The sequence below is a fragment of the Tachypleus tridentatus genome, chromosome 2 (genome assembly GCF_004210375.1).
Source record: "Tachypleus tridentatus isolate NWPU-2018 chromosome 2, ASM421037v1, whole genome shotgun sequence".
Classification (NCBI taxonomy): Eukaryota; Metazoa; Arthropoda; class Merostomata; order Xiphosura; family Limulidae; genus Tachypleus; species Tachypleus tridentatus.
This window is the reverse complement of record NC_134826.1, coordinates 114,659,203-114,800,763: the sequence shown is the minus strand read 5'-3', so window position 1 is coordinate 114,800,763 and position 141,561 is coordinate 114,659,203. Positions and strand designations below refer to the sequence as shown.

The following is a 141,561-nucleotide window of genomic DNA, read 5'->3' as shown; positions in this document are numbered from 1 at the left end:
ATATATTAGTTTTCGATGTCATCAAACTACCTATAAAATTTCAAAATTTAGTTCTGATATTTTTCATTCTAGTGCAATTTTATATTGACTGAACTGTCCCGTGATTTTCTGTTTCGCATATTCAACATCGTTTTCATATTACGCACTTTACTGTGTGTAATTTGATTTTCTTTTCTTTTTGTATTACAGTTCTGAATATTCCTGGTATATATTTAATACGAATATAGTGATTTGTCTATTTTCTTCTCCATTTTTATGTAAGATAAATAAATCAACACACACAGTGGTACAACATTTTAAGGAATAAGTCAACGATTCTCTGTGTGTATAAAACATAAATCAACAAATCAAACACACAATCGTAAAAGAAGAAAGATAAGGCTAGAACACATTTATACAATACTTGTATTTTCTTCTCCGCAACAACTTTACTCCCAAATAGTTTTGTATTAGGCTGGTATTTTTGTAAGTAAAGAAGGTTTGCACCTGCTGGCTAAACAGACGGCAACAATATAAAAGTATGTTAACTGACAGGGACTCAAAGTCGCGACTCTTAGAAGGTAAGTTGAGCACCGTAATCACCTATCCATACCGACAATAGTTGTATAAGCACGGATGAATTTTCAATTAATAGTTCAGAAAACTCGGTGTTATAAAACGTCTGCGAATTAGTCAACATACACAATGGTATAAAACTCCAAACAGTAATTTAATAGATAAAGTTATGCAAAACTCGTTTGAATCAGATGACGGAGGAAATAGTGAAAACTTTTAGTAAATGAATAAAGTGACACAATTGTGCAAAACTTCAAAAATAGGCTATCAGATACAGTGACACATAACTTTAGTAAAGAATGAAGAGTCAAACTAATAAGAAACTTCTTTGAATCAATCTTAAAACACTACAAATCACTACTCAAAGTTTTAGTAAATAAGTCAACAAAAACTATATCAAAAATAACTTTACTAATCCAGTGAATATTACAATTACACAGATTTTGAGAAAATTAGTCAATATACAATGTTGTGAAAATTCTGTTCAACGAGAAGAGAAAGGCCACAAGAACAACACCACTTTATGTTGGTACCTATAGAAAATAAGGTTATATGTGCACTGGATATTAGTTAATATATATATATGTATGTGTGTATTAACAATTTTAATAGTATTTCATTCATATTCATTGTATAAATGGAAACTAAAAACTTACACATAGTAATGTAGCTTTATTATTTTTATGAACATATAGTGCATCTCGAAAATAATTTGCAGTTTACCTAAAGCAGTGACTAAACAGAGTGTCATCTGTCGTTAACATTAATGCAGGTAATAACTAGTAGGAGTTGTTTTTATACCGCGAAGCATAGAAATCAACATCGTTAACATTGTCTTGTAACTATCGCCCTTCGTTTATGTATACATTCAGCTGCATAGATCAACAGTTTAATAATTATTAACGAAATTGTTCTCTCATAGTTTTTGGTATTTTATTTGTCAGTGTTATTTAAAAATAATTGATTTCTATTTCTTAAACATATTTTGCAGAAAATACCACCAGATTTCTCTTACATTGTTACTGGTTTAGTTTTGGATTCACGCAAAGGTACACGAGGGATATCTGTGATAGCCGTCCCTAATTTAGAACTGTAAGGCTAGAGGGAAGGCATCTGTTCATCATCACCCACTGCCAACTCTTGGATTACTCTTTTACTAACTAATAGGGTGATTGACCTTAACCTTATAACACCCCCACGGCTGAAAGGGCGAGCATGTTTGGTGCAACGGGAAGTCGAGCCCGCTACCCTCAGATAACGAGCAAGTGCCCCTAACCACGTGGCCATGGCGGGCACACATTGTTACTGAAAAATAAATACATGTCACTATATACTCGAAAGGTTTATATTCAATTACGCTGAGTTATATTGTATTATTAGATCTATTAATAATTTTGTAGGAAATAAATAGGACAACTTCTTTTATCCACTGTAGTATAAAGAGCAGTGAAGATCAATAACCTTGATATATGACATTTAGAGGATTCTTTTAGGTATTCAAATAAAGAGAACACGATAATAAAAAGGACATTATTCTGAATAATAGTTTAGCAGCGGAACAACTCAAACGCTAACTGATAACTATTTCAGAAATTTCTATAGATAGATATGACTACCTCAGATAATTCTATAAATGAGACATAGCTATTTGAGACAATTCTTTAGATAGATGTAATTGTTTCAGACAATTCTATAGATAACATAATATAATGTTTAGGGACAAAAAGGAACCTATTGGTCCATTTAAGCTCTCCTATTCTCTAATATAAACCAAAATTATTAAATTAATAATAAAACCTCAAAGCCAGCCCTTATCATTCACTCAGTTATCAAGCTTTATATTAAATCTCACCATTAAATAAGAGAAAAAGATGATGCATCAGCATTATTAACTCCTGTAATTTTAAACACCTGAGCCAGATCACAATAATCTCAAATTTTTAAGGCAATATTTTTAGTACATTACTTTAAAACAACAAGAAATCTACTGAAAAAAATCCTGTCATACTCATATATAAAAAGTCTGACAATCTGATTTTGACAATCTGCATACTTTAACAACTGTTGAAACTTTCTGCTTATTTTATTAACGTCTCTTTTTATCTTTACATAAAATATTTATGAAACAGTATATTATTTTGTGAGCTGCTTCTTTTAAGAAATATACGTTACAGAACTGAAAATACAGTGTACTAAAATGAACATGTTTCGAAGTAAAGGCAATATAATTTGTAGAATTTCAGAAAATTCTTCCTGTCGTTTAGTATATAAATAAACTCTAAAACGTTGCATCGTAAATAATTTACACGGATGTTCTACACTTCGAGCAATACCCCTACTTGAGTTCCTGTTTATGAAGCACTAAACTACAGAAATGGGTACGTTAACAGTAATGAGAACACTAGCTAATAAAACTTAGTTTATGAGTTAAGAAATCCCTTAAAGCTACCATATGAGTGCTTTAATCTGGCTACCACGTGTTTCTCTCTTGAGGACGCAGTGTATTTATAACGGTGTTGATTTCTCTGTTTTTTTCTTGAAGCATCAAGAGAAATGTTTACAGGCTCCACTTTCTTGTTTTAGTATAAAGTGCTTGGACGAAACATCTGTGAAATATAAATACTTTATGAAGCATAGGCAGAAAAGTTTGCTATTGGCATCTAGAGATGCCATCGAAAAGTCGATGAAATATTTGCTTTGATTAACTCATATTTTAAAATATTAAAGTAGAATCAATCTTTTCCAGAAAATAACAAAAAAAAAAAAAAACGTAGTAGATTTAAGGTCTCAGTGAGAGCTTCTTTACCCAGGGAATGATTCAGATTAGTTTTCTGAAAGGTTATTTGAATATTCACTATTTGAATATCAAAGTATTTATTAGAATATTGTTTACCAACTTCTTCGTAGAGTATTTTGAAAAAAAGTGCCCCCAAATAACTTCAAATCGCATTACAATATATTACAAAATTATGATTTAGTACTTACAAAGGTGAGTTAACAATTAGTAACGCATCTTAAGCAATTTCAACCATTGTCAACGCATATACGATGGTAAATAATATCAATTTCTAGAATTATGATTGATGTTTTTTGTAAGCAAGCAAATATTCATATTTTTTTCATCAACTAAATTTATATAAATTGTTTTATGTTAAAATAAATGCTGTATTTAATCAGAATACAATTACACTTCCATTTTAATAACGTTTAATAATTATAATATGAACCATCAAAATTCACAACGAACAATAAAAACTAGAATAAATATCATCAAAACATATCAGATGTGAATTCTATATACAACCCTGTTACTTCACAGTTGATGCGACGATTCAAAACATAATTAATTAAAATGGATTGAGTCATATTTATGCATATGAAAGTTAATTCTAATGATATTAATCGATGCATTTTAATTATTTATTCGATTTTAAACATTACACAAATGCAAATGATTTAAACTTACGAATGTATGTTTCAAAATGAAGAAACTCTTATATTATTAAGGAAAAAAAGGAATTTATCTGAGCCTTACTTAGAAATTATTTAATTGTAGACAAAAATTTTCTAAAAGTACATCATTTTAAGGTTTAAGATAACTGCATTCCAACACCTTTCTCAAGGATGTCAAGAATGTTATGTTAACGTTGTTTCATTTACTTTGGCATAAATTTTGGAGTCACATGGTGTGTTCGCTTAGAAAAACCCATGAAATAAATCACAAAGTGTTATTGTTAGCAAACAAACCTTCTGATGAGCCAGCATGTTAACAAATGCTTCAAATATTCTTTTATTAAATAATGGATCATTTAAGAAAGCTTTAGAATATCTTTCACAGTACTTATCTTTAAGGCTTCAATGTAATTTTTCATAAAGGTTCTGTTATACTTGATTTTGATTGTTATATAGAAAGCGATTTCTGAATTTTATAATTGGGTTTAGAAATTAAACTTTTTTTTTGTTTCTATTAGTCTATGTTATAGTTACGATAGAAAGTGTTCGCACCCCTACGTCGTGAGTAGTATCATGATGATTGATCAAGCAGATAATGACAGAGACGGCGCTAAATTGCCAGAAGTAAATGTTTTGCTGGCTAAATTCCAATAATTATGAACCCAGTGTATAGTTCTGGAATGCTATAATGTATTTTATTCGCCAAACGAAATAAATTTTTCACGGAAATATCAGTTTTTTCACACGTTCTGAAATGTATGAACATTTTCGGCTTCTCCTATTTTTGGTTATTTGATTATAAACAGTTTATTTGTCATTTAATTTTCATAAAAATGTATGTAGATGTGTGTTAGTAAAATATTTATAATATAACTTACGTCTATTAGCCTAATCGTGATACGTTTTAAATTATGAGCAAAAAACTATTCGATACGCAGGGGTACGAACACTTTCTGTTGTAACTGTAATTACTGTCAATAAATCAAGATAATTCATTTTACCAATCGTTTTCTATCCACTTAAGTACAATATCACTCTTCTTTCCTACTTCTTTTGCTATAAAATAAATATGTTAAAAGTATGTGAAACATATTATTACTGAATTGAAACATTATTTCTGTCTTCAGCAATATTCAACCAACATAAAACTACCTTTGTACATAGACTGAGTGAGGAAATTATTTACATTAAATTACCTACTAATACTGAGAATAAAATGAGCTCAAAAAAGAGATATAACTTGAATATAGTAATACACCCTAATTACAGAGATATTTTATCGGTTTTTCCCTCATAAATATATTTTTGTAACACGTGCATAAGGGAAAATTTCTATTATTTGTAATATAGATTCCATCCTAATTTATTACGTTACTTCAGCCTTCAACCCACGACACTTTTCGATAATAACAGATCAGTTATTTTGTCTAAATAATACGTTTCACTTTCTTTTAATTTTGTTTTCAGTGTTAAGTTTATGTGCATAAATAATATTATACTGCCTTATGTCGTATATCTTAATATTCCTTTTTAGAACACAATATATGGATGATGTGTGTGTGTTTTCTTATAGCAAAGCCACATCGGGCTATCCGCTGAGTCCACCGAGGGGAAACGAACCCCTAAAAAGGATGATAATGAAAAATATAGAAAAACATTTATGAGATAGAAAAACGTCGACTTAATTACTGTTGCAGCGTCAAGTGTTAGGAAAACAACAAAAATAAAAACTTTTTCTGTTTTATCATTCGATATGTGCGCTGATATAATGTAACAATATCGTATTGTTACACTTATTACAATGTTTTATTTTTCCCAAAAAATATAATCTGTAAATACAAAATAAAAAAATAATATTAAGGCTTTCAAGTAAACAAGTCACATCAAACATAAATGAAATAAATGTTTTTTAGCAAATCGAATAATGATAAAATAAACAAAGTAATTTTTAATAGCATAATACTATGCATTTCGTAGTTTACGTGGAAAAATTATGACAACTGTGAATTTAACTTTAAAATATAAACTTCAAACATAATTTATAAAATATTCAAAAGAGAATAAAAATAAATATTTTGAGTACTTATTATTGTGTTTCTAATCGAGAAAAATATTAATCCAATAATATACACTTATTTTTTGATATTCATGTTTGTTTGTTAAGAATTAAACACAAAGCTACACAGTAAGCTATCTATGCTTTGCCTACCACGGTTATCGAAACCTGTTTTTTTAGTGGTATGAGTTAGAAATGAGCAAAAAACTACTTGGGACAAAGGGGTATGAACACTTTCTGTCGTAACTGTATAATACGCAACAAAACGAAATTAATAAACTAGATAATATAGGAAATAAGTGATACCCTCATTAAACGAGCTACCTTTATTCCATTTAAGTCCACATCAAAATACACCAATGTGAAAACAAAATTTCGTAGTCGCATGTAATTTGCATTTAGCTGTTCTATAACATTCACAAGTTAAAAGAGTACGATCGAATAATTTTGAATAACATTTATTAGGTGTTATAGTCATTAAAAGTTTACCTAGATTCCGTGCATTATAACAAAGCGATTTTAAATATGTAAATGAACAAATCACTGTGGTACAGAGTGTATCAGAACTATATTTTAATTATTTTGTGTTATTTTGGTGGTGCCACTCAAAATTGGTGGCTTTGGGAAAGAATATGTAAGAACAGTAATTTTCGATGCAAAATATTCACACATCTGCATCATTATTGTTTTCAGATCGTGGATTTAGAATTTCCAAGACAGAGCTAGCATTGTAAAATGAAGAAATATGAACAACCTCAAGGCACTAGCACAGTTCACAAAAATGATTTGCAACTATTCTCGACAAAAAGTCGTCCATACTACTCAAACAACAGTATGGAACATAATTGAGCAGAATCTTTATCCAAAAATGCAACACAAGACATGTATACACTGGCTTTCTCCACGATATATGTTTTCAAGCATCGTATATCTCAAGAAGCTGGAAAATAACTCTAACATTCGTGTTATTTCATGTAAAGACATGTCGATTAAACCGCTACACACATTGTTCATATATGGATTTATGTTGATCAGACACTAAATATCTTATGGAAAGCAAGCTGAAAGAAATGGTGTTCTTTTGACGTTACAACTTTAAGATATAGTTGTTTTGCAAAGGAAACTACGCTGCATGATTGGTGTCAAGAATATGGCCATCAAATATAAAATAACTGGAGGTGTCGAAGCTTCGAATTCATTTTAAAGTAATTCACACATTCTTTAAGTATGCGATAACTGTTATATTTGTTTCACTTGATATTTATGTGTGCTTTTGTAAGTTTTCAAGGAAATAAGTCGATGAACGTTTTGTAAAAAATGGTACAAAAATTGCTATTGAAATCTAAAGTCTAAGTTTTATTTTAGTTTTAAAACTTATTTTTTCGAGAGAACCTTGGTGTTATCTTAATGTCGTGTATAAATAGACAAAAGTGTATTGTTATCTCTTTAAAATCATTATAAGTATATACAAATATATAAAACGATTTATTGGCCTATAATTTGACAATTCTGATCCAATATTTGTTGCTAAAGGTTAAGGGATAACTAAGTTAATCACAAAATATACCGATATGATTTGTGAACACTTCCTTATAACAGTAAGATGTAGAGAGAGATAAATAAGTTAATTCGCATTTACAAATTAATTCATCACATGTCTTTATACAACAGATTTAGCATTTTAATTATCTATCACCTTATCTGTTTTAAGCTACAAAACAAAGTCATCTTTAGAAACACAATGTTGTACAAACTTAAACGGTATCAAACAGATGCATAATGTTATTCAGCAAAAAGTACCTCTTTTATATGTATAAATGCGATAGTTTACTTGATATAAATTTAAAGTTTGGCATTTAAACTCTATGTAATTTTCATATAGTTTATTGGATTTATCTTTTTTTTTTAATTTCATGCCAAGGTACTAGAGGGCTATCTACGCTAGCTGTCCCTAATTTAGCAGTGTAAGACTAGAGGGAAGGCAGCTAGTCATCACCACCCACCGCCAACTCTTTGGCTACTCTATTACCAACGAATAATGGGAATGATCGTCATATTATTACGCCCCCACTGCTAAAAGGGCGAGCATGTTTGGTGCGACGTGGATTCAAACCCGCAACTCTCAGAATACGAGCCTGGATTTATTTAAAAACTATAATTTAGTGAAATATTTAAACTAATAATTAGTCACCTAATAATATCTATTAGATTCGACTTTGAAGTGACACTAGATTTTAGTGTATTATTTTGGGGATATTAGTAAATTTTTACTTTAGTTTCCTAAGAAAGAAAAACTAAACCTTTGCATTCTATTTCAATAAAACAGCAATTTTATTTGTTATTTTTCAAAAGCGAACAACGAAAGGAGACTTCTCCTTTATCATCACATATCTGTACGTTTCTCCCACTCTTTACTTCACGGACTTTCTGCATCAAGTTACAAAATTTTAGATACTATTAAGTGTTTACTAGAAATTGTTTAGCTACGTGTGAAGCTCCTTTTTTTTTTTGCTAATTTCTCAGCGTGAATCGGCCTTGATCCAGTGATTAGCATGTTGTGATGTGGAGAAGAAGATCCGAGGCTCAAAGCCAGTGATCACGTTTCAAAACTTCAGCTGTGTGGGAGACGGGATTCACTATAACTGTGACATTTAATCGTGCTATATGGTGCAGAATACTTATGTAGGTAAAAGATACTTCTGACAAGTTTTCCACTCCAGTTATCATTTAATAAAGCATATGTCTTTGATCCTCATTTGTGTCTCGTAGGATGCTGATTAGGTTGAAACTACACGTATATGAAATTAAATCTTGTTAATGAAATAGTACAGTTGACTAAATCAAAATGAAATACAAAGTTTATAGAACTTGTAATTCTAACGTTAAACGTTTTGGTTGCTATATTCATTCAATTATATTATTTTATGCAATGTTTACGAGATTCCACCATTATCTTCATTTTGTTTTAAAAATTAACTAAACACCAAAGAGCAAACTCATACTTCGCGTATGATATATGTACGAAACCTGTTTGACTACTGAAACAATGTTTAGTAAAAAATTAAAAATGAACATAGACGGGATTGAATCCTCAATTTTTCGCATACGAAGTGTGTGCTGAACCACACGAAACAAGTTTCGAGTCTTTTTCTTTTCTTTTCACGTGTGTGCGTGTGTTTTGTTATAGCATAGCCACATAGAGCTAATTGCTGTGGATTGAACCCCTGAACTCCGAAGACTTACCGCTTTTCCGCCAGAAGACTTTTTCATATATGCTGCATTAGTATGTGGAAAAAAAAACTGTATTTGGGAAGAGCATGTGTTTTGAATAAGTGCAAAATATGGAATAATTATGAATGAAATATGTTTCTGTGGGCAACAGTTTTTGTATAAAAACCTTTACTTTCTGAGCAATCGGTATCTTTGACTAAGATCTTGAGATTTTTCTTGTTTCAAATTTTGAAAAAAAAAAAGACTTCATAAATAGTGATTGTTTTAAAGTTATGGTAATAAAAATGTATAAAATTAATTGTCTTCTTTAGATGCTATTTCATTTTTTTCCCTCATATGATGGTAACAACTCTCCTTCTCTATCTTTAAAAGTATTAACAAAGTTTCGGGGCCGCTATTACAAATGAGGGAAATGCTGTAATATGTTGTTTATCTATCTATCTATACATATATATTAAATATTTCTTTTCTTTTTCACCAAAAGTGAAATTGAAAAGAGACTATGTGACGTAGAGGCCAAATGTATTATTTGATTGGCAGTAGTCTGTGGTGTCGGCTACAGTTTCACCAATTCAAGACTTGTCAACATAACTTGAAAACCAAAAAAAACGAAATACTATTAGGCCTTTTTATAATGGTGAAGTGTATATAATATCTAAAGGGTTTGAGATTCTTTTTACTTCGCCATATAGTAACCTAAATTAACTATTATACGATGAAGTAAAATGGAATTAAAAATCCACAAATCTAATATTTTATTCCCGTACGGGTAAACTATCTCTTATTTAGGCTGATTTGTTTTTATTTTTAGTCGCCTGTTGAAATTTGTATTGAGATATACTAGTGTTGTTTTATTTATAAGCCATAAAAAGGTAAAGAATTAATTTAATGTGTTTCATTGCATGTTAGTTTATGCTACTGAAGTCTTTTAAGTTAATGTTATAAACGTTGTGATTTTTCACTAGCATAAAACTATGCATGTTGAACGTCGTTCATTTTTGTACTGGTATAAACTTAAACGTGCCGCTGTACATTTATTTCGCCTGTAACAATAGTGGGTTTTCATGTGAGCTCGCACACATATACTCCAGGACTGAGTTGCAGACGCATTGTTCTTTTAACAACGATAGAGATTAACTAGAATGATCAGAGAATTATGATAAGTTATACTTGTTTGAAATACAGTACCCTATATATAGTAAAGTGTTCTCTTCTTGAAATTCAGGATTTATACTGTAGTTAACAAAATCATACTTCTTATACAGTCTTTCCAAGAAGGAAACCTCAAATTGAAGACTTTTTTTTTCCTTTTTCATACATTGTTATCCTTCATATAATGATAAGTGTAGGTATGAAGAATGAAATTATGTTTAACTATACTCTTAAGATCTATGCTTTAATGACAAAAATATTGTAAAAATGCACTCTCAGAAATTCTTATTATACACTATTGCATAGAGTTTATAAAGGTCGACTACACATATCATAGCAGCACCAGGAAAGATGGTCGCAAAATTTCCAAAATGAATATTTTAATGTACGCAAAATACTCTTGTAGACAATAAGTGCTTCTGACAGGTTCTTTTCTAGCCTAACACACCGTTAAAGTCACCAGATGCAACGTCTATAGTTTTCCGTGCCATAGGACTTGTGAAACGAGTGCTGTAAAACCGTTATATTCGTATCGGTGATGGCGAGAAAGCAGCGAGCAGTAGTTATGTTTTTGACATGGCAGCCGTGGATGGAAAGCGTGAGCTCTTAATGTATCTTTAATGTAAAAAGTGAAACGTAGAAAAATTGAAAATTACTACATAAAGGGATACATCTCATTCTTATTGTTTGCTTCGGATAGACGGATCTGGGTTTGACGACAATCTGAAGAACACCTTCGATATCGATTTAAAACGTAATTAGAATAATAGCGTGGACTGCGCCTTTATTAGTTGGCTTTAGTTCGGTCCATTGATAATGAATAAAAGAATCACCAAAACTTTGATATGCTTTGTTGATCTGTACAATGCTGTAATATATCTACACTGATGTAATTCCACGGACAGACCACGACACTGAATCTTATCGCGCCATTTTGCAGGATTGCCATAAAGCTATGCTCTGAAATTTCACTATGCTAGGAGTTGTTCCGTAAGTTTGTTTTTGTTTGTTTGTTTTTGGAATTTCGCACAAAGCTACTCGAGGGCTATCTGTGCTAGCCGTCCCTAATTTAGCAGTGTAAGACTAGAGGGAAGGCAGCTTGTCATCACCACCCACCGCCAACTCTTGGGCTACTCTTTTACCAACGAATAGTGGGATTGACCGTCACATTATAACGCCCCCACGGCTGGGAGGGCGAGCATATTTGGCGCGACGCGGGCGCGAACCCGCGACCCTCGGATTACGAGTCGCACGCCTTACGCGCGAGGCCATGCCAGGCCTGTTCCGTAGAGAACTGGCGAATTATTCCATCATATATGTACTAACAGTTAGGAATAATTTTAGATTGAAAGTAATCACTGTGATTAATCCAAAAATGGTTATCAAAAGTAAAACACGACATATATGTTTTTCTTCTGTCTGCTGCCTTAATGATTTAAGTAATATAATAACTATTTAAATGGAAAAAATAAAACTAACTCACATTATAAGTAGGACTACTTCTCACTAGTCTATGCGAAGTCAGATCAGATATATTTTATCTTTATTTAATAAGCATACAGAAGATTTGTGACGTTGAGAACAGGCAACTTCTTATGGCTCATTTTTAGTAGGCTTGGCATGGCCTAGCGCGTTAAGGCGCGCGCTTCGTAATCTGAGGGTCGCGGGTTCGCGCCCGAGTCGCGCCAAACATGCTCTCCCTCCCAGCCGTGAGGGCGTTATAATGTTACCGTCAATCCCACTTTTCGTTGGTAAAAGAGTAGCCACGAGTTGGCGGTGGGTGGTGATGACTAGCTGCCTTCCCTCTAGTCTTACACTACTAAATTAGGGACGGCTAGCACAGATAGCCCTCGAGTAGCTTTGTGCGAAATTCCAAAAACAAACAAAACTTTTTTAGTAATAAAAGAAAATTCGTATGAAATTTATTTTCATAAAAAATAAACTTCTTTGAAGCTCATCGATTTCTAAATAACTAAAGTGTTAGTATTTCGTCTTAAATAAAAGATTTACGAATATTATTTAGAATTATAGCTGGGATCAATAAGTGAATGAATTTGTGATGACAAGAAACCCACTTGAAGTAAAAATGAATTCCTAAGACGGCTGGTATGGATATTAAAACTTTAATTAAAATAAAGTACAGAACAACGTTTCGGCCTTCTTAGGTTAACCTGAAGATGACCTAAGAAGGCCGAAACATTGTTCTCTACTTTATTTTAATTAAAGTTTTAATCCTCATACCAGTCTTCTTGATAATATAAATAAGTGAATTAAACATTTTTCAAGAAAGGAGAATTTGTGCATACAATTTAAAGAAAATTGTCTTTATCTGAGATTGCCTTGAATATCTTATTATCACAGCTTATTTCAGAAATACGTTTAAAAGAGTGATGAAACTACACTAATCCAGAAATAATTTTGACATTTTGAAAATTGTAGAGTGTTTAAATGTTGTACCAAGTAGAATATCGGTTTATTCTGATTTCATTCTACGATTTTTTTATAACAAGGTGGATAAGCCCATTCTTCCCATCTAAAGCCATTTTTTCTTACGTTAATATTAAAAAAATACACATATATAGTGACGTAAAAACATGGGAAACATGTAGAAAGGAAGTCATAAATTACAAAAGTTCTGTTATGTGAAATACGTATACGCTAATGAATACATTTTAAAACTGTTATATGTTTTAGTATACTCTATCTATATTCGAAGTTGTGAACAAAAAAATCCTAAAACATTTATAACATTCTATATTTGACGATATTTTATCGAGCATGATTAATTTTTGAAATGTTTCAATTTTCATCAGAAAATCAAAGTCTAACTATCTCTAACTATATTTGTTTGTGATTTTATAAGAGAAAAATGTTTTTTTCTACGCGTTAATAAATAAAAAATAGATACATTTATTCTACCTTAATTTTCTTTATTATTTCAGTAGTTCATTTATCTAAAAATAAGCAGTATTTTAATTATAGTAACTATTTTTGTACGTAATGCAACATTCAAACAGGATATTTTATAGGCATTAGATATCTTAATGAATACAAAATATGATAGCTTGGAAAGTTAAACATAATTCACCTTATTTACTTTAAAGGAAGAATGCAAAAAACAACAACAAATAAACTCTATTTGCAAAGATACACAAGCATGTTAATATTTCTTCTTCAAATGTTTAAAAGCCTCATGACTAGCATTAGAGCGAGATGTTATTACATACCATTAGAAAGATTATGGCTTATCTTGAACCTACATATGTATATATATATTTATATATATATCAGTTGTTATATATTGTCCCCACTTTTATTTCATTATACATTAAAAAATGTTACTTTTCAGATTACAATTTAAATTGCAAAAAATATAACTTTTAATCATGTAAACAAACATATGAAGTATTACCGTCTTACTTACTATCCATGCTCTTTAGCTTTAAACGTTTTGTGCAATAAAGTTATCAGAGAAATACACGTTTATGTGTTACTAGCCACCTGGGGGCACCACTGATCAAAACCTTTAAACTGTCGCTCTCCCGTGTTTCAAGCTTACTTCCGCTTGCATATACAAAATTTTGCACATTCGTATAAATAGAAATATCGAAAAGATGAGATCGTAAATGAGATCCAACCAACTTTCAAAATCGTTATTGTTCCCACTTGGCTAAACGTATTTAAGTGATATTTTTGTAATTTCCATTGTCTCAAATTTAAAAAAAAATATATATATATTTTTGCTGCGCCTATTCTTATTAACCTATTTGCTTATCAAGAAAGATCGTATATAAATACAAGCCTATATTAATTGAATGTGTTTTTTTATTTATTTTTATCATAGTTTTAACCGAATGCAAATTATTATTGAAAACACAAGCAAGTGAAACATGGAATTGTTTAAACTGTGTATAAAGGTCCAGAGATAATATTAATGCCAGCTTACTTTTACTATATTATATTTGAAGAAATGGGTTATAAAACAATTATATAAGAATACATGGCAGAAACGGAGTTTTTCATTATTTAATGAGCATTATCCACTATTCAATATAAAGTCTTATAATCAAAATAAATTATTTTAATGCCACCGAGATATACATTAAAAATATTCATACATTTCTTATTAAGTTATAGTTAAAATAGATTTTTAAATGTGTATTTCACATAAAATAGACCGTTTTAATAATATTTTTTGAATATTTCCTGTTTAATCGGACCCAGTATGGTCAGGCGATTAAGATACTTGACTCGTAATCTGAGGATCACGGGTTCGAATTCCCGTCACTCCAAACATTCTGCTCGTTCCTTCAGTCTTGGGGGCGTTATGATGTGACGGTCAATCATAAGAGTTGCCCAAAAGTTGACGGTGAGTGGTGATGAAGGCAGAAGTAGTTGCTTTCTCTCTAGTCTTTCACTGCTAAATTAGGAACGGCTGGTACAGTCAGCTCTTGTATAACTTTGCGCGAAATTAAAAAAATGAAACACACACCCATTCAACTAAGTGCGTTAGATATGATATAGAGTCTTAATTTTGAATGAGCCACAAGACACAATACTTACGGATAAGATTTGTGGGTATTATTATAATAAGTTCTACCTACGAAATCTGGTAATTATAGAACTGTTGCAAATCATATAAAATAGACTACAGAAAATAAATATTTCAAGTGACATTTTAATTAATTCAACACTTAAGCACCATAATAGTATAGTTGTGCGTATACCAATATGGTTATATGACTCATATCTGTAAACTACATTAAATGTATTCCTAGAGAAATGACTTAATTTACTTCAACGAGTTTAGTAAGCCGTTTGCTGATTATTGTTTTCTTTTATGGTACGAACTATTAGTTTATTGATTAAATATATTTTACTTAGACAAAGGAAATGCCATGTAAATAACTCGCTGTCTCAGATAGCTATATTTAATCACAAAAGAAGAAATCTTAAGTATTTTTGTTGTTTTTTCCTCCAAGCGCTTTCTAAGTTACAGTAATTAGAAATACGAGAACCAATGATTAACAGAGTTTCATTTTTTTTTTTTTTTAGTGTTACATCTTATAAGTACCAGTTAGTGATTTTATCCCAAACCTAATCGTACATTTAATTTGGACTTCGGGTTCTATCAACTCACAAATTAAGATACTACAAATATTTGTTTCCTGGAACAGATATCTAATAATGTTGGGTAATTTAATTCGATGACACATTGAGGTTTCTGAAATGGTTACCTATTTATCCCAAAACGTTTAAGAGAGAAAAAACAAATGAAATTACGCTTTAGTTTAGACAGTATAGATAAGTGTATAAAGTAACCAAAGTAGAGATCACATTTTATAACTTTTATTGCGGTTTAATTTCTTGTTTCATTGCTTTTTTTATCAGGGTTCCTATTTCATTTAAAAAAGCATACTTTTTAATTCTGTTGTTCGTTTACTTTTTACGTTATACCTGTATCAAGTATATACTTTACATTTAGAACTGTCGTTTGCCTGCCTGTCCAATGATATTTACCACATCCGATGGGTTGTATGAGGCTGAAAAGATATCTAAGAATGTGCATAATATGTTCACCATTTATATTATATCAGTATATATATATGTATATGTATATATATATGCATTTATATCAAAATATAAAATTCCTATACCTACAGACCAGTCATGTTAGCAGGAGAAATATTGTAGCAATAGTCTGAACTGTCTAGTGCGCTAGCCTCGCTTATGTGATCAAAAAGCTGCTGTTGTAAGAATCTTTTGAATTGTTATATCAAAAATCATAGCGACATTTTCAGTTTATTATTAGTATATATTCACACAATATGTTGTAATCAATACTTGGTTACATGGTCGTTTTTTTTGTTAATAATTAGATAGGGTGGTTTCGGCGAGTAAATTATTTGAAATTCTTATCGATCCCTGCCATTAAATACTACAATATTTAATATAATAAAATTTAGCTTTATGTTGCGTTCATATTTTAAAACAATACAATTTTGATTGAAAATTGCATGTTATTTGTATTATTAGAAGGTCACGTAAAACGTGTGTTCATAGCGCTATAACGTTCAACTGTGTTATATTTCACCGAATTCTATGTACATCGAAAAACGGCTGGTATGAGTTGAGATCTTTTTTTTATGTAGAGGAGTGAACAACGTTCCAACCTTCTTCGGTAATCGTCAGGTTCACAAAGAAAGAAAGAGGTAACTGACCGATAGCTGACCGCATGTTTGAAGGAGGTAGTGTAATTGAGTGTAGGAATGTAGAGGGCGTGTTGGATGTTTGATTATATTTATTAATATAGGTATAAAGTTGTTCCTTTGTATTGGTTTATTTTGGGCTTGAGTTGTTGTATAAGTAAGGCTTCTTTAAAATTGCGTTTGTTTATGTTTGTTTCTTTATTTAGTATTTGGGTGTTTTCTATAGTTATGTTGTGTTTATTTGATTTGCAGTGTTCGAAAACATGTGAAGGTGACTTTTTGTGTTCTTTGAACGTAGTTTCCATTTTTATACTTGTTTCTCCAATATAAAAGTCATGGCAGTTATTACATTGTAGTTTATAAATAATGTTGGTGTGGTGTTTGTCAGTGTAGTTTTTACATAGTATAGACCTTAGTTTTGTGCCTTGTTTTTGAATAAATTTGGTGTTAACTGGATTATCATATTTTGTTACTAGTTTTTGCAAAATGTTGGTTATTTTTCTGCTGATGTGGGAATATATGGTGTGCAGCAGTATATGGTTTCGTGATTTTTTTACTTCGTGGAATATATATACTTTTGTTAATTGATTTTGCTTTCTGTCTAGGTGTGTGTGTATAATATTTTCTACGGTTTGTGGAGGAAACTTACTGATGTTGATGAAGTATTGTTTTATTTTGTATAATTCGGAATTAATTTTATCTGGTGAGCATAGTTTTATGACTGTATTTATTTGGTTTCTTAGTATGTTGAGTTTTTGTTTTGTTTTATGTGCTGAGTCCCAAGAAATATATAGTCCAGTTGGGTGATTTTTCAGTGGATTTCTGTTTTAAATTGTGAATCGGTTCTTGTAATTTTTAGGTTAAAAATAATAATTTTGTTGCTTTCTTCCTGTTCACTTGTGAAGTTAATCTTGGGATGTATAGAGGTAGTGTGATTGAAACGACAGAAACGACACCAACACGACAAACCGTTGACTAACCTCATAATTAACAGATCCGAACGACAATTAAAATAGACGAGATACAGCTACTTAACGAAGGACTCAACTTCGTAAGAGAACCTAGGTACATTCCAAACTTAGAAATTAAAACATGTTTAGAAGACCAAGCTAGGAGGCTTGTGATACTTTCCACATAAAACAAAAAAAGAAAACAACCGAAAACAATCAACAGAAAGAATACAAATTCGACAATTTTATTAACATCCAACAGCCAAACTACCCAGAAAAAATTGAAAATTTATATTTTCCAGAAACATCTAAAAACAACATCTTAAACGATATTTTCAAAGAATTTTCTCACAAAACCATCAACATAATTTCACAAAAGAGAAAACTAAAAAACAATCTTACAAAACGAGACATTAATTCCATTAAAAACCTAAAACAAGACAAACATAAAAATTCTAAAAACAGATAAAGGAAACGCTATAGTCATAATGAACACGAATGAATACATCCAAAAAATGAAGAACATCCTATCTGACATAAAAAAATTTAAACCAATACACATATATCCAACAAAGACACACGAAAATAAACTAAACAAATTACTACTAAAAATGAAAAAAGCAAACACAATTTAAAAAAAACTTTATTCCTACCTACGCAAGACCGACCCACGCACACCACAAATATATGTTATCCCCAAACCTCATAAACCAGATTGTCTATTACGACCAATAATGTCCACAGATGAATCGTTTAATTACAATCTTGGTAATTAGCAGTGGCATTCTCCAAATATGTAACATCAACCAGCTCATTTATCAAAGACTCTTTATTTCAAGTCTAATCTCAATCAACTTAATCATAAAGCCTTAATGACCAGTTTCGATGTTATATCCCTCTCTACAGAGTCCCAACCGCTGAAGCCTGCAAGACAACCTTAGAACTCTATATCCGAGACCCTAATCCGTGAATAGACATTCCGAACAACCAATTAGTAACCCTCGTAGAATTTACAACGATCAAGATAAACTTCATGTTCAACAACTACAAATATATACAAACAAATGGCCTAAGTATGGGCAACCTAGTATCACCAGTTCTAGCCAATATTTTTATGACACAAGTTGAAACTCAAGCAATTAACACAGCATTACATCCACCACTATACTGGTACAGATATGTAGGCGACACGATTGCGGAATTCACATCTACAAAACAAGCATTTAATTTTTTCAATCACATTAACTCAATACATCCCAACATTAACTTCACATGTGAACAGTAAAAAAACAATAAAAAAACCTTTCTTAACCTCAAAATCAATATTTAATCTCAATTTTAACAATACTGAGAAATTATAGGAATATAACTAAGGAATTAAAACTGAAGAAAAGACTTTTCAAGATCTTCTGTAAATGTAATTCTACAAAAATACATATTTTAACTGAGGAAAAAGTTAGGACACCCTCACATTTATTTCCACTTAAAATGCCTCAAGTCACACACAGGTGTATCACACCAGGTTCACATGATTAGAAGATTGTTACTCATCATTTTGAATGAGACTTGCCCTATTTAAACCTCAGAATTTAGTTTGGTGTGCTTCTGACTGTTGAAGTGAGAGTGAGCACCATGGTGAGAGCAAAAGAGCTGTCTGAGGCCTTCAGAAAGAAAATTGTAGCAGCTTATGAGTCTGGTAAGGGATTTAAAAATATTTTGAAATCAGCCATCCCATTGTCCGGGAAATAGTCAACAAGTGGAGGGATTTAAAAACAACTACCAACATGCCCAGGTCTGGTCGTCCAAGCAAGTTCATCCCGAGAGCAGACCGCAAGATGCTAAAAGAGTTTTCCAAACACCCTAACATGTCACCACGGAACCTACAGCAGGCTCTGGCTACTTTTGATGTGAAAGTACATGCCTCTACAATCACACAGAGACTGCACAAGTTTAATTTGCATGTGAGGTTGCAAGGAGGAAACCTTTGCTCTCTAAGAGAAACATCAAGGCCAGACTGAAGTTTGCCAGAGAGAGTGTAGACAAAGACCAGGACTTCTGGAATAATGTTCTTCGGACAGATGAGTTACAAATTGAATTAGTTGGACACCAGAACATAGGATATGTTTGACGTAAACCAAATACAGCATTCCAGGAAAAGAACCTCATACCAACCGTGAAGCATGGAAGTTGAAGTGTCATGGGTTGGAGCTGCTTTGCTGCAGCAGGACCTGGTCAGCTCACAATCATAGAATCCACTATGAATTCTACCGTGTATCAGAGGGTGCTTGAAGATCATGTGATACCATCTGTAAGAAAATTAAAGCTGAAGCGGAACTGAATCCTGCAACACGACAATGACCCAAAACATACCAGTAAATCCACCAAGGACTGGCTAAAAATTAAGAAATGGAGAGTCCTGGAATGGCCGAGTCAAAGCCCAGATCTTACTCCCATTAAGACGCTGTCGTGTGACTTGAAACGGTCTGTACATGCAAAACACCCCTCAAACATCTCACAGCTGAAAGAATTCTGCATTGAGGAGTGGGGCAAGCTTTCTTCAGACCGATGTCAGAGACTGGTAGATGGCTACAAGAAGCGTCTCACTGCAATTATTTTAGCCAAAGGGGTAACACTAGCTATTAGGGGTTAGAGTGTCCTAACTTTTTCCTCAGTTAGAATATGCATTTTTGTAGAATTACATTTACTAAAGATCTTGAAAAATCTTTTCTTCAGTTTTAATTGTTTAGTTACATTCCTATAATCTCTCAGTATTGTTAAAATTGAGATTAAATATCTATATATCCAAAAATGTTACAAAAATACAAAGACTTTCATAGGATGTCCTAACGTTTTCACATGACTGTAATGTATTTCTTAGTATTCATGTTGAATATAAACGTATTTCACCTGATTGACATGTAGATGTTCTAAAAGGTCTAATATGTGGCTTAATTTCTGGAGTAAGTCTTCTAAACATACATAATATTTGAATTACTTAGATCATTTGAAACCTCCAAGAACCTAAGACACTTACATTTATAAACAAATATGCAGGTAAGTAAAAAACGTGTAGGTTATAAAAAAGAAAATATCCAACAATCTATTAACCTTGGATTTGATAGAAATTATTATCATGTACGAAACACTGTTCCCTTTATTTTTCAATAATTTGAAATGGATTTTTTAATAATTTTTTATTATTTTATATTTATATCACGGCAGTTACTAAAGATAAAGTATTTCATTGCTTTGGATAAAAAACAGGTTATTTTAGCATGATCTGTAGATTCGGATAGATTCTCAGGTGAATCCACTTTAAAATGAATGGAAAAGTATCATTCGTTTCTTAGTCTTGTTTATAAGTTTTGTAAAGTCGTTTTACAGTAATGTTGTGAACTAAAAACACGAGATTCAGAGCATTTGTTTGCACATTATCTGTCATAAACGATCTGCCTTTACCTTTGAATAATACAATATAAACACAGTCACGCATTCAAATAAGTCATACACAAACGCTTTGGTTGCAATATGAAGTTGTACAATTACGTAATACATCCGTCAATTAATATGAAGACAAATTATGATGGTCTAATAACTAACACCAAAAGAAAAATTATTGAACGAAATTTGTATATTAGACACAAGTGGAGATTGTTGTTATATATACTGATAGTTATTGTTAGTACCACACTGTAAGGACCTGCACCTGTTCTTTTCATTTTGTTCCGCACAAAATATGTTAGTAATAATTATCTGGATTGGTTTGAATCCAATCTCCGTAACAGTTGGTCCGATGGTAATGTTCTTCTTAAGTCTGTGTAATTTGGATTTGTGATGAGGAAATGTGATTGAAGTGAATTTTATTAGTTTCTAAGTCTGAGACGACTGATGCGTAATTTTATTGATTATATATATATTGTTAATTTGTGACTCTGACAATTTTTTTCTGTCGGATTCTGTTAATCATGTGATATTGTCTTTTTGCAAAAGGAAGTGGTCTCTTTTTCAAAATGCATAAATGTGTAAGGTTTTAGTTTTATCTTCTGTAGCAATAATACAAAGCCATCGATAATCACTATTGTTTGATGTGTGTTTTATTCGTTTGTTTCTTGTAAGTACAAAGCTACATAATGGGCTGGCTTTTTGTGCTCACCAGGAGTATCGAAAACAGGTTTTTAGCATTATAAGCTTTCATACTTGCCGCTGAGCCTCTAAGAGAAATGGGGCATTTTATGTTTACAGAGATGTTTTTCGTTTCAAGCGAATTTTGTATGTTTGCTTTATCATTTAGAACTATTCGCCTTGCTGGGCTTGTTGTAATTTGGAATAATAGTTCTTACTTTTCCTTGGAATCAAATTTCATTAAAGGATTTTTTCCCTGTTGTAACTTATGAAGTAGCTGGATAGTTTCATTGAAAGTTATCTACAGTTTGATGTTCAATCCACTATTGTACATTAATTTTCGATGTTTAGTACGTTATGAAACTTTACTAACCCTGACTCTGAACCTGTATTGTGTAATGTTTCCATTATTTTTATCATTTCTTACTACCTGAAGTATACTGAAAAATATTAGCACGTGATTTAGGCAAAGTGTATATTAAACCTTGACAGCAAGCAACTTTTTCCTGCTGAAAGTGGTCTATTAAAATTGATACCGTTCTCTGAGAAGTGATGATATCTTGAGAGGCTCAAATAGGGGTGATGATGTGCTAGATATCTGACGAAAGGTATTCATGTGCACAGCCCTTCAAGGGTTTCTGCAGTTTGAGAAATCAAAGTTTTTCGGACATACTGTTGTTAATTTTTACGATATCTTGGTATCCCTCGTGAACTAATTGACGAAAGCATTATGTATAATAGTATGTGAGCTATTCCGTGTTTTTATGAATGGTTGGAGTAAAAGCGTGTTCAGAGAGATCTGCTGATGCAATAGATATTACATCAGAAATCTGCTGATGTAATGGATATTACATCCGAGTATAGTGTTTCGTCTTTTATTGTTTCATGTTTGCTATTTTTCAGGTTAAAATTTTATTTAGCAATGGTATTTATCCATTGAAGGCATTTCAGGCTATTTTAATGTGTGGAATTTAATTTGTGTTAGGATGCCATGTTTCCTAGTCAACAGATCGAGAATGATTTTAGAGTTGTACAGTTTAAGAGAAAAGTATAAACATAAAATGCTTGCAGGTGTTCTGTATCTACGGTTGTTGAAAATAAAATTCAAAATTTTGTGATCATTTTACACTTTTAACTATTATTCTGAAACCTTTTTGTTCCTCTTCTATGTCTAAAAGCTGAGAAAGTAAGTAAGACTTCTCATAAGACTATACGTTTCAGATATATTAATGTGCAGTGTTAGATAATTTGAGCTTTCGTTCACATCTTGAAATGCACACCACCGCGGAACCAATCATTTTCTTATTTGTGTGTTAAAGAGCTGGATAAAGCTTGTTTCAAGTAATTACTGTACACATATCTCCTTATCTCATATTACAAACGAAATAACGAAACTCCATGTCTCAAATCGTTGCTATAATCATAAAACCCTTTCTCGAGTAATTATTGTAATCAATTATCTCCATCTTTCAAATCATTACTGTAACCATATATCTTAATGTCATTGGTCATTACAGATATCACTATATATCTCATAACGAATTTAAAACCTATATTTCCTGATAGATATTTATTATTAAATATTAGAGTAATATTTCTAGCAAAAATCTATCACAATAAGTTCTATAGCCTGTAAGTAAAAACTTCACTTCTATCTTTCTTTTTCCATGTATGGATTTGTAGAAAGAATCCCAGTTTCCAGTAACTAGTAGAATTTATCTCGATTTATCTGTATTTATGAGAATACAGAATGTGTTTAGGTCCCAGAGGAAGTAAATTGAAAGTACAGAACCTTCTCTTGAAGATCGCCTCACCATGTACAGAAATCCACATCGAGGGGCCTTCGTCTGTTATTGTAGTTCTTCTAAACTAAAATCTGTTGCAGCACTTTCTGTTATTCTCTTTCTACAAAGATGTTCTTTGTTCTACTTCAATTTCATGAACTCCTTACCATCTTTGCTTTTTTCACATTGGTTTTCGTACCTCACTCTTTTGCTTCTTCGTTCAGTTTTTTTACTAAAGTTTGCAGCTCCCCTTTATCTTAAACTGCATCCTGTGGAGGTGTCACCTAAAATACAACGTTGAGGAATATAATCGGAAACCATCTCACCAAAAATCTCGTAAATAAACCACTTTACGTTAAAAATGAAATAATAGTGAATTAATATGAAGAAATACCCTATGAAATAATCCTTTTATCCTAACGTAATAAACTATCAATGTTTTTATGGCATGCAATTAGATTAATTTATATTAACCTCTCAAGGATCTAGTAAGCATAAAAATATTCACTGAATGTGAGTTTTAAAATCAATTAACCATGTGTAGTTGTCAAGTAAATCACTAAGTTTATAAAATATTTAAGAACCTTATTCAACAAAACAATTTAGATTTTTTAGAGAACTAGAATATCAAAGACAACGTAAAAAATAAGATATATAGAAGAAAAACTTCTTTAAAATGTTCAGTATTGTTCGTCATTGAAAATATTGGATATTCAAATGCGTTATATTTGTCAACAAACTAAAATGTATTCTAAATAAAGTACATTGTTAACTGTTATCAGTAATGTTAAACCTTTTAGATTGTAGATTTATAGATAATATACTTTTAAAAGTCCAAATAATTGATTTGGTTTGTTTTTAATTTCGCGCATAGCTACTCGAGGGCTGTCTGCGCTAGCTTCCCCTAATTTAGCAGTGTAAGACAAGAGGAAAGGCAGCTAGTCATCACTAACCACCGCCAATTCTTGAGCTACTCTTTTACCAACGAATAGTGGGAGTGACCACAACTTTGTAACGCCCTTACGGCTGGAAGGGCGAGAAAAATTGGAATAAACAGAAATACGGTTTTTGTTCAACATTTTGAGGATTGTCCTAAATGCAAAGAGTGTGATCTTAATATCGTTTATAGTTGTAGTGTCTAATTCAACTTTTTAACTTTAGTAGGAAGCAAATAAATAGGAAGTTATATCATTAAGTGGATAATGCTAACAAAAAAAAAAACTTTATAGAAGGTTTAGAAGCTCGCATATAGTGAATCATATTATAATTTATCCATCGAGGATATGAAATATTATTTGTTGATTTTTATAATATTATATGATAAGTGATGAAATTATGTGGTTGGTTAAGACAAGAATTTTACGTGATGATAACACCAGCTTTGGTTAGTTGAATGTACGTTAGTTGCTCTTAAAATATTTTTAGATCACAGATGTAAATAAATATACTATGATATGACACATTTCTATATTTTACCATGATTACGTCTTTTATGAAATATTCAAGGGATGTTTTTATTTGGAGGATATGGTTAGATTCTTGATTTGATATTATTTTATATATGCTCTCATCATCTTTAGGATTTCTTTCTACCCTGTGTGTCTACGGTTCTCTAAAATATGAAGGTTCAGTGGGAAAACAGAATGAATATAAGCAATGAGAAACTTCATCAAATGTACATTTAGGTTTGTAGATTAAGAAGATGGTGGGTGATTTATCATCAAACGGCATAACAAAATTTCATTTCTTCTGCTCCAGAGGAAGAGCATAGAGAAGGATTGAAAGATATGAATAGAGAAGTGAAATAAGGGAAAAATAGCAAAAAATCTAACTCGTATATGAAAAAGAGAGAATAGAAGACGTTGGAAGATTCATGAATCATTACTAATAACAATGTTCTCCAATTCTTCTTTTCCCACAGTGCGTGACTCAAAGATTCTCAAAATAAGACTACTTCGATGGAGTTGATTGGTATGATCATCAACGTGATATAAGACAAGGAAAAGTAACTTAACTACAGAGCACTAATATTCATGCTGGGATTTACAACAAATGGTAGTACTTGCTCTTCGATACTACATAATGATAAAGTTTTCTGAGTGTTCATGGCGGTCAGTAAAGAAAATAAGGTTGCGATTTACAACTTTACAATCATTATCTAAACGTTTACATTGTAGAATATTTGAAAATTGAAATTTGATTTTATATTTATGTTTTATGAGTATCGTTATTATTCGATAAAATATGAGAACTAAAAGAATAACCATAGTTGCAAACACTTACTCAATACTTTGAATGTACAAATAATAATGCATAACTGTAACAGGCATTAGCTAAGTATTCTGTGCACTTAAAAGAAATAGAAACGAATTTCAAGCCAATTATTCACAGGCGAATGTTAGCTAAAAGTTGATTTGCTAACGAAAACTATTTATATATGTGTTACGTAAATGAATAATATTAGAATATCACTTGACAAATTGAGGGTTTGAAATATTTTAAACTTGAACGTTAATGCCTTTTATATTACAAACATATATATGCAAAATCAAATTAATAATTAAGACTATAAGCTTTAATATTAACAGTACTAAAATAATGATAGTGATGTATAAAGTCTACGGATTTTGTTTGTTTGTTTGTTTTTGAATTTCGCGCAAAGCTATTCGAGGGCTATCTGCGCTAACCGTCTCTAATTTAGCAGTGTAAGACTAGTGAGAAGACAGCTAGTCATCACCACCTACCGCCAACTCTTGGGCTACTCTTTTACCAACGAATAGTGGGATTGACTGGAACATTATAACGCCCCCACGGCTGGGAGGGTAAGCATGTTCGAACCCGCGACCCTCAGATTACGAGTCGAACGCCTTAACACGCTTGGCCATACCGGGCCCGTCTACGGATTTACAACGCTAAAATCAGGTGATCCATTCACTCAGTGGGCTCAGCAGGTAGCCCTATGTGACTCTGCCATAAGTGTGTGTTTGTGTGTGTGTGTTTTTCTTATAGCAAAGCCACATCGGGCTATCTGCTGAGCTCACCGAGGGGAATCGAACCCCTGATTTTAGCGTTGTAAATCCGTAGACTTACCGGTGTACTAGCGGGGGGCTTTGCCATAAGAAAACACACACACATTGATGTATAATGCTTAAAATATGAAGGTAACTTACTTTAACGAAGATATTATTTCCTTCTAAAATATGTTTATAAAATATTTATAACTAAGTGTTATTACTAATTATATAAGTTAAATTTATTGAATCAGGTGGTTCGTGATAATCTTCTTATAGCATCATGTAATGTTTATAAAGGTGAGGATTATAAGGTAAATTAGTTAAAAACCAGTAAATGTGCAATATAAATTTCTGAAATAAATTTCCTTTATGTTCTTACAGAATAAAATTTATTTTTTATGACCTGTGTTTGTATGTTTTGAATTTCGCACAAGGCTACACGAGTGCTATCTGCGCTAGCTGTCCCTAATTTTGCAATGCAAGACACGATGGAAGGCAACTAGTCATCACATCCACTGCCAACTCTTGGATTTCTTTATTACTAACAAATAGTGGCATTTACCGTCACATTATAATGTCCAAACGCCCAAAAAGGACGAACACGTTTGGTGGGATGGGAAATTTTAACCCGCGACCCACAGATTGTGCGTCAAGCACCCTAACCATGTAGCCATGCTAGGCCTATTTTTTTATGAAAAACACACACAAAAACATATTATTAGTGCAATTTTATTGCAATAATATATGGTATATTCTCAACCAAAACAACTCTTTATATTAGTGATATAAATGATAGTAAAATAATAATATTATTTTGAATATCATTTCAAAATCTCAGTGATATTATTTTGTCAGCATGTTTGGTGTGATGGGATTTCGAATCTTGGAATCCTCAGATAACGAGTCGAGTGTCTTAACCACCTGGCCATGTCGGGCACTTCTCGAGAGTTATCTGGTTGGCTTTATGCTTATTTCGAGGTTTGTAGGAAGTATGAACCACATATTTAAACATTTTATATAGCGTATATGACATAATAAATGCTTTTATTTCACGATGTCTTAACGAGTATTGAAATCAATTATCAAACTGCCTCAAAATCATTTTTACGTATCCAGTTCCATAACGGTTTTTTCAGTAATTTTCTTACTTCATACGTTATTTCAAAGCATATTTAAAACTTCCAATTCCCTATTTGCCATTTTTCCACTGTAATAATTGTGCAGTGTGCTTTACACCACTCCAGCCGATGCTTGGCACTGCGCATAGTGATCCTAGGCATGTGTGCGGCTGCTCGGCCATAAAAACTCATTTCATGAAGTTCCCAAAGAACAGTTCTTGTGCTGACGTTGCTTTCAGAGGTAGTTTGTAACTCGGTAGTGAGTGTTACAACTGTGGACAGACGATTTTTATGTGCTACGCACTTCAGCACTTGGCGGTCCCGTTCTGTGAGTTTGTGTGGTCTAACGCTTCATGACTGAGCTGTTGTTGCTCCTAGACGTTTCCACTTCACAATAACAGCATTTACAGTTGACCAGAGTAGCTATAGATGGCAGATATTTGACGAACTGACTTGTTGGAAAAGTGGCATCCTATGACAGTGCCATGATGAAGATCACTGAGATCTTCAGTACGACCCATTCTACCGCCAGTGTTTGTCTATGGAAATCGCTTGGATGTATGCTTGATTTTATGCACCTGTTAGCAGTGGGCGTGGCTGAAATGTGGTTATGTTTCTTATAAATTATAGCTTAAGAACGGAAGTGTGTTGTTCGTATCTTAATAATACATAAATGATTTTAAACGATCATTTTAAATAAAGGTAACGTGTATTCAATAACTTTTACCTGTTTAATTTAAATAATTTTCTCATACACGTTAATTATCTAAGTGCAAACTGAATCCATGAGCCTGTTTGTTTTGAATTTTACGCAAAGGTACTAAAGGGCAATCCGCGCTAGCCGTCCCTAATTTAGCAGTGCAAGACTAGAGGGAACACAGCTAGTCATCACCACCCACCGCCAGCTCTTGGGCCACTCTTTTACCAACGAATAGTGGGATTGACCGTCACATTATAACGCCCTCACGGCTGAAAGGGCGAGCATGTTTGGTGCGATGGGGATTCGAATCTCCGACCTTCATATTACGAGTCGAACTCCTTAACCCATGGGCCTCAATGGATTCAATGAGGATACCGTATTACATTCACAGGTCCGGAAAAATATGTAGGCTTTATTTTAATTTTAGCCTTATTGAAGCAATCAAAGAGTTCTGTAATGGAAAATATAAGTAAACATTTTACATTTAGCACTGTAAAAATAAGTTGGAAAAGGTTTGTAGTAAAATATTTTATTCTAGTCACAAGGTATTACTTTAATTTTAAAAATCTGTTACAATTCCATTGATGGGTTTGTGTGTTTTCTTATTGCAAACACGCACCTTAGTGTTGTAAATCCATAAACTTACCGCTGTACCAGTGGGGGACAATAGGTTTATGATGAAAAAGCAACAACTTTTTAATAATTCAGGCTAGAAAGGTAATCTTATCAAAATGTTTCAGAAAAAATAACATTCTACAACTTATGTTTTCCACAAAATTATAATTTCACTCCTAATGTTTAAACATTAGTTAGGAATACATAGCCTAAATCTGGTGAACACATGCATTAACAACCGGCAAAGAAATTAAGGATGGAGACATGATTTTTACACGATGTGTGCCCCCTGCTAGTGCAGCGGTAAGTCTATGGATTTACAAAGCTAAAATCAATGGTTCGATTTCCCCTCGGTGGGCTCAGCAGATAGCCCGATGTGGCCTTGCTATAAGAAGGAGCACACTTATACACGATGTGAAATCACTGGTTAAATTAAAATGACCCAATAAAGTTATTTTTCAGTATTTCAGGTGAGCTGATATATTTATAAAACCAATCTTTCGATATCAGGATTTGTAGTAAATAATAATGTGCTAAAGCTCCTGTCCATTTTTCGAATTACCTGGCTGTATTTTTTAATTTTCAATTCTATAGTTAAAAGCTCGAAATTATATTTAATATATGTATTTTACATACTGACTACATACATATTTTACATACTATATTAATATAATAAAATAAATAAAATTATATATTCAAACATCTAACACCGCCCTCTACGTTCCGACACTCAGTTGCACAACCCCTTTCAAACATGTGGTCAGCTTCCGGTCAATTACCTTTTTTTTGTGAACCTGACGATGACCGAAGAAGGTCGAAACGTTGTTCGCTCTTCTATGTAAAATATTTAAATATTTTCTCAACCCAAACGAGCCGTTTTTGCATATATACTGACTTTTTTATTTTAAAGAAGAAAACATCTGTCTTAAAATAAAGTTACTATCTCTTAACTATTTTACAGAACCTGTTACATATTATAACGCATCCCAGACGAGCCTGAAATCTTACTTTTAATTTAGAAGTTAATTTACTTTTGAGATGTATCAAAGTTATGATATTTTCCAACAAAATTGATACACAGTTTTTTCTATTAACATAAATGTATCTTAATATACAAACAATAATACAATTTATAATAACAGGGTATTGCAAATAATAATTTATATACAAAAGTTGTATAAACCTACAAACACATTGAATCTTCTATCTGGTGTGAAACTGAATATTTTATCGACGGTTCACAATGAGTGAATTAATTTGGAGTTGAGAATGGCACAGCTCCTTTAACAAGAAGCTAGCTAGCCTTTGAATAATTGCAGGTAAATTTTTCGCACTTAAAGTTAACTAATATTCTCCTAGAAATACTAACGGCCGAAGTTATTTTTCTGAAGATAAACGGTTTCTAATGTTCAAAATCTGTAAATGTTCCTAATCAAATATCTGTAGTTTCCCCATTAATAATCGGTTATCACAGTTATAGCTTCTGAGGTTTGTAGTATACTAAATGTAGCAAACCAACAGTAATATACTGTCTCTCCGCGTGTTACGATGACTATCTTTTATAATCATTAGGTGAGATTCTAGAAATTTCAGTTGGCAACACTACTGGCAATCACTAGTGTTCGCATACACACATAGTACATTATTAATTTTTACACTCGAGAACTTTGAGCAAATTTAAGGAATAGGGAAATTTCGGAATTTAACACTATAAGTTACGTGATTTTCTAAATATATATTTAACTAAAACAAACATCGATATTAGTAAGTCCGTTACAAACCTAAGAGTATAACATGTACTCAACTAGACCACAAGACTTTACAGTTTCAAGTAAAAATTATATCTCTGTTTTTATTTTAATTTTGTACAATTTTACTTCATATTACTTTCTATAAATATTGTATGTGAAATAATTTCGTCATTAAGTCTTGCTCATAAAACGTTTGTTTCATGGTGTAACAAGTTTTAGTATTTCAAGAAGGTGCGTTTAAGATATAAAACAGGATCTCAAACGTTGAAATGAAATATTATGCTTTAAAGCTGAAAACATAATTATATTGGAGAAAGTGCTTCATACATATATAAATAGAAAAATGCTTTAATTACAATAATTTCATAGACTCGACCTAATTTTCTTCTTAAGTTGGGAATACGCTGTAACTTTGATATATATATTTTAAAAACTGTCTTAGAGGAAGAAATAACTGAGAATACACTGGTCACTTTAAACCAATTATATTCTACTAGAATTCAGGTGAATAGTGTACATCATGAACAATAAATTGATTTCAAAATTTCATTTTCTTAATCCTAATCTACATTTGGAATAAAGGATGGCTTTAGGTTAGTGTCAGAATTGAAAGATTAATAAGAGGTAATCATCAATATCTTTGGAACGTAGAAATAATGGCAACGCCGAATATATTAAACAGACACAAAAGTATCTTTCATGTTACTGTAACGTAACAAGTGGTTCCTCCTTACAAGTTCTAAAGTAAAATTGATTTATTTACAACAGGTATTCCAGTCACACAATAATGTCTCTAAAGATCGCCCCTTTCTGCATTTCCTTGTAAATATTTAAAGAAATAATTAATATTACTGTCAGTTTCAATACTTTCATTCAATATAACAAAAAGAAAATAGCCTTATACTGTGCAACATATTTTGACCCGTACTCAGGTAGGCAGGTATCGCAATGAAGGTTTTACAAATAGATACTTTGATTAATTCATTTTCTTTAATTGTAAGTTGTCATGTTAACTTCACAATGTTGCGTGCTATAGTTTTCCTAGAATTTTGTTTTATGTCATTTGATATAACGACAGCTTACTTTTGATACGTCTCATTTATCATGTAAAATTATGGATTTCCTTTCCTGTTACATAAAATCTACAAATAATTAGAACCTTGTCTATTATTTAATTGGAAAGCAAATCAGAAAATGTTAATCATATATACATATTTAAAAAAACTTCTATTTGTGGTTGCTTTTCCATTTTTATTTTGTCAGAGAAAGCGCTACGTTGTCCTACTTCAAGATGTTCAGTTTGAGAAATTAAACCATTTGTGACTGCATCCGGACTAGAAAACCAAGGAATAGAAAGGTGTGACAATTTGGGGCAAATTATAGATTCATTGCCCAATCAGTTTAGTTACTTAATAAAAAAACATTATTGATTGTGACAGCATTTACTATCTACAGAGAAAGGTGAATTTTCTTATAATCTTTAGCGAAAGTGATTTAAAAAATTAACATATATTTTGAAATTTAATTGAATCCAAGAGGTGAAAATTTAAAATCTTAAATAGGTGATCTGATAATGAAATGTAAATTAGAAGCGAAATAAAATATTCATTGAGAAAGCTAACACTGAACTTAAATACAAGCTAAGCTATGAAAATACATACAAGTAAGTTAGAGCTAAAGGGTCCGGCATCGCCAGATGGTTAGGGCACTCGACTCGTAATCTGGGAGTCGTAGGATTCGAATTCCCCTTACAACAAATTTGGTCGCTCTTTTAATCATGGGAGCATTATAATGTGACAGTCAATCTCACTATTCTTCGGTAAAAGAGTAGCCCAAAGGTTGATGATGAGGATGATGACTAGCTGCCTTCCCCTAACTTTTAAGCTAGGAATTGCTAGCTCAGATAACCCTCATGTAGCTTTGCCCCAAATTCAAAACAAACAAATAAACAAATAAAGCTAAAGACAGAAAGAATTCCAGTGCAAACAAGCTGATATTTAGCTACAACAAGGATGAAGCTGTATATTAGAAAAAAAAATTGAAATACAAGTACAAGTAAGTTGAAATTAAACTACAAAATAGAAATAAAGGTAAATTCCAGTACAAATAAACTAACATTGAAATTTAATATATAGCTGAAAAGTTGAGATTTTACGTAATAAAGCTAACGCTAAATTGTATATAGCTAGAAACAACATTATCTGAAAGAAGTCACTCATTTTGTACATTATCAATAAGTACTTAATCGATTAACTTTCCATAATTCAATATTTAATTAGACTTTGTATACTGGAAAAGGATTTGTCATAACTAATTTCATTTACAAGTTCATTTATGCGTTATTATAAATCACATAATTATATACTGTTCCTGAAGAAGAAAATAACGTTATATTAAACATATACGTTGCCTAAAACATATAGAAGATAAATAATAAACTTGTCTTGCTTATTTATTAATACAAAAATCATAGCAAGTAATGAGCACAAGTACTATTTTATTTAAAAATTGTAACAACTTTCTATGCCGTTTCAGATTGTTTCTTTATTTTAGTCAGTACACTTGGGAATGTCGCATTCATTTACAACTTCCCCCATACATATTCTAAAAGCTGTTTCAACTGTGTATAAGGTGATATTTTTTCAGTTTGTGTTCAGTAAATTAATATTTTTCACCAGTCCAAATGGTGAACTTAAAAATAAACAATTTCACAGAATGTGATACGAAGGTGTTAAATTTCATAAATTTCGAACCAGTTATATCTTTCAAAGAGCTGTATAATTTTATAGCTTTCAAGCGTATGATCGCCTGTTTTTCATAATACAGTTCTGCTTTATCGTTCAAATTTGATCTGCTGTAATTTAGGTATTTTATAACGTTGATGATAGGTATTGTCTTGAACATGAGTATCGAAATATCTGTATTTAAAAATAATTTAATAATATACGTAGTCCTGGCTTTATGAGAAAATGCATCATATAAAATAAGCATAACTACTGAATTCTTACACAGGCAAACGCTTCAGATACTTTTATTTTGATCCAATAAAAAAGCTAAATAAAAAATAATCACCGTCACCAGTCACGAACAAGACTTTGGTGTTAAAATGTTTTAAGTAACTTATAGAACTAGCCTCGACGTGATAAAATATAAAAAAAATTAACATAATAGATTTTTCACCACTGTTATTATACCTAAGCTCGAATCAAATGTAACATATAGAATTTTTCGACTTACTAATGTCAAAATTTTAGCAGCAAAAACAACTTTTTTTTTTTGTCATGAAATGTCAAAGGGCTTCCCAACTTTAAGCTTGCAAGACAAGTTAAATGCAGACCTAAAAATGATTGAAGAAAACATTATTCCGAATTACACAGATTATAGTCTGCCTACTTTGAATAAGTTTTGTTCATCTTTTTTCAAGTACCTGGTATAAACAGCTAACTAAAAATGACTCCAGCCACCTTTAGTATGTTTAAATTATTTTCTTATGTCTGTACCTAAGTTGTGTAAGGGAACACTTTCTGATTTCTGATTCAAGCATACGAGATTCTTTTCCACTTTTACACTGAAGAGCAATAAAAGAATTTAATGTCGATTAAAGATGTGATGATAATGCTTAAAGGGAGTTAATACCGATTGTATCTGAAAACTAGTCAGCGAGAAACATTAATGGAAAATATAAAAAGAGATAAAAGTTACTTGCAAAGTTATTATGGTAGACATTCTATAGATGTAATTTAAAGGTTAGTGCAGGAACAAGTAAGCCCGTCAAAATTAACATGCAATTCTGTGTAAATAATTGTATGATGAAATAATTTGGAAATTCACTTTGCTATAAAATTATAAGGTTTTAACAGCCATAGCTCTTTAAACATTTCATTAAAACATTGATTGAAAATGTTTTGTCGATACTGATGATTACTTTCATTTTCATACTTTATGGTATAACAAAAACATCTAACTTTCTTTATTTTAATTTTTGACGAAAAATACGGCAAGTTAAATTTGATGGTACGGATTTATACCAAAAACTATAATTTTGGTAGATGTTATAGATGTTAACTAATTTATATATCAATTTTTTATTGTGTCATAACTCCTTTTTTTATAAGAACGTGTATCTAGTAACGTCAATACATTACAATTAAACAATCAGCTTAAGTAACAAAACCTTAAAGTATTTCCAAGCAGTTTAGGCTGTTTAGCTACTTCCAAGGCCTTTGTTAAGAAAGAAACTGTTACATTCTGTAGAACATCAGTATTTTCTGTGGTCTGGTTGTAAGTATTTTTTAATTATTTCTTTATTTACGTATTGGAATTTTATACAACAGTAACTGTTTTATTCGTTTATCTCGAGTATATCTCAAACCTTAAATACGACAAGTTTGTTCTGTATTTATTCGAGAAAACCTAATCTTACCCATCACCAAATTCCTCCACGTCTGAAAGAGCAAACGTATTTGGTGATGGGTTAAAATTCTGTGACCACAAAACTGCGAGATGAGCTTTCTTGTCACTAGGTCATGCCAGGCTTAATTTTGTTTTTGTATTTGATTTTCGCGCAAAGCTACTCGAGAGCTATCTGCACAAGCCGTCCCTAAGTTAGCAGTGTAAGACTAGAGGGAAGGCAGCTAGTTATCAGACTCACCGCCAACTCTTGGGCTATTCTTTTATCAACGAATAATGGGATTGACCGTCACATTATAACACCCCCATGGCTGAAAGGGCGAGCATGTTTGGTGTGACGGGGATTGAAACCCGTGACCTTTAGATTACCAATGTCATAGGATAAATATATCTAGTATAACATTTTTATAAAACACTAATCTGTAAACAAGTGAGGATCTGATTAAATTAGAAATAAGGGATTATAAAATGAATTAAGTATTGTTGAGATTAAGAGTAACAATTGTTGTAAATATTCACTTTGTGTTTCAATACTTTACGAAATTGATGTAGTGTTAATGTGAGCAAAAACAACAAAAATAATAATACATGAAGTTGTTTTTGTGTTGGATGAAATATATTTTCTATTTCAAACATCCTTAAGGTATTAAACTTCAGCTAAGTGATGTGCTTTTAAAAAAGAAATTTAACGCAATTGCTAATAAACCATTATTTTAACAATTTAGTATGCATCGAATCAAACCAACACGTGAAAATATATTTTAACATGTTTGGATTTCATAAGAAATATATTTCTTACTATGTAAGGTAATAAGCCTGTAATGTTCTCCATGAAAGTTTTTATAACACAGATGAGGCGATTAATATCATAAGTATTAATTAAATAAAATATAATAAATATTTGTTTATTTGCTCAAGTCTACAAAATAGGCTATTTGCGTCTATACATTACGAGAATATAACCAAGATTTTAGTGTTGTAAGTTCATGAATTTGCTGCTAAGTGAACAAAAAGAAATTCTGATAATATTAACATGATACTTTTTACTATTTCATTAGTTATAATATGGGTATTCGTGAAAAATTGACCAACTGTTACATCATCATCCACCGAAAAATTATAGAACAAGTGATATTATGTGCTATAATCATGAACTACAAATTTCAAGTTGATTTGACAACGTAAAATGAAAAAAAGTGATGTTTACTGTGTAAAAAATACAGAATTCAGTGTATTCCCAATCCAGAAATCACTGTTTTTATGTCACGTAATATGAAATAAATTAGGAGCGGATATTCAATATCATGTTTTAGGAAATTGTAGTATTTCCTGAGATGCTTCATGATAAATATGTTTTTAACAATGTTTTTTATGGTAATCATCAGTTTCTAAATTATATATTAAGGTTATGTTGATTTCATATTTTAGTTTCAATATAATATTTATATTATTATCTTTCCACCATACTTAAGTGATTGTTTGTTTTACTTGTTCTACTAGTTCAAAAATATTTTTTTGAAATTGTAAACGTAGGCGCTCTAAAAAATTAAGTAGTCGTATCTAAAATTCACAATTCCAAAACAGACAGTAATATTTTATTTAATTTTGTATCTAAATAAAAGATTACAACATTATTCTTGTAGTTAGAAACTAACATTACATAATAAAAACTTTGTACCGTAAACTTGTTTCCTATTTTTGTCTATTTACCACCTTTTCATACACATTTTCCTAGATTCACATTTCTTCTATTACATTTCCTGTTATTGCAACGTTATTCAATTACGAATATTGCCTCCAGCATTCACCTTCAAATACTGACAATAAGTGACAGTGAAGTGTTATTAAGCATTCCAAACTATTCTGTGTTGCCCTTCTGAATATGGAACTGAAGACTACCAAATGTCTCAGCTGCTAAAATAAGATAACATAGTCCGCCACTTTTCGTTAGTTCTTTGTATAGAAATTGAATTAGAGAAATGTGTTTGTTTAGTTTGGCAGTAAAATCAAAAGCCTATTTTGTCTTTTCCATTTCACATTCTTCAACTTCAGAAACTTTTCATCATTTAAAATAGAACAGAAAATATCATCGATTGGAACAAATGTCAATAAACACTCACTTTACACGAGTTGAAGAGCAAACCAAAATTAACCTTTCAAACGACCTTAAAATTAATTTCATTAAAAGTATAAAACATTTGTCAGCGAATATAATTTCAATAAATGCATCTTAAAACTGAAGTATTAATTCCTAAGCTTGTTTCTTATCTTATCTTCACATCTCAAATGATAATAGTAGTCTATAAATAATGTAATCTGGGAAAGTTTTTTCTTTTATTTGTCTCTGACATAATATAACCATATTCAAAATAAAACAATCAATACTTGCGTGGAAACTACTTACTCGTGTTTTTTTACGTAAACAGTAAAGTCCAGATATACTTGAAATTTCGTTTAATATCTACATTGTGATTTACCAAAGCTATATTTAGATACGTAATATCTTCATATACTGTAAAACAGAGAGTGTTATGTAGAAGTGAGTTCTTTATTTTCAAACCCACATTATTATCAGCAAAAACAAACAAACTAAATTATAAATAGAAGTAATTTAGTATACTAATTCCCTAAATGTATTTGCATTATTAACACTGGAGTCTAAAACCCATGGTTATAAAATCTTAATTTATTTTCCCAAATAATAAATAACCAAAAAAATTATCGAAGAAGATAATTTCCATTAGCTGACTCATTTTAAAAAACTTAAATAATTTTGTATTTTTATTAAATTTTGATTAATATATATGTAGAAAAACCAACTATTGACTGTATTATTTAAAATGAATATTTCTACATACAAACGATGCATCTAGCTTTAATATAGATTAGTTAAAGTTTTAATAGGTTTATAAATTGGCTTGTACCAAGAACAGCAACATTTTGCTGTTCAAAACAATAATAACATCTTCATTGATCGATGAAAATCTTTTATATTAGTGAAAAAATACACAAATATTTAAGTTTAAGTAATGGAGATTTTGAGTAAGCAATTATTTATTTACAGCAAAAAAGTTACTAAATTAACCCATGTGTAAATTTACTTCTGTGTTTAATATTTTGGTTTAAAATTAACATCACTGACAGATTTTAAGTGAATTTTGCAATAAGTTAATTTCATTTTATTTGTATTTCCAAATCGACAATCGTGTGCGACATAATAAATATATGAAGTTTTTCACGTGTTGTAGTGGCACACGAAATTTAGTTTTTATTTTCAACTTATTTGTTTTTTTTTAAATTTAAATGAAGTTTAGCGACATCAATAGGAATTTCTTGAATTAAAGAGAAGATGCAAGAAAAAATAAAAACGTTACTCTTTTTAATTCATAAGAGAGCAATTGATCGAAAGTAAAATAAATACCACTACAGTTTTGTGTTTAAACTGCATTTCGTTAATGTTTTCTAACTTCATAATTACATTTGTACGTGAAAAGTTGAAGCCTACTAATTTGGAAACATAGGTCATAACAGAATAAAATGCATTTTATGTATTGTGTTTTATATTAAACTAAACAAATTAGGAATTTTTAATAAAGTGCTGAAAGTAATAGTGTACATTTTCTCTTCAGCTACTTTTTCAATTTATTTAAGATAATTTTAATTATGCTTGTGTAATAAATATGATTTGAAGATGTTATTGTATTAAAGAATTAGCAAATAATCAAAATGATGAACAAAATTACAAAAAAAATGCTTCTTATAACAATGAAAATATGATGTAACAAACTGTCTTTATGGTAATAATGTTAACAATGCTGCATATTTAGATTTCATTTATATCTATGTCTATTCTTGTAAAGGTAAGGACATTTAGCTGAAAATGATTCTTTATAAAGTTCCAAAGTTATAAGGTTACAAAATGCCCAAAGAATATGAAATATTCAACTATTTATGACTTTACATTCACATATTAAATGTAATGCCAGTAAAACAATCTCCTTTTTTATTGAAAAGCTCTAGATGTAATTTAGTCACAGAAAAACTCTGTTTATTCAACAAATACACACACAAGGTTTAACTGTGTGTAATCGAATTCTCCAGGGTTTACTTTCCGAGTATAGGCTTAGAGGAGTTACATGAATCATCTGCTGAAACTGACAGTTCCCATATTGAGTTCAAATTTGAAGCACAAGCAAGGTATTAAATGATCTTAATAGAAGTGATATGTTTTCCATTCAGCTTATCAGAAAAAGCTAAAATTTTTCCTCAAGCTTAGTTTCACAGAACGGAATAGGAATCAATTCGTTTCAACCGTAGCAGCAAAACCCAACAAAGAAAACCATTTTATACATGCATACACACACACATGTATATGACTTATTAAATCATACAAACACATGTATATATGATAAATAAATCGCAATTATTGTAGTAATTTTTAAACTTAAAAAGAGGACACTTCAGCAATACTCTCTACCTTACGTAACTTTCTAGTTGTATATAAGTAGTCTCTAAACTAAGTGTTGCTTGTACAAGGCAAATAATTAAAATGAGATTCAAACTGTAAAGCAAAAAGCAGGTTACTAAAGACAGTCCAGCACGGGTAATTATTATTAGTGGTTTGACCATTATATTTTTAACATGTTAAATTTTTTGAATGACCTAAGAAATAGCTTTAGGTGGAGATTTAGCTTTGATATCTAATCCTTTTATATAATTATTTAATATAATTTTGAATAGTGAAAATTTTTCAGGTGAAACATTTTAACATATAAACGTTATGAAACATGAATTCACCAGTATTAAGCAATAATTCTTTACTTCCCAATATTTCAATAGTTAGGAAGAAAGCGAATATTATCACAAAAACGTTATATTGATATTTGGCAAAGGTCAGATGCATTATATAAAACGTCTCAATGATACATAACTGCGCAGGCGTGTTTACTTCACTACCAATCGTCAGATATGTAAGAATTAGGAATATAACCTATTCAAGTAACATTAAGTTATTATAAAAGATATACATCTAATGTTTGGAAAAGTATAATGAATACCCTGTTTTTCGTGGTTTTGTAATAACATTTCACGGAATTATTTTGGTTTTAGAGAACACTGGACAAATTAAACCGTTGGTATTATTTTAAATTTCTCAACCTAAGAAAGAGTGTTTATCTTGTAACTTGTAAAAGGTGTATTTTAACAACTAGTCGGATCAATATTAAAAGTAAGATAAATATTATTTACATACACCGCTGGCCAAAATCGTAAGGCCAATTAACATAAAGAAAAATTATGCATTTTGTGTTGTTAGACTCAACCACTTATTTGAGCAGAGCTTCGAAAGATGAAAATAAGGAAAGAGAAAAAAAAACAAACTTTTTTTAACATTTAATATGGAAAATGTGAAGATTATGATATTAGCCAAAATACTAGCTGGTCAAAAGTTTAAGACCATACCAAAAAAAGTCCTAAACAGGGTAGGAAATGCCCAACAAGAGGTCTCAGTAGTGAGTTGCACGGCCGTCATTGCAAATAACTCCAAACAGTTACTTTGACATGACATTCAATATAAGCGTTTGCAAAAAGTTGGCTGAAATGTTATTCCAAGTGGTGAAGATGGCTTCAGAAAGGTCATGCACTGTTTGGAGTTGACGTCCATTTCTATAGACTTCCTTTGCCATCCACCCCAAATTTTTTTCAATGTGGCTCAGTTAGGGCGAACACTGTTGATGGTCCAAAAGAATCACGTTATACGCCATAAAAAGTCCTTTGTCCTGCGGGAATTGTGGATTGCAGCGTTGTCCTGCTGAAAGATCCAGTCATTTCTACACAAGCGAGGGCCTTCAGTCAATAAGGATGCTCTCTCCAACATGCCAGTGTAGCCAGCTGCTATTTGACGCTCCTGTATAACCTGAAGCTCCATTGTTCCATGGAAAAAGAAAGCACCCCAGATCATGATGGAACCTTCTCCACTATGTCTTGTAGAAAATGTCTCCGGAGGTATATCTTTGTCGTGCCAGTAACATTGGAAGCTCTCTGGACCATCCAAGTTACTTTTTTTCTCATTAGAGAACAAAACCTTCGTCCACTGTGTTATTGTTCTTGAGCTGCATTCTGCGTCCGTAAGGGTTTTAAACTGGTTCGACGATCGGCTTGTGTCTTGCCGGACAACTCGTCGAATCCTCCTGCTCAACACCGGCGAAATTTTCTTGAAATTCTTGAAATTCTCGTTCGTATCTCTCAGGGTCTTTAAAGAAATTTGCAAAAGCAGGTTTATTACGCCTAATCTCACCAGCGATGACACGTGGAGAGAGACCTTGCTTCTGGAGCTTGACAATTCTGCCACTTTCAAACTCCGTCAACTTTTTAGCCTTTGCCATGTTTTTACTCAATGTAACACAGGAGATGTCAGTAGGAGATGCTGACAACGCTAATGTTTGTTGAACACAAATGACTGAATTTCGTTACGTGTTTAGCGATTAACACTTCATTTCAGTATGGTCTTAAACTTTTGACCAACTAGTATTTAGGCTAATTTCACATAGTTCACATTTTCCCTATTAAATGCTATTTCTTTTTGTTTAGATTTTCCCTTTTCTTATTTTCACCTTTAAAACTCTACTCAATTAAGTGGTTCGAAAAATGCATATTTTTTTTTTATGTTCACTAGCCTTAAGATTATGGCCAGCAGTGTATTTGTAATAAGATCCTGAAGTAAAATAATTCTTATTTAGTTTATTACGTATAATCCATCGAGCACTTAATGAAATTGCAGAATATGGTGGGTTACGGACTTCGTTACATCTTGCGCTAAACTTTTCTTGTTATATTTTCGAAAGATTAAATGCAATTTTTTTTGTTATATATCAAATATATGAAAGGCAGAATTATAAAAGTGGCATCTTCTCTAAAGAATGCCTTCTTTATACACTGACAAAAATTTCAAGATCAAAACTGATTTTAAGAGATTTTTTATTTTAAATATAAAATTTGCACATTATTGTGCTGTATTTATTTGTTTTTGAATTTCGCACAAAGCTACTCGAGGGCTATCTGTGCCAGCCGTCTCAAATTTAGCAGTGTAAGACGAGAGGGAAGGCAGCTAGTCATCAAACACCCACCGCCAACTCTTGGGCTACTCTTTTACCAACGAATAGTGGGATTGACCGTCACATTATAACGCCATCACGACTGGGAGGGCGAGCATGTTTGGCGAACAGGGATGCGAACCCGCGACCCTCAGATTACGAGTCGCACGCCTTAACACGCTTAGCCATGCCGAGCCTATATTGTGCTGTATAAAAATACAAGAAACAAAATTTAACACGACATTAAGATGTACTTTGAGAACGAGTTTTTTTCTGTCCATACCTTTGAAACAATTTTGATCTACGTGTAAACATTAATGAAGACATACAGTGAAATATTTCAATATAAAATTATATTAATAAAACTTGTTTGTCTGAAGATACTGTAGCAACTCTAAATAAGTTATAAAGTAGAGTAAGATTACCATATAGGACAGAGCTTTTGTATTTTACAAAAAACAACAACAAAAACGTATTAACAAAAGCTAAGAATAATATAATACATCAATCGTACTATATATATCGTATACGGTTATGATGAGTTTCTCGTTCAATACCAGGACCCATCAGGTTGACTAGGATATGGTAAATATAGCAGTTGTTTAAACGATATTTATATGGTAAATTGCTTGAGCAACAGATGTTACGGTGTGAGATAAAAAATTTGATAAGCGACAATTTTTATCAATTTATTTAGGTATTTATTCATCAACAATTAAGTTTTCAGAAAGTTGTATAGAAAAGCAAACCATGCAAAGGGGTAATGCAAACTGGTGAATAGATAGCACTCTGCAAATTTTTAATATGTTTTGTTGAAGTTTCTTGTTTATTGCCAGTCATGATATGATCTAACTCTCTCTTTCCCAAATTCTGGTTATTATTTCTATGAATATATGGTATCCAGTTTAATTTTGGGTCAAATGTAATCTCTAAGAATTTTGCTGATGTTGCGACCTGTAAGAGAGTCTGGTTTAGATATAACTGTGGTATTAATTTGCTTGTTTTGTGCGATTTTGAAAATGGTATGACTTGTTTTCTTGTGCATATTAAATTTAATTCTCCACTTATTGCAATACAATTCTATTTCGTTTAATAGTGATTGTATATTGTATGCTACTGTTGTTGGGTTTGGGGCACTCTTCCAGATAGCAACATTATCTGCGAACTGTGAGCAAAAAGTGTGGTTTGGGACTTTAAGAGGCATATCGCTAACATACATGATAAACAGTGTAGGTATGCAGTGAAGCACTCAGAGTAAGTGCCTTCAACATTCATTCTCATGCTCCCAACTTTTAGATAGCTAGAAATGCAACGAATAATTTCTATGGGAAGTCCCGATTTGGAGAGTTTGTATTTGAGTTCATTGCTTCGTATGCATTGTTTGTGTTATGAATTTTACGCAAAACTACAGTAGGGTCACATTCACTAGCTCTTTCTAAGTTTGAAGAGGAGATTAAAGAAGTTAGTCGATACCACTCACCGCCAACTCTTGGTTATTCTTGTTACATCAAATAACTGGATTTTACCGCTACTTTTATAGCACACCTATAGTTCTAAAGAGCGTAACGCAATTTCTTCGACACAAAACACGGAACCTCAGCATAACAGTCCAGTACATTAACTACCAGGATGCGCTCGGCTGCCTCCATATAGAATAACATGATAACCTGTTTTATTCTCCAACTGCTTTGGGTATGTGACGATTATACAGATATGCCGAGAAAGAAACATTTGTATATGTGATCTGTGTAACTTTACTACACGGATATCAGGCTTGATTATCTTGCGTATTGTTGCTTGAGTCACTTGGACGGCTTTCTCATTGTGTGCTAGACTTACATTTTATTTACCATGGCTGGGATAAGACATGTAACAGGTCTTTTTTATGGATGACACTTGTGTCCCATCTTTATCCTTATTTTTGCCAATGCTGTTAAATTCATGGGATATCCCTAAAAGACCAATTTACAGAGGCCTCTCTTGGCCCGGCATGGCCAAGCGTGTTAAGGCGTGCGGTATCAAAACCCGGTTTATAGCGGTGTGAGTGCACAGACGTAACGCTGTGCCATTGGGGGTCAGTAACATACCAAAAGCATTATAGAATCGGTTAAGGAACAGTTTAACAGGAAATACCACGCAAATGCAAGAAGTTAGTTCAGACGTTTATTTAAAAACTGAAAATTTATAAATTATGTAACCATGAAGCTACGGAAAAGGGCCCGGCATGGCCGGTCGGTTAAGGCGTGCGACTCGTAATATGAGGGTCGCGGGTTTACATCCTCGTCGCGCCAAACATGCTCGCCTTTTCAGCCGTGGGGGCGTTATAATGTTACAGTCAATCCCACTATTTGTTGTTAAAAGAGTAGCCCAAGAGTTGGCGGTGGGTGGTGATGATTAGCTGCCTTCCCTCTAGTCTTACACTGCTAAATTAGGGACGGCTAGCACAGATAGCCCTCGAGTCGCTTTGTGCGAAATTCCAAATCAAATAAACCAGAGGCCTCTCAGTACCTGAGAAACGCCAAACAATGTCAAAATATAGTTCTGATGCATCCCGTTCCACCACGACTTTATATCGACTTTGATTCTTATTTGACTTGCTGATTTGCATATTTTGTGTACTACTATAAGTTTGGCTTAAAGAAAAATAGTATTTGTTGCTTATTTTTTTTGTTTAAAAATTACTCAATTTTTTTATTAAGTATCAATTAAATAATACTGGGTTCAAAAACCCAGCATAGGAGCTGCCGTAGCAGCTGAAATACTTGGCAGTAAACAGGTTAATACTTTTTTTTAGATATTAGATAATATAGTATTAGGATTAGAATGTAATAACAGAATGGATAAAACGTAAATCACCAACAAAACTTTGTAATATTTGATCAAACTTTGAACATGACTTCTCGTTCTGTCTGTATACCTCTATTCTATCACTATGTTATTTGTATGTTAATTACGTAGTTCAATAAAATAGTTTTATGCAGAAGGTGAGAAAGTGGAAGTGATAAATGGACACCAGGTGAATCGTGATCACCGACAACTAATCATTCTTTTATCACACTGAAAGGAAATAGGATTAACCAAATTTTTGTGGCAGCAAAACATTTCTCTTAATTATATAGGTTATATACTCGCTCATGTGGATGTGAAATTGGAGAATAGAAAATTGGAGGTTGGGATTAATCCAATGTAGTTAGGTACCACTAAAATGAAAAGTAGCGAAAACTAGATTCCTATTTATGTTCATATCAAAGTTGTCATCGTCAGGTGCATTGCATATAGCTAATAATTGAATGTTACGGCAGCACGTAAAACTTTCGGTTTCCTGGGGCAACCCTGATGTTGTGAACTTCTTGAAAATACAGAAGCAATCTTAGATTTCATAAGTTTCATTCAAAAACGAAAAAAAAAAAGCTAATTTACACTCTATCTACGTGTTCCTCCTTCAACGTGTATTATCTTCTTTTTTTAAAAAAACTAGGTATAAGAAAAGAAAACAGACAAAATCACCTTTTGCATAAAAGGTTAAAAGTGGAACTACTTGAAAGGTTTTGATAAAATTACTTATAGTAACTGCATATCGAAAACACCGTAGTGATAATAGTTTTATCTCAAAATAAATCATTGGTAGACATAGCTTGATGATGCACTAAATATAATATTTGAGACCAATGCACCTTAAACCCTAAACGCTTATGAAATTTATTTTATTATTTAATTAAATATGTTTGAATTCGAGCCAATAATTTAAAACATTACTTCACTTCCTGATCATACACACATAAAACTAACTCAAATATAAACCAGTCTTTAAACGTATTTTCTTTAGATAATATGTGACCAAATGAATTAGATTACAAACATACCATTATCTTGTCAACACAAAATTATGACAGGTTATTGTATAATTATTTCAATAAAATATGTCAGTTTTTTAAATCAAAGCACAAATAACTATACGCTTAACCTAATCAATTCGAGGTTTTACTGATTATGAGAAAAGTAATTTGTTCTTAAGCATGTGAAAATGCCAAAAAAGATAAAAAAGACTATAAATACTAACTTTATATTTTGTTTTATATTCAGTTTAATGTTTTTAAAAATTCCTTAGGCGTCATTCATCCTTGAAAGTTCAACGAGCTTCACCAATGTATTTGATGAAGACCCCAGATAGCACATCAAAACCTTGACTCCAATCAGGCTTAAAGGGATATATTAAATCCACTGGGTCTTCCAAGTTATTTCTTTTATATATATTTCATTCTGAATAAAACCTTCATCAGAAAGGGAGTTCTTATTAAAACAAAGAAAATTATTGTGCAATAACAGAACAAAATTTATTTGAGAAAGTTTCTGCTGTAAGATATTTACTCTGTAATTTCTTTGAGATTTAGATAATAACGCTTAAATTTCTCTCTGTTAGATGTGACAAAGGTGTATTAAGCTTTACCCGTTATTTCTTTCAGGAATATTTTATTCTTTGATTGCCATAATGAATATGCTATTTATTAAAAATAATAGATAAAACTAAGGCCCAGCATGGCCAAGCATATTAAGGCGTGCGACTCGTAATTTGAGGGTCGCGGGTTCGCATCCCCGTCGCGCCAAACATGCTCGCCCTTTCAGGCGTGAGGTCGTTATAATGTTAAGGTCAATCCCACTATTCTTTGGTAAAAGAGTAGCCCAAGAGTTGGCGGTGGGTGGTGATGACTAGCTGCCTTCCCTCTAGTCTTACACTGCTAAATTAGGGACGGCTAGCACAGATAGCACTCGAGTCGCTTTTTGCGAAATTCAAAACAAAACAAACAAATGCTACTTATTGGTTAATGTTCTATAGAATATGTCATACACAGGTTTTACTGGTTAAAATAGCCAGTACTCTTAAATTACTAAATAAATTTCAGGAGATCGTCTAGTCCCTCACTAGTACAGCGGTAAACTTACGGGTTTACAATACTAAAATAAGACATTCGAGTCTCCTCAGTGGAATTTGCAGATATTCCGAAGTGTTTTTGTTACAAAAAAACACACACACACACTATTACTTCATCTAAATTAATACGTTTTACTATATCAAAAATAATCGGTATCCGATGAAAAATATATTTTTAACTTTAAGTCAGAAAAGCGAAATCCTACTGCAGTCTAAATAAATTAAATCTCTGAATGGTTGGCATGAGTGATGCTTATACAACATAGGAACCTGTTTTCGAAAAAAACAGAATCACTTTCTGCAAAAATGAGCTCTTCTTTAATATTGAAAACGTTCTACAAAGCGTATGTGAAATTCGGTCTAAAAAATAGACCATGGATGTTTTTATTTCTCATTTTATGTTTATTTTGAGTGTGTGTGTGTGTGTGTTTTCTTATACCGAAGCCACATCGGACTACCTGTTGAGCCCATAGAGTGGAATTGAACCCCTGATTTTAGCGTTGTAAATCCGTAGACTTACAGCTGTGCTGGCGGGGGGGGGTATTCCTTTTAAATATGTTCTTCTGAAATTCTGGAAGAGGTCGTCATGGAGGATTCATAATTTCACTCAGTATACTAGTGGTATGTAAAACTGTAACAAACGAGGAGCTGATAAATTCAAAACATTGCAGTTTAACTGTTTATCTAATTTTAACTTTAACGACGGTTATTATCTGTTCCGCACACGGCTTAAATTATGAAACTTAAATAATGTCATCAGAACGAAGAGTGCAAAAATCATAATAAATTACTGCGTTACAAGATATTACTTCCTTATTCGTCCATACATATGAAATAAAACAACTAAGAAATGCAAGAAAAAGAAATGGAAGTAAAATTATTGTACATGAAAAAGACAACATACGACTAAAATTAAAAAATTCTCAAGTCATGAAATTTTCAGCTGACTGAGCAGATAAACAGTTGCAATAAGATAGGACACGAAATTTGTTTAGGTTCGATTCAATAGGCCCGGCATTGATGGGTGGTTAAGGCACTCGATTCGTAGCCTGAGGATCGCGGGTTTGAATCGTCGTAACACCAAACATGCTCCCCATTCAGCCGTAGCGGTGTTATAATGTATTCGTCAATCCCACTATTTGTTGGTAAAAGAGTAGCTCAAGAGTTGGCGGTGGGTGGTAATGACTAGCTGCCTTTCCTATATTCTTATGCGGCTAAATTAGGGACGGCTAGCGCAGATAGCCCACGTGTAGCTTTGTGCGAAATTGAAAACAAACGAAACCAATCGATTCAACAATGATTCGATAAAATGTCAGAAAAGACATAGATTCACCGTGACGTTCCACACGTTGTTCCACGACAAGTAAAACCGAGTCAACCTTGCGTTTTTTGTTTGCTTTTTTTTTGCAGCAGCATCTTACAAGTTCAGTGATTAGTGGTTTCATTTAAAGCAGAAACAGAAAACCAACCTGAAGTCTACGTTCGATATACACTGTACAAGACGTTTTCCCACTTTATCCCCTACATACCTATTAATCTTTGTTCAACCTTTTTATTGAAGCGTCACGCTACCTACTGGCATTGTTATAAACCTAGTTGTTCCTCACAATCATCTTTACTTTCTGTCGGCCACAACTAGCTTACAAAAGCAACACTAGTGAAAATTTAACATTACAAAACATATAATTGTATTAAGAATGTGCAAGCTTTAGAACACGGTAATTATGTTCTCTTCTTGTAGAGAAACAAATGTAAGATAAAGGAGATCACAGAGTGGATATTGAATATTCGTGAACGGAAAATCATTATTGGTTTAAAAAAAATGATACTGCTCCACATTAACTTTCTTAACGACAATTTCTTAACAAGGTTCATAGAAAAGCGTGCTTTTGTGTTTTACTAATGGTTGTAATGACTTTAAATGTAATTTTCTTCATTTGACAAGGTAAATTTAATATACATCTTAATTATCTGCATGTAGTTTTTCGATTTGCTTTCTACTCTAAACAAGTTCCAGTTATTTTCTGAATAATTTAAGTTTTATAGATACAAGCATTTAGGCTTTATAGAACGGGAAAAAGACTTTGCAGATATTACTAACAATAATATAAATACAAACTAACTGAATACAATTACCAAGTTGCAAAAAGGAAAACTTATTTATAATAAGGATTATTTGATAACTGTTGAGAGTCTAACTATATCGATATCTATAGTCACCATTGCTAAAGTTAGTAGAGAGTACCGTGAAGTGCAGAGAAGAATTGTTCAAAAGAAAACCTCCACAATTTTGTTCGATAAGTCAGTATAACTGCTGTATTCACGAGTCCCGTAGTTATAAGAAGCACAGCATTATAACTCTTAACTTTATGGGCAAACATGACATGTGTTCAGGAAATTCATAACCTTACAGGATACATCGTGTGATGTGTACAGAACTACATACAATTATTTTGCCTTCAATATATTGTTGTGGATGCCCACAATAAACCTATATTCTAACTTTAATAATTCCCAAATATAAAACCTTATATTCACCTACGATACCTCTATATTTACATTGCGAGGACACCTAAATGTTATGCATTACATCAACCAGACATCTACGTATTAAGCTTTTTAAGATTCAAAATTGTACATATTACATTCTGTCTCATATCTCTGTTTTAAATTTACAGCTTTGTGCAAAGTATACATAAGTGAAATACTTAAACAAGAGGGGCACTCATTAGAGCTCATAATATGCTACGAAGCGTCGGTCATATACGGCGCTCAAGAAATAGAAAATTTGTCCTTGTGTTTTTATTAATGGACTCTTATTGGCAGGACAATGAGGAACAGCATTCTACATACGTCCACTAAATTTCATCGCACTGCAAGCATTGTGACTAAGTTACATAGAAAATATAGTGTAAAAATCGGCTCACACGTTAACAGATAGGATTTTTTTTTCGTGATATTGACCCTCTAAAAATTAATCGAGTGGTAGCCTAAATGTGTACCAACTTTCGTCCAAATCCATTTAGCAGTTTTCTTGAAATTTTGCTCCCAAACATCAAACACACACAGGGGTGAAAATATAATCTTCGTCCACGAATTTACTCCAATTTAATCAAGTTTCAAGTAAAAACTGTTATAATAGTATCAAACTAAGTTCGAAAAATCTTTTATTTCGTTTGTTGGTACTTAATATTGTGTTATTGGTGTTATGCCCGGCACGGGTATTGAAACCCAGTTTATAATGTTGTAAGTCCGCAGACATACCGCTGTGCCACCGAGGTATATGAATAAACCTTTCTTGTGTCTCAGAGGATTTTGAAAACCTTATATTTATTGAGTAACTCCAAATATTTTAACTTCTGTGCAAATATATCTACATTGTTTGGTACTAGTACCACTTTTTCATCATAAGGGCATCATTGAAGGTTGTAAGAGTTTAAAAAAATATCATCTGCTACAACTAGAGTTAAAGCACATAAAACGAATTTCTTTTACTTTGACATTCACAGAAATACAAAATGAAATTTTGAAACAACTAAAATACATAGTTTTTAACTTACAAAATCTCAGTGACTAAAACTGTGCCTGACCGGGATTTGATATTAACTATAATAAACAATATAACATAAATATAAATGTTAATAATTATTAATGTTGAATGAGAAAAAGAAGAACCTGATGAAGAAAAAAACTTGATTCCAAACTAATAATATTCCGTGTATAAACAAGTATAAAATCACTGACAGCATCTTATTTGTTTGTTTGGAATTAAGTACAAAGCTACACAATGGGCTATCTCTGCTTTGCTCACGATGGGTATCAAATCCCGGTTTCTAGCGTTTTGCGTCCTCAGACATATAGCTGTAACAATGGGGATTAACATCTAGTAAATATAAACTCGTATATTTCGAAAATAAGATTCATTTTTAATCACTTAAGGTTTTTTTAAATGTGGAAGAAAAAAAACTCTTATTTATATCAAATTATTATTTTGTTCACCAAAATTAACATTATTTATAATTATTTTTGGGTTTTAGAACGATCGATAAGAATCTCATGTCGCGATTATTCTAGAGAAATCTAAAGGAAGTGGTTGTTAACATTATAAGCATAACAAAATGTGATCCGACTTTAATAAAAATGATTTACTCAAGTAAAAGTGCATACGTCGTTTTATGAAATATCTCTATCAGATTGGGAAAAATAAATATAATTTTCGAATTCTTTGTAAACGAATTACTGCTGAACAGATAAAACTTTCGTGAAAATAATATCATTATAGGCTTGCATAATCAGGAATAATACTTCTCAGCTGTAACTCGTGAACTAAATTGTTGAAGCTCATGGCAGGGGTTTTATTTAGAAGTATTACTACGAGATTACATCTCATGTGACCATAAGCTGGTATAATATTTCACAACTTTAAAAATAACTGTACGCCATTGCTAGAGAAAACAGGTGTCAGTCTCATAGTACATAAACACTTCAAAATCAACGTGATCAGCAAGAAGATGAGTTATCGCTTTAGTGTAACTCAAGATCCATAGTTAAACTAAATGACAGGAGGAATAATAAATGAACGATAAACAAAACAAAATTGAAATATATTTCGCTTCCTCACAAGGTAATACACTTCGAGTACGGGTAGGATGTGGTGGATTTTATGTTCCTAAAATTCGCAATTACAAATTTCAAATATATCGTTTGAGATATTTTATAACACTATTAAAATTATATCAAAAGTACTGCTTCACTGTTTGCATATGGAATTATTTCGAACTTGCCTTCATAACTTCCTTACTTTTTATTATGATATAATAATACTTATCTATTCTAGTAGACAAGTGACGAATGCTATTTTAGGAAATAACATATTTTCTAATTTATCCATTAATTGATTATTTATTTATTCCGTTCAGAGATTGTTAAATATATTATGCTTCTTTTTATACTTTCTATTGTTTTAAAAAGAAATATGGCATCAAAATATCATATAGATAGTAAACAAAAACAAAATAAATTCTAACCGATCAGGTTGGTTCTGGCTTACACCCAAAGGGTTCGTGTGTAGCAAACTACAATATTGTCGTTGAAATATTCTAGTTATGCACTCCCCTCAGAAAATGTCAGTAAAAGTTAGGTTGAAAGTGACGCGTTAACAAGAATTTAAGTTATGTTTCATTACACTTAAGAGGACTCGTATTTCAAGAGTTATATTTGTAACATTAGTTATGAACAATAGTCTTTAATATTTCAGTGAAACTTCTAGACTTGTTAATAAACACAACTATAATGGAGAAACAAAATAGAATAATAAGATTATTAAAAATTACACATTAAATTAGAGTAGAATTTTATTTCTTTAATTAAATATATTTCAAAAGTTCAATCTCTGTTACGTACTCTCCTTTTTCGTTGTTTATTTGTTTTGCTGCTGAACCAAAAACTACACGATGGACTATCATGTGCTATGCTTACTACGAATATCAAAACCATGTTTTTTGGGATAGCAAGTCTTCAAACTTACCTTTACCCATTGTTCTCACTTCGTTTCTGTCCATTGGTAAGCCAGCTGTAAGGCTATAGACTTACAAAGTTAAAATACGTACCTGGATTCCCCTCGATGGATACAGCAGGTAATCTAATGTAACTTCGCTCCAAAACAAACAAACATTAAGTTGCTGATCACCAACTGAACATGTTTATACCCTCTGTGTTTAATTTACGTAAGTAACCAGTTAAACGAATAAACCCTAAAGTTTTATCGTAAGAGCCATATTCCAGCTGTCCTCATAAAAACTCTGTAATATGTATAGAAAAAATCACTTGATTTAAATAGTGGATAGGACTTATGTTTCTTAAAGTTATTTCTTAAGAGTTTTATATAGAAAACTTATATATATAAGCTAATACACAGAAAATTACCAATTATTTTTTAAATACATCCATGATAACATATTAACTGAGAAACGTCTTAGACTTGCTATATGAAATACATACTCAAATCCTTCAGAATAATATATTAAAATTTGTTTGTCTGTCGAATATATCGCAAAACTACTTCAAAAGTATCTGTGCTAACCGTCCCCAACTGTCAGACAGAATTGTGAGATCTGACTTTCACTGTTATAATATACCCTCGGCCCCTAACTGTGAAGTACATTTTGAAAACCATTTTTGATAGTAATAAAGCATGAGCCACGGAAAATCAAGTCCACAGTCCGGTATGCTAATCACTGCCTATGCTCGGGCTGCATATAAAATATGTTTACTGGAACTGAAAATATTTCTTTGTGTTATTAATATGCATTTTAAGAAAACTATTATGTTATATTATATATATATATACGTTGAAAATATTTAAGATATATTGCATTATCACTAGTAAATAAATTGAGTATTATGTAGATATATGCAAATATTTCTTCGTTTCAAATACTTCAACCCTCAATAAAAGTGTCTTTACATTCCAATACGGTCCGGCATGGCGGGTTCGCATCCCCGTTGCGCCAAACATGCTCGCCCTCTCAGCTGTGGAGGCGTTATAATGTGACGGTCAATCCCACGATTCGTTGGTAAAAGAGTAGCCCAAGAGTTGGCGGTGGGTGGTAATGACTAGCTGCCTTCTCTCTAGTCTTACATTGCTAAATTAGGGACGGCTAGCACAGATAGCCCTCGAGTGGCTTTGTGTGAAATTAAAAAACAAAACAAGCAAACATTTCAATACACACACACATATATATAATACGAACACTTTTTTTATATAAAACTAATGAAAACATAGAAAAGAGCCAAACTTTTTATTTTATATCAAACAATTTCATAAGGTACATACGTAAATATTTTAAATGTGAAATTTGTTCAAGCGATCTCCTGTAGCTTGTTACTAGGTCCTCTGGGAGAGTGGCAATAAACGAAAAGTGAAATATACTTTGAACGGTTAAGCCGCCAGCAGTGAACGCAAAAACATGCACAGTGATGTTGTATTTTGGAGGTATTTAAATAACTTAAAGTTTTTAATGCTGTGAAATTTTAATTTTGAAAGAGAAGAATTCAAATATCGGAACCAAGAGCTTGTAAGAATAAGCCTCAGTCATTAACTGAAGAAAATATTTTGTGCAATTATGAGGTGCATGTGAAGAATTTAAAAGATGTTAAATGTGTAGTAATCGATATGGTTTCTGGTTTATTGAATAAAAGATAAATATCTTTACTCGGTATATTTTCAAAGTCGGTCGTCTTCCACACGTTTTAACGTTTTGAAATGTTAAGGACTTTTTCCGATTACTCCTTAATATATCTATAGGTATAGTTTGTTAGCTGTAAAGCTAGGAATGTAATAATATACTTTTATTGAAAATTGGTAAGACTGTACAGGATAAATAAAACCTTTCATTATTGAATATCTCCAAAACAGAGACTTAAGAAAAGACTTAAATAGATGATTCTCGATCTACTTGAGTATCTCTTTTGATACTGGAAAACCCTCCATCAGATAATTCGATAAAGACATAGAGAAATTCTAACTGAGTATCTTCGGGAAAGTTAAAAAACACTCATGCGCCATTATTTGATTTAATGGAAGAAGAAAGAACATTCTAAGTAATGCTCTATCTAACTAAGTATCTAATTTGACATTAAGTAAAACTGTCTGGCAGAATGAATTATTCTAATCACGTTGGTTAGTAATAAAGCGATACAAGAGTATTTAATGTTATACAGAAACGTAATTTTAAATGTCAGTGAGTGCTAGTTATCGGAAAATTGGATTTAGAAAAGAACACACTAAATTTATTAACTTATGAATGTGATTGTATTGCTTAGTGCTTGCAAATATGTTGGAAAATTACAAGAACGATTTTTCATATTTTCTTGGTGCAATTGCAACCAAAAAGTGATTAGCGTGATTTTGCGGTAGTAGGTCGTAAACACCGAATCTTCGGATTCACGGCGTGGGCATCCTAAGCACAACTTTGCGGATCACAAGAGGTATTTTGGGCTTTATGAGCTACAACACAACATGACGTATGGTCTTCAAAAGCAAGGAATAAAAATAATTTGATACTCTTATTTTTGGTTTCATTTATTTTTGAAATAGAACACTTTCGGGTACTCTGCAGAAGTACGTCTAGTAATATAAATAGTTATTTAAACTTCTATTTGGATTCAGACGTAAAACTTAGGTTTTTTTAGTATCTTAACAAAGTAGAGAAAATAATTTAGTGCAAGTTTAGTGAATTTTCTTTTTCAATATATTATACAATTTCCATAACGCTAGAGTTTATTAGCACTTGTTGACACTATGATAGATCGATTTTGGAGCATAGTGCCGGAGGCGAATTCATGCGATACCACAAAATATTTCCTGGAGTTTAAAGTGACAGTACGTTATAAGAATAACAAACAACCCCTCAGTATGGATGTTTGGTGGTACATTTCTGCTGTCTGACTGTCTTCGTTTTGGTCAGTAGTTCGAAATTTGAAATAACAAAAGATAGACGTAGTAGTTTTACCAAAAATACAAACAGTAGAATATATTCTCTGAAAGAGGAAAATTAACAGCCTATTTTTACCATAGTTTGGTATTTAAGGCAATCGGCTCGCAATTTGTAAGACGTGGAGATCGAAATCCATCGTCGAATATGCTCGTATATATATAACAATGGAGGTGTAACAATGTGACGTTCAATCCCACTTTTCGCTGGCAAAGAGTAGCTAAAGATTGAATGCCTGTGAATGTGTTACATTCAATGCTCTGAGCACAATATAGGAATGCCATAGCAATGGTTTTAGTGCCTTGAAATTTTTATATGTTCTTCACTAACTCCTGTAAGCTGAATCTGAAAATTATATCCATTTTCTCCATCACGAAAAGATTTTTCATAAACGTTCATAATGTAATACGTAACACGTAGTTTTTAGATCAAATGAACTAGATTTCATAAAATAATTAGGGTGAATAAGGATGTGTATTCGTTTGACATCAATCTTCTTTTCTATTCATTGTGATGGACAAACTAATAATTTGATACAAGTATACTTGTATACAAGCCTTTTTATCTTCTCACATTAAAACAATATTACGTGAAAGAATTAAGGCAAATTATTTATATGAAAACCAAGACAACTTCTGTGAAGTTTAAAGTCATAGATTTGTGTAATCAAAGTCACCTCATCTTTAGTAGCAGGAAGTTGATCTTTTATTTTTCTTCATGGCATAGCCAAACACCATGTATTTGTTTGAATCAAAGAGTGATACAGATATTCTGTTCATTCATAGCTGAAAGCATTCTGGTTTACATCTATTGATTTTGCCTTTCTTCTGACTTTTTTCCTTAAATTCATGTTAGCGTATTTGTGTTACTTGAGTACTTGGTTTCTTGTGCTAGAGCTACCAGTTCATTCTCTTTGGCAAGTCAGGAAATATGCACATTTTCCTAGTGGAAATATTGAGGAGATATGCTGAAGGCAAACTGAATAAATTGATGACTTTAAGTTCCAACATATCTTTCATTTTGCTCACATGTTCCCTGTCTCTGAAACATAAATTTTGTATATCACTATCTTTCAAGTGGACTATTTCCTTTGTCTGTTTACATACTGCAGTTAGTACTGAGGGTTCTTAAAGATATTTTCTTCTAGTACCTTCTTGTTATATTATTCATTTCATGAACTGTGCTTGGCCTATTGATTATACATCTGTTTCAAAGCCGTGCAAGTCTAGACAACGATGAACTTACTACTATATACTCAGATGCTGAAATGACTACATGAAATTCCGTAGCTATGTCCTGCAGTAGGTGTCTCATTGCTCCCAGGTGATGGTAATATTGTATGCATGACACGTACTTAGTGATCGTCTCTACAAGTTTTTGTATGTTTTCAGACAGCAACACTATGCTATAAAGGTTGCAATCAGAAAACCCTGATTTTTATCTCTCTTGCGACTTTTGCTTCAAATTTCTGTTAGTGTACTGGTGCAATTTGAGTATTTGATTTTTTGTGCTAGAGCTACCAGTCTATTTTCTTTGGTATTGAGTAAATCAGAAGATTTGGACATTTTCGAAGATGTTTTATTTTATTGGTTGTGCACCTATTGTATTTTTGGTATTTTAACATGATCAGAAACAATGATTTATGTTCACCTTTGCCAGCTCTCTTTCCTTTCACAGATGAAACATTGATGTTTGTGATCTATATATGTATTAGTAGAGATCTCACACAGAACCTTGGCAGAAACGTCTCCAGAACTCATTGCTGCATTCTTGTTCAGATTTTCATAACTCCCAAACGGGAATTCATATTTATGTCAGATCTGTTTAATTATTGTTCCAAATACACCAAATTAGCATTAAAAGGGTGTTATTTTTATTAAAAGCATTTAATAGTGAGAATAATTTATTTATTCTACTTATTTTTTTTATTTTTAAAGCAATTTTATTACTTTCCGACTAATTTGGCGCCCATCTTCAGCCTTTAATTTCAATAGAGGCAAAAAATGACTTACCACAAATTAGAACATCTATGTATTTTCCCTGTCTGGTGAACAGCAGCTGAGTTTCATTAATTTTCATGTAGTTAGAGAGATTTTTTTCGAAACTAAGTGACACCAAAAATCGCTTTGATTTTACGATAGGGTATCTATGTTGAAGCTGATGTTGTACTATGTAGCAAACAAGATGGCTGAGTAGACAAATAGGTCTTACCATTCAAACATCAAACGAACGTAAAATTGACGTCTGGTTATTATAGGAAATTGAACTCATCCTATAATAAGTACACCTCAATTAAATATCTTGCAACTAAATTTTTGCATGAACAACAATGTTATATCTTAAACTCATAAGTGACATTGTATGTGTAACGGATTTAAAATTACTTTAATATTAGTGTTTGTTTCAGTTTAATATGTATAATTATTTATAAATGTATGCAACTTATATTATTAAATGTGTATTGCATGAACTCCGTGTGTTCTCGAGGTTTGTAGAAGATACTCGAGTGTAAGAATCAATAATATATATTTTTTTACGAAAACACTAGCGTGCTTTCGAGTATTGTTGCCAAGTGAATTTTAGAGAATCTTGCCTTATGAGTATAAACGATAGTTATCGCAAGATTCGGAGAAACAGTTATAGTTAGTGTGCTATAGGTCTCGGAAGCTATAATTATGGTAAAAGCTTATTAATTGGAAAACTACAGATATTTGTCCAGGAAAGTTTATGAATTTCTAACATTACAACTTCAGTGGATTAATTTTGGCCGTTAGTATTTTTATAAGGATGTTAGGTACTGGTTAACCAATACATGATTTTTGAAGAAAACAAACAAAGAGATAAATTAAAGCATATGAAAACATTAAAAGAGCAAAAAAACACTAAATTAATCTGCTTTTAATTTGTCAGATCATATTAGAAAGTCGGAACTCTAACAAATGTCTTTTATTTATGAAATATAAAAGTGACTCTATACCTAAAATAAAATATATAATAAGCTGACCACCACTACCAAAGGCTTTTAGGATTTATTTCGTTATATTTTTTATTCAGTTTGGTGGATGGACATGATGTCCATCATTCTGAAAATTCAAGTCTTAGTTCTTGAATTCAGTTTGCTCTTACAGACATCGTAAGATCATGTACAGTTAACAAGTTAGTTATCATGCTCTAGGGTTGTTTATGTGTGTGTGTTTTTGCCCTCCTAAATCTCCAACAAAAATATTGTTGTTTCAAATAAATATCAATTGTAGAGTGACTTAGATTTATGCTTAATGTTACATGTTTGACCCAATTTATAAGCCGTTAAGTAAGTAAGAGTGCCTTGGATACTTTGGTAAACAGTTCCCTAGTAACTGAACAAATAAAATAAAAATGCAACCGATTATCTGATATTAATCACGACGCTATGAATTATACTGACAGTTGTTACATTGCATACCTAATTTCCAATTTAACTATTAATTACCTCGTCACACATCAAATGCATAAATTCCATTTGTTCATTTCTACATCAAGTAATTATGGTGTTGCTAGGATGTTACTCCTTCACTTGTTGTATTTGGAATATTTCTGATTTTATTTTATGTATAATTTATGATCATCATGACAGATTCTGGTGTGTGTGTTTTGTCAATAATTCCACTACCAGGGTGTTACTGATGACAAATTATGTGCTTAAAATGTTTAACACAGACTTTAGTAAATTAAAATAATTTTAAAATGCATTAAAACCTTTTCATGAAGTATATTATCTAGTAAACACAAAAGACGACGTTTCAAATACCTGAAAGTTTCTCGGAGAGTCAACAGTTATATTACGTAACTACAACACTAAAACGTGATTCGATTTCTCGAGGAAAACGAAGTATAGATAGGCCATTGTGTAGCTTTGTACTAAGAACAACAACAAATATCTAACCAAGTGTTACCAGAGTTACCAAATGTTCAAAAATCTTTAAAAAAGTAAGTAAAATAGAGGAGTATGTACCAACTAAAATCTTTGTAAGTTTAACAAGCTAGCTGTTTTCCGGTTGATCAGTGATAAGAAACTACCATTGTTAAAATTTAAGATTCGATCAGGGATGGAAGCCCATTGTGTAGTTTTGCATCAAGTAAACAGTATTTTCTCTAATTTTGCAACAGCAAAATAATATCACTCATCGGACTGTCTATTTTATCTGCCTGTATTACTTCACGATAAGCTGAAAATTAAAGTGAAATTCGAGAAAAATTACAGACTATAAGGTATGAAACATTAAATCCAAATTGTGTGGTTCAAACAAACGTATATATAAGAGCTGTCTGAGGCCTTCAGAAAGAAAATTGTAGCAGCTTATGAGTCTGGTAAGGGATTTAAAAAGGTCCCAAAATATTTTGAAATCAGCCATTCTACTGTCCGGAAAATAGTCAACAAGTGAAGGGCTTTCAAAACAACTACCAACATGCCCAGGTCTGGTCGTCCAAGCAAGTTCACCCCGAGAGCAGACCGCAAGATGCTAAAAGAGGTCTCCAAACACCCTAACGTGTCATCACGGGACCTACAGCAGACTCTGGCTACTGTTGATGTGAAAGTGCATGCCTCTACAATCACAAAGAGACTGCACAAGTTTAACTTGCACGGGATGTGTGCAAGGAGGAATCCTTTGCTCTCTAAGAGAAACATCAAGGCTAAACTGAAGTTTGCCAGAGAGAGAGTAGACAAAGACTGTTCTTTGAATAGATGACTCCAAAATTGAATTATTTGGACACCAGAACATAGGATATGTTTGGCGTAAACCAAATACAGCATTCCAGGAAAAGAACCTCATACCAACTGTGAAGCATGGAGGTGGAAGTGTCATGGTTTGGGACTGCTTTGCTGCAGCAGGACCTGGTCAGCTCACAAATATAGAATCTACCATGAATTCTACCGTGTATCAAAGGGTGCTTGAAGATCATGTGAGACCATCTGTAAGAAAATTAAAGCTGAAGCGGAACTGGATCCTGCAACACGACAATGACCCAAAACATACCAGTAAATCAACCAAGGACTGGCTAAAAATTAAGAAATGGAGAGTCCTGGAATGGCCTAGTCAAAGCCCAGATTTTACTGCCATTAAGATGCTGTGGGGTGACTTGAAACGGGCTGTACATGCAAGAAACCCCTCAAACATCTCACAGCTGAAAGAATTCTGTATTGAGGAGTGGGGCAAACTTTCTTCAGACCGATGTCAGAGACTGGTAGATGGCTACAAGAAGCGTCTTACTGCAGTAATTTCAGCCAAAGGGGGTAACACTAGCTATTAGGGGGTAGGGTGTCCTAACTTTTTCCTCAGTTATATTATGCATTTTTGTAGAATTACATGTACAGAATATCTTGAAAAGTCTTTTCTTCAGTTTTAATTGTTTAGTTATATTCCTATAATCTCTCAGTATTGTTGAAATTGAGATTAAATATCTATATATTTAAAAATATAAAAAAATACACAGGCTTTCATAGGGTGTCCTAACGTTTTCACATGGCTCTATATATTAGTAAATAATGTTTCCTACTGAGGACGAATATGTTAAAAATTATTATTGATACGAATAATCCTTTGTTTCTCAAATTGTTTATAAAAATATTTGTTTTGTACTGCTCTTTCACAAATACGTAGTCCTGATGTTTCTACCAGTGCGGTTTGTAAAAGTATTTACAATTTCAGCTGTGCCATTGTCCTCCTCAATAATTCACTAAGATACTGCCTGCTGCCTAAAAAGCGTCTTCATTGAAAAGTATATATTTTTTCCATTGATTTTATTACTATGTTGGCTTACAAACACTCAATAGTTATTAGAAGATACTTTTGCGTTATGATACTACACATTTCTAGAGTACTTGTAGTGCAAGTGTAGTTTCATACTCGGAATCAGTTAAAGATACGAGGGACTGAGTTTTAATTATGTTTTCATGATCATGTCTATATTGAATAACATAGAGAACTTGTTCAATATAAAATTATAAGGCTTAAATGTTTCATCATCTGTCACAATTTAAAATATTTAAATCGATAATAGTCACTCAATTTTAATCAGTTGAGTAAAATCCCAGAAGAGAAAAAAATTCCAAGTAGCGTTTTCGCATCAAGATGGCTGTTTGAATATTTTACTTGTCAATCACAAGTCCATTTTATTCACTGAAGAGGGAAGTAATAGAAGAAAGAATTGGTTTTATGAATTTCCTTAAAGTGGAGATCACACTACCTAATTAAACTTCAAAGCTTTCCTTCATGATACTTCTGACTAAGTTCGATAACTTTTTATTGAGTGGATCTATAGATTTAGTACAGTTTTCACAGTTTTTTATCTGACACAGAATACTTCGAAAACCTTACCATATGGTTTTTAGTTCTTTAAAAAATATTTACCAATGCATTTTTTGCTCATACTGCTCTTTCATTTTCAGTGTGATTCCAGTTTTGTTAAGTTTCTCTTTATTTTGGCAAACAGGCTGTCTCTTTGAAATGTAAAGCTATTACAACATTGTTACTCATGTTAGTTTCTTCTAAACACCATTTGAAAGAGGCAGGTATTAATTTAAACACTTTTACAGTTATACATCACTTCATGTATAAACTTCCTTATCAATTTTTTAGTTCTAAGGTCTTAACTTTTATATTTAATTTGCATGACATGCTTTCTGGAAGTGGATAGTGTTAGTACATTTGTTGTATTGGTATAATGTACAACAATCTGTTGTTTTAATTATATAAGCTTTATAGTTTTCTTTTACACACATGTTAAAAGGGTGGTTGGTGTTTCTATAGGCGGATAATGCTACTAATGTTTTATGGGTGGTTGTCTTTATAGATATATTTTATGTGCTTTACAAAGACAGATAAGTCTGTATGTTTGCGTATAGTTGTAAGCTTATGTTTATATTTTTCGTTTACATGTATTTCTATAGGAGTGCTGTGTTATTATAAGTAGATGATGCTACTATGGAAAATGTTAGCAAAGTTACTAGAATCATCGATTAGTCAATAGCGTTTTAACTTATTTGCCTACAATACTTATTTTAAATCCTGAAAATCATGCTTATTCTCATATTTAGCTATATAGTTCACAAAGTTTGTAACGTGTTACACATACAAGCCGTGTGGGCTATTTAAGCATATTACTAATGCATACCAACTGACGTTCCTTTGTGTGACTCAAGGCTAAAATAAATATTGCTTTGTTTCTATTAAACTGACATTATCGATGTCTAGATATAATTATATGTACTATGACAGCTATTTTATAGCTTTCACATATTATTATTTTTAAAAGGCTGATGGTGTTACTAAAGTTATTACTAGGCGTAATATGTGTTTTACAAAGGCAAATAGTTCTATGATTTTGCATACAGATCTCAAAATATACGTATCTCTCTGGTGATAGTCGCCGTAACTATGATTTCATCGTCTCTGGTGTCTATAACACCATCATCTCTCTTCTATTCCCTGAGGTCAACACAAGTGTTTTGCCTTCTGACAGAATGCTGCTTAATAAAGCTAGATAACTACTAGTACCTTAACCACTTGGGCTTGCTAGGCCCAGGATCAATGTAATGCTTATGATTGTATTACAAATAGACGCTAACATTGTGAGTACAGCATTTTAAGATTTTCCAGTGATGAATTATTTCTTAAATGAGATATTTCACCAGGTTCAAGATTGGATGCTATGAATTGTGCGCGACGAAGGGGGATGTCAATATCCCTGAACACTCCAGTTTGGAAGTTCATCTTCCTGTAAAGCTAAACGTCTGTCACGAAATTTTTCTTTTTATTCTATGAATTTAGCATTACCAATGTATTTTTTATCAAAGCTCGTAAGGATTTTGGTTCCCTGTGAAATAACATTATGTTATTTATTTATAGCACTAAAATCTGTATTTAGATTCTCCTTGGTTGAAATAATGCAAATAACTCATTGTGTAGTTTTGTGCTAGAACATTCAACTAACAGCCGAATTCCTGCTATATTCTTATTTATACAGGTAAAGAAGTCTCTTTTACATGAAAAGCACTGCAGAATAACAACAAAACAATCATCACTTCTTTTTTCTATTCCAATCATATGAACAAAACATTTCCCAATTTTATCTGTAGTTTAATGTCACGCAGAAATTCTTCAAACGCATGTAATTTGCAAGTTGTTCAAACCATAAAACAACGAAACAAAATTACATGTTATCCATTTACTATATCATTAGTCATTCATGCCACTTCATACTTGACAACTTTAAGTGCAGGTAGATGATCTGAATTATCCTTTGGTGGAAAAAAATAGCATAAGTCACCATATCGTAAAGAGGAAGCGGCCTAGATTGAAAATCTCGGAGGTACCCTTTAAGGTAATATACTTCAAGTACAGGTGAGATGTGGTAGATATTACAGTCATAATATTCAGAATCTGAATATATATTCAGATATATATATATCATTTTGAATATATATAAATATTTCACTGTTTACTTTTCGAGTTTCTTCGAACTCACCATCGTAATTTCATTACTATTTCTTATTATGATATGGTAAAAATCACACAGTGAGCGTTACTGTACAATAATATAGGTGGGAAAAAAGTGATGAAATAGCATAATGTTCTACCATTGACTATTTATTCGATTTGAAAATTATGAATTTCCTACAGATCTTTTTAAATTTTCTTTTATTCAGCAAAAATTATAACATCAAAATATCGTATAATAAGTAAAAGAAAACAAATTCCACACAATCAGGTTGCTATTGATTTTTACCCAAAGTGCTGATTCGTAGAAAGTTATAACGTTGTTTTTAATTTTTATTATGCCCTCCTTTTCTTAAGTATTCGTAAAATGCAAATTGAGAGTAATAGATTAAAAAAGCATTTGCCTGGTTTTTTATTAAACTTAAAATGACTTGTATTTCATGAGAAGGTGTGTTAAGAACATTATTTATAAACAGAAATATTTTAGTTGAATAATGCATTAATGTCGTAATTAAACATCAGTCAAATTCCTGGTATTAATCGAAGATTCTAAATTAACATAGATTATATTATTTTTTTTAAGTATTAGAATGAACTATCTTGTTCTAACATCCTACTACATATCTTTAATAAACATTTTGGTCGTCAATCTTCTATATATGTGCTTGTGTTAAAAGTTGGGACGAATGTGGTTCGGTGATTCTGAAGCTCCTTGGTTCCATTTTCTTCGACCACAAAAATAAAGAAAAATCATACGACCCATTTTAGGAGCGTGAATAAGCTATAAAAGTGGCAGTCAAATTTCATTATTCGGTCTATCAAGGGTAGTTTAAGCGTTAGCCATGGGTGATGTTTACTAGCTGCTTTTTTCTTATCTGTCTCTTCGAAATTAAGGACGGCTTTATGCAGATAGTCCTTGTGTAGATTTGTGCAAAATTCACCAGACTAAAAAAGTTCAGACGAAATTTTAGAAATGTTACCTTTGCGCTTTCTTTTGAGTTGAAAGCACTTTATAATTTTTTACCATACTAGCAAATTGTGGCTAAGCTCTGAAAGAAATGTAAGTTTTATTTTCATTTGTTTTATTATACACGAGCAATGTTTTACATAAATGTCAGTAAAATATTAGACTTGGTATACTCCCATTAGACTTGTACGTAAACAAGTACAAAAGATTCTTCTAGAAATATTTTGGAAATTTCTTAAGGAGGAACATAGAGTTGTCAATAATTTTTAAGCTAGATCTATAAAAAATATTAAAGCAATCTTTAAAAATCGAGGACAGGAACACTAAATATTCTTGGAATAATGTATACTTTCAAATGAATGGTTAGGGGTTACATTTTAGCTATATTTCGAAAATGTATTCTAAGTTAATGAGCAAAGTATGATCAGTCAAACATAATATACGCTACGTTATATAAATTTTCACCTTATGTGAATTTATCAAAATATTTTCCTCTACGTTGATTGTTTATTATGTCAAATAACATATATTAAACTATCATATGTTATTTGCACAAAACATGAATGCTCTTACTGTAAAATACAGGTTTGATTTTTTCATTTGATAACTATAAATAAAATCGTATCAATCACTTCCAACTAGAATAACATATTCTATAAAATTTTGAGTTTGATATTAATGTTTTAACAGTTATATTGATTAGCTTGTGTCGCTAAAAATAAGTGATCGTTTTAGATATTAATTAGAATTTCAAATATGTCTGGAACTGTAGACAATAGCCCACCGACATTCTTCATTACTTATTGTATTCCCTATTTTGCAACAAAATGCTTAAAAGAACCTCAGCTCGACGACCTATTGCTAGAATTTTATGTAATTATATTCTGGGAAGCTAAATAAAAGTAACATGGGGTTTTTAATTAATGCGCAAACTGATTTCAAAGACATTAAAAGCGTAAACTTGTGTTTTTCTTTAAATATTCAAACCTCCATTCAGTGATTGTTCCAGAAAATAAAAATTGGCCACTGAAAGTTTTGTTTATATATGCAATAATAATTTCTAGAGTAAAAACACTAAAATAACTACTTCAAAAAACCCTGGTTGACTTTGTGAGTTCATTATAATTTATAAAAATAGTCTTTTGTCTAGTGATAGCTAATACACGGGTGTTTATCTAACAATTACCACTAACGGAGAGATAAACGAAAACTTAATAGTTGTTCTAGAAAACATAATTCTGAGTCTCTAGCAGAAAAAAAAAATTAATAGGTTCATTTCACTCTTACAATAAACACAAGTAATATTCCTTCATCTGGAGAGCGATATATTAAGCAACTATCTTACAAGATTATTTATTATTTGCTACAATAAAAACTATACCTTTGATTTCGTCTCAACTATAATTGCGTAAAATAACGATACTGACAGATTTTACCAACCAGCCTTTCAATTTTTTTGTACTCCTTCTCAGTTGTAATTCAACTGTACTTCACAAAAGCTGTTTCAAACTGCAATTTGTGTTTCGTTGTATCAGCCAGCAGTTGATAGATTTTCAACAGTAGAAATCATATGTGTAGAGAAGTCATGTAATTGCACTAATTCTTACTGTGATCATGATACTGTCATGTAATTATGCATACACTCACTTTAATTATGCTTATGAAATTAGTGTTTCAACTTTACCGTACTAAATAATTTATAAAGTTTGTATCTTACTAAATTTATTAATTTCTGAAAGGCTCAAGTTGTATATAATATTTATTACATTAACTTATTTGTATACTAACAATTTATTAAGGACTGATTGGTCTTTTAACATAAGAATAAATTGCGTGACTAGTTTTGGGTATTTAAAAATAATAAGAAGGCGTTTATAGGAATACAGAAAGGTATAAATTCACCGGTATATTTGCTTTTCGAGAAAATAAAAAGAAATACTTACCTTGACAAAATAATTTTGATTCTTTTGTGCAAGAAAGGAAATTATAACAGTTTTCCTAATCAAAATTAGTTAATCAGTAAAATATTTTATAGAAAAACTAATTAATCGCATTCCAATTTTTGCTATTATAATACGAAATGAGCTAAGTTTTTGTGTTCACAAAACCACTTAAATATATACAAATAAAATATAAAATGGTTTGTGTTCATTTGAGTAATATTTCTGTACTTACATTTAAAAGATTTGTACAGTATTTTACCAATTAAGTTAAATAGAATTCTATCTTTATCAATGAGCAGCTTGTTGATTAATACTTCTCCACAAGATAGAAATAAACAGCGAAACTGCATTATCATGGAGCTGTCGTGTTTCTAAATCTATTTCAATGATGCCGAATGATTTGGTAAGATCTATAAAAGCTAATGTTTCTGCTGTCGTGGTATTTATATGTTACGAATTAGTAAACAGATACGCTTCTCTACATCATCTTATTACATTTTTTTTATTCAAACATTTTCGATTTAAATAAATCACACAGAACATATAAGTTAATTATAAAGAAATTCCCGCATGTACAAATATTTAATTTAGGCGAACAAAATGTTCTGAAAGACATGTTGGATATTGTATGTTCTATTCGAAAGAGTTTAGCCATGATATAATGGCTTTCAATATCAATTTTTACTGCTTAACTAAATAAGCTGCCTTACAAATATAACCAATGTTTACTTTTCTTATTTGTCTTTTGTTATTATTTTGTTTATCACAATGAACAAAAATACCAACCGCAGAAATGGGAAGAACATTTATGTCAAATGAATATGCATCTTCATTCATTCTTATTTGTGTGTGTGTTTATGTCAAATGAATATGCATCTTCATTCATTCTTATTTGTGTGTGTGTATGACTTGATAAAACCTTTTATCTCTGTTTTTAGCTGACGGCACTGAGAGTTTCAGGGAAACAGTGTGAGTGTAAAAAAATGAACTTTCACGATTAAATTACAGCCTAACTTTTGAATTTATCGGGCATGTTATTGACAATATTTTTTATAATTTAGGTTATTGTTGTTTCATTAAAAATGTCAATAACATGTTTAAAGGCAATCCACGCATACATGCTTCTTTTTCAACGTTTTTCGTTGCCATTTCGAACTGCTCATCCAAAGTAAATTTCCTAATCCGAGGTACAACAAAATTTCACCACAAATTGAATATGTTTGGGTCATTTACAAAACCTTTTATTGCCGTAGCTACGAATAACTAATCTTGAAAACAAAAGCATTATGTCAAAATGCATGCATAAACAAATACTATGCAGATATGACTTACCATTCTGTTACCGTTTATATACCGGCGGTACGTTTCTCGTGGGCTTCAGAACGTTTGCTAAGACTTACACTTCATGACTGGTGTAGGGAGATCTATAGCCAGTGGTTATCAACATTTTAAACATTGCAAAATGTGCTCAATTCCAATGAAAATTATTCACATTACACATGACGTTTTGTAAACAACATTATACGTGATGCGAATGTGATGGATATCCTTTATGGATTCAGCGTACAGGAATTACGGTACAAGAAGTAAAAATTTCAGATAATAAAGCCATCGCAGACCTGTGTAATTTAAATAAGATGCGTGCCGGTGTAAAGATATGCAAGGATCACGAACACTGAGCAGACGAGATAAGCATCTACTATGACAAGTTTTGAAATATCCTGTACTTTGTACAAACTATCTTTGGTAAAACCTATGATTCTCGACACACGTAATTCTCAATATATAATCCTTTTAAATGTAGCCTTCCTTTATAACCGCGCTCAATAAACACGTTTCACACACAAAACAATCTAGCATTGCTAAGCTTAAGAAGAATCAATTATGTGAATCTTAATACTCAATTATTATGGCTTTATTAAGCTTCTACTCAATAAGAACATTAGTCTTCTTTCACGTGTTATCTCAGCCAACAGCACATGCTGTTTCTTTTGATGTCTTTTAGAATATAAAAATAATCGAGATTAGCCAATGTTACACGAGCAAATACTGACTACAATGGTATATTTAAGCTTCCAATGAATCTGATAGTCGAAGAAGTTACCAAAAGCCAGATGTGGGTTTAATGTTATTTTGTCGACTTTATTATATTTTACCACTTAGTATAACTATTCATTCTGTGAAACCGTAATATGAGCATTCATGCTATGAAAATATAACAAAAGTAAAAATTAGAAGGAGCTATTAATAATTTTATCACAGTAGCTTGGAATAATTAACTATAAATGCTGTTAATTAATAAATGCTATTGTAATAATATATGGTGGTGAAATATGTTGTAATTATCAGTAAATAAACGATCATGAACCCCCAAAGATCTTTTAAAGTAGTTTTATTTGTTGAATGCTTCGGATTTACGCTCTTATCAGGAGCATAACATTTCTGTAATAGGCTCCAACATTCAAACTAAGATAATACTAAAAAAAAGCAATTTCTAGCAAATTTCAAAGCACCTAAAATACGAAAACTCAATGGATTGGAGCCATTTTGTAAAAATGTTACATTTAAACCATACGTTTCAGAATGTGTTCTAATCAATATTTTGAGTATTTGATTATTTCTCTTTTGCAGTTTGTTTCAATGAAAAACTTTTCATTTATCCAACCAATTATATTTTCCTTTGACTCTCCTATAAATCTACCTTATTGCAAAAGAACAAATAGTATTTGTTTTGATTTCCTAAGTATATTTTTACTCTTATAATTTAGGTTGCTCGCAGAAGGTATACCAACTACCAAAATTATAAGTTTCTTTAAATATGTCTTATTATCTAATCAACGTCAACCACTCAATTACATAGTTTCGTTTAGTCTGCTGTGGTTTCTTCATTCTCAGAATGGTGTATGTTTATAAGAAGAGAAACTTTAATACTTGTCAGAACTGTACTTAGTAGAAAACTCTGCTAACTCAACAACTGTAGGTTTAATGTTGATGTGCCGCACTTTCCCTACTCTCATAATAGTGTCCTATCCTAGAAAACTATGTAACTTCACACCTGGCCCGGCATGGCCAGGTGGTTCAAGGCACTCGACTCGTAAACTGAAAGTCACGATTTCTAATTCCTGTCACACCAAACATTATCGTCCTTCAGCAGTGGGGGCGTTATAATGTTACAGTCAATCCAACAATTCGTTGGTAAAAGAGTAGCCGAAGAGTTGGTGGTGGGTGTTGATTACTAGCTGCGTCTTCTCTAGTCTCACACTGCTATATTAAGGACGGCTAGCGCAAATAGCCTTCGTATAGTTTTGCGTGAAATTCAAAACAAACAAACTCCACACCTGTAAAAGTACTTCTGATATACCACAATTTCTTTAAGTTATTTCAAAGACTTTTCGCAATTTAAATAGGTTGTAAGAGCGTCAAATATAACGTTATGAACCCAAAAAGTATTGTAAGCGTTTGTATTATTTAAATGGTGACTAAATTGTAAATCTTAAAATTGTGATTAAAATAAATAAATGGTTCTTTATTTCGTCTTACTTACACTGAACTATTTGTATTCATGTTGTCAAAATTTTTTATCATTTTGATCTATTTTTCCTAACTAATTGTGTCCAGTCACTAGCTCTTTCCATTTCTATTTTACCTTTGTTTCACTCTCTTATATTTTTGGCTTAAGTTTTACATTTTTTCTGTTTATTGTTATTTATTATCGGTTTTGTTTTCGATTTCTAGCATTTCGTGGTTTATTAAGCTATCGCTGTTTTCGTCTTCGACTTTCGTTAACTTGTGTTAATCTTAGTCACAAATCGTAAGTTGTTCTTACTAATCATATTGTTTTTCATGACTATGTAAGGCTTTCCAGATCTATGAAGTTGATTTGTTTCACTTTCTCTTGTTATAAAAGCTTTCGATTACCTTATAGTAAACAGTTACTAATTATTTAGTTGCTCTGCATGTTCTAATCCGCTTGGTTCGTATTAACTAATGATGAACTATGGAAGATCAAAGGTAAGAATTCCGTTTACAAAGCATGGTTTTGAAAGGGATACGAAGAATAAGTAATAGATAAATATTATCTGAGCCAGTGTTTTATTCTTTAGTAACTACTGTCGTTGTTGATATACTACTATAACATTTTTTAAAACGTAATGTATTCCTACTTTGAGATTACGTTAATAAAACAGGAATATTTTTCATTTTCAAATAAGATTTGTTTTCAGTTAGTTTTATTGCTCCAACCTTAAAACTTGTATACTTACCCCAGTTACATCAATTCATAATATTGGAGGATCATAATATGTTTGTATTAGAATAATAGAATAATATTTTATGTTTAATTTTGTTTATACTAGTATGTTTTATCATTATATATCTTAAATTTAACACATTAAGAGTTATTATAGCAACTTGTATCTATTTCGTGACTATCTTGTACACTATTATTATTTAGTAGTTTTAATTTTAATGGAGAGCTTCTGCCTGTTTCTATAGTGATACATCATTTAAACTTCTTTATTAAGGTATTATTAAGATGGACGTTTATATTGTTAACTGTCTAAAACATTATTTTTTGGTTAGCGAGTTCCAGTGATAAACTTCCTCTTTTAACTCCCGATTTATTTATTTTATGTGCAAATAGTTGTTCTCAAACTATTATAGATACAAGTGAAATATTTCTAGCTCAGCATACAAACGGTATTCAATTCAGTGTATCATCTTCATAGGAGAATACTATATCCTCAAATAAAGAAAATGTGAAATCCTAACTGTTAGGATAAACACTGTAATATTAACATAGTTCGGGTAAACTGAATTAAATATCTTGGAGTTATTTATGATAGAACAATAAATTTGAAATGGCATGAAATTTTGTGAGTTAAAAAAGGGAATGTAATTAAATATGTTTATAAAGAATGGTTGTAATGTATAGGAGATTTTAGAATTTACAAATATACATTAGAACAATATTTAAATTGTTTATATTAATTAGCTACAATATAATTTAAAGCAATTGTTGTTATATAAGTTTCTGTTTTAATATGAGCAGCTAATTTTCCTTATCAAAGTCTATTAAAAGACTGCAAGATAAGTATCGATTCCTATAGTTAATGTTGTTCTTAACTAAAAATTATTAAAACATCAAAATTCAGTTTCAGTTTATGCATTGAAATAAAATGTAAACCTTATAATGTTGAATAGCCTTCAATCATTTTGTAGTTTATATTGTTATAATTTTAATTAGATAATTTGTTATTTTTATTTACTACTTCTTTGAAATATAGTTTATTTAAAATTCTATGTTATATAATTTCAATCAATATTAGGTTTTAGAAGAGAGGATTTTCCAATAATATATTTTCCATCCATCCGTATTTTCATTGTTATGATAATGTTAAAATTTTATATTATTTTTATATTTTGTTATAAATCTCATGCCTTTTATTAATTTTTTGTTTTAATTGGGTTACAGAATATTAGTGTATAATTTTATATCTAATTTCATGTTATTTCGATGGAGTTATTTATTTTGTAGTTATTTAAAATGAATCTTTCAGTAATTGTTTGTTTGTTTGTTTTGAATTTCGCGCAAAGCTACTCGAGGGCTATCTGCGCTAGCCGTCCCTAATTTAGCAGTGTAAGACTAGAGGGAAGGCAGCTAGTCATCATTACACACCGCCAACTCTTGGGCAACTCTTTTATCAACGAATAGTGGGATTAACCGTCACGTTATAACGCCCCCACGGCTGAAAGGGCGAGCATGTTTGGTACGACCGGAATTCGAACTCGCGACCCTTGGATTACGAGTCGAACGCCTTAACACGCTTGTCCGTGCCAGGCCCATTTTTCAGTAATAGAATATGGTTTAATGATTTGTAATATCTTAGTCGATCTATAGTTTTATTATTTTGTTTGAATTATGGTTTTAAATGATTAGTATACAAGAAATATTTTAGCATCTAATTTTAAAATTAAGTGTGGTAGAAGTCTAGGTAGCCTAGAAATATATACTTCTCTTCCTTTGTAAATAAGTGTTTCTAAAAGTTTATTCTGGTCGTCATCATTCATTCTGTTCAGATTGCTGATGTCAAACCTGTGGTCTCGATTTTTTATTTTCCTTAATTTTTAATGGTAAACTACTCTTCTATGGAAGCTATGATGTCGGTTACCGGAATGTTTCCACTACCGAAATTATAACTTTTTTCAGTGTTTGTTGAATATAGAAAATTTGAATTTTTGTTAGCTTGTAGTAAAATGATTCTAATTCTTCTCCTATTTTTTGATTAAGTTTTTTTTTAATTATTTTGTGCTCTGCTATGCTTTTTTGAAATCTTGTGGAATGTAATGCATACACTGAAGAAATAGTTCTAACAATATAACATAAAAACATAATTATATTGGCATATCATCTTTGTGTAAACGTAACCTCAAATCTGATGTAAAATAAATATTACAAATAGGAATATTAACAAAAACACCCTCAAACCCTGAGCAATAACACTCACTAGTGGAAAAAATCCAATCCAAAAGCAATATACCTACTAAAACCAATGATTGAATTGCCCCAGTATCATATATAATACGTACTGGTGTGGGATTAGCAATGTCATTTATCACATACGCAAAATCAACTGACACAACAGGTCTAAATTCCTCTAAGTAGCCAAATCAACGCATCGGATGATCCGATGACGCTCTATCCATATGAAGATACAAATGCACTGGGTATTGCTTCCTTTTCTTTTTGTTTCCAAACGGCAACTATTGGATTAACATGGCACTGCGTATTGTCTTTTTTTATTTTTGTTTTTCAAATGACAACAATTGGAATAACATAGCAAATTTTTTTACAAAACTGGACAAAAAGCCTTGATGATTTTTTGAAGTCTTATCCCGACTGTATAATAGCTTCGATAGCTAGATTTTTTAAAAGAATCCTGAACTTTATTTGATTGAGCAGACACAGTTTTTGTTGAAATGGTAGGGATTTATTTTTATGAAAAGTGGTTTTATGTGTTAAAATGTGATCATCGGAGAAGGCAGCTGCTTCCTGTAGTGTTTCAACTTTCTTTCATCCAAGTGAGTTTGAGATCGTCCCTTGTACAATGTTCAAGTTATTCAATTAGACATAATTGTCTTAGTTAGTCGTAACTGTTACCAACATGCATAGAATTACACCATCGATCAAAAATAAGTTTAAGTTGAGTGTAATTTCCATTTCTTTCAGCCTAATTTTTTCTGGGCTTTGAAACTAGTGTTTTCGATCTCTAGTTGTTTACCTTCTATTTTACTTTTAATAAGGGCTTGCTCTTTTTTGTCTTCGATACGGACTTCTTCTTTTTCACTTTGACAATATCTTGTTCAGCCTCGAAACGTTTATTTCCTCTTTCACCTTCGATGCGGGCTTGCATTGTTTGAATTTTAACAAAACTATTAACTGATCTTTATCACTCAACTTTAATTGGCTAGTAGAGACACAAGAGTATTCCTCAAACGCTTCCTGAGACAATAAATCATCTATTAATATTTCAGTAATACGCTTTTAATTCATTTTTCCCATTGATTTATTAACGTCTATTTCTAAAAATTTCACAATTTCAAGAAAATCACTTTTGTTATATCTTTCAAGTTGTTCGAGGGCGAGTAATTCTACAAAACCTTGATAATCAGATATGATAAAATTTTGTTGACACTGATAATTATAAACTGAATCATGATATGAATTTTACTTTACAAAAATATTTTGTATCTGATTCAGTTCTGTGACTCGATCCCACAATATTACGTTATGTATTATAATTTATCTTGGTTAAGTCTCCAATGTAATACGTTATGCATTACGATTTCAAATAGCAGAAATTTTAATGTCGGAGTTAATTGAATAAAGATATTTATTAAATTTAAGATGTTTGCCAGCAATATTGATAAACATTTTTATTTTTTAACACAAATGTATTTTAGTATACATAGACAATAATGCAATTTATAATAATAATTTATACAAAAATGATTTATATAAAAAATATGAACTTGCAAACATGAGTCTTCCGTCTTGTCTGGAAGTGAATATTTTATCCACAGTTCACGATGAGTAAATTATGTTTGAGTTTATATCAGTACAGTACGCTTAACGGGTTGCTAGCTATCCTTTCACACGGGCCCAGCATGGCCAAGCGTGTTACGGCGTGCGACTCGTAATCTGAGGGTCGCGAGTTCGCATCCCCGTCGCGCCAAACATGCTCGCCCTTTCAGCCGTGGGTGCGTTATAATGTGACGGTCAATCCCATTATTCGTTGGTAAAAGAGTAGCACAAGAGTTGACGGTGGGTGGTGATGACTAGCTGCCTTCCCTCTAGTCTTACACTGCTAAATTAGGGACGGCTAGCACAGATAGCCCTCGAGTAGCTTTGTGCGAAATTCCGAAAATAAACAAACCCTTCAAACGTGAGTGTTTTCATGGACGTTGTGCAATCTATTCGTAGAAATACTAACGTCCAAAGACAGTTCTCTGAAATCTATAAAAGTGTCTGGTCAAATATTTGTAGTTTTTCCGATTAATAAGCATTTACCATAGTTAGTTTGCGAGTTTTATAGCATACTAAATGTAGCAAACCGACAATTATAAACTGTCTCTCCACAGTGCGTTGGTTACTTTTTTATAAAGTTGAGAGGAGATGTTATAGAAATTTCAGCTAAGGAAACAATATTGGTATTTTACATTAGCACATAGTACTTTGTTAATTCTCACACTCTAAATGTTCTACAAATTTAGTGAATAAGCAGTACAGATTTAAAAATATAAGTAACATGTATATCTAAATATATCAGAATAAATGTATATCAATAAATTTATCACACTATCCAACATCACTCTACTCAAAACATATATCCTGCAGAATGCAGCTTCGAAAATCATGAATATAGTAAACTCTGTCAGTTTAATAATATTTAACAAAAGTGGTACCAAACTGAAGCTTATGTGATGTATTTTAATACCGTATGACAGTATTATTAATTTGATTAGTCTGGCATTGTGATGAAATACGCTGAACATTTTATATATTTTTTAAAGTTACGTCCTAACACTATTTATAATATTTCATTGTTTGAGGTTCTATCTGGTAGAAAAATACAACTATATTTAGTTGTATCTGATGTGTTATTATCTCCTGAGTCCAACAAAAATGGTTGTGAAATAATTAATCTGTTTTGACATGTTACTACATATGGATATATATATATACATGCACACAATATATATATATATGACATATATTTTACCCAAAGTTGCTAAATCTACAATAATATCATCAGTTCTATATGTACACTTCTGTTTTTATGAAGAAAAAAATGCAAGCTTAATAACATATTTTATTATTCCTTACTCAAAGACAAACAAGTGCAAAAAGCTATTTATATATCATCATTGTCAGAGTCCATAATCAAATCATTTGCATTATCACATTTCTTTCCATTACATGAGTAGAGTTCTGTACACTGGAGGCTCGAAGCACGACAAAAGCAGCTTTGTACACCAGTGCATTCATTGTAAGAGCAGAGGCGTGTTAGGTCCTCGATATTTACTGGCGCTGCATCTTTTGAATAGAATACCGACTTCAACAAGCCACTCTTTTCACATTATCTTTTGATCGGTTTAGTTGTTTGTTGTCTTATAGCTCAAAGCAACATGGCTGTCTGCATCAAACAACTGCGAGAAACATAAGAATAAAAGGTAAAACTTTATAAAAAGCAAATAGATGTAAGTTTAAAACTAAAAAAATGTCCAAAAATCTCAAATAGGTGTAAAAAGGCCAATGGTCCGGTAAATAGCTGAAAACACAATGATGTTTAACAATTTCCCTATCGTCAATGACATCACTCAACATTTGGAAGTAAAACCACAGAAAGTACATGTCTAAAATGGTGCTTCCACTCAGAGTGATAATGAAGCACGATAGTAAAAACTCAGCTATTGTAACTTGATCATCAAAAAGGCTTCACATCGATGTATTGTGGTCAGATAAAAGAAAAAGCGGAGTTAAAAACTGTCGCTAATACATAGTCTAGCGAAGACAGCTTCCTATTTGTGATTTTTACAAAAACTAAACAGCCAAAATAAAAGTGGGTTTAATCTTGGTATGCTTGTTATGAAGCTGCTCTCTCAAATCGACTGCTAACTGGCGCTAATCCATGCTCTGATCACACGACTATAGTTAATAAATGGAACGAGCAAGTTTGTGACAGTACCAGAAAATGTGCTTAGTTATGGCATGGGTTATTTCTTCTCACGAATACCGACATGGCCAGATATACAGAAATGCCAATCTGCCAGGTATCCAGCAAAACGGGATAGAAATTGGAGATGGAGAAATAAGAGAACTTATATTACATTTTTCCAGGGTCAGTAGAAAGCCAAGAGATTCAGTGTAAATAGTAAAGTTATTATAATGCTTAGCTTTTATGTAATTCAGAGCAAGAGAAGTGGTATACAACTAATAATTAAAGATAGAAACTGTAAAGTGTATCATGTAGGGAATCACAATAAAAGATGGCAGTTGATGTTATTTGTAATTAAACAAAAAGCTACACAATGGGCAATATGCGCTCGACCCGTCATGGGTAGATTCTAGTGTTGTAAGTCTGCAGACTCATCGCTCTGCCACAGGAAGGCCCACAGAATTATCTGATTTCTAACTATCAAAAAACTGGAATCGAAAAATAGATTAAAGATATTTCACAAAGAAAACATGGTATTACCAATTGGTAGTATTTGGCTCCCTCATTTGACTTTTCAAAAGGTAACAGGTGGTGATGATAACGAGCCATGGCAAGATGGGCTGATCGTTTGAGTCAACAACATCACCCGATGACACAATTCCATCAGCTGTGCCTGGATATAAAGGCCAAAAGAAGGAATAGCAGACTGTATATTCTGAAAGAGCATAGCTCACTGAGGAAGAAAAACGCAATCCCTAGGTGGAATCCTGTGGCAAGAATTCAAGCTTGGTAGAACATTGTAAAAATATTTCAAAGAATGGAGGTGTGATGGAGTTTCATGGAACTTAGTGTTTTGGCTCTAGACTGGCGAAGTGTGGAAGGCCCCAGTAGAGAGTTGAAGTCCTAGATGATAAGCAGGATCCAACAATGTCTAGGAAGGGGGCCTGACAGAACCATAAACCAGAGATCCATAGTTCAACTTAAAAAGTATAAGGATACAATAGATTTTCCACACAGAACATCAATCCATTACTCAAGAGGTGGAAGAGAAGACACAGAAGATGTTCAGTGTCCGTGTACACATGAGACAAAAATGCTTGATGTAACAAAAGAAATAGCTTATGCTAAAACATAAGTCCCAAGAACTTTGCCTAAAGAACTACTGGAAAACCTCACTGATATGGAGATCACGTGAGGACTGTAAACCCTGTTGAAGGCAAAAATGAATGCAAATGCTTTTTGTAGAAATAAAATGTTAATACATTTGCTATGGTCCATTTCAACAGTTGAATAAAGGCATACTCAAGTTGCTACTCAATAAACCGTATGTTTAATGACTGACAAAAAAGTAAAAATTGTTGACATAGAGACCATTTGCAATTATTGGAGGAAGTTGTTTAGTGACAACACTTAAGACACAGCCTGAGATGATCCAAATTCCTGTGTGAATGAATAGATTTGGAATCACCTGTCAAGTGAAAAATTACGAATAATAGTGGTTGATGGACACACAGAATGCTTTACCTTGACATAGTATGACAAGTCTCGTCAAGATAAAAAAACAAATGTAAGATATTTTCTTTAGGAAAGCTTCAATAATCAATGTTTCAAGTCAAATAAAATGAAACACTGTGGATCACTCTTAGTGAAATGCACATTGGATAGGCAACTAGAGGTTGTTTGATTGAAGGAACCAAACAACACGAGAATTAACTATCCTCTCTAAAACCTTATAAAGACAGTTATTGAAAACAATTGGTTGATAATTAAAAGAAATCTAAGGACCCTTCTCAGCTTAGAAAAAGTAGGACAGTAGCCTTGCACCAAGCATCAAATAACTATTTTCCTGTCAAATCCAATTGAAAATAATCAGAATAAAAGAGACATGAGAGACATGGTGCATCATCTCAATGGGAATGCCATTGAGTCTGACTAATGTATTGGCAGAACAATGAAGAGTAAGCCTAAGTTTCATCAGAGTAAAAGGAGCGATTAAAGTATTAGAGATTATTAGCCCGAAAAAAAGGAACTGCTCCAGCCAAGACTTGATGGCCAATAAAGAGCAGAGGAGAAAACATAAACCTTGTATAAGTTGACATGAAACGTTGGCTGTTAAGCATGATCATATAAAATATATCCTACATTAATCTTCACATCTATACAAATTTTGTGAAGATATCACAATAGTTATTGCTGGTTTCGTGATTTAGGACGCAAATTTTTGGATGACTTTTTTTCTCAATGGTAAAATTTAAATATCCATGTTTAATAACATGCATAATGTTAATATTTTACAACCAATTTTTGGACTTAGGAGATAATAATGCATCAGAACCTTAAACGATAAAATATTATAAGTATTGTTAGGGTGTAAATTTAAAAGAATATCTAGAAATGGTACGTTTCATTACAATTCCAGACTAATCATATGAATAATATAACTTAATCATACAGTATTGCAAACAATTAATTATATAAGGTTTATTTAGGTACCACTTTAGTAAAACATCACAAAAACTAAGTTATTACAAATTTCATGATTTTTAAAGCGGCATTCTGCAGCACGATTTTTTTATTTATGGTACCTACAAATATCCATGCATAAATACACGTGAAAATTGGTTATTTTTTACATAACCCTCTATTTCATACTTTTAATATACCAGTGCATTAAAAATTACGGTTGTATTTTGTTTTACCCTGATGAGGGATACCTCCAAATTTAGGATCCTTTACAGAATAGCTACGCACTGACGTTGTTTCATTTATAATGTTTTGAGAAACTTGAAATATCCAGTCCGTAAAAATGAAATAAACAAATCAAGAATGTTTAGTTTATTTTGTACTGCCCAGTTTTTATTTGAACTTCTTAACACATGGTACAATCATAAACTTTTGGTCTTGCAAAGCTAAAATTTAAGATTATATTCGTTGTTGTGGACATAAAAGATAGCCGAATGTAGCTTTGTTCTATAAAATTTCCCCAGTTATATAGTGGTATGTCTGCAGACTTACACTGCTAGAAATCGGGTTTTGATACCCATGGTGGGAAAAGTACAGATAGCTCATTTGATATTAAGCTCTTTGCTTAATTCCAAAAAAACAAACTATCCATGGAAACACCAAACAAACTAACTAAATTATGTAAGAGTTTCTGGAAATTCAAAACCAAGGTATTAACAAATTTTGATTTTCAGTTTTATACACATATGCTACTAGAATGTTTACGCTGTTCATATTATGTAAGGTAGAATAATACAATAATAAAGCTAGATAAGAATCATGGACACATGAATGTCTGAGTCACACGAGGGAAATCAAGTGTCTCAAAATCCAGATAAAAATTATTATATTAAATAAAACCTACTTCTGGTATTTGCCAGCTTGAAAACAAAAACAGTTGAAACTTTTTAATCTTATCACTGATTTTTAAAAAATCTCCAACTGATTAAAGAATAATATTTTTTTCAGTTTCTAATTCATACTTTTAACATATTCAGAACTTTAGAGAATCAGTATACATTGATCGTCAAAATAGACATAGAACTGTTCCTAAACTTATAATAGGATGCTAAGTAAAATATAAACAAAATACAGAAATTGCAAACCAAATATTTGTCGTAAATGTTCAATATCTTAAACCGTTGAGATATTACTGAAGCTAACCTACATACATTGTGAACTGTTAATGTGCCGCAAAGAGAAAACAAAGAAACGCATACTGATAAACCAGATTATTTATCAAGTTTAAGATAGTTGCATGCGCTCAAGTAGTCCAAATTCCCGGAGTAAATTTTCGAGCGTTTCATTAAGAATCACAATTTTACAGAACCAAATTACGGAAATATTCTAAATTTATAAAACATTTCACAGATATTAGGTTGTCTGGAAATAAAGTTCGGAAATCTCACAATGACATTTAAAAACTTAATATTGAGTAACTTATCGTTGGTTAGTTAGTTTAATCTAATGTATGTCGCTTACAAGATGTCTTAATTACTGCTGTGTCAACTCTACTCAGAGTACGTTTCGCAACCCCAAGGCAGCATGGACAAAAGGACTTTCGTCTGATTTTCCTCTACGACTTCAAACTTGGACGAAAAGCGACCGACACTACACGGAACGTTAACCAACCAGACATTCGGCCATGGATCTGTTACTGAACGTACAGTTCTGCGTTGGTTCCAAAGGTGATGAAAGTCTTGAAGACTACGAAGGTCATAGAAGGAAGTCATTCTTAGATGAAAACACATTAAAAAAAGCAGTTGAGACAGACTCGAAGCGTTCCCAATCATCTGAGTGCGATTGGAAAGATGAAAAAGTTGGATAAATGGGTTCAGCATGAGCTAACTAAAGATCAACAAAATCGGCTTTATGAGACCTGTCAAGGTGGCGCTCCAAAAATTAAGCAAACTGGGAATCGAGGTTCTACCTCATCTACTTTATTCCCCAGACCATTTTCCTACAGATTTTTATTTTTTCAAGCACTTTGATAACTTTTTGAACAATAAACACTTTCAAAACCAGACAGCTGCGAAAGAAGCTGTCAGGGAGTTCATTACCCATAAAACTCTGAACATTAGGGGCATAAACAGCATCGTTACACGTTGCCAAAAGTGTATTGAAGCAAACTGTGCTTACTTTGATTAAAGCATGTTTTACAACACTGGTTTATACTTTTCGAATATTCGCAGTTCAGAAACGAATTTTTTTTTCAGTACAATCTAATTTTTTTAATGTGAATTATATATTTTTTTATTGCAAGGATAAACTCAATTGTTACAAATTCCGATCAACGCTCATGCTTTATTTAAGAAATCTGAGTAGATATGTGCAGTGCAACTATTTATTTTTCAACTAAATGCATATGAATAAGATCCTATTAGAATCAACTTGTGTTTATATTAACGTATGCGTGTAATTTGTTTTTCAAATTCATTTATATTTGAAGTGCACCTTACTCGCGAAACAAATCATCACACAGCGTTGATGTTTAGATTCTTAATTTCCTTTTCTACACTGTGTGTCTGAAGTACGCTGGTAACTACAACAATTTATGGTGAAAAGATTCATGGAAGGTTATTATTTATTACTTCCCCTCTTGTCTTTTTTCAAAGTATCTGAATCTTACAAGTGAAATTGTCTGATATGCTTGGTACAGAAAAATTAACTGTAATTAGAAACAAATAATTCCATAACCATATTTTAAGTCAATATTAGCGCTCACCTTGTGTTGTTACCTGGCAATATGAGCTCACTACATGTTCAACTCTTATACTGAGCTGACAAGATCTTTTATCTAATGTAACTTTACAGTTCATTTGCAGAAATAAAGTTATTTTACATAACTTAATTTTTAGTTTTTAATTATAGTCATCACCACTCACCGCCAACTCTTGAGGTATTCTTTTACTAACGGATATTGGGATTGATCGATACATTATAACGCCCACAGCTGAAAGGGCGACCATGACTGGTGTAACTGGTATTCGAATCCGCGACCCTCGAATTACGAGTCGAGTGCCTTAACCAGCTGGCCATGCCAGGCAGTTTATAATAAAATATAAAACATAAGTATTGAGAAGATATCACTGATCTTCCTCCCAGTGACACAGCGGTATATCTGCAGACTTCCAACACTAGAAAGCAGATTTCTATACCTGTGGTGGGAAAAGCACAGATGGATCTTTTGTGTTGCATTGTGCTTAGGTACAAGGAAATTAGTGAACTATGTTTTTGAGAAAATATCAAAAACTAAAATAAATATGTATTTATTGGTCTTTCTTCCATATTCCTTTCCTCTAGTCTTACACTTCCAAATTAGGGACGGCTAGCGCAGATAGTCCTCGTGTAGCTTTGCGCAAAATTCAAAACAAACAAACATTGTATACTTAAATAGCATCAAGTTTCTTTTGTTCAAACTTATGTTTGTGTGTATATGTTTTTTCTTTTATAGCAGAGCCATATTAGGGTATCTACTGTGTCCACGGAGGGGAATCAAACCCCTGATTTTGATGTTCTAAATCTGTAGGCTTACATCTGTTTTAACGGGGTACGTTCAAATTTATACAGACAACCTAATGTTTCTTTAAGTGCAATGAAAGATTTAGGTCCAATAATATCCCACTTAGAGTGCGTTGCAAAATGCGTTAAACTAGAATACTGTATATCATCTATAAAAGTGAAACGTGAATAAATAGAAAATAATCGCAAATCATTACACAGGAGCTTTATGTTGTTGGTTGGAGTTACAATCCAAAATTTTTTTTATCTTCAAAAACTAAATATATTTTGAGCCTTTATTTTAGATTATTATCTTTTTCACAAACGTCGTAGGAATTAAATGTATTATCTTAAATTTATTCTTTGATAGCCATTTGTACCAGTTGTTCCTAATTTTGAAGTGATTGACCAGAAAATATGCAGCTAGTCAATAATACTCACGGAAAACTCTTGGACCACATTTTACTAAGTAATACGGAGATTGGTTATCACATTACAATTTACAGTTTTGTGAAGGAATTCGATTTTGCAATCCTCAAGTAGGTAGGGTTAAGTTTCCTTATTAAATTTCCCTCTTTATTGATGAGTAATATGTATTTGTCCAATGCAAGTTTTAAACTAGGGATATTTTAATTATTATATTATGTTTAAAATACTACGAAAATAATTCCGAATAAGTAATTCGTTAAGATAAGGCAAATGTTTCGAAAATCAAAATTACCATTTCATATATAATTTTACAACAGTTATTTGTATGAACTATATGTTTGTAGAAGCTTCTATCAGTGAATGTAATTTATTTTTTGTTATCTTTGATAATATAAAAGATATTCAGATGCATTGTATTAATGTTCACTTTTCTTCAAATGTTGCTACTTAGAAGAGATAAAAACATAAAATCAAACTGATAATTAAAATGTCTGGTTAAATACTTTCAGTCTTATAATTCTTAAAATGTACTGTTTCATTAATTACGTATCCTCACTGTTAACGAAATTATCGGCCGTAATACCAGTAATGTCTTAGAGGTTCCGCAGCTAATAAATTTAGATTAGTCGTAAATCCTTATGCAACTATAACAATGCAGCAACTCTCTATAATAGAAATATCATAAAATGTCATATTACATATATGCCCCCCGCTAGTACAGCGGTAAGTCTACGGATTTACAACGCTAAAATCAGGGGTTCGATTCCCCTCGGTGGGCTCAGCAGATAGCCCGTTCTGGCTTTGTTAAAAGAAAAACACACACATATTACATGTATATCTATATAATAAGCATTCTAAACAACGGTGTTAACGAACGTAGCATAAGAAATTAATAAAAGTTATAGAGCATATTTATGATTATAAGGTAAAAGGTCAAGAGTAATATTAAAAAGTTTAAGATTAACAACGCTTAAACAGAAACTTTTCATAGACTTTAATTACTGAACACTGAGTACTTTTTAAATATATTTTAAATTATATACAGCTAAAACAATAAAGTAAAATTGCATGTTTCGCAACTATAGTTAAAAGTCTAGTTCTCACATCTAGTGTTAGTTTCTGCATCATTTGTGTTACATAGGAGAAACCTCAGTAACGAGATTCACGTGATGAAACAACATATTAGTTTGGTTAAAATATATTTGCAACAGAAAATGTTTGTTCAGTATCGATTAATCACTTTGGATTTAATTATTTGTCTTCTTTGTTGTTTATATGTATTAATATGAGTGTAGTAAAGTGCAGCCAACTTCTTAACTTAATTAAATATTTTGTTTTCAATAAGAGATAACAATTATAATAGTTGAAAAGATAAACCTGAGAGAATAATACAGTTAAATGAATTAATTGTTTAGCAGGCTATTTTTTTATACGGACGAACGATTGATCATCTTTTATCTTTCCATCATTTAATTGGACATGGTTGACCTGACCATGCTATCATAACAGACTGATGACAGAAAGTGAGCGATGAAAAAAAAAATTTCGTATGTCATCCAAAATATCATCCAGTTCAAAGAGAAAATTAGCGATCACTTACGGAACGGCAACATTACATAAAACACTTGTGTACACAAATTATCTTGACTAACACCGTATCTCTGAAGAGATCAAGTTTATAAAAATAGCTGCAGGAAACGGACACTGGCAAAACAACGCACATCTTTTCTTAAAATGTTTTGTGGTTCATACAAAAAATTAACAGCAAACATAATAATATAAATTAGATAAAGCAAGCTACTTTGAATTTTAAGATTAATTTCCTCTTAGCACCGAAACAAAAATGCTGAGATTATAGTTTTCATGACAAGAAAACACAATGGTAACACAATTATGACTTAATCTTTAAATTATAGTAAATATTCTATGGCTGTTATTTCATTGCAAATGGAAGGCCAAAATCCAAAACAAGCAATGCACGTTTACATCTTCAAAGAACCGAAGAAAGCTTTGGTAAATATATGGCCTATATTCTAAAATATATTTACCCAAACCATCTTGGATGAATCTCGAGGAATTACAAGAGTAGAATGATTGTTTTAATTTAAGTGTAAATTAATAATGGACTAGTCTGAATCAGTTATCAGATAAATTAAGTGAGACACAAGAAATATAGACATCATAAATCGTAGCATATGTTAACAATCTTTTTCAGAAAAAGTGCGGATATCTTATCGGATATATCATAAGCTTTGACACATTTACGTAAACATTTATTTTCTGCAATACTAGTAATTTATTCAATCATACACATCTAAATAATAAGCGTTAATTAAAAAAAATCAAAGTTTTGAAGCCAGAAAGGATTGCAGAACGTTTTCATAGAATTTTTAATGAATGATATTTATTATAGAATAATAATTCTCACTTAATATACCAGTGAAATTATAGGAAAGACATATATTCCAGAGGCAAATGTAGAGATTAGCAGAAAACACTACCTGCTCAATGTGGCCAACAGTCATGCCAACGATGAGTTAGAATTGTGTTGGATGACAATTGCCATTTCCACACCGTTATATAAAGATATCGTTTGTGTACGTACCCATATAGTAAAAAATAAAGTTAGCCGTCCGACAACAAATGTCTTAAGGCTATGGGAATTAAACAAATCACTGCCATTTCATATCATCCTCAGTCTAACACAACTGAAAGAGTAAATCAGTATAAGTTAGCAAATTCTATTTTTTTACGATTATGGTTGTGTTTATTGTTCACTAAATCATTTTTTTATCATTTAATTTATTTATGAAATTCATTTGCATAAAAATACATATGTGTGTGTGTGAGTATAATGAAGCTTATACCTAGCTTCCTTAGCGTTGATGTACAGACACCATTAATCTAACAGAAGAGTATGTAATTGTATGCTCACATGAAATTGTACTCTCGAAACCTACTCTGATTAAACATCCTGCCTAAAGCGTCATTAAGAGAGAGTGTAAATCTTCAGTATGATAGTTCTTATTCGTAAAATGTGCTTTTAGAAATTTTCAAGATTAACTGTACGCAGCTTGTACAAAACAATTTCTATATTTTTTTATGTGAGAACACTATAATATCATCAATATAAGTGTTAGAACGTTTAGTTGATAAGTCGTATTTAAGGTGGCAGGCGCATTTTTAAGCCCAAAAGGCAAAATTGATAAGGTTTATTACCTGTCATAAAAGCAGATTTATGTTGATCCTCAACCGTAATAGATACTTGCCAATATCCACTGGATAAGTCTAATGTATTGTTACGATACAGGTTGTCCCTAACATAACATCCAATATATTACTTATGTGAGGCCATGGATAGTGGTAAGATTCTGAGACTTGAATTAACTTCCAGTAGTCAATACAGAAACTAAGATCATTAGTTTTCTTCTTACCAATAACTAATGGAGAAACCTAAGAAGTGGATGGATTAGTTAATCCTTCATGAAGCATTTCACCTACCTGATCATGTAAAACTTGTAATTTAGTGGAAGAATAAAGAACAGGTTTACTAAACACTGACTTTTCTTACGAGGTTACAATATTATGTTCAGACAAGTCCGTGAGGCAGGGTTTATTGTTAAGATATCGGCATTTTTCAAGAAAATTTGTTTTAATTGTTCAAAGTTTTCACTCTTTAAGTGTGAGCATTGTACTTTAACAATCAGTATCTTTTCAGTCTCAGAGCCATGTCTACAAGCTAGCATACTGAATTTTAGAACATATGTGAAGAAGTTAAGGATTGCTTCGTTCTGTTAAATGAAGTCTAATCCAATAAGACAAAATACAGACAAAGTTTTAACAACAATAACAACAAAATACTGTTCTAAAATTATATTTGTAACTAATAGTTTTGTTTCAGAATATCCTTACGGTTGACAGTTCGTCACTTCTCCTACAAGACACCTGTTACTCTTATTAAAAGTTTCCAGTTAAAGTGTAAAATCAACTACCTTGATTTGTTGCGAAATATTTTCATTTAATACTAAATAATCCGACCCAGTATCTGTACGATCTGTTACTTTCACATAATTAAATTTTAGGGTTAAGTGCAGCAGATCTGATTTTATTGATGTTAAAAAGCTAATAAGAGGTTTTGCTTTCACGAGACTCAAAACCTCCATATTTGATCCCTGCTCTCGTTTCCCGACCACTGTCCTTCGTTTCTCACTTTCCTGTTTGCATATTTTATTTTCTTAAGACAATGCATAGATAAGTGACCAATTTGCTTAGAAGTACAGCATCGCACATGTCTATTACAGTGCTTAGTTTTAATCACTTCATTATTAAAGGTTTGTTTATTATTTCGTCAAATACCTATTCTTCAGTAAATTTAAGCACATCTGCAATTGAAATAAAGTGGTATTTTTATTGTCGTATAAAAACGTAGAATTATGATATCATATACTCCACAATTTCTTTTTCTGTAGCTTGTTTGTTTGTTTTTGAATTTCGCGCAAAGCTACTCGAGGGCTATCTGTGCTAGCCGTCGCTAATTTTGCAGTGTAAGACTAGAGGGAAGGCAGCTAGTCATCATCACCCACTGCCAACTCTTGGGCTACACTTTTACTAACGAATAGTGGGATTGACCGTCACATTATAACGCTCCCATAGCCGAAAGGGCAAGCATGTTTGGCGCGACGAGGATGTGAACCCGCGACCCTCATATTACGAGTCGCACGCCTTAACCGACCGGCCATGCCGGGCCCTTTTCCGTAGCTTCATGGTTACATAATTTATAAATTTTCAGTTTTTAAATAAAGGTCTGAACTAACTTCTTGCACTTGCGTGGTATTTCCTGTTAAACTGTTCCTTAACCGATTCTATAATGCTTCTGGTATGTTACTGACCCCCAATGGCACAGCGTTACGTCTGTGGACTCACACCGCTATAAACCGGGTTTTGATACCGGTGGTGAGCAAAGCACCGATAGCCTTTTGTTTAGCTTTGTGCATAATTCTAATCAACCAATCAATATAGTGTTCCTTGAGCAATTAGTAAAGAAAACTATTTTGAATAACTTCCAAATTATATTTCCTTCGTAGTTTCACCCTAGTATTTCGTAATCTATATAACTGAAATCAAAATTACCCATAATTATAACCTTGTAAACAAATTACTTCTTAATTTCGCCGTCTCCATTGATCTTATCAGCATCATCTGGTGGTCTGTAATAAATTCCCAATAAAAGTATTTTCCCTTGTTATTATCTTTAATATATTTAACTAAAAATAAGCATAATTCACATTTTAAACATAAATCGTTCCACCACTTCTCGTTAGTACTCAATTTTTATTAAATATCAACCCTCAGTGGCAGAGAAATATGTCGGTAGAATTACTATACCAGAAACCAGGTTTTGATACCTATGATAGGCAGAGCATAAGGTGCCTCCTTTTGTAGCTTTGTGCGTAATTTCTAACAAACCCTATTAAACAGTCGATAACCATATAGTTAAACCAAATTTTGTCATCAAAATCGTCTACATTTAACCGTGTTTTAATTACTGTACCCCGCTGGTACAGCTGTATGTCGACTGATTTACAACGCTAAAATCAGGGATTCGCGTCCTCTCGATGGACACACGAGATAGCCCAATATGGCTTTACTATAAGAAAAACACAACACAGTTATTACTATTATATCGAAATTATCCATTTCTACCAGTTATAACAAGTCATATATTTTATTTCTTATACCTTTATAATTACAATAGTAGCCTAATACTGATTTCATATACTAAACGTTTCTTTACATCTTAATTTTTACATTTATTCTTAGCCTGCACGACTGTTCAGCTCCAGTTTAACTCTCCCCTTACTGCTGAGTTTATAGCCCTAATTTGTGAGGGCTATAAGGAATATTTTGCAAAACGTTTGCTTCACCCATTAAACTTATCCTAGGGGTCGAATCAGCCAATCTTTTCATCTTTACTTATTAAGCTAAGACTAACATTCAGCCCTAGCGACCTAATTATAATTTATCCCTTAGTTCTCGAAAAAATACTTGATAACATTAATCTATGGCCCTGTGCTTTAAATGCCTGTGTTTATAAATTAGTTCTTCCGATCTACCTTTACCTACGTGATCAGTCCCTACGCGCACAACAAATACTGCATCATTGCTAGCTTCTATTATTATATCTCTTGCTCTATCAACTGTATCATTTTCCCGCGCCACGAAGTAGCATAATCTAACTCTTTTCTCCATATTTATAAAGAATACTCTGTACAAATGTCTTGTCAAAGAATTGCGTATACCTATAATCTCACGTTTAGCATTTACATCCTCGTCTATCCATTTTGTTTTGTTTTTCTCTAATAGTTCTTCAACTCTATAAGCCAAGAGCTGAAATCTGTTGCTCAATAAAACATGCTCATTACAATGAAATCCACTACTTTTAGCCCTAATAGTACTGTTTCTAACTTTCTGAAATTCATTGATAGTTTAACTATTCCTTGTTTATAAAAAGCTTAAGTTCTTAACATTAGAAGTGTTTGACATATTAAGATTGTGAACTTCGTGTACCGTACTTTTACTTGTACATTTTCTTTAGCCGTACCAGTTTAGTACTTAAAAGGGAAGATGTATTCCATTATCTATTATGTGATGTCGCAGAGGCTCAGATATATCGATCGTTTTATTATTTGGAATGAAGATTTATACTGATTTAATTTTAGTCAAGTATTAAATGATCTGGATCCAAACATTAAATTTACTGTTAAAGTTTTATAAAACTATACATTTCCCTGCATATTGAATGAAATATCTGATAATTAATCTTTAAAAACTGATATTCTGTCGTATAAACTGACTAATTCCTTCGCTTAATTAGACTGTAGAAGTAACCATACCAAACACGTCAAAAGCAAATTCGATATACATACGTGTTTAGATCGTAAACACATTTTAGAGTAAATGAACGAAAACTCCTTTTATTAAATAGAAATTATCCAGAAGGCTTAACTGACAATTGTTTATTTCGCACTAAATGATATGGTCCGAAAGCTAACGATCGGACAGTAATGTTACAAGTCATCATTACATGTATTCCAAGGTTAAAAGTGAACATTAAAATGTGAAATAGTTTGACAGCTTCCTACACATCTAGATTCTAGAACTATTAGTTGGAAGAGTGTGTGGGTATTTTTTTATAGCAAAGCTACATCGCGCTATCTGCTGAGTCCATGGAGGGGAATCAAATCCCTGATTTTAGCGTTGTAAATCCGCAGACTTACCGCTGTAACAGCGGGGACTATTGGAAAAGCCGTAAGTGAAATTAATGTTTACTCTTTATCTGTGGCTGCTTCAATGTTGCTTACAGACAACATGTAAACCTGAACCATTTACATTGTTATAAATGTACTACTGAAAATAGACAAGAAGTATAAGTGTAACAGTGTAAGAATTTAAGATGGAATCTCTGTAATCTAAATTATATTATCATTAGTAATATTACAACATAAACACAGGTGGAACTGTTATATTTAAGATAATATCTTTCTCTTGCAGTTCTAATAACCTTTTTACACGTTAAAGTGTATAATACGCAGTGAGAGTTATGTTAGTCAAGCTGAATGATCCACATTATTTTCGTCATAGAAACAAAAGCCAGGGGCCATTAAGTTATCCGTAACCTTTTTTTTTTTTTTTTACAATTGTGTATTGAGTGCCCATAGTTTTTTTAGAAGTTTTTTTTGTTTTGTTTTTCCTTTTAGTTTCGTAGTAATCAACACCAAAAATATTTTAGAAAAATTATTTTATGTAAAAAATAGAATAGCAGTAAATATTATTTAAATAATTTGTGGTTTAAAATGTTTTAATCTACTTTATTTATAAGTTTTGTTCTTTATATAATTATATAAACATTATTCATATTAATTTTGAGAATATTATTAATGGAATAATGTTTCTTTTGTGTATAGGGTTATGTTTATGTATTTCGAATTACAAAAACGGTACAATTTAAAAATATTAAAACAAGAAAAAATTTTGTCCATCTTTTAAATGATGAGGCTAATTCTTCCTTACCTTTACAGAATGTAAATTTCAACATTATGGGAATGCTTCACTGATCACTGTTAACAATTGAATGAGTCAGGGTGACAATACTTATTCTTTAGAATTTCCATATACTTGTACCACAATGGTTCTACTTGAATAAACATACTGATCAAATTTAGGGTCTGAATTTAACTGTCATGGTACTCCACAGAGTGTCTTAACGATATAGAAAAAAGCTAGCAAGGAGCTAGGAGATGGTGTCAACATATGTTAGAATAAATCAATTTAATAGCCATCCACAGCTAAGACTTAATAAAAACAGTGTTGAACATTATATATTAAGATTTGTTGTCCCCCAGGAAAAAACATAAAAAATTCCCAGTAGAACAGGGAGTTTGCATAAAAGCTTTTCGTGATGCTGATTGGACTCTCTCACAAATTGCTGCAAACTTCAAATACTCCTCCAACGCTTTCGGGTGTGCCCTAAAATCTGAGACTGACACTGATAAATTTGATAATATGTTATTGTTTGAAATTAAGCACAAAGCTACACAGTGGGCTACCTATTCTATTAATAATACGAAAGTAAGAGACAGAACACGTAAACTCAATTATACTGAGGTTAAGTATCTTCATTTATGCAACCTTTGGGACACAAAGAAGACTGCCACTGATCTCAAATAAGAAATAAACTACCATGTACCACATGACAGAAATGTGTCCAGATCTGTAGTATCAAGAAGAGTCAACGCGAATATAATATTTGGTTGTGATGCTGTTTTTAAAAATCTTTATTTTGAATTCTAAATATTGTTAAGAGGCTGAAATTTCCTTAGATGTAAGAAAAAACTAGAGTATTTATGATTGAAAAAAGGGTGTTATGGACAGATGAGTCTAAGTTTGAAATATTTAGTTTAAAAAGTGGGTTGTACGTGAAGAGGCGTGAAATATACTTACCTTAATGATAGTAGGTATCATGAAGCATGGGGAAAGCTCTGTGAAGGTGTTTGGGTGTTTCTCTTCTGAGGTGACAGGAGGTATTTGCAAAAAATATGGAATAATAAATCAGCGCAAGTACCAACAAATACTGTTTCTTCCTGGCATACCCAGTAGTTTGTGTATTACACTATGTAAATTTTTTTTTTACTTTTTCTTGTTTCTGGCAAGAAAGTGTTATTTCCCAATTTCTTATGCCTAAAGTAAATGGAAAAGACCTAATTTTCTCTTCAAACTTTGCTTTTGTGACCTAGGAGCGTATAACAAAAGCATGATGGGAGACAATATTTAGGGGTTGATACGTGAAAGTAATTTACATTATAGTCGCAAATCTCGGAAAACAACTGACTTCTACACATTTTTGTTCATTTTTATATAACTTTAGTATAAATACATGTAAATCTTGATTCATATGTCATTTTATTCAGACCTTATGTAAATGAAAATGTGCAAATTTGCCCGTTTTTACACAGAAAATAGGTTAATTTCTAAATTTCATTACCCAGGTCACAAAAGCAAAGTTTGAAGGGAATAATGGCCATTCTATGTACTTTTACAACATAAGCAATTGAGAAATGACACATTCTATCCAAAAATAAAATTTGTGTTACATGGTGCTGTTGTTAATGTATTCCACTGCTAAAACGATAATGACTCCAAACACTCATCCAACCTATGAAAAAACTACTTAGCTAAGAAAGTAGCTGTTGGAGTCATTCAAATGCGGCAATGACCTCACCAGAATTCTGATCTCAACTAATTCAACAGATATGGGATTTAATAGATCAGAAACTTCACAATTCAAAAGTTGCTTCCAGAAAACTTTATGGGAGTGTATTAGATATGTATGAAGTAAAATCTCAGAGAACACTTTGATTAAATATGTAGCAGCAATGTCTGAAAGATTATATGTAGTTATTACATTAAAAAGTGGCAAACGAAATATTAACTGTTTCTCTTTAAATAAATATGAAGATCAATAAAATTTTAATGTTGCTCCTATGATTTACCTCTCATTTTTCTTTGAAAGCAGCTTAAAATATAATTCTTGACTTCTTAATATTTTTGCACATTGCTGTATGTATTTAATGTATTACGCATTGCTTTTAATTAGGTTTGCTGTAGAACAGTGTTAAATGTGTGAAAACGATACCAATTTACCAAAATCAAATATATATATATATGAAAAGGTTAAATATAAATAAATATGTTTAAAATATTTTTATATGTATGTAAGAACTATTTATTATTAATTGTAATTAGTTTTAGCAACTCTTTGGTAAAAGTTATTACATAATACACAGACATGCATGCACACACACAATTGATTATAGTGACTGAAGTGATTGGGTTTTTTCATGAGAAAAGAAGAAAGGAAAGAATAAAACATGTAAACGTTTGTGTCTTAATTCCAAGTTAGACTAGATACATACATTATATATAATTAAAAATATGAAATGAAACAAATTTAGATACTTCATCTGAATGAATAACATTTGCTAAAAGTAGTTTAATGTCTAATTTTTGGTGCTTAGAATAAAAATATTGCCTTATGAAATAATCTAAAGCATTGAAAACATACACAAACATGTCTAACTATTCAGTGATTCTAAACAATATAGATAATATAAAGATTCCCCCAGCAGCACAGCGGTATATCTGCAGACTTACAACCCTAGAAACCGGTTTTCAGAGCACAATTAGTTCATTGTGTAGTTTTGTGCTAGATTCCAAACAAACAAACAAACTTACAGCTAATTTATTGTCTATATGTGGCAATAATGAACCCTTTTGTCCTGAGAAGGCTACATTTCATTTCACTCTTACTTTCTAAACATTCTCACGACGGCAACGTGAACCAATATTTTTTCTTGGATTTAATAAAATATATAGCTGAAAAAACAGGAAGAAGATATTAAGATGAGATTTCTATCTTTGCAGACACATGTGGTTAAGGTTTAGTGTCTATAACCTCATGGAGTGAAACTAAGTTGAGGGTTTTTTAATAAAGTTGTGTAAATAAAATATAAAAAAATTCTTTAATCAGATAATATTCATTGGGATATAATTATTGTATACTGCATCTTACATTTCCTGTGCAAAAGACAAAATTAGTAAAGTAATTGAATATTGTAATTGAACTGCACTTAAACTTTTGTGCAACTAATGTTGGTGAAACACCGATGACCGTTTTAGAAATGTGTGACTTTTTTAGTGCAATTCGAAAACAATAAAAACTGCAGATCACGTTTTCATAAACTACAAAACAAAAAATATTTTTCTTTTACTGAATAAATGTGTATTCATATAAATTACGAAACCTATTTGCTCTTAATTTTAGTTTAAATACGGCATATCACAAAATATATCGAAAAGTTCCTTTTATGGCCTTCTCTCGAGTCTTACACTACTAAATTAGGGACGGCTAGCGCAGATAGCCCGAGAGTAGCTTTGCGCGAAAATTCAAAAAACAAACAAACCTTTTATGGCAAGGAAATGTTACGTAATTATATTATGTTTCTTATGATAAACTTATACTGTTACTTTTTATTTTTATTTTTCGGCATCAAGCAATGAAGTTCATGCAAGCAACAAATAAAGAAACTAAATTCTGTCTTTCCTCCTCTCTTTCATATTCTCCGAAAATTACTAATCAAGACTTGTGTATACACCTTATAAAGCATCGGATAACGTTTCACTAGGTCTTTGAAAAGTCCCTAGTTAATTTAGTCAGCTTATATAAATCTGTCCATACGTAATTATAACCTACTCTGTGCGTCAAGAAACATGCTCAAATTATATCTCGAATATTTTTAATTGCTTTTGCATTTAACAATTCTCTAGTATGTAATAACATCCATTTCATTATCAAAGGATTAAAATAGTGCAATCCTAGCATTGGATCTGATAAACAAGTATCTTACTTTTTGCTTGTACATTTATACTCTATTCGAAACAGTTCGGATAAATGAGTAATAAAGTTTGTTTCCCGTGGAGATTTTAGAACTGGCATTCTTTGATTAAATTTGGAATTTGTGTTACGGTTTGGTTGTTAAACCAAAGTATCCCTTGAGGTTCTAACAAAATTTAAGTCAATTTCAAAGTCTTTAATCGGATATGAAAATGTTATCTAAAAGTTTTCTTCGCCTTTTTTTGTCAAATCTGGAGTATTTTCTCAATATTAAATTTTCTTGAAGTGTGACGTTTTCACTTCATTCTACTATCATCCTAATTTATACATGTTTTAGCATTTCTAATTAAACATCACTCATATCCTAAGTGTACTATATGTTAATATTCTGGTTACCCTTAAAACATATATAAAATGTCTGTTATAGCTTTGCAACTTCCAAGTTGCACGTTATTAATTCTAGGATAATTATGGGATTTCTTTCAATTTAATTTAAACTAAAAGATGGATACGAGGCTACTTTTTATAACCTGTCATATCATTAAAGGATTGAACACTATATTTACTCATTTCCATTAAGTAAAGAAGTGTGGTATGCCGGCATGCCTTGAGCATTCTAATTAGTCCTTTTTATTACAGTTTATGTGATCTTCACATAGAGTAGCGGTCATACCAGTTAAGGATATAACTACATTTATTTCACCTTATTAGCATGTAATATGTTTTATCACTCTGGAACACGATAATTATAGATGATACCAAGGATACATATAGATTTTAAACATATTTAGTGACTTTCCATAAAGGCACTACGCGAAACACTTGTCTTTTAACTTTGTTGTTTGATTGAAATAAATACTATTTCATTGTGTTTCCTACTGTACCCAGTCTGTTTGAGTCGAGGTTGGGAGACTGAGATTTTTTACTTTCAAAACATTTCTCTGTGAGCCTTCTGCTATGATTTGGTTTTTACTCAATTACGAACAGGAAAATTAGTGAATCTAAGAATACCCACATTGCAGAGAAATAAGAAAATTTTAATGCTGGAGACACAAGATTTAATTTTATTGAGTATTTACTTTTCTCTTGATGAATGTATTTGTTTTTACTCGTTTCAACTCTTGAGTTATTGACTTGAAACTTTTCACCTAAGAAAAATACATTTTCCATACATCAAGGATTTATAACTAGATGAAAAAGTAAGACACTGATAAGCGGAAGCGATTAGAAAGATTTGTAAGCGATCAGGGTTTTTTTTTAATGCTATAAAAGTCCATGATTTATCTCTTACTGTGGTAACAGACTCAAAAAGAGAACTGTTGGAATCTTGTGCATCCAATACGACCAGTAAAGTTTCCATAATGTTTAGCTTCATGACATAGGTTGAAGAAAAATAAGCCTGTTTAAAGAATTTGGCTTTCTACATAGAAAATCTGTTATGCATACTCTCTGATGGCCTTAGCAGATTGCAAGGATGCACTCACAAACGTGATCACTAAGGGTGTTACTTAGAGAGAGAAAATAGAACATCACTTGAGTTTAAAAAATATTTTCACTCTACAGAGAAATTTAAGTGGTGATAATTGTTGAAGCCATTACTTTAAAAGAGGTCAAAAGAGAGAAACACTCATAAAGTAGACCACACTACAGAATTGAATGCTTTGTTTTTGGAAGATCATTTTCAACTGATTAAATGGTAGATGTATGATGATTTATGGGAAGCTTATAGCAAATGCTACTTCTGTTCTAAAAAATAAACACAAGCCAAGTTTGGTCTGGTCATTAACTTAGGATGTGCAGCAGGCAGCTTGCGCCAAAAGATTTGTTAGTTATCTCAGCTCTCTCAAAGCTGGAATTGAAAGTCCTGATTGTTGCCAAAGCTGTCGGAACAATTGTTAATTTTAATATATATCAGTCCATTTAAGCTGGTTAACACCAATTTTATTCTAGCAAATAGTGTTAGACTAGACGTGGCATGGAGAAGAACATTGACAATTATGTTTAGATAATATCAATTACAGAAGATAGTCATTGGTTCATATTTTGGTTCTAATAGGGATACACTTTGGATGAAGTTGTTGTGGAATTATTGTTTATATTTGCTTTGTAACAGCTGAGCTGCAGTTTCATGGGAAGACAATTCATAATAGCCAGCATTGTCTGTGAACAGCGGACTGTTAAATTTTACGTTTCAGAGTGAGTAACAGCACCTTCATACACACAAAATGAGGATAAGGTCTATGTAATGGTAGGATGTAATAGGTTTTAGAGTCCATGCATGAAAAACAATGCTTCCTGTGTAGAAAGCAAAGATGAATCCGATTCAATCCTGGTAGATATTTAAATTTAGCAACACAGGGGAGATCAGAGATTTGTTAAAATTCTCTTTGATCCTTACTTCTCTTATATGGTAGCTGAAGCTCAAAAGTTAATTAAAAATCCGGCAACTTACTTATAGTCTTAGTGATTTTTAATTTACTTGCTTGGGTTGCCACATCAAGCCAGAGGAGAGGCCGAGAAGAATAGTTGAAATGTAGCTTTTTTGTTGTGGACTTGTTTTACTTTTCCTTCTATTCACACTAAACATGTTAGCCCTTTCAGTCGTAGGGGCTTATAATGTGACGTTTAATCCCACTATTCGTTGGTAAAAGAGTAGCCCAAGAGTTGGCGGTGGGTGGTGATGACTATCTGCCGTCTCTCTAATCTTACACTGCTAAATCAGGGATGGCTAACGCAGATAGCCTTCGTGTAGCTTTGCACGAAATTCATAAACAAACAAAACAAAACTTCTATTTCAGAACACAGAATCGAATTCTCACAAGCTTAGAAAACATACAGCAAACGCTCGTTCCAAGAATAAGTAGGAATAAAAGGTTAATGAAATTATTTGAGCATGATCCAATCAGCTCTTCATCTTCCCTCCAGAATGATAAATGAAATGCAGTTTGAACTTCAGGTAATCAAAACTACTGGTATAACTACTGTTATTTCCTTTACACTGTATCCAAAAGAAAATATTTTATTGCCCAAATAACTGAGATAACTAGTTGAGGATTATGCAAACAAAATCAATTAAATAGAATAGCAAAAATTCTGTGATATTTTTGTTGAATATCTTGAAATATCTCTTTCTCCAGGCAGACAACAAGGGAAGAAATAAATAACAAGAACAAGATAAAAAAATCACCAAAACATAACAAAAGGCAATGTGTGTTTAGTTACAAAAAAATGCTATGCGAGCTAGAAGTGCATTGCTGCGGATGTCCAGTGTCAATATAGAAAGAAATTTAATGAACAGAATTATACAGCCTTCAGAGAGAGTGTGATCATCTCTAAGAGTGATTGACAAAAAGTAAAATGTTACACCAAGGTTTTGTTTTAATTTCAGATGATTTAATGCAATGATTCATACTGAGATATTTCCAATCCTGGTGTCTAGCTGCTTGTTCCAGCGTGATGTAACTAAACTGTGTATTTTAATGTAGCAGATTAAAATGTTTTAAGTTGAAATAAGAAAGTCGTGTACTAATATGCATGCAGGTTAAATTTCTTTGTCGCTTTGTAGAAGAAAATCGAGTCTTCATGAACTACAAAGATTGCAATAACTTGAGAATGGTCTCTACTCATATAAATCTGAAGTCAGCAGTTTCCTTAGTTTTGTATCATATCATAGATCGTTTGTGGCCAACTTCTCTAACATGCCTAAATATGATGTACAACGTAGATGTTAGCATATCTGTTCCTGAAGCATGCTTCACTGAAAGCTGTGTTGTTGGTGTGTGTATGTGTATACACACAGATATATCTACATCAGGACTATGAGCTCTTACTGAACACTGATGCCAGTAACAGTGGAATCTGAGCAGTATATCATTGTTTGTAGGATGGAATTAAGTGTGTGATAACATATGCTAATAATATCATAATGGATTCTGAATACTGATACTACATGATGCAGCAAGAAATGCTTGTACCTGAGGTCTTTAAGAGACTATAACATGTGAGCTATTATTCATCACTGAAGTAGCTTATGAACTTTAGAACTCCAATAATGACCATATACCAGGATTGATGCTTCAAGAGGTCTAGGAAGACGAACTGGCAGAACATCTACAAGAGGAGGAATGCACGTTGTACCATTTTTATCAGCCCATGAGATATGACAGTTAAAATATGTTGTAGCAAGAGGTAGGAAATATTCATAGTTTACATCATACAAAGACTAGAGGCTATCAAATGACTTTACATACACTTATGATAATGTGCAATGGAAATTATATTGGCCTCATTCAAGTTCAGACATAAAGCAGTGGTGTTAACATTGCACATTGTGTTGCCCTAAAGGAAAAGCCATCAAAGACAGCGAAGGTTTTTTTTTTTTGGTTTCTTAAGATTCTCCAGCAGAGAATCATTACTTCTTTACAGCAAACAATCCTAGATACATGTGACCCTCTTTTGGAATTGCACAATATAATCAATATGTATTGGTTGTTACTAGTTATTTCACTAAATGATCAGAAGCATTATATGATACTATAGCACATATGTTATTGATTTGATAATGTTATCAAAGCATTGGATAGCTCAGTTTGACACGGTAAAAGAATATCATGCAAATAAGGTTCGGTAACAAGTTACTCTCTGAAGTTAAAGGGTGTTGCAAAGACGCATATTTAACCTTATCACTGCAGTCTAATGGTTTAGAATATGCTTCAAAGTTTATTAATTGAGAATAAACTATCTCGGATGAGCAGTTACGTATTGTATTTGTTCACTGTGTAAGCATATAGAGAATGACTGTTTGTTTCTTGAACTTAGTCATGTGTGATTTGAAAATATATAGAGTAGCTGTGCCACACTCACTCGTGACTGTTTGGAGGGGTTATGGTTTGTATTAGCTGACGTGCCTGAGTTTTAATCCCAACAGCTAGGAAAGCTATGATAAAACAGTCAAAGAATAGAAATTCCAGTGCGAAGAGTTGTTGTGACTTTGGTATATGACAGTGTCGTGAAAATAATTTTGGTTTCATAATGGGCAGATAAGTATCTCATACTCTGATAGGTTGGTTTAGGAAATACAAGAGAGAGTGGTTGTATGACTTGTACAAGTACAAAAACCATTGTTATTCATCTACTGTTTTGACAATAAATTACAGGTTGAAGCTAACGAGTCAGAGGCCGACAAGAATACTCTCTTGTGTCATCTCAGCTCAGTTGACAAATAAAATAACATGAAAGTACTTCATCTCACTATATAATATTAAGTAAATAATAAAGGAACTGGAAAAGAGGTGATCACATGTTGAAAACGTCTAGAGATCAATAGGACTAGATTTAACTCCCAGACAATCACTTATTGTAGGATCAGTTAAAGAAGGGAAGTAGAATTAATTTTATTCAGATATTGGATGATTTATTAACTATATTTTGTGATTACTACTCAATTATTACAAAGATAATGTTCCATACCACTGAGTAGAGTTTCTCTAAAAGACATTTACATGACGTCAGATAACAACTTGTTAATTATCACACTGTTAGAACATTTCGTGTCAATGAATGTAATGGCTAAAACATCAGTAGTTTGTTCGAAAGAAAATAATCTCTAGAAGTTTAAGAACACATATAAAAGAGAATTGTACCCTTACTTCCCAAGATATTAAGCAATATCAGACACTAGAATCACAGACATTATCTATTTGAGAAAAGGAAGTTTGTGTAGTATTTGTTAGACTCTTTACAGTAACCCAAGAGTGTATATCTTCTAAATATCCAGTGAAGAAGTCTTATTCTTTTTGAGCACAGATTAAGTTATTATGGATCTGAGTAGAATAGCATTTTTACTGGATTCTCCTGTATTTACTTTCCTGTGATTTCAACTGAAATGAGTGGATCAGCTTACATATGGTGATACAATAGTTAGATGATTCAACTGCTAGTATTGGCAGATATATAGGACAGTAAATGTATCTTCTGGGAATTACTGTGCTTAGCTTAGGTAAGTCAGAGAGAGTAACAACAATAACAAGTTTTACCTTCTCTGGAAAATTGTTAGTTAAAAACTCAGTTTTGTTCAATCCTGCCAGAAATTACGTATTGAATTTAATTAAATATCCGTTTGTTCGTGCTTTCGTGTACGCTTAAAGGGGATCCAAAATTTCATTAGAAAGACGTCTATCACTCAAACTGATTACCATCAAAATTCAGTTTCAATTTTCTATTCTCTGTCTTTTAATAAAAATAGAAAATATATTTTCACTGTTTTAAAGCTTTTAAAGTGTTTACTAAAAGATCAATAATCAATGTTTTCAACTTAATATAAGTTGATCTTAATAGTGCATGAAAGAACTACATGGGCTTCAGCTCGTTAAAATATCCAATATGCCATGAACGGATATTAAGGGTAAAATGAAGTGCTAACTTGAATGCGAAGAATAACAAAACGACAGACTTGTAGTTAAGACTTACGAATAAAATTATGATTCATGTAGCACCTCACTTTGCTTCAAACTTATTTGGTTATATATGCGTAGGCGTAGGTTTGCTCTATGGTATAGCCCTGCATTTCAAAGCTGACGATCCGGAATCTAATCTGAGTGATATCATATCATAAAATACTTCCTACGCTTTAAGCTGTGACTGAGTTACAAAAGTGATGATTAATACTTTTGGTTTGGATGATGGGTTACAGTGTATTGCTGATGTGACTGCATTCCCTCTGGTAGATGTTTTACACGAACGTATGACCGCAGATAGCCACTGTATTTTTGCAGTTGACACAAAACACAGTACAGTAAAATACAATGAGCTTTATATAAATATACTGTTACGATTTTAAACAACAATTTGTTTTAGTTTAATCAACGAGAATTTTAAATGATATAACATGAAAATATATATTATTTTACATTTTCAATAATAACGAAACATATATTCTAATTCAACGAATATCAACAATGAGCACCTAACAAACATAAAATTAAAACGAAGTAAGATAAAGAAAACAACAAACGTATCTTCGTAGGATTTGGATAACCGTGTCACAACAATGTCTTTTAGTAGTGTTGGACTATTTGCAAAAAGTATAGGGCAAAGCAGTTTTGTCTAGAAGAAGAAATAACAGCAAAATATATTTGTGCACAAATATAAAAAAAGAATTACTTATATCTTGATTAATACTAAACTGCTAATGCATGGACACGATTGACAATTTTCACCAAGATAGAAGCGAGAGTATCATTTATAGTTGAGATATATTTAATGCAGTTAATTTCAACATAAAGGTTTATTTATTTGTTTTTTATTAAGCACAAAACTACTAAGCGAGTTCTGTGCTGTGCTCACTACGTATATTGAAATACCGTTTTTAGCGTAAAATACCTTAAGTTTAACTGATAAGTTACTAAGGCCTTGAGGCTCTGCATGGTCAGGCGATTAGGACGTTCGTCTCGTAATCTGAAGGACATCAGTTTGAGCCCTCCTGACACCAAACAAGCTTGTCCCTTTTAGCCATGAGGGCGTTATAAAGTTACAGTCAATCCCACTATTCGTTAATTAAAAATATAGCCCGATAGTTGGCAGTGGGTAGTGATGACTACCTAACTTCCCTCTAGTCTTACACTGCTAAATTAGGGACGGCTAGCGAAGATAGCCCTCGTGTAACTTTGCGCGAAATTCAAAACAAACCATACCAATCGTCTTGTTTTTTTAGAACAAATCCCTCTCAGACTACGGAGATGTGTCTGGTGTGGGGAATCAAACCGTTGATTTCAATGTTGAAGTCTGGGGACAGTTTTAATATAAGACACATATTGAAGAAAATTAACATACTAATAAACAAATTAATTTGTCTTTCACATCAAATGGGAATTATTCTTGATTTGTGTAAGCTGTGATATGTCTGTCAAGCAATGAATTAAGAGCATTTTTTTCGTAATAGATCTTGGTATTAATACAAAGTACTGCAAAATCGTAATAAATTATTTTGCTATAGATGATATGTAAGTTCCTCGTCTGCTTTTAATTACTTACTAAACCGATAATATATGCATAATTTTCAGTAGTGTCCTAATATAAAACAAATGATAAATACATACATTTATAAACACATTAATTTATAAAATTTGATTCATAAAAGATAAATTATGGTTTGGTTTGAATTTCGCGCAAAGCCACTCAAGGGCTATCTGCACTAGCCATCCCTAATTTAGCCGTTTAAGAACAGAGGGAAGGTAGCTAGTCATCACTATACACCGCTAACTCTTGGGTTACTCTTTACCAGCGAATAGTGGGATTGACCGTCACATTATAACGCCCTCACAGCCGAAATGGCGAGCATGTTTGGTGTGACAGAGAATCGAGCCCGCGACTCTCAGATTACGAGTCGAGTGACTTAACCACGTGGCCATGCCGGTCCCGGTGATTTGTAACCTTTTACGTTTCTGGACTGTAATCAGTACCTATAGGAATACCTTTTATTTCTTTACAATACTTTTCTTGGAAACTTGCAAAAAGGCTTTGATTGAATGTAACAGTGTTACAATTTTAAACATTCAAATGTATAGTTATCCCTCTGTATTTACTGGTAAATCACTCGTAGAAATATTTATCAAGTTAATTTAAAAATAATTCATTTAGTGATAAGTGGTGTAGTATATTGGTATTATAAATAAAAGAACAAAATGATAAATAGTTTTTATCTATCTATATATATATATATACGCAGATGGATAAATGGATTAGAAAATTCATGTTTACGATTATTTTAAAATTGAAAATAATATTCACCTTTAGAAATAAAGGTCTGCTAATCAGAAGCAAAAACATTGTCAGCATTTTCCCGGTCCCTTTTTCTTGTAACGCAAGAGTACACTGAGTTATGCAAGAATAAAAAGAGGATTTTGAGTTATCAAAGCAACGTTTATGATGCCATTTTTATTTAAAGTATGAATGATTATGCTAGGAAGGTTGGTAATTGAAAATAACGCATACCAGCAGCAGTAAACAACATCTCACTGGTCTTGCAACTTCCATAACAACATTCTTATCATTCTTTCGAGAAGAGTTAATAAGGTTTTCTATTCTAGTATGTTGTCTGTCTTCGCAACTTAATTTGATCGGCAGTCACTTACACTAGGCTAAACTAACTGACCCCATCTATGTGGAGAGAATGCAATGTGTGCTGATAAGTGAAACTACATGGCACGCTGCCAATTGCATGAAGTTGACGAAAACAACTCCGACACTTCTGCTGGAGTTTGGGAATATTGGTTTCTATGGAAACGAAGCAAGCCACAAAGTATTATTCAAAAATTATAAGAAATTCTAATAATAATATATAATGGTGTTATATACACATATATTATTTTAAAATGTATTAGTGTCTTCATACTGGTATTTTTAATCACAGCTAAATTATCTTTTGTAAAGATCTATTAAAATTTTAAGTTACGTGGGAAATACGTTCAAACAACCAGCTACTCTTAGATAGTTGATTGACAAATTGTTCACTAGTGGAATGATGTCAAGAAGACTTTTTTAACTTTAAAAATATAAAAAACCTTAATTATGCATATGCAGATATAACATATTTGCGAGAGTTTCAAAACCAAATGAAATGATGAAATTCTCGCCCTTTCAGTCGTGGGGGCTTTATAATGTAACGGTCAATCCCACTATTCGTTGGTAAAATACTGACCCAAGAGTTGGCGGTAGGTGGTGATGACTAGCTGCCTTCTCTCGAGTCTTACACTGCTAAATTAGGGACAGCTAGCACAAATAGCCCTCGAGTAGTTTTGCGCGTAATTCAAAAACAAACAAATAATGAAATTGACACCAGCTTTCCTAGCAATGACGTGTACTCTTGTTATCTGCTGCGAGAATACCCTGCAAAAAGCTTCTCTAAAAGTAGAGAGTTACGAGATAGTTATTGAAGTGTACAGTTATTGCTGTTTGTCACTCGATATTGTTAACGATATTGATAATGAAAGGTATTATTTGAATATTTGTTTGGTTCTTTTTTCTGGTTCCATTATTATTAATTTATTAATATTTATAATAAATCATGTATTAAAATTGGTGTAAAGTCCTGGAGACGCGTTTATTTATTAACTATGTTGAAATTATTTCCAAATGTTAGTAACGTGAATAATTTTGTTGTCGTTGTACCCAAATTGTAGCAGCTTGTTCGTTTTAAACTGTTACATTGGTTCCTGAAGAGGGATCTTTTCATAAAGGCGGGTTATGATTTTTTTTCTCAAATTTTTTTTGTTTCTCAATTTTGAGCTGAGTAATTACTTAACAATAAGAAAAAGAGTGTTTAAAAATAACTGTTTTACTAGAAGTTAGGGAATTAGATGTGGCAAGCTTGAAGCAACCTGTGCCAGCATTGACAGAATATCTGGAATTTTTAACATTAATGGTGACTGATTTACTAAAAATAGAACTCATGCCTTTCTTCCATGAGCCTCAACTACAAAAGTCGACAATCCTTTCTACCTATACACCTGTAGAAATTTCATTGGTTCACTTCATAACAGTCAACACCCCACCTCTGTTTGTATCGAAGTTTGACAGCAAGTCAGAATTCAATATATTTGAATTTACAGTGATGAAATGAAAACTCACTTATAGAGAAATATATATATATGTAAAAACGGGTGGTTTCAGTTGAGATTTTTTTTATGTAGAGGAGCGAACAACGTTTCGACCTTCTTCGGTCATCGTCAGGTTCACAAAAAAAGAAAGAGGTAACTGGCCGATATCTGACCACATGTTTGAAGGGGTTGTGTAACTAAGTGTAGGAATGTAGAGGGCGTGCTTAGATGTTTGATTATGTTTATTAATATAAATATAAAGGTGTTCCTTTGTATTGATTTATTTTGGGTTTGAGTTGTATAAGTAAGGATTCTTTAATTTTGCGTTTGTTTATGTTTGTTTCTTTATTTAGTATTTGGATATTTTCTATGGTTATGTTTTGTTTATTTGATTTGCAGTGCTCGAAAACGTGTGAAGGTGACTTTTCGTGTTCTTTGAATCTGGTTTCCATTTTTCTACTTGTTTTTGCAATATAGAAGTCGTGGCAGTTATCACATTATATATTATAAATAATGTTGGTGTGGTGTTTGTCAGTGTAGTTTTTACATAGTATAACCCTTATTTTTGTGCCTGGTTTTTTAATAAATTTGGTATTAAATGGTGTCATATTTTGTTACTAGTTTTTACCAAATGTTGGTTATTTTTCTGCTGATGTCGGGAATATATAGTATGCAGCAGTATATGGTTTTGTGATCTTTTAATTCGTGGGATATATTTATTTTGTTAGTTAATTTTGCTTTTTTTAAGGTGTGTATGTGTAATGCTTTCTGCAGTTTGCGAAGGAAACTTATTGATGTTGAGAAAGGATTGTTTTATTTTGTCTAATTAGTCGTTAATTTTATCTGGTGAGCATAGTTTTATGGCTGTGTTTATTTGGTTTCTTAGTATGTTGAGTTTTTGTTTTGTTCCATGTGCTGAGTCCCAAGGAATTTATAGTCCAGTATGGGTGATTTTTTGGTGGATTTTTGTTTTAAATTGTGTACCGGTTCTTGTAATTTTGAGATTAAGAAATGACATTTAATTGTTTTCTTCCTGTTCACGTGTAAAGTTAATGTTGGGATGTATAGAGTTAATGTGATTGAAAAAATTAAGTGTGTGTCCTGTAGATGTGAATCTCGCAATCGTGTCGTCTACATATCTGTACCAGTATGGTGGTGGATGTAATGCTGTGTTAAATGCTTGTGTTTCAACTTATGTCATAAAAGTATTAGCTAGAAAAATAAACCAATAAAAGGAATAACTTTATACCTATATTAAAAAATATAATCAGACATTTAAGCTCGCCCTCTACATTCCTACACTCAGTTACGCAACCCCCTTCAAACATGTGGTCAGCTATCGGTCAGTTACCTCTTTTTTTGTGAACCTGACTATGACCGAAGAAGGTCGAAACGTTGTTCGCTCCTCTACATAAATAAGTTTTCTCAACCCAAACCAGTCGTATGGCATATATATATTTGAATTTTTTAAAAGTTTAGAAAAACATTTTTATATATGTCAAACATCTCAGAATAAGTTGGTTGGTTACTTCTTGTTTGAAGAAAGAAACAGTAGTATGGTGGAAGGGTTTCAAATAAGAAATGGTTTTAGAACAATGGGGAAAATTTAATTGAGCATTGACTACTTTCTACCCAGCAGTGTCAAATAATATCGAATTAATTAGTAACTTTTTTACAGGGGATAATATTGTAATGTAGGAAATAAGTTAAGACATGTGTAAGAATAACTTATAAAGTATGGAACACTGAAGCTACAGAAGGAGAAATTGTAAGTCACAATTACGCGTTTCTTTATGATAGTGCTGGGAATGCTACTTTGTTATATCTATTGCCGATGTGCTTAAATTTGTAAAACAATAGGAGCATCGCCAGAACAATAAAACAAAACTTTTAAGAGTGTGTGTGTGTTTTCTTATAACAAAGCTACATTGGGCTATCTGCTGAGTCTACCGATTGAAATCGAACCTCTAATTTTAGCGTTGTAAATCCGTAGACTTGCCACTGTACTAGCGGGAGACTTTTAATAGTGATGTGTTTAAAACTGAGCACCACAATAGATCTGTGTGGTGCTATGTTTGTAATAAAATAGGACCAATGTCCGTGCATTATCCCAAGAAAAATACGTAAACAGGGAATAAAGAAACGAAGGACAGTGTACGGGAATCAAGAGCAGGACTAAAATAAAGTGAGTTTAGTCTCTTGATACCTCTATTAATTATTTAAGAATGACTAAAATGGAACTTCCACACTTAACTCTAAACACTAATGTGTGAAAGTGGTAGGTTATAGACGCTGGGTTAGATTATTTAGCACTAAATAAAAATATATGGCAACAAATGAAAAAGGCAATCCTACACTACAACTAAAAAAATGAAAAAATAACTCGAATTACGAACTATTAACAGTTAGGATATTTTGTCGTAAAACTATTAGTAACACATAGCGTTGTGGACCAATGTGTTGTTGGCTATATCTGTATTATTGGATTGGACTCCATTCAGTGAAACAAAACAACGCTTAACTTTTTCACATATGTTTTCGAATTAAATGTGCCATCAGTTAAGCATGGTTCTGCGACTAAAACGATACTAACTTAAGAGTTACAATGTTAACATTTAAAGAGTCAAAACAGTGGACTTGTGTTGAAATGTTCCGATAATGTTTGGCCTCACAGAAATACCTGCACATAATACTGTAACTCCCAAACAAAAGCCAGTGTTTAGTAAACCTTTTCCTTATTCTCGCACTAAATTAAAAGTGTTACATGATCAAGTGGATAAACCTTTTCGTAATGAGTCTTCCTATTCAGTGAATTTTTTTCCAGAAGCTACGAGGAAGGGAAGAATAATGATTTTAAATTTGTGTTGACTATATAAATCTAAGCGAGTCTCAGAATCATTGCATCATATGTATGGTATTTTGAATGCCTTGTCAGGGGCAAATTAAATCACTGTGTTAAACTTATTTAGTAAATAGTGGAAAATACCTATTAAGATAGAGGAACATTGTAAAACTGCCTTCATAACTGAGAAAGGACCTTATCAATTTAAATTTTAAAATAATGCATTTTGTTTTTAAAAATGCACTTGCCACCTTTAAAGACTTAAGAATAAAGATTTACTAGGAGTAAATAAATGTTCCTCGTCTAATACTGATGATATTATAATGTTTACCATATTTGAAGAACATATGAAAGATATAGAATTGGTTTTATACAAACAACGTATAACTAACATTACTTAGTGTATAATTTCTAAAAGTAAATTAAGCCAATCAGAAATATTGTAGTTTTGATTTAAGCTCTCTTCTGAGGGAATACACACAAAACATTACAAAGTGAAAGTTGTTGCAAAACTCCCAACTGCAAGAAATTGCAAAGAGTTAAGCACATCTTCAAGTATGTGTGTGCGTGTGTGTGTCTGCTACAATCAATCATTTCATTCCAAACTTTGCTATAGTTGTTAAACTTTTTATATTGGCTACGAATGAAACATGCCTGGTGGAAATGGACTATCCAGTGTGAAGATGCATTAGAGAAAAGTAGACTTCATGTGAATTTCCTCCCTTTCAACTTCAGAGAAAAAGTGGACACTATTTCTTTTTTACATACTGATGTGTTAAATGTTGAATAAGTTCTGTGTCACAAGGATGTTATTGTGTATGTCAGTGGAATACTAAACTTTGCAGAAAAAGTATACAACTACAGAGCTAGAATGTTTAGCTGTAGGTTGGGCTGTTGAAAAATTTAAGATATACGTAGACGAAGAAGAATTTACAGTTCTAACTGACTACATTACCTTGAAATGGTTACAGGCAACTACGAAATTAACTACTGGATTCATGTATTGGTTACTAAAATTAAAATATTTAACATTAGAAACATTACACAGAAAAGGAAGAGAAAGGTGTCGCTTAAATTTTTGCCATTTTTTATTCTAGCATTAGAAAACAATTGGCTACTGAGCCGGAATATTATCAGATGATTTTACTATAATTGCAGATACTGAAAGCAAATCGAAACACCAGGTCTTGAATGAAATGATATTTATTACACTACAAGGTTCTCTAGCAATGGTGAATGAAGTACAATTATTCCTTAATTGAGACTGGCATAATATATCATATATGGCTGGACATATAGGTGTACAAAAATGGACAAAGTATTTAGACGTGATTATTTTCCTGGTACATAAAAGAGCATTAAAAGTTGTATAGTCATGCCATGTTTGTCAAACCATTAAATGTGAAAAGAAGTATCCAATTATATTTATGCAAAGGATTAAACTAAGGGAAGCTGGTGAGATAATAGGAATAGATATCATGGGACCTTTTCCCGAATTTAGTACAAGAAATAATAAGTTGTTGATTCTGACAGGTCATCCCAGTAAATAGGTTGAATTATATCCTCAGAAACAAATAACTGCAACGGTGATTGTCAAACAATAATTAAACACTTATGTACATATGATATTCGAAAGGCTTGTATTTGATAAAAGCTCACAATTCGTGTCTCATTTAATAGACGAAACTTTTAAAACTACGTGGATTAAAGACATCTTTACAACCATTTGACATACTAAATCTCACATTACAGAAGGGCTGAGTAGAATTATTTGTAGAATGATACATGCTTATACTGAAGAATAAATCATTTAATTTGAATTTTAAAATCCCTGTTTATGACTCTGCAAGTTACACACCAACCAAACTTCCTTCGTTGGAACTGAATGACAAAGTACTTAGCAGCACTTCAAATCACAGGTAAACGAATAGCAACATCACAAGAAGCCATACAGAAAATAAAATTCAACATTAAAAAGGCTCGGAAACAATAGTGGCAAGCCAACAACAGTGAGAGATGTACAGAAATATATAAAATAGATGATGATACTTTTTTCATTTTCTGCAGTACTGAGATAGAATGGACATTTTGAAATTACTAGTATATTACTTAATTACTGTATGAATTGAAAGACGCTACATCAAGTGCAATTATAGGACGATTTCATGTTTGTAATATAATGATATATATATTTTCCTAGCGACAATTCTCTCGATAATCAGAAAGATAGTAATCATCCAAGGCAGTTGTAGAAAAACGAAAATGTTCGAGTAAAGAACACTTGGCGGTTATTTTTCTACAAGAAAAAGAGAGCTTCTACTGGCATGACCACTTCTCATCCTTCACTGGATTCTGCTGATGACATACTTCTATTTCCTTCTCAAAGGATACTGAGACAACGTCACAGAGTTAATTATCATAGTTAGCTGATCTTCAAAGCTTTAAATTTTCACTAAACTGAACTACAACCGGAAGCTACAGAAGATACAGCTGAAGAGTCAAAATTATTAATTATATTTTTCTTGCAAAGTATCTATGCTTCCACTGTAAAGAATTCACGGTGTCAGTAAGAAAGAGGTAAGAGTAAAGATATTAAAATGGGGATATTTAATATTAAGAGATTAATATCATCATTTCTATTTTAAAGAGGAAAGAGAGTGTAATATGGCAAATTCTTTTTTTATTTTTTATTATGGTTGTGTTCATCATTTATTTAATTATTTCAGTTTATCGTTTAGTTTATTTATAAGTTTTAAGTTGAAGTAAAATGCTAGCTCACGTTCTAGGTAATAATTTGTATTTTGATAAATGTGTATGTATAATGATATCGACACCAGCTTATCTGGTAACGATGTCCAAATACTATTGATACAGCTGAGGATTATGTAAATTTATGATCACATGAAATGTACTCTCGTGGCCTACTCAGTGGAAAAATAACCTGCCAGAAGTATCACTAAGAGAGAGAGAGTTATTAGTATTGAAAGGTATTTTTGGAATATTGTATTTGCTCTATATTGTTTTCCCGTCCAGTTATTTTGGCAGATTTCGTTATGTGAAATAGTATTAATATTTATAGCATATTGTATATTAATATTGGAATCGGGTCCTGACTAGACACGTGTTTATTAACTGTGTTTTAGTAAGTGTATGTATCGTCAACAACATGTGGTTATATTCTTGTTTATACATTGTTATACCATGGTGATGTGAATTCTAATTTCTTATTATGCTCATAATTACGATCGATATATATATATATATTGTATATATTAATGTTTGTACATAATTATTGTTTCCGTTTGTATATATAACTGTTTGTATATATTTAATTTTTTTTCATTTGTATATATTACTCTTTCTGAATATTTCCTGTTTCTTTATATGTAATGTTTTTGTTTATATTTCATGTCTTGCCTTTTCGTCTTGCTTTTTGTTGTAAATAAATTCAACTTGAGAGCAAAAGAGCTGTCTCAGGCCTTCAGAAAGAAAATTGTAGCAGCTTATAAGTCTGGTAAGGAATTTAAAAAGATCCCGGTTTTTACAAGGTTCTCTTCTTTAGACCGAGAAAGTCAGACGTGCCAATATGCTATTCAGAACGAAACGTTCATCCTCGCCAGTCAGGCCGTTAGTGCCGCCGGTAATCGTCGACGGCTTACCGCCGAACCTCACGCCGTACCAAGTCGCCACGTTGATCGCCCGAGCCAAGCCTGGGGCAACCATCGAACCGTCCAGGACCCGTATTTTACGCCGGGGAGGAATCCTCATCCAACCAGCCACTACTGCAGACCAAATTTATCTGTGCCAGCCATGGAACACTGAATTTAAAGTAAGTTGTTCCCCCACTAAAAGTCCAGTCAATCTTTATTCTGTATTCCTCAGGGGCGTCGACCCATCAATTCAACCAGAAGAAATTAGACAAACCATAGAACCCCAAATACAAGCCAAGGTATATGCAGTTCATCGAAGTTATTCTAAGAACAGTAATCATCCCACACACTTCATGAAGATAGTGACAACGTCGAAGTACAGTGCCGACTGTATTTTACGTGACAGCTGTTATTATCATATATTTCATTTTAGAGCCGAACGCCCACATCGACGACCACTCAATAATGGTTCAAACAAAGCACCCAGATATCGCAAACAACCAACGGAAATCTTCCAACATGAAACTACCAAAATACCGCAGAGTCCAGACCTTATTAGAAGAAACATGAAGACAGATTCAGACAACCCGACTCAGAAGACGACAACTCCCATTGTTAGCAACACGCCAAGTTCCAGTAGTTCAAGAAAGAAAAAGGACAGTTCATGCCAGACTTCAATCCCAGTTCCACAGAATTCAACAACCAGCCAGACTCAAACCATTACCAAGATAACCATCGACGCGACAGTACAAACTGAAAAACAATCTACCTCCACGCAGAAAACTCAAACCAAAATCTCGAGAAGAAACAAAGCATCACAGACCAGCGAAGAACAACTCACCGAAGAACAGCCAGTAGTTCCACCACCGAGACCACGTTTTTCACTTGCACCAATGGGCTTCAAGTGTGGAAACAAGTTCATGACGAAGTTACCAACTGATCTAGAAGACTGCAGCTAACAGTTTCCACGTATACCCCCAACATAGTTCATCAGTTTTGTTTTTTTTCTTCCCAGCTACTTCCGGGCACGGTCTGGGTAGATTATTCGGCGCCCAGGCCGTGAAAGTGGGTTTTCTCGGGGTACTCCCGTTTCCCCCCACAGCAAAATCTCTGGCATCGGACCTGTAGGTCCCAGCCTCATTCTGAAAAGGGCCGTTTACCCAGTCACAGGGTATCTAATCAATCATAGTAAATTTTAAAAATCAATTCGCCAGCCGCCAGTGTACTCCGTCCTCGAGCCAAGGCCTGGCTCACTTCACTTTTGCTGCTCTCGTCCAGTTCTCTCGTCCTTCCTCTCACTCACAAATACCCTACTTCATTTTTGAAATGTTAAAAATAAATTAAAAATTCCACGCATATTTTAAAGCATTTCTCATGTAAGGGGACGAAGAGGAACCACAACGTTCCTGAACACCCCAGTTGGAGAGAGAACTCTTCTGATTTCTCTCTCTCTAAACTAAACCCCTGCCACGTTAGTTTGCAGTTAAAAAGATCCCAAAAGATTTTGAAATCAGCCATTCCACTGTGCGGAAAATAGTCAACAAGTGGAGGAATTTCAAAACAACTGCCAACATGCCCAGGTCTGGTCGTCCTAGCAAGTTCACCCCGAGAACAGACCGCAAGATGCTAAAAGAGGTCTCCAAACGCCTTAACATGTCATCACGGGACCTACAGCAGGCTCTGGCTACTGCTGATGTGAAAGTGCATGCCTCTACAATCAGAAAGAGACTGCACAAGTTTAACTTGCATGGGAGGTGTGCAAGGAGGAAACCTTTGCTCTCTAAGAGAAACATCAAGGCCAGACTGAAGTTTGCCAGAGAGAATATAGACAAAGACCAAAACTTCTGGAATAATGTTCTTTTGACAGATGAGACCAAAATTGAATTATTTGGACACCAGAACAGAGGACATGTTTGGCGTAAACTAAATACAGCATTCCAGGAAAAGAACCCCATTCCAACTGTGAAGCATGGAGATTGAAGTGTCATGGTTTGGGGCTGCTTTGCTGCAGCAGGACCTGGACAGCTCACAATCATGAATCCACCATGAATTCTACTGTGTATCAGAGGGTGCTTGAGAGTCATGTGAGACCATCTGTATGAAAATTAAAGCTGACGCGGAACTGGACCCTGCAACACGACAATGATTCAAAACATACCAGTAAATCCACCAAGGACTGGCTGAAAACTAAGAAATAGAAAGTCCTGGAATGGCAGAGTCAAAGCCCAGATCTTAATCCCATTGAGATGCTGTGGGGTGACTTGAAACGGGCTGTACATGCAAGAAACCCCTCAAACATCTCATAGCTGAAAGAATTCTGCACTGAGGAGTGGGGAGACCGATGTCAGAGACTGGTAAATGACTACAAAAAGCGTCTCACTGCAGTTATTTCAGCCAAAGAAGGTAACACTGGCTATTAGGGGGTAGGGTGTCCTAACTTTTTCCTCAGTTAGAATATGCATTTTTTGTAGATCTTGACAAGTATTTTCTTCATTTTAATTGTTTAGTTATATTCCTATAATCTTTCAGTATTGTTAAAATTGAGATTAAGTATCTATATATCCAAAATGTTACAAAAATACACAGGCTTTCATAGGGTGTCCTGACTTTTTCATATGACTGTATGTTTTAAGGGAAACCAGGATATTTACACATAGTACACTTAGGATATGAGTGATGTTTAATTAAAACTGCTAAAACATATATGAATTAGGATGTTTGTAAAATGAAGTAAAAACATCACATTTGAAGAAAATTTAATATTGAGAAAATACTCCAGATTTGACAAAAAAAGGCGAAAAAACTTTTAGATAACATTTTCACATCCGATTAAGGACTTTGGAATTGACTTAAATTTTGTTAGAATTTCAAGGGATGCTTTGGTTTAATCAACAAACCGTAACACAAATTCCGAATTTAATCAAAGAATATCAGTTCTAAAATCTCCTCTGGAAACAAACTTTATCACTCATTTATCCGATCTGTTTCGAATAGAGTATAAATGTACAAGCAAAAAGTAAGATACTTGTTTATCAGATCCAATGTTAGGATTGCACTATTTTAATCCTTTGATAATGAAATGGATGTTATTACATACTAGAGAATTTTTAAATGCAAAAGTAGTTAAAAATATTCGAGATATAAATGAGCATGTTTCTTGACGCACAGAGTAGGTTATAATTACGTATGGACAGATTTATATAAGCTGACTAAATTAACTAGGGACTTTTCAAAGACCTAGTGAAACGTTATCCGATACTTTAAATGTGTATACACAAGTATTGATTAGTAATTTTCGGAGAATTTATTTGTTGCTTGCATGAACTTCATTGCTTGATGCCGAAAAATAAAAATAAAAAGTAACAGTATAAGTTTATCATAAGAAACATAATATAATTACGTAATATTTCCTTGCCATAAAAGGTTTGTTTGTTTTTTGAATTTTCGCGCAAAGCTACTCTCGGGCTACCTGCGCTAGCCGTCCCTAATTTAGTGGTGTAAGACTCGAGGGAAGGCCATAAAAGGAACTTTTCGATATATTTTGTGATATGCCGTATTTAAACTAAAATTAAGAGCAAATAGGTTTCGTAATTAATACGAATACACATTTATTCAGTAAAAGAAAGAGATATTTGTTTGTTTTGTAGTTTATGAAAACGTGATCTGCAGTTTTTATTGTTTTCAAATTGCACTCAAAAAGTCACACATTTCTAAAACGGTCATCGGTGTTTCACCAACATTTGTAGCACAAAAGTTTAAGTGCAGTTCAATTACAGTATTCAATTACTTTACTAGTTTTGTCAATTACACAGGAAATGTGAGATGCAGTATAGAATAATTGTATCCCAATGAATATTATCTGATTAAAGAATTTTTTTTATATTTTATTTACACAACTTTATCAAAATTCCATCAACTTAGTTTCACTCCATGAGGTTAAGGACACTAAAACTTAATCACATGTGTCTCTGCAAAGATAGAAATCTTATCTTAATATCTTCTTCCCTGTTTTTTCAGCTGTATATTTTATTAAATCCAAGAAAAAATATTGGTTCACGTCGTCATCATGAGAATGTTTAGAAGGTAAGAGTGAAATGAAATGTAGCCTTCTCAGGACAAAAGGGTTCATTATTGCCATATTTAGACAATAAATTAGCTGTAAGTTTGTTTGTTTGTTTGGAATTTAGCACAAAACTACACAATGAACTAATTGTGCTCTGAAAACCGGTTTCTATGGTTGTAAGTCTGCAGATATACCGCTGTGCTGCTCGGGGAATCTTTATATTATCTATATTGTTTAGAATCACTAAATAGTTTATGTATGATTTCAATGCTTTAGATTATTTCATAAGCCAATATTTTTATTCTAAGCACCAAAAATTAGACATTAAACTACTTTTAGCAAATGTTATTCATTCAGATGAAGTATATAAATTTGTTTAATTTGATTTTTTCATCATTTATATATTTTCTTGTTTAAAATGATCACTTTAAATGAATAGTTTATACAATGACTATTGGTATCGTGATGTTTTTATTTTTTTTTTTCTTCGTCACATTATTTATTTTAGAAATAGTTAATATATATCAAGACATACTGTTGGTGTGTCGTGCGGCTTGAACGTGAATGCTAGTTTAGCAGTATGTTTGCAGACTCACTCTGTTAAAAACTGTGTTTTGATACTGTGATAGGCATAGCAAAGATAGCCCGCTGTGTACCTTTATACATAACTCCAAATAATCAGAAAAGTTTAACAATTTTCCATTTTCTGTAGTTTGGACTGTGATAATCAAAACTATCAAATATTTCCAAAAATACATAAGAGACTTTACAGTACTAAAACTTTTCATCCTGCTGGTAATAGTTGCTGCTTGGAAAATCTACATTAACTGGAAACTATCAAACGAACAGGTTTTCCACTTTCTATAGTTTGAACTGTGGTAAACCAAACTATCAGATATTTCCAATGAATATGCTCAATTACACTCCTTACCTTTGTTTTACCTCTCATCATGCACCAAGTAGAACAAACAATGTGGACTGGCGATCTAATGTTTTAGTATTCACTCTAAATTTTTTATCAATGCTATAAGTGTATCTACTCGTTTGGCTGCTAGTTTTGATTTAATTTGCACACCCAGTCCTTTTTCTTTGGAGGGCTGCATCTTTTTTCATACCTAAAATGTGTTTTTATTATATTAGTTATAGTACTAAAAGTATAATAAAGTGCCTTTATTTATTTAACTTATTGTTTCTTGTGGTTGATTGGATAAAATATTATTTTCTTTATTTAAAAAAATTAAAATTAACTCTAGAAGACATTTTTGCTCAGCTTACTGTTAATTTTAATATACATGTTGAATGTACAATAAACTGTGCTGACCACATAATGACTGACAATTTATTTTACTACTTACGTCTAGTTTTATGTTGCCTATAGTATGCTGTATAAGGTACAAAAGTAAACATTTAAAAATATGTTCAAACTTTAAGTACTATTCATCATAGCATTAAGGTAAAATATAAGCACATATATGATGTTATTTAGCTTTATATACGCGTGTATTTAATCGTAAAATAATAATGTACGTGATCGTTCAGGAAGGAGTTCCACAAAATACCAAAACGCAGCATGATTTAAAATAATTACGCAAATGATCAGGTCTTTTGTTCTCCAATCGTAAATATATATATACATATGTTGAATACATAAGTCAAAGTTTAAAGAAGCACGTGAATATTAATTGCATATGCTCACTGTATATGACGAGTCAGAAAGAAAAGTCTTTAAAACTGGCCTTTTCCACACTGTACTTAGATAAACCTAAATAATGGCTTTGACAAACTGAACCCGTCAATTATCATGTACAATGGTTTATGGTAATTTATAAGAATAATTTTTATATGCTAATCCAGAAACATGTCGTCGCAGTTGCGAACATTATATGCTTAGAGAGGCATTTTAAGCACACTTATATTCAGTGCACTGTGAATTTTGAAGTTTTGTAAATACTATACTGTCCTGGCATTCTAAGGTGGGAGAATATATCACAAAAAGAAACTTACAAGATAAAAGCTTTCAAGAAAAGTTGAAGATGTCTTGTTTTTAATGTAATGATTAAAATCTGTACATATTAGGTTTTATATGTATACGTGGGCAGTAGGTGTCTATGACTTGTTGGTAACAAATTTCGACTATATTCGGAACAGCACACAATTCACTTGTTTTAAAACAATATATTCACAAGAAGTCAAACATATTTACAGGTGTTCGTTACACAGTTAATCACCACAGTTGTATCCAAAGCTTTAAATAATCGTTCGTTTTCGTCAAGAACTCATGCAGTCTAGTTTAGTTGCTCTAGAACCCAAATGACAAAACAAGTCATATTTCTCTTCTGTGTTATCACAATACAATCAGTGATAAATTCACTCACTTTACTTCCTGAGTTACCACAGTTGAATTCAGAATTTTAAATGACTCTTTTTTTTTTTTACGTCGAACGTCTACATAGGGTGGTTCAGTTACTTTAAAACCCGATTTACAAGATTTTATTCTTCTCTACTCTTTCATTACAATACACTTTTTGATTATTACGTTTTAAAATTAGGCGCTATATACTCTTTATTACCAAACATTCAAACACAGTGTAGATTTACTAAGCTATGTATATATATGTCTCACTAATTTTGTCTCACTTTTATATTTACTTACTTACTTGTGCTTACTAGGTCGTCTATGTATATATTGCCTGACTGAGGCGTAGAACTTTTTATAAAAAAATAACACATTACGATGTATCAATACTCACTTACAGCAATGAGAAAAAATCAGTAAGCTCAAGTAACATGATATCAATTCACAACAATTGAGCTACACAACAAACAATACACAAAGTTATGTAAGCAAACTAACCATACTTACCACTTCTAAAAATAATTGATTTTCATTTTAGCAAAATACAAACCGGATAATGCTCATATATTAAACTTAAAATAAATAGTCGTATATGTCTAACAACATATTATGTTTTCTATTTTACGAAATGTTACGTTTTGTAACCTAAAATTAAAAATAGTTTATAGTGAAGGGCTCATGCTTAAAGACAGCTATTAGAAGTAAATTATGTTAAAAATGAATATAAGACTTGGACTTTTCGTAATTAGAACACCCTATGTTGGAAATAATAGATCCTATAGACAAAAAAATTTATGTGCCTTTGTGGAAACCGGTTGTTTAATGTCTCGGTAACAGATTCTTAACTTTTGGCTGTGTTTTTGAGATATAGGATTCGGATTGATGATTTAACAAGTTGAAGCAGAGAGAGCAGAGCAGAACTTTGTTGATGTTCACAAGTAAACTTCATGTTCACATGTCTAGAGTTCATATATTCCATAAATTTCATTAATATATTTTCATTTTTTAAGTATTAAACATATGTCATCGACAATACGATTATAAATAAACAGTATGAACTTAATAGGACAATCCCTCGTATTTCTCGTATTATCAGAAAATTCAAGGTTTGGTAAAGAAGTGTATTTAAGCAGTTATGATAATGAATCTCTGTTCACTAACCTTCCCCTAGACGAAACCATTAATCTTCATGTTGATCTTGTTTCTAAAGACAAGGAGTATGTTAATGGACTCAGCAAACAACCGTTTAGACTACTGATGGGATTCGTCAAAAAAACTTTTTTTTCCAGTTGAATCATCTATTTCCTGAACAGTTCAATAGATTTAGTATACGGTCTAGCTTAGTACCTGTAATGGCTAATGTTTTCATGTGCTTTTATGAGAATGTTTGACTGAGGGATTGTCCTATTAAGTTCATACTGTTTATTTATAATCGTATTGTTGATGACATATGTTTAATACTTAAAAAATGAAAACAAATAAATGAAATGTATGGAATATATGAGCTCTAGACATGTGAACATGAAGTTTACTTGTGAACACCAACAACTTTGCTCTCTCTTGACACACAGGAAAGTTTGATGTTGATTGTTACTTAAACCCCACTTACACCACTCTATACACACGCATTGACAGTTTTATTCCTCTGCATTTAAAAAAAATGTAAAATGTCTTACATCCCGTGAACAATGAAATACTAGTTTCTGTGAACTTGCTCCTCAGTGGCACAGTGGTATGTTTGCGGACTTACACGCTAAAAACCGGGTTTCGATACCCGTCGTGAGCAGAGTACAGATAGCCCATTGTGTAGCTTTGTGCTTAAATTCTAAACAAACTTTTGTGAACTTTTATCGCAAGAGTTAGTTTCCAAACAATCTAATACATTGTACAATCAAGAAAACTATTCAAAAACTACCTCTAGCCAGGTCACTGAACTATAATTTCCCAAATCTACAAGTAATGATCTTTTTACCATACACACACTCACATTCATGATTTTTTAAGAATAAATTAAACTCCATAAACAACACAAAACTATTGGGAGATGTGCATTTGATCTTTAAACGTTATACCGTGTAATTCATTTTTATACGGACAGAGCATAAGTGGGGAACAACATTATCAACTTTTTAAAAAAAGTTGAAAATGGTATTAAATTGGAAATTTACAAACCTGACAATAATTTGAAATTTAGTAGAAAACAGTTCCGTTTAAAAGATTTTATAAATGTTTCCTGATTTTATACGCTATTTGTTTCTCTTTCAGTCTGATAAAATGTCTTTAAACATGTTAAAACTACTAATTCCTTCTAGCAAAATTAATGGTCGGGAAAAGAGAAAACTCATGGAGTCTACGATGAGGTTCCGGTAACATTTTCTAAGCATTTCATCTTGAAAGCATTACTTTGGCTACTTTGAACTAGACCTCATCTATAAATGTCAAAAGTAGGCCATTCGTTCATGAGCATGAACGTCTCTTCCATAAGTGTCTGAACCATCAGATGCTAACGCTTCAAGAGAGAAAGTTTACAGTTATTTTATGTAAAGTGCCTAGATAAAGATCCTTTAACTCAAGAAGGATCCTTTTAGAGCTATTACATAGCAGAGACTTGTCTCACACCCAAACAAGTGTTGATGATGGATGAATGATGACGGATCAACGATTTAGATCACGGGGTGTATTTACCAAAAGAGATACTCGTCGTGAAACAATTGTTTCAAACTCATCAGTTGTTCTAACTCCATCTTCTTACGCAGATTCATTCTGTTGTTTTTTTTTCCATATTGTTATTAATATCTTATATAAAAAACACTCCTTTTGACCGTAGTTTTTCAAGTTAATTTAAAAGTTATGAATAATAATAATATTTTATATAGCTTAGAGTTTCGTAAGTAGTTTCCGAATAAATACGAGTCACTATTAAAATATCATAATAATTTAATAATTTTAATAGCTCATAGCTTTAAACAGATCTTTTGTAGAAATAAAAATCAATAGCAATAATTATCATAAGTTAATATACATACGAAGAACTCACGGATATTGTGAATAAATCATACTTTATAATTTGAATGTATCGTTTGTTTGTTTGTTTTTTCATAGCAAAGTCATATTGGGTTATTTGCTGAGTCCACCGAGAGGAGTCGAACTCCTGATTTTGAATTTAATGTCTCCAGTTATTCTAATCTTAAGTTATATAAAGTGTTTATTCACAACGAGAAAGAAGAAGCAAGCATGATTATAAAAGTAAAGTAAGTTCCTTATGTAATGAGGATTATGCTACATAATGTTAGGCAGGACATTATTTCTCTCTAGCATATCTTCATTATAATGTCGTCACAAACAATAATAACTACATTATAACTTTTAGGGCTAAACAGAGTTTTCCCTCCTGTTTTAAAGCCTACTTTGGAACGACATTTCAATCTGTAAACTCAGACTTCATATAAGTGATATAAGCTTGTGCTACCAAACTGAGACGTCATTATATAACAAGTTAAAAATAAATAGAAAAGTAATTTAATTAAACCAATAAAAATGAGTCACTACGGTCAACCCACATCTTCTTTAAAGTGAGACATCCATGAGTAAAAAAAAAACAGTAGCTCCCTATATTATTAGTCACGTACCAGTGTTTTTCACATTACGTATCTGATGTAAACAGCACGTTATGCAACAAATGAAAGACTGAGATATAAGAAAACAAAAAATACGTAAAACCACCCTTCATTTTGACCAGGGAAGTTGATTATTTTTGTTATAACATGTGACGACTCAGTCTTAAGATCTTTTTTATTCGATGCCTGATATACTAACAAATAGGTAAAATCCATTCACATTCTTTGTTTGTTTTTAAATTTCGTGCAAAGCTACAAGAGGGCTATTTGCACTAGCTGTCCCTAATCTAACAATGTAAGAATAAAGGAAAGACAGTTAGTCATCACCACCTACTGCCAACTCTTGGGCTGTTGACTCCTTTACCTAGAAATAGTGAGATTGAACGTAATATTATAACGCCCCCATGTTTAGGGTAACGAGGATTCGAACCCGCAACCCTCGGATTACGAGTCGAGCGCCTTAATCACCTGGCCATGCCGTTCCTCCCGTTCTTATTTATTCTTAGAACTAGCATTGCCTACGACCAATTATTTTAGGATATATATTATCTGAAAACATCAAATAAAAATTAATATTTATGTTGACTTTTTCTATAGTTTAAGGTTCAAAGATTCCAATGCATCCCAAAGCTTCATTTAAAATTTTGGAGAGACAAAGTGTTATGACATATAAGACTGTTTAGTGTAAACATTATTAGGTAATTCATTTTATGATCGTGTAGGTTTGGTTTATAATAAGATAATTAAAATAAATTATTTTAAATTAAATGTTATGATAAGTTTAGTTACGTAACTCAGTAAGAGTCGTACGTTGTGTTTGTAACTCATTGATATTGAAATTGTTGAACATCGCGTGAAATTTATTGATGTCGAGGATATAGCAAGCAGACAATTAAATAACAAACTTATAAATAGTATGAGATAAGCGGGAATATATACAGAGAGACAAAGAAAAAGCAGACTATAGATGTAGTAAAATTACGAGAATGAATTCGGCTAGATAAAAGTTAAACGCAAAGTAGATCTTCATAGGGTTGGAAGGTGTTAATGATTGGTATATTATATAGAGAATAACGGTGTTGAAAGAGATAAGAAGAATAGTTTATTTTGTGAAAGAGAGTTCTAAAGTAATTGAACTAGCCTCAAAGGACTTTGAAAAGTAGAAAGACGATTATTAGAAATTTAAATTGACAAAAAGGAATAGATGATTTTAGAAGTATAGCATACAACCCTCGTAGCTCTCAGGTAAAGTAATTAAATTATACTCGGGTAGTTTGACGATAGTAATAGAGAAAAGTAATTCGGCTTATCAACTGAAATTTTAAAGCATTGAATAGACGTAAGTGGACTTTTGACAACAAGAAGAGAGCTATATATGGTGTTTGGAAGAGAGCTATATATTGTGTTTGGAAGAGAGCTATATATTGTGTTTGGAAGAGAGCTATATATGGTGTTTATGATATGCCTATCGTAATTTGTAATGTGAAGAACTTTGTTATACATAAGTTAAACTAGTTCAGAGTATATATTAACCTGAAACAAGTCTTGTGAGTGCTGATCTTCAACAAGTCATAAATCCTACAGTGAGTAATCTTAAAATGTCAATCAACAATAACCCATATACTTACTAACTATCTATACTAAGTATAAAATGTAAGTTTTAGACACAGATAAAATTCATAACTGTGTCAAATCTGAAAAATAATCTTATGAGTGGAATAAATTGGAGTTTGAGAAACATCAATATGTGTTGACACTACAGAGAGCATTAAAGTAGAACATAAAAAAGTAAAATTGTAATAATCGTATAATATAAAATTTAGTATATTTCATTTTAGTGCATTAATATGCAAAAATATTGAACCATAAATTTCCTTTTAATTCAGCTTATTCCTAAGGTCTTTATACCGACTCAAAATTTAAAATGTCGCTTTGGTAATCCTAGTTAAGAAATTTCAACATGTTGAATAAATAGGTAGAATAAAATAAAACAGCATTACTTTACAAAACATCTTGATTGATATGAAAAACGTATGGCACATGAAAGCATTAGTACAGTTATTTGCAGTATTACCTGAAGCGACTTGGAGATTCAAGCCCGTAAAGCTACAAAATTTGAAAACTTAAGAAAAAGAATTAAAACCCTCTGAATGAACGAAGGTATTTAGCATAAAAAAGTTTATAACAAATGTATTTTACGGTATACTTTCACGTGGCAATACGAATAATACACTATTCATGTCCAATAAATCTGACAGCCGTATACGACTAGAAGATTTGTTCATTTAGATAGAAATAAATATTTCTAGTTTATTGAAAAGCGTAGGGTATATCTAAAGCACGTAAAACTGAAACCCTTAAACCCCAAACTTCTCATGAACCCATAGAAACGTTTTAGTCTAAATACGCATGGTGCACGGGACTGAAATTGGTCACTTTCTTAATAGCCATTTGTATACCGTTTAACGTAAAATCACGGTGAAGCAGTGATACTATTTCCTTTTCAAGAAAAAATGTATCATAGAGTGTTCAATTGACAACGTATTTTTTTCTAAATATGACAAACAGATTCATATCGTTTTCTTGAGATGTCCTTAAGAAAAAACTTTTAATTTTTTAATTTAGATCAACTCAAAATAAAACTTCTGTCACAATCGTTACTACTATAATTTAATTTTGTCATTTACGTCCACTTATTCAACAGGGATATTGTTAATTGTTAAGTTCACATAGCTGTAAATTTGTTACGCATCCTTCCCTATTAACGACAGCTTAATGAACAGGTATACTGTGGATTTAACAGTCTTTTAACTCCTTGAAGTTGAATATGTCTAATGTATCTATATAATTTTTGGCATCACGTTTGAAAGTAAAAATAATTGAATATGGTCAGGACACAAAAAGAAAAAAAAACGCGCTTTATCTGTACGTTTTGACGTGTTTTGTTTAAATTTATACTCAATCAATGTATTAAATAGAAATCAAGATCCAAGTTCAAAATATCTGTAGGACATAAAAGGAAAAATACAATGCACACTAATAAATTTATAAACTAGTAATCCCAATAATAATTAAACCTTTTAGTGTAACAGATAACTATAAAGCGTAGAAAGTTACAGAAGAACAGATAACCTTAGCTCAAAATATGCATCAGAAAAGCAAATAACTGTGCAATACAGAAATTTTGTGCAAAACAGATAACTGAAAACTGAATAAAAAAAATGATTTTGCAGTGGCTTGGTGTTTGTCACGAGAACACTGAATGTGCCACAGCTAAATCAATATCATTTTTATTGTACAAATAGGATGACCAGACAAGACCATATATAAGTCTTATTTGGCCTTAGACGATATTGAGTTTTCATTATTTGATGATCGATATAATGCATTAGTAGAAAAATTAGCATGAAACAAAAATGAAGTGGATAATTGTCAAATTTATGTGTTTTGTTGCAATAACACATAGGTTCACTCCTATTTGTTTATAGCTTGTGAATCTCAATAGTAAGTAAAGATTTTAGTGCAACTTCAGTGAAAAAAACTTACTGTGGTCGAATTCCAAACCTGTTATGTGAGTGTGAGTTGTTTTGCCTAATATTTTTCTAAAAAAATCTAAGTTGAAAAATAGTTAGTTTAGCTATTTTCGTGAAGAGAAATGAAAGCTTCCTTCTTCATATATCATTTTCTCATCTCTATCTTTGCTTCTAGTGAGATTTCATTGTTAAGCAGTGCGAATAACCCTTTGTACCCTACAATAAAATCCTTCTGCAAAAATAATCTATATAACAACGCTGATACATCATTTAACATACTTAATCTTTATCTGAGAATCTCAGTCATAAACTAGAATTATAAAATCAAAGACAACTAAAGAGACACACAGTATTGGACATACCTCCGAAACGCAGCATTGATCATATTCGGATCTCGAAAAATAGAAAATATACCCTTGTGGCAGTTATTATCAACGGACACGGAACTTTATAAGCACGAGAACGAGAAACAATATTCTAAATATATCCACCAAGTTTCACCAAAATTCACTCATTTCCTTTACTAGTTGTAGAGTACAAAAACTGTGTAAATTTGGTCACCGTCTTAACAGATAAAGATTTTTTTATAATTTTTGTGACTTTTATTCTCCAAAAACTAATCGATTCTAAATTGGATCATTGTCCAAATGCATGCTGACTTTTATCCAAATTCATTAGGCCGTTGTTTTTTAGAAATCTTTCATACAAGAATGAAAACATAACCTTCACTAGTAGGTAAAATAAGATGAATAATATAGTACCTGGTTCCAATGTCATCCGTGTAAGAACATGCTAATGTAGATATGTGTGTAAACTTAGATGTTATAACAAACGATCTTTTGATTATGCTCTTGATAATATTTCGCAAGAATATATGAATTAAAACTTGTCAACAATGCCTCATAAATTTAAAAGTTATGAGAAAAACAAATAATCAGGTAAAAAGTACCTTGTTGTTTATCATAACACTGAACGGTATAATCGTTAATGCACAATATAACAAACTATTTTCCAAGTGGAAAAACCTTTGAGTCGGTTTAGCTGTTTCATTTAGTTCAAATGTATACAACAATATTTTGAAATCTTACTAAGGAAATAGTTTTCCTGTATATAGAAAAATACATTTGATTTATACCATCTATTTTCATTTCTAAACATTTATAACTAAACTGCGAATATCGTGTAATCAACTTTATGTAATTTAGTAAGTACATATAACTAGAACCAATATTCAAGATAGCATACAATTTACCAAATCAAAATATTTCGAATAACTCATTCAAATATATATATATATAAATTGAGATAACAGTTTTTAATATGAGTTGATGGTTGTTTATGTGTTGAAATCTCATTTTAATATTAAAAGAAAATATACTCTGTGATAATTTATGATTCCTGCATACCATAATAATCTTATAAAATATTTCTTTAGAGTAAAGCGTTTGTAATGAAACTTTTTTATAAACGTATATGTATATAATGTTTTGACTTCAGAAAAAATGGAAACTTCAGTCTTGCTTGAACAACTACAGTAACGTAGTGCACAAGACAGTAAAACGAATTTTATTTTATGAAGCTAATATATATTTATCGTGATCGATATTTTCAAATTATTCATATGTGAAACTGACGTCTTTCTTTGTTAAACTAATAAGCACTGAAAATAAGATGAAAAAGACTTTGGAAAATTAAAGAAAAATAATTTTTATTATAATTTGAAAATATTATAAATTGCTTTGTTTCAGCTTATTTTCTACTTTACTTTTACAAGCTGGAAGAACAATTCATAATTTATTTCGATTTTATCTTTGTTAACTTTGTAATTATCTGATAGATCCTTATATTTTTAGTCACGATATAGTTCTTATATTATTAGTATGTAGTGGCTTGGTGTTTACCACGAGAACCCTGAATGCGACAACAAATAATGAAGTGGATAATTAGCAAATTTATGTGTTTTGTTTCAATAATTGTATTTCGTGTTGCTATTGATATATCCATTTTCATCCCTTTAAAATCAGGAAATTAATAATACCGTAATATTGTACATTTTCATCACTTTCTGTCACCTTTAAAAACGTAAACTTTTATTATATATGTTCATTATATTGCCACTTTATATTTTATAATATATTTTATAAACGTTTGAATTCTATCAGTCTATCATGTGAAAGGACGAACAGTAAATATGAGATGGTACATCAGAAAAACATATTTTTCTTTGACTTATGTTTGTTATAAGTTCAAAATTGCACAATGAGCTATACGTTTCGAATCCAAATGTATAGCGTCACAAGACCTCCGTCTTACCACTTAACCACTTAGAGAGGAATACAAAAGTAAAAGGTCTCCCGCTAGTACAGCGGTAAGTTTACTGATATATAACCCTATAATCAGGGATTCGATTCTCCTCGGTTGACTCAGCAGATAGCCCTATGTGGCTTTGTTATAAGAAAAACACAGAACAGTTTGCATAAAAGTAATATATAATTTATAAGAAACACAGAGACTGTGAGCACAATAAGTAAAATTTGCGTCACCATAACAGAATGAAACTTGGTTAAAAGTAATAAAATTCCATGATAGAAATGTGCAATGATACTTTACTGAATAATTTACTTGTATGTTGTAGCAAAATGTATGAAGTGCAACACGAATTCCACATGTTAAAGTAGATATCTGTATATGGAAACATACAAGAAAATTATGATCATCCTTAATCTAGAAGTGCTGACCAAAGATAGAAAATCAGCAGCAGGATTAGCTGGTCTACTCAGCTAATTTTAATCAAACAACGAGAGTAAATGTGACATTTGTAACGTCCTCAAACCTAAGCGTACAGACAATGTTCGAAGCATATCACTTCTCAACCTTGGAGTTTCTTATAAGCAGCTTGGCACGTAAACTACAAGACTACAACAGGCCATATGAGTTTATGACATCATTTCCTAATTGTTTAAAAAAAATCGATAACAAAATGCCATTTTTAATGCACTACTTGTATTTAACAACAAAATTTTATGTTACTGATAATTAAGTACAAAGCTACACATATTGTTTATACCCACAAAGCTTTTTAGTCTACTGACTTGCCGCTGTACCACTGGGATCAAGTGTTTTATTTCGTTTTTCTAAGACCTAGTATCAACTTCAGAACACTTACAGTAATTAAAAACTGTAGATGTTTGATATTCTTCAAAAGGAATTTACAGACAGTAACTGAGAGACATTTGATAAGAATGCAAAAAAAATGCAATACAAATAGCTGCAGTGATTATTAACATTTCAACACCTATTACATGGGTTAAGAATATTCGACAAGACAAAAGAGTAAAAATTAGAAAGTGACGATCCTGCAAGGTGCCAAATATCCAAGAAGAATGTCCTTTAGAAATTAATCATTTCTAAACTTATATCATGAAAATTACACAAGGTTAAAATAGTATTACTTAATAAATCGTATATATGTACGTTGATGATTCATGTACAAAATATACAAAAAATAATTAGTTTCACTTAATTGAAGTTACACTAATAAAAATTGTGAAAATCCGTAGGTTGACAAGAAGTGCGTTTTTGTGAAATTTAACTTTTTTTAAATTTTAGCATTAACGAATGTAATTCTTAAGTAAAGCGGCGAACAAACTATTCTGGTATATTCAACAAAAAATACCGTTTTAGTTTTTCATCTCATTACTGTCAAATAAGGGTAAAGTGAATGAGCTATTTAGTTTATAAAGGCAAAAATATGTAGAAATGTGATGGCTAATATTGTACTTCAAAAACAGTTTGCATTAAAAGGAGTTTTTTGTTTATAAAAAGCTAATAAGATGATCTGCCACGTTTAATAATTATGAACTACTGACTATGGAACAGGGTGGTAGCACTCATCGCCAACTCTTGGGCTGCTCTTCACTCATGGGATTGACCTTTCATTATAATTTCTTTACAGTTGAAAGAACAAGAGCATTCACCACCGAGTTTTGATCCCGTGGCTCTACAGTCCACATAAAAATATGTCTCTTGTCAGTTAATAATGAGTAATTAAGCAGACTTAAATAATAAGAAATAGAAAAACAAGATCACAAAGTCATTTTTTTTTCTATTCGGGGATATACCCTTTAAAAATTATGGCTGTTTGTTTATTAACATAAAAGAGAAAAACTTAAAATAAATAAATGGCAAAATAAATTTCAGTTGTTACAAGTTGTGTAGTCTTTTACATCGTTTACTACTTAAACCAGTTACATTTCGTTTAAAACCATATACTTACATTTCTTTACCACTCTACTAGCTTTTCAAACCGAAATTATGTTCAAGTTTACTAAGTGAAATTAAAGTAAAGTAAAAATACTTTGCCAAACTTGAAATGATGCGGTTAAGGACCCCACCTTTTGTGCACTTTAATAGTAAGATGTCAAAATTATTATTGCTTCATTGAACGGACAAAGCATAAATCTGTGTTATTTATTGAAAGTTTATAAAGTAGATTTCAACACAAATATAAGAAACGTTAAGAAATTGCCTCGAATGTTGTGAAGCTATAAAGTAACAATGAGAAAATGGCAATCCATGAGGGCGTAAAATGTGACTATATACATAAAGTCAACGTCTCTGTTTATCTTTCTAGTTCTCTTTGTGTATCGCTATGTAGAGTTAATGTTTTTCCATTAGCACTGCTTTTTTGAGTCTATTGGATCGTAATGTTTAATCAAGCGTTAGACCCTGACGTTGTTTATGTATCTCCTTGGATGCCATATCCAGACAATGTATATATACCTTCACCTTTTCTGGAAGATCTGCCTTTAATGGCACCCCAACAAATAAATCTTTGTGTAGCTCTATGAATCATTTCTATAACTTTGTTGACAGTGACGATAAAAAGAAATATATTTTGTACATTAGCGAGTTAAGCTGCTTTGCTTTTGATTCTTACTTATGATAGCAGATATGTTGGGGCCTGTATAATAGCTCTTTTATTTTTATAAACATAAAATAAACTATTTTCAAGAGAATGATTTCAATACTCTCATATTTTCTTAAAGGAATATATAATCACATAATATCTCTTATACAAAAGTGATATTACGTTGTCACCAACTCTTTAAAGTAAGATTTTCAATCACTGAGCTCTAAGATCATTTATGATATTATCCTGTCAAAAACAATTAATAGCACGGAGTATGGATTTTTTTTATTACAAACATAAAAAAAAAATTAAACAGATGAACAAACTAAAAGCTGGCGAACTAAACAAAACAAATAGAAAAAATAGGGAAGTTTTATCACAGATATGTAACCATTGAAATAAATGGTGAACAGACAATAATAAAGAGAAGTAAAGAAAGAGAGATGATGAATGGTAAAATTACTGAGAAAATAGACAGTAGAACTACGTTATGACACTAGTTCGCATTTTATAATAAGGTTGTGTGGTGTCGTCGCTTTTAGAATGAGTATGTAAAAGTCCTGTAATATTCATAGATTCATACCATGAAATGTGTTCAGAACACGAATTCCCAAAACATAAATCTCGCTTGTACTTAAATACATTTGAAAACAGCCAGATTTACTTCATGAAGCTTAGGTAAAACAGGATTGTACGTTTTATACTGAAGGTTAACAGTAACGGATTTGATTATGAAGCACCTGAATTCATTTCCAAAACAAAACAAAAAATATTAATTCATTTCAAAACATGTTTGAAACAAACGTCTTAAGAGATTCTCAATATGAGGTGAATATTTCAATCTAAGTTATCTATAAATACTATTATTGATTATACCGTTGAATAAAATAGATTTCATATTACTCAATGCTTCATATTGCGTAAAATTAACGGTAATATATAACTAAGAGTAAAACAAACAAATTAGATAAGTTTGTCAAGAATTATGATTTTATTTACCAGGAAGAAAGGGGATGAATGTTACTATTAAAAATATGATAAAAAGTTTAATGTTAATAATTCTTGAAATACATCATAACACTACAGAATAACAAAGCATTTTATCACTAAAAATGAATAAACTTATAACAATAAATCTATAATTTTTCTTTCATTGACCATTTAACATTTCGCTTTACTGTGTCTTCAGAAGCGTTTTACAAAAACACAAAGCGTAACTGACAGTATAAAGCTTCAAATGTTTTAAATAATAAACTATAATAGAATATATAGCGTGCATTTCTACAGTGTACTCTTGACATAATAAGTAAATGTAAGTTCTATTCAAGTTACATATTAAAATAACAAAAGTAGTCGTAGTTGTTCGATGAGAAAGCTTCTTTAAATTCTTTGTAAGTGTACTTTCAGGAATAAACTTAATTTGTCAAACACACGCTGTAGAAATGTACGCTAAAAATTCGATTAGAATTTATTACTGTCAGTTACGGTTTGTGTTTTAGTTGAACCTCCTAGAGCAGCAGTAAATTCAAGAAACTTTGAGTGCTAAATTAACTAAAAATAACAAAGTGGTGTTATAAGGTCTTATACTTCTAGTATTACAATGTCTTTCATATACCAATGTGCAATACAAAAATTAAATAGAAGAGCAACGAGGCAGTTTATACATCAAAGCAGTAGTCTACGAGTGGTTCATTATGAAAGTTTAATAATGCACTGATATTTACGAGTTTTGAAAGTGGCAAAATGTTATGCTAAAAGCGGCAACACTATTTGTCTTCCAACGAACACCACTTTTGATAAAAAAAAGTATTGCTTAAATTTTAGAATATCATCTTTTCACCCTGCAAAATAAGCAATTGTCGGAAATCTTTAAAATAAAATGTTAATCTGTACTGATCTTTATCTTGAGTAATTTCTGTAAAACTAACTTTAACATTAGAGCTTGCTAGTTCTTTGTGTTAAATCCAATGGGAAACATAATTCTTAGGTTTTTATTACCAAGAAAGCTTTTCTGCAGATTTAAGTGATTACTACCGTATTTCCAAAAAATTACATCTTTATCACGGTTTATATATTTCACAAAAAAATACTGTAAGCACGAATTATGTATTTGTTACTATGCCACATGTTACAATACAAATATGCACGTTATTGTTTTTATTTAATTAGTTGTTTAAATAGCACTATATTCCATTCAATTTCTTGTTAACTTTTATCAATATTTTTAACAGAGAGAAATGGAATTTTGAAGAAAATTCTGTAAGAAAAGTCTTTAAAATCCTGCTATCTTCAACTAATAAAATTTAAATTTCAAGATTGAAGTATGTTTTGTAACCTATGGTGATGAGTGTCCTTTTCGTTTAGTATAGTTTTCAACTCTTAAAATTTTTGAAATGACAGCAGACTATAAACATCAACAATTAGTTCTCTCTCAAGCCCTTGTTTGTCAAGGTTCTATTTAAGTTTTAAACTGCATCCAAATCTCATTCAGCGTTTGATTGTTTGTAGCTAAGCACAAAGATACAGAATATATTATCCGTAATCTATTCCCCCCCGAGCATCGAAATACGGTTTCAACCACTACAAGTTCATAGATATACTGCTGTGTCACTGGGGCCCTCTTTGGGAGGTTGCTAATTAAGAGTTTTATACATATTTACCGTAAATATTGTTGGCTCAGTTTGAACATTTGATACGATCATATGTGACTATATAAGGTATAGGATGTCATAGATGAATAAATTCTTCAACTGAGAGGTTTGATATCATTATACTTTTTAAGACTCTTTGGAAGACACTACAATGCAACACCAATAACTAGAAAGACTTTTACCAAGTAAATTCACAGTAATCTCATTCTTTAGTGTTCACGATAGGACAACAGTATTTTTTTATTTTACAAATTAACAACGCTGAAGTCTGGGGTTTAATTTTTTGTGATGTACACAACAAATGGTCCAAAAGCAAGAAACTCTTCTTTACGTTAGATTACGGTAAAGTATTTGCAGATAAACGAAAGGCGAATAATTTGTTTTAGATTGTTTACAGAGACATCTTTTTAAAGGTATTTGGAACTGTATGATTGCAACATATACTTTGAATAAAAGGCTTTTTAGAAAATTGGATTTATACCTAAATCGCAGAATAAATATCTCAAATACAATTAATTAGTTAATAATATACATTTATTTTTAGAAGTGTACCATATTTTACCAAAGTAAATTACTTTCATTGATGTGTTGCTATTGTTTATTAATTCCACTATAGTTTTTATCCCAGTATTTTGTTATTTACTATATCTAATAATAATTTAGTAGTATACATTAGTAATATATTGGATTTTAGTACTAGTATTTTCTACATAAGAGTAAGAATGTGTTACCCACTTGATAGTGATTTATATCCATCATAAATGTTACAACGACGCTATTTTTGAAATTAATTTTTTATGCGATTATACGATTTTTCTGTTTACCAACTACTTCAGTATGTTAAATCAAGCCAGAATATTTTTGATAACTTGCTTAAAATGTATTAATTTAATGATATGTGTGTCTTTGTTTTGCACCCATAGGTAAAGTTTATCAAACAGCAACATTACCCTCTAAGACAAGTACGTGGCTTTCGCCGCATTTGCAAAAAAACTGTATTAATAGTAATAGTAATAGTAATCTTCAGTATGTTAAATCAAGCCAGAATATTTTTGATAACTTGCTTAAAATGTATTAATTTAATGATATGTGTGTCTTTGTTTTGCACCCATAGGTAAAGTTTATCAAACAGCAACATTACCCTCTAAGACAAGTACGTGGCTTTCGCCGCATTTGCAAAAAAACTGTATTAAAATTAGACATCACACTAAAATTCTATGTTGGGCATGGCCAGGTGGGTCAAGGCGTTCGACACGTAATCTGAGGGTTGCGGGTTCGAATCCCGGTCGCACTAAACATCCTCGCCATTTCAGCCGTGGGGGCGTTATAATGTGACGGTCAATCCTACTATTCGTTGGTAAAAGAAAGAGCCCAAGAGTTGACAGTGGGTGGTGATTAGTAGCTTCCTTCCCTCTAGTCTTACACTGCTAAATTAGGGACGGCTAGCGCAGATAGCCCTCGAGTAGCTTTGCGCGAAATTCAAAAACCAAACCTAAAACTCTGATATATCAAAACATCTGATTACTTAAACTCATGACATAAATATCCAGAACTGTTTCATTTGGTACTCATGACAACAATTCTTAACCATAAAGTAATTTTTTTTTATAAAAATGAGGAAATTAATTTAAACATTTTCATTGTTTATAAAATATTTCCTAATAGTTCAGTGGGGTTTTATAATGCTAAAATTTGGGATCTTATTTCTAAACTGGAAATATACAGCAGATAATACCGAACAACAAAAAAATTGCTTCAAACAAAGCGGTAAACTGATCCTGTTAATGGTGAATACAATAACCACTCTCTCTTGTATTGCTCACCATTAGCTTTTACCCCAAAGATAAGTTTGTGCGAACAATATCTCGTTGGTTTGCCACTACTGAAAGTCCAGCAAAATTTGCCAAATGGCGCATTGTGGTATTTACAGTCAGTGGGTCCACAAGCAATCCAACAAGCCACATCATCAGCAGAGAAATCGAGCCACAACCCTAGATCTTTTGTTTTAGTTTATTCATCTTTTGTAGGTTGAAGCATGTTACTATAGTCCAGTATATTTTCATTTTCAGCAATTATTTCAACTTCAGATTGTCCTGTAGAGCAACTTGCATCAACATTAACACTAGAAATATCAGATGAATTTACAGGCAAAGCGACATCAGTTATGAGATTTATGCCAATTAAGCCAGTCTGTGACACCTCAACGTCATCATGATTGATATTCATGTAGGCAAAGTGGTACTTGTAGGTCTGGAACTTGGTTCAACTTCAATCTTGTCAGAGTCAAATGCAGCACAAGTAACTTCTGATGACGGGAGATGAATTTTGATTTGGAAGATCATGTTGTGTAAGTTGACTGAAAAATTAATTAGCTTTCCAGTCTTGACCACTAAATCCAAAGCCTTTTGTTGGTTCTTTTTTGCCAGTTTTTTGTACTAGTAGTAGTAGTATAGTGTATAGATAACAACGTTAAAAATTATGTTGTTGCATATGTCGAAGTCTTACGTAATTTGACCTAATAGGTCGAATGATCGCCTTTAGACAGCTCCGATCAGTCAACTGTTTTCCCGGCTTTTCATAAATGTAATAGAACACATACTGATCTGAATTTATAATGGCAATACAGTTGAATTAAACCTGAAAATTTGTCGTCGTTGTCTCTGTGTTTCTGTCTTGAATTGTTCGTTCGTCTCATAAAAATATCACCAGAGGGCCGGGTCAGGACATTATGACGTCAGGATAGGATCATGAAAGAAGTAAGAATATAACTGTGCTCACCATTTTTGAGTCTAAAAATGGCATATTTGATAAAAATGTTACAAAACACACATAAATAATGTAATACTAATGCAAATAAAACTAAAACAAACGAGACAATAACCCAAATATAACGTACGGAAACAGTAACCGAAAAAAACATAAAACTAGCCACGTCTCTGTACACATCTGTCACCATTTTGTTTGACTCCTCTTTATGTGATATTATACTCTTGATTTTCTATATATGTGACTGAATAAAGCAGTAAAAAAAAACAATAAAACAGTTCCACTGCCTATAGCTTCTTATAAATAGCCATAACAGAAGGAATGATTGAGAAAAATATTCTATCTTCATCTTTTACCTGAAGTTTCAACAACATTTTGTCTTGATCTTTTCAGTAATCTTTCGCAAATCAATGACTTCTTACTTCAAATACATATTTTAGTAGTTTCTCGAAACTTAAGTCATTCACCGAGTCAAATTAAACATTTTTTAACAATGCAGAGTAAAGTCGAATATGGCAGAAAGGGACAATTACAAAAAAAAATCAACTAGAGTTGAGGGTGGCGGTGAAAGAGTTAAAGGCATGATAGCTAAGGAAAAAACTCTGTGGTGCCCTAAGCACGTGCTTAATTTGCTTAATGGTTAATCCATGGCTGTTCAAGAATTATTGGTGGTTGGTGAAGACTAGCTGCCTTTCTTGTAGTCTTTCACTACTAAATTCGGAATGTCTAGCTCATATATCCTTCGTGTAGCTTTCTTTGAGATTTAAAAAAAAAATTATAGAAAAGCCACATGGGGCTGTATTCTATGTTCACCAAAGAGAATTGGACCATTGATTTTAGTGTTGTAAATCCGAAGACTTATAGATGTCCCCTAAGAGACCACTAAGAGTAAATAGGTATTTTGTTTAGTCCATATTCATAGCCATCAAAATGGAATGATTTTAGTTCCACTTCCATTCTAAGGCTTCGAAATTTCAACACTCCACTTTAACATTTTAAACTTTTAAAATAGAGAAGAGTTTTTGTAAACCTATAAGTCGTTGTCCAAGGATAAACACCAAATTAAGCCGATCAGATGAACCGTAAAATGTTCAATCTTTTAAATTCTAATCAAACTCAAAATTTATAGCAATAAAATAAAAATATGCATATTTTACTTTACTTTTACCATTTTATGGGCAAAACGTTTTCTATAAGACTTTAGACCTTTATAGCCATCCATTTATATTGATTGCATTAAAGGGAAACGAAATTTATTAGACTATTTGCACTTAGTTGGCATTTGTAATGAAGAAAACCAGATTTAAAAAATGTATAATAAAACTAATAAGTGAAACTCAGGCCCGGTATGGCCAAGCGTGTTAAGGCGTAATCTGAGGGTCGCGGGTTCGCATCCCGGTCGCGCCAAACATGCTCGCCCTTTCAGGCGTGGGGGCTTTATAATGTTATGATCAATCCCACTATTCGTTGGTAAAAGAGTAGCCCAAGAGTAGGCGGTGGGTGGCTGCCTTCCCTTTAGTTTTACACTGCTAAATTAGGGACGACTAGCGCAGATAACCCTCGAGTAGCTTTGCGCGAAATTCAAAAAACAAACAGGCAAAACTAAATATGTAAAATTATGTGTTCAAATTAAATTTTATAGTGAACAAATTGGATTTTGATCTTGTAACTTCAAACAGCTGTATATTGATTTAATTATTTCTGATGGACTTTTTGTAATTATTGCTCTTTCTTCTTTTTTATTCTACATTACAGAACAAAATATTATAATCCACAAATTGACGACTCTGTATTAGAATTACGGCATACCGAATGTCTTTTTTTCTCTTTCTTAATATCTTTATATTATTATAAAAGGTAACTACATATAAGTCTGTAGGCAAAATTATAGCTTTATTGAAACTACTACGAAAATGGGAGAAATAATTGTGAACGTCATAATTTATAACTCTTCCACACCACTAGGATGTTCTCATTCATGTATAAAAGCTAAATAAATAACTTGGGTGCCAAAGTTTAAAATATTTGTATTAATGTTTTCTCGAAAAGTATAAACTTTATACACATAAGAATAAACAAAATAATCCGTAATGATAAGAAAACCCACTTGCAGAGAAAAATATATATGTAAAAACGTCTGGTATAGCTAGAGAAAGCACTATGTAGAGGAGCAAACAACGTTTCGACCTTCTCTGGTCACCGTCAGGTTCAGATGACCGAAGAAGGTCGAAACGTTGTTCCCTCCCCTACATACAGCTTTCTCTATCCATACCATCCATTTTTACATATATAGTAAACAAAATAAAAATTCATTTGCAAATTTTATTTTTGTGTTTATGAATGAACAGTAAATTACATATATACTGTACATAATATCATATAAACATCATTTCAAAAATACGTCATTATATGTGTATTACAAACTAAACTGTAACTTAATTTATAAGCTTTTATACCTAATCCTGACGGTCTATTTTAATGCTATATATTATTGATCGACATATTATCCAGAGCATTAAATAAAGAGTGGGAGGGGAGTATGAAAAATGTTAATGGAAATTAGAACTAAAGGTCTATAGTTTATTCTCCAACAATAAATTGTCTAGACATAAATGCAATGTGACAGACACAAATATTAGTTTTATTTCTACAATTAGCAATAAAAGTGTTAATAAAGTAGCACTAATTATAAACTTAGTGGAAGAAGAGTATAAAACAAAAGTCGTTTTAAGTAATGTAACAATCAAGCCACGAAGCTCCTTAAACAAAATAGTTCAGCTTTGCGCGAAATTCAAAACAAATAAACAAACCAAACTAGCTCTATACAGTAAGTTGAAATATCATGAAGAAAAAATCCAAATAATATTTCATTAAAATGTTCCATCAGTGAAAACCAATAACAAAATTATACAATTTTATGTGATATCATGTAATAATATGCAACCTACTTGATATTACAAACTTCATGTACTTTTAATTCCAGATTTTTGATAGTTAGCAGTTTTTTACACTTACCGCTGTTCCATGAAAAAAGGGCCTGGCATGGCCTAGCGCGTTAAGGCGTGCGCTTCGTAATCTGAGGGACGCGGGTTCGCGCCCGAGCCGCGCCAAACATGCTCGCCCTCCCAGCCGTGAGGGCGTTATAATGTGATGGTCAATCCCACTTTTCGTTGGTAAAAGAGTAGCCCAAGAGTTGACGGTGGGTGGTGATGACTAGCTGCCTTTCCTCTAGTCTTACACTGCTAAATTAGGGACGGCTAGCACAGATAGCCCTCGAGTAGCTTTGTGCGAAATTCCAAAACAAAACAAACGTTCCATGAAAAAAAAATTGTTCGAAATAAGTCATTATTTTTCAAAGCCTTGTAGTTTCGTTTCAAAGTTATATTCAACATTTCTCAACTGTGTACTACGAAATAAATACTGTGTACTGTTAAATAAATTTCTATGCGTATGTAGAGAATTAAATAAGTTACATCATAGTGATTGTGAAAGCGTAAATTATCAAGAAACACGATAATCTCAGCTCCGAAAAAGTTGTCACATTACGAAACACCAAATTACGTCACCAGCGGTTTTATACATTCCGTTCCACCAAGACTTTATTTCAGCTGTTTTTATTACGTGACTTTTTGGTTTGTATGTACAAACCAAACGATTTAATAAAACGTACTCAACCAACTGTACTCTTTAGTTTTTTATTTGAAGTTGACTTACACTGTCTAAGGATTTAATAATAAAATCGGGAATCAGTTGTTCAGATACTATTTCTTAATGACAAGAAACTCACTTGAAATAAAATGTATCTCAAAAGGCTGGTATGAGTATTAACATTTTTATTCATAAGCAGAAAACAACGTTTTGACCTACCTAGATCACCTCTTTGTTCAGATGTTAGTCACTGTTTGGGTCATCATAATACCCGGCAAATGATAAATAAATATTAAAATTTGCTTTCAACAACACTTTAATAAAATTTAGAGCAATACAAAGTTTGTGTTCGCTAGCTCATCATTTGCAGAGAAATCTTCACTTGAAAATGAATTCACTCTCCCGTTATCGTGACGATTACTATAAATATAATCAAAATATATCACAAAATATAATCAAAATCTCTCTACCAACTTAGATTTTGAGTTATTGTAATATTTCAATATTGCATCAGCTCCACCTGAAACATCGTGCAATCAACTCAGTAAAATAAATTCAGGCTGTAAAAATAAGTATACTCCACAGTTTCGTAGGAGAAAGATGTACGTTTTTGGTAATTTCAAACACTGACTGAGTTGTATTAATGTAAAATCCCAAATATATAATTCATATATGCTACTTGTTCTCGATATGATTCTACCACTTTTGCTTTATTCCCATGCTCACCTGCTCCTCTCTGGATCACAAAACCCTCATGTGCTCACTTTGCTAGAACATTTGAGAATTCTCTTAACTTAGCATAAAAAGGGTGGAGTTAGACATTTCTCAGTTGCCTTCATTCACTCATTTGGTTACTTAAACTGGATCCACACACATTTAAATCAAAGAAGTCTGATATTTTTACACACATCATACCAGCGATATAATCAAATTCTGCAAAACATTGTGTTTTTAATCTTTTAAACTCTAGTTCTATAACCATAAATTATTTTATGTTTTTTTTAATAGAAGATAATTTGAGATGTCCGTAAGTACAAAAATCACTCACATACTTTCTGTTTCATTGATAAAAATAAGAGTTTCATGAAGTGAATACGTTACACACAAGGTAGAGGTAGTTTAGTATCAACAAACTGGGTATAAAGTTAATGACAAAGAAAACATTGGACACCAACTATGTTGTACAGTTTACACGTCTGGCTTGGCAAGTGGCTGAATAAGAGGAGAGCAAGAATGACATTTCCACTTCCCATGACATGGCGCGATCCCAAAGATAATCTGACCCACTGTTAGTTTTGCAAGACTA

The 141,561-nt window shown here is 32.0% G+C and overlaps 1 long non-coding RNA gene across 3 annotated transcripts; it reads right to left on the bottom strand.

Annotated features, from left to right (window-relative positions):
* Positions 1-22,958: 22,958 nt before the first annotated feature.
* LOC143236403 (uncharacterized) lies at positions 22,959-104,883 on the bottom strand. Of its 3 annotated transcripts, none has more exons than XR_013019551.1 (3): positions 104,614-104,883; positions 104,410-104,493; positions 22,959-23,796 (listed from the first exon to the last, which is right to left on the bottom strand). It is a non-coding gene; the product is annotated as an uncharacterized LOC143236403 (long non-coding RNA). The 3 variants fall into 3 exon arrangements; XR_013019548.1 differs by lacking the exon at positions 22,959-23,796 and adding an exon at positions 76,399-76,731; XR_013019550.1 differs by lacking the exon at positions 22,959-23,796 and adding an exon at positions 102,458-102,726.
* Between the last annotated feature and the right edge of the window lie 36,678 nt (positions 104,884-141,561).